This window comes from Panicum virgatum, chromosome 1N (genome assembly GCF_016808335.1).
Source record: "Panicum virgatum strain AP13 chromosome 1N, P.virgatum_v5, whole genome shotgun sequence".
Classification (NCBI taxonomy): Eukaryota; Viridiplantae; Streptophyta; class Magnoliopsida; order Poales; family Poaceae; genus Panicum; species Panicum virgatum.
In genome coordinates this window covers 47,153,649-47,294,306 of record NC_053145.1, presented here as the reverse complement: position 1 = coordinate 47,294,306, position 140,658 = coordinate 47,153,649, and the positions used below count along the sequence as shown (strand labels likewise).

The window sequence follows — 140,658 nt, the reverse complement described above, 5'->3', positions numbered from 1 at the left end:
ATATATTTCTTCTGATTCACACTTGATAAGGGCTTATGGATTTGTAGGCATGAAATATGACAAGGAATCGTCGTCCATAGAGGATAAACCTGGCTCTTATTACTTCTTCATCCCTCTGGTAAAAACTATGTATTGTGATCAGCCTTTGTGCAATGTGAACTCAATTTAGAAGTCATTTTATATTCAGATCTCAAGTTTCATGTATCATCTTTGTTTTTTCTACTTCACTTGATCCTGATGGCTCACATGGTCACATTGATCCAAAGCTTAAACACTAGGTTCCCTGTCCAGTGTTAGTTTTTCAGTGGCCCTCAAAGTAATCTGTTGCGTGCAAGATGATTCCTTGTTCGAGGCGTCAAGCAACACTATATTTAGTTCTTACATGCATCAGTAGTGCAATTGCACCGATATCGACAGTGCTGAGCTTATTTTATGTAAAAGGAAAAAATACTGAAATTGGTGTCTGAAGCATCTTTCAAATGAATGCAACGTTTGCTGACCACTGACCAGCATTGCCTGTTGGACCAAGTGTTCAGCTTAGCGAGCCTGACTAGGTCCCTCAGCAAGTTGGTGAATGGAAATGTCTGGCTGAGTATTATGGCCATAACATTACACGATCATATAATTTTACACCTCAATTCATTTGAGTATTACCTGTGCAAAAGCAATGTTACGAAGAGAGTCCAAACTCCAAAGTGGAAATTAGTTTTGTTGATGGATGAGGAAAATTGTTGGATAGTCCTTTTTTTTCTGTTTCATTTCTGCAAACTAGTCTTGTTGCAATCTATACTAACTCACAATTGTTTCTCAGTTATTCTTTGCAGGCATCATGTAAATATTTGACTTTCTACATTTGTGATTCTCTGCAACATTTATCTTACAGGTTGAGTTGAGCGAGTTTGATAACTGTTCCATTTTATCGTCAACCATGATTTGGGATGACTCTGTTTCTCACACATTTGAGGATGCAGTTTCTTTGTTTGAATCTTGCTTTAATCAGGTATGTGGAATTCTTCAGGTTTCTTGACTTCTTGCTGAATAATTTGCATTTTTCCTCATCTTATATCTCGCTTATTTGTCGCCTGTTTTTTTTAACTTCCCCCCTCTTTAATTTTGTTATATAATCTGATTGAGTTTACAAAGGCTTGGATATGTAATGTATGGGACCTCACTGTGTATGCATTATTATGCTTCTGTAACATCTGATATAATAAAAAAGCTTATTTACATGGCCGGCCTATGACACTTTTAGGTCATCTCAAATATACTTGCTAATTTATTAGTTTTTTATATTTTACCAACAGATACAAAATAGCTATGATCCTTTGGATAGCATTTGTCGCAAAGGTTTGGTACCAAGTTACATTTCTAGAGATGCACATTTGTCGGAGACTGGGAATCCTCAGTTGGTAATATTTCTGCCTTGGATTGTGCATAATTTGTTTGAGAAAAGTATGCTCTATGAATTCAAAACATGGAAATTTTCGTGGGTTAATGGTGGTGGGTGGGTGGGGGATGACCTTCCTATTACCCTCTGACACTGGTTGTTAATTCCAATTTTGTTGGATCCACCTTAACAGGTGTATTTGGATACAGAACTGCTCGCCACAATAGATGCAAAAGGTATCCCCTTAACCTTGGTAAGTTTCCTGGAGCATTATACCTTGCTCTGTGATTGTAGTTGATTTTTTTTATTAAAAAATTCTGGCCATTGAAGAATTTCATGCTTCTTACAAAAGATACTTGTTAGAGTATATTAGGCAACTCCGGATATGGTTAGTTTAGGATTGATTGTAATCCCGGGATAACCTTCCTTATCTCTAGGAGAGGCTACTTGCCCTCCAAGCCATGTACTCTATATATACCGCCCTAGGGGCTCAATGCAATACATCGACCATATTATACGCATCCTACCTTTCCAACATGGTATCATGAGTTGGGGTTTCGACCTAGGCTTCCGCTTCCGCAGCCGCTGCCGCCGCGCCGCCCCCTGGGAGATCGGGGGCAGCGCCCTCCTAGGATGCGCCGCGGATCCCTCTGATCCGCGCCGCCGTTGTCGTCAACGCACAGCAGTAGGACCTACCTCCCGTGGTGATGCGATCTCGTCGGCTCCCTCGTCGCCCCTTCCACGCCGACCCCCCGTGCGCGCGGCCCCGTGCTGGCCCTCTCTCCTCCTGCGCCGTCTCTGCCCTGTGCGCAGGCTGCGGAGGAGGCACGAGGTGCGCCAGGCCGCTGCGCCATCGGAGCCGCGAGATTGGGGCGGTTACCGCGCCGCCGGTCGATTCCGGCGCCGCCGGGACGAGCTGCAGCGGGGCCACCCCGCTTCGCCCCGGCCTCCACGCTCCTCCACCACGTCGCTCCTCCGCCGTCGCCGGCGGGCCGCGCCATCGTGGGGGCTCCACCCCATCTCGGCTTCCCCAGCTCCTCGCCGCCATCGCCTCCCGACCCGTCGAGACCGGCCTCGTCCACGCCTTCCGCGGCGGCGCCGCCCCCAAAGTCCCGATCCGCGCCTTCCTGGAGCGGATCCACTTGCTGGAGGCGGAGGCCCGCCGCTACGCCACCGCCGCGCCGGAATCGAGAAGGCAGCGCCTGCGGCCCACTCCCTCCTTTTCTTCTCTGCCCGTGTTGACCACGGGGGGAACAGATAAGGGATGGGGAGGGGCACCGCTAGGGGTACCCCGAGAATGTATCCATGGTTCGTTTGCTGCTGCTGATTTTCCTTTTTATTCCGATCTAAGATCGGTTTGCGTCGCCCTACCGTTCGTCGTCATTCATCGTCGACACTCCCGAAGGACGAGGTTGTTGCTGCACCCTCCAGGCTGCAGCAATGACGTTCGTGATCAAGCCACCCTACCGGTGTCGTCGCCTTTTTCAGGCGGTGGCGCCACTCTCCGCCGGTCTTCGTCAAGCAGGAGCTCGATCCGCCTCCGCGCCTCAAGCCGTTCTCGCGCGGACATCGCCGCCGATGTTCCTGAAGGAAGACGTCGTCGCCACCCCTGATCTGAGCGCGACACTTGCTGCAACCTGCGCCGTCGCCACCCCTCTTAGCGCGACCTAAGTCGCAAACTGCGCTGTCTACCATCGTCATCCGCCGCACCGTCCTGCTGCTGTCTTCGGCAAGAAGCTGCTGAGTTTGTGAACTCGAGCACCTCGACGACGCTTCGACCCGCGCCCCCTCCACGGCTTCGACCACGTCCACCTCGACTTCGGCTACTACGGCACTAAAGGGCTATCATCTGCATGAGTTCCCAGTCAAAGCTTTCGCACCAGCGTTCCAACTGCAGGGGGGATACGTCTCCATTGTTCTCCAGTCTGACCGTTCGTGTTGCTACCGCTACGACTGCGGGAGATGTTAAGAGTATATTAGGCAACTCCGGATATGGTTAGTTTAGGATTGATTGTAATTCCGGGATAACCTTTCTTATCTCTAGGAGAGGCTACTTGCCCTCCAAGCCATGTACTCTATATATACCGCCCTAGGGGCTCAATGCAATACATCGATCACATTATACGCATCCTACCTTTCCAACAATACTCACTTCGTTTCAAGGCATAATAGGATTTTAAAAAGGTTTTAGAACTGTACTTTGGTCATCACTTCCTCCTACAATTTATCATTGACTTCTTTAAAGTCAATGTCGTACTAAAAGATTTGTTAAATAAGAATATATTGATATAACTTTCATATCATGCACATAATTTGACTAATTGTTAGTTAAATTTTATAGAGATTGACCTTTTCAAAACCTATTTTTTTCGGGTTTGACCTTATACGCCCTATAAAAAGAAACATAGGTATTTTATTAGTTGATATTTTGTCTGTGTCACGGTACAATTTTACCGCATTAATTCGGGTAGTGAGTGAAGTTTTCTTTTGGTCCCTTACATTTCGTTTGCAGTTTGAAAGTAAACCTTCTATAAAAAGGTCTGTCTGATCCTGTAAATCTGAGTCATTAAACTGGTGGGGATGACTAACATGTTGGTGCCACCTGTCAGTTGGGAGCTGAAAACTTCATGGTTAAAATGGACCTAACATCAAAATTGAGCGACAAAGAAACATTTTTTTTTGTTATTTTTCCTTCTTTTTTTTTTCTTCTAAAGGTCTGTAGGTTATGTTCTTTGTTATGTGTGCCATTGAATTATATCCCTGATCACCTCTGGCATTTATTCTTTTGCAGGACAAGTTTTTGACTTCTGATCAGTCATTTGTTAGATTTTCACCAGAGTTCCTCTTTTGTTCAAACATGGTATGATTATACCCAAGTATCTTTACCTGCATTTGGCCAACAATTCATTATTCAAAAACAGACCTTTGGTATATTAGGCTTTTCTACAATCTATAGCACCTACCAATTCAGAAAAAAATGAACACAATTACACATAAAAGGTATATGATTATAATTGCAATGCAAAAATAAGTCTCTTCACAATTTTAACTCAAAATTGTATAAGATTAGAGCCCGGCCCTTAGATTATCTAGGCTAAATTTTAAGGCCCTTTACCAGTATGGTTAGATTAAGAAAGATTGAGCTAGTTCATCGCTCTATAACCATAGCTACTAATATTCTCCATCATTTATAGGAGTTATACTTGCAACAAAATGAGACAGAATCTTTCATCAAGCGCTGCTCTAACATAAATTTGGCATGGGCATCCCTTATAGTTGAAGAATGTGTTAGACTTGGTTTCACGGTAAGCTTGACCAACTCAAAGCCTTTAGCATGTCTAGAATGCTTCTGATCCACTTTGCATTAGTACTTCTGTATAGCTCCAGGGTCGAGATCATCCCCCCTTGCACTTTCTGCTACATGCCATCCTTTGACAACATGCATATCATGTTACGATGAACGGTCACTTGGATTTCATGCTCTTGGCTATGGGAGAGGTTCTAGGAAGCCAGCAGTAGTAATCACATCATCAGGAACTGCTGTATCAAATCTTCTTCCTTCAGTGAGTGGCATTCCTCTTTCTTAAAAGTGCCCCATTTCCTTATTCCAGTATTGTGAGCCTTCATTAATATGATTGTTTTTCTGTATCAAATCCAACAAGTTTGGATAGTGTAGTGCTTCTGTATAGCTTTATATGAAATTATAAAATAGGAATCCCATAAAATATGATCTGGGTGTGTTACTAGATTAGTTCTTTATAAATCAAAGAGAGCATTTTCTAGACTGCCTAATCAAGTTTCACTGGGCCACGTCTAGGTGGTTGAGGCAAGTCAAGATTTCATACCAATTATATTACTCACAGCTGATCGTCCTCCTGAGTTGCATGATGCTGGAGCTAACCAAGCCATCAATCAGGTACAGTGATTGCATAGATTCTAAGATACAAATTTCTTGAGGGCAGCTCCTATTCTCTGCATGAGTTTTGCACATTACTCTAGAATTTGAATTACCTTTCTTATGTGTGCATAAATATTGGGTATGTTGTTTTCTTAACAGTTACCATGTGAATGCGTTTTATATACCAAGTGAGCCTTAAGATTTATTATAACCCCACATAATAAAAACCAATACATAAGCTTGCACTTGTTAGGATTGCAGGTTTGGCACTTGATTTATTTCTCTTTGAGCCCATTGTGTTGCCATGCAAACTAATTGGCAAGTTCTATCCTTTGTTCTTCAATGAAACTTGTGGACACTATATCTCAACAGTTTTCATTTTCATTTTTCAGGTCAATCATTTTGGTACCTTTGTAAGATATTTTTTTAATCTCCCTCCGCCCAGTGACCAAATTCACGCAAGAATGGTTCTCACAACACTTGACTCAGCAGCCTACTATGCAATGCAAGCTCCACAAGGCCCAGTGCATATAAATTGTGCTTTTAGAGAACCTTTAGATTACACCAATCGAGATTGGAATCTTGACTGTTTGAGAGGTTTGGATAAGTGGTTTACAAATATTGAGCCGTATACCAGATACCTTACAATGAAAACGGTTTCTGCATTCGGTAATTATTCTTGTTCAGTAATGGAGATTCTGCAGATCATAGAGAAGGCAGAACAAGGGCTTCTATTAGTTGGTGCTCTTCATACAGATGATGACATGTGGGCCGTGGCTTTGCTAGCTAAGCACCTCTCCTGGCCAATTGCTACTGATATTCTGTCTGGACTACGATTGCGGAAAGTTGTAAATTTGTTCCCACAGTTTGATAAGAGCATTTTATTTATAGACCACATCGATCAAATTCTATTGTCTGATTCTGCTAAAAACTGGATAAGCCCAGATGTCATTGTTCAGGTTTTTCTCCTCATAACTCATGGATTCTATGTTTTCGGACCATTCCACTTTTCTTTCTTTCTTTAATTATGTGCGTATGCAGTATTTTTATTGTCATAATGCTTTTAAGTCGGTACTGTTTGATTGGCAGATTGGTAGTCGTATTACTAGCAAACGAGTGGGAATGTTTCTTGAGACTTGCTCCCCATTTTCCTACATTTTGATTGATAGGCATCCATGCCGTCATGATCCATCACATGTTGTCACTCACAGAATACAAGCTAGTATAGTGGAATTTGCTGCTAGCTTGTGCCGGTGTACTTTTGAAAGGAAGAAAAGCAGATGGACAGATATTTTGATGGTTCTTAATTCAGTGGTAAGATCTGGAACGTGGTAGCTATATTATAATAACATAATGAAATGCCTTTGAGCATGCGATGGATATGACAAGACTTCTCCATGTGTATATATAGTTAACCTTTTCTGAACTTAGCCATTTGTTTCAAGTCTTTTAGTCCACCAAGCTAGCACTCTTATACCTTTTTTACAATGGATAAAAGGGTTCATGGCTTATTGAAACCTGAAAGTAGCGCTAGCAGTTTTTAGCATGTACCTTTTAGCTAAAACACTGACATAAGTGAATATTTTTATTTCATCTGAGTGAGATTTAAATGAAGTAACTTACCTGTTGCAGCCAATGTATTTGTGCCTTGGAACTTAACTATAGAGAAGCCTCTAGCTTTATATTGACCAGAGATCTGTGCTCCTCTCTCCCTGGAAATAACTGACAAAACCTTTTGCCCCTTTTGCTATCAAGTGTTCTGACAATTGTTGCCTAACTCCAGGTTGCTCAAGAGATAATGTTTCAGATACATTCAAAATGGTCACTTACAGAACCATATGTTGCTCATGTAATTGGGGAGTCACTTTCTGGTGATGCTATCATGTTTGTTGGAAACAGCATGGTCATCCGAGACTTAGACATGTTCGGCAAGGGCTGGACTGATTACACTTCAAATGGAAATAGCCTGATGATGCATCATTTTCTGGAGTTTGTTGGCACATCAGTGGCTGGGAACAGAGGAGCAAGTGGCATTGATGGTTTACTCAGCACAGCAATCGGGTTTGCTGTTGGATCAAACAAGCATGTATGTTCTTTCTTTAATTAAACTTCATGCTCTAGTGAAAATATTCCTATTAGAGGCAACAACAGAGCTAGTCTGATTAAGTGAATATGTTCTTGTATATTTTCTATTTGTCCTTGATGCGAGCCTAACTTAAATAATTCCCATAGTAGTATAAACAAACATACTATAGTATTTGCCTTAACTTGTTCTCCTTGAAAAAGAAGCCACACTTATCAATAGATGTTTGCTTAATCATTCACTTGAGGAATGAGGAATACAAGTACAACCCAAAAACAAAGAAAAAGCAAATAAAACAGATACTGGATAAGGCACACCGAAAAACAGCAAATCCCCACAACCTGAAGGGCGCCAATAACATATCGATCTCACAACTTTGACTCTGTATATTGTCAGGTATTCTGTGTGGTTGGCGACATATCTTTTCTTCATGACACAAATGGATTGGCACTTCTCAACCAAAGGTTTGATGTTTGAACCTTTCTCTGCACCTGTGACATTGACTCTTGATCGAGGTCCATTCCTATTAGATTAACTTAGTGAAAGACATAAAAATTATTGATACTCCATTTGCCCAAGCTACTCCTGTGTTGTCATGACATTGGATGGTAATAATCATTAGGGATAATGCTGTTGATATTATTGAAGGGCACGGAGGAAACCTATGACGATAATTGTTGTGAACAATCATGGCGGTGCGATCTTCAGCCTTCTACCAATTGCGAAAAATACTTCACCACAAATTTTGAAGAAATTCTTCTACACATCGCATGACATATCAATTTCCAACCTCTGTGCTGCACACAGGTAACAACAATTGGTATTCAGTTCTTCTGCTTGCGTCTCCCATCTGGTTGTAATGTCTTTATGTTGGCATCTTTCTCTTTTATTATGCCTGGAATTGTGTACTAGCTTCAACTTGCTAAAGTTAACTATCACCATTATTTACCCCTGAAGCCCATATATAAACTAGCGACTCTGAAAGGTGTTGAGATTTTGGTTATGGAGTCTATTATGTATGATGAAATATTTCTCGTGCTGAGTTTTTTTCTTCTTCTCAGCACCCTTAACTACTTGTGTTGCAGGGTAAAGCATCTTCTTGTTCAAACCAAAGCAGAGCTTCATGATGCCTTGGTGAAATCTAAAGCGGAACAGATTGATTGTGTGGTAGAAGTAGACAATAGCATTGATAGCAATGCCGACTTTCATAGGTTCATATCTAAACTAAATTGCTTTTTACATTCTTTTATAATTGTTCTCTCCATCATGTACTTACATTTCTACTAGTTCTGCAGAATTATGAACAAGTTCTCTGCCTATTCTACAACTCGGTATCTGGATTATCTTCTGGGAGATCCATGTCCTAAGAGTGAGTTAGATGCCATGCCTGTTTATATAATTCATGGAGCAGAATACATGCTGTACAGGTATATGCGGTGATCCATAATGATATATGTAATGCTGCCACCACCACATTTTTCACAAATAACTTTTTTGAAACATCATTTGAAAACAGGATCCAGCTTTCTGCACCACGTACTTCTGCGCTATCTGATGGCAGATTCTCTCATGAAGGGTTTATTCTGAAGCTTTGTATGGATGATAACATCGCAGGATTCGGTGAGGTTTGTCTTAACACTTTTGTGATTTCTATTGTTTCTCTAGCATAGTGCATATTTCTGTTATTAAGTTGCCTTGTAATTGAAGCAGGGCAGCAGATATGGGCATTATGACAGTTGAGGAAAGTCTAGTGTTCTCTCATAGAAGAGGAAAGCGTACAACAGTATATATGGATAATAATATGGTGACTAGTATCTTGTACTGCACAAATAAATATTTTGGTATTAATTACCATTTCCCAATTCAAATCTCCTTTAAAAAGTAGTGGTGCTCTTTTCACTCCTCCCCTCACAGAAAAATTGCATGCCAACGTGTGGCGCATCATCACTGTTGGTGTATATGTGAGCCCATGTTTAGAGGCCCATCTAGAGGCACATGTATAGGATCTATATATCCCACCCTTCTAGAGTTTGGAGGAATACAAGGCAATTATTCTCTCCAATATGGTATCATTAGCCTAGCCTCTCTCTTCCTCTCCCTCTCCCCTGCAGCAGCCGCCGCCGCCGGCGCTGCCGCCTCCACCTCTCTCCTCCTTCCCACCCCCTTCCTCTACTTTGCTCCAGGCGCACCATGGCGCCGGGTCCTCTGCTCCCGGCGGCGCATCCTCCTCTGCGCAGGGCGTCTGGCCGCCGGCGCCATGGCCCGCCGCCCCTTGGGCGCCCGCGGCCGCCCTCGCCGTCGTGGAGCCTCTGCACAGCGCGCCCCACCCGCAGCCGGCGGATCTGGCCGTCCTAAGCGCGGATCCGGGCGCGGATCCGGCCGCCCCGGCCGCGGGGGGCGCGGGCACGGCGCCCGCCGCCGCCGCCACCGGCCCGTCCGCCCTAGGCGCAGGGGATACCGCCCTCGTCGCCGCCCTACACGGGGGCGCGTGCGGCCCAGGAGCGGGCGCCGCGCGCGCCGCCGCCGCCCTAGACGCCGCCACTGTCGCCGCCCCAGACACCTGGCGCGCGCCTGGCCCGTGGCCGGCTGCCCTCGCCACCGCCCGATCCGATGCCTGGGCAGGGGGCGCCGCCGCCGCCGCCCTTGACGCTGCTCAGGGCGGGCATGGCGCGGGCGTGGCCCCTGCCCCCGACGTCCCTGCCCCCGCCATGGACACTTGGCGCGCGCCTGGCACGCGGCCGGCCGCCCTCGCCGCCGCCCGATCTAGTGCCTGGGCAGGGGGCGCCGCCACTGCCGCCCTTGACGCCGCCCAGGGCGGGCAGGGCGCGGGCGCCCCTGCCCCCGACGGCGCCCCTCTGCAGCCGCTGCTGCCGCCCCCTGGCTCCCAGGCCGGGCTCCCTGCCCCTACAGCCGGATCCTCGGGCGCGTGGCTGCCCTGCACGCCCCTGGCACCCGGATCGACGGCAACCTTCCCCGCCGCGATGCCTGCGCGACTGCACACGCTTGCGGTGCCGCCGACCGTCGCTCGAGCTGCTTAGGCTGAAGCTGCACTCGCCGCGGCCCTCCTCACCGCCACGTCCGCGGCTTCGGCGGCTCAGGAGCGCGTCCGTGCGACTGCATTCGCTTGGGAGCGTCTTCAGCCCGTCGTCCCCTCCACCGAGAACGGCGCTCTGTCCTCCCACCAGGCTCACCCTCTGGATCTGGACCCCGGACCGACCCCCTCCTTGGTTCTCTCACCGCCCAGACCGGGAGTGGGGGAGGTCGCGGGCGTCGTCGTCGTGGCGGACGTGGTGGTGCTGGCGGCGCTCCTTCTGGTGGTACTGGTGGAGGCCGTCGGGGCACTCCGACCCCGACTCTGGCTCCCACTCCTGCTCCTGGCCCTGGAGGTACGCCCTGGCCATCCTTCAGCGCCCCATGGCCAGGACGCGTCTCGATGTGGCCATTTTAGGGTGGGGGGGGCTCGTCCTCAGCCCCAGCCGGCGGCCATGCTCGCCGCTGCTGCTCCCCTGTTCGCGCCGTTCTGGACACCGCCCACTCCACCCAGCCAGCAGCCGATCTGGCCTGGGGGGTGGAACCAGGCCGCACTGGCGCAGTCTTTCAGCGCCATGGGGCGGACGCTGCAGGTCAGCACCGAGTGGATCGCCGACTCAGGTGCCTCCTTCCACACCACCCCACATGCCGGTATCCTCTCTTCTGTCCGACTCCCACACCCCTCTTGTCCTTCTTCCATCATGGTTGGTGACGGGTCTTGCCTTTCTGTCACCTTCGTGGGTGCTACTCCTAGCTCCTTTCGTCTTCCCAATGTCCTTGTTGCTCCTCAGATGGTTCATAACCTTCTTTCCATTCGTCAGTTCACAGCTGACAATTCTTGTTCCATCGAGTTTGATTCTTCTGGCCTCACTGTAAAAGATTCGGCCTCCCGGCGTCCGCTACTCCGGTGTGACAGCACGGGGCCCCTTTACACCCTTCGTCTTCCTTCTTTCGCTGCACCACTCACGCCTTCTTCTTCGCCCTGGCCGTCTTGGTCTGCCGCTTTTGCCGCGACGCTGTCTTCCACCACGTGGCACCGCCGTCTTGGTCACCCTGGCCGCAACGTTCTGGATCAGCTTAGTCGTAGGACCGATGTTCCTGGTACTAGGGCTCCTGCTGAGCCCCTCTGCCATGCGTGCCAGCTCGGTCGTCATGTTCGGCTTTTTTTTTTCTTCTTCTTCACATGCGACGCATGCATTTGACCTTGTTCACTGTGATCTGTGGACCTCTCATGTACTTAGTCTTTCTGGTTATAAGTACTATCTGGTGGTGGTCGATGACTTCTCGCACTACTCTTGGACGTTTTCTTTGCGCGCCAAGTCTCAGACATTTCCCACCCTCCTCCACTTCTTTGCATGGGTGTCCACTCAGTTCGGCCCCACCGTTAAGGCCGTCCAGTGTGACAACGGGCGGGAGTTCGACAACTCCACTTCCCGTTCTTTCTTCCTCTCTCCGGGTGTTCAGCTGCGTATGTCTTGTCCGTATACCTCTCCTCAGAATGGCAAGTCTGAGCAGATGATTCGCACGACGAACGACATCGTGCGCACCCTTCTGATCCCGGCCTCTCTGCCCCCGCGTTTCTGGGCTGAGCCTCAACACCGCCACCTACTTGGTCAACCGTCTTCCGTCCACTGTTTCTCCGCCTCCCACTCCACACCACTCTTTTCGGTATCCCTCCTCGCTACAACCACCTTCGGGTCTTCGGGTGTGCGTGTTACCCTAACACCTCTGCCACTGCTCCTCACAAGCTGGCGCCCCGCTTGACTCGTTGTGTGTTCCTTGGTTACTCCCCTGACCACAAGGGGTACCGATGCTTTGACATCACCTCTCGCCGCGTCCTTATCTCCCGACACGTCGTCTTTGACGAGTTGGATTTCCCCTACTCCACACCTTCTCCTGACCCCGAGCTGGAGTCTCTGTTTCCGACTGACACGGTGGTTCAGCCACCGTTACCTGTCTGTCCTTTTCCTGCAGGTTTTCCCGGCGCACCGGCACCACTTCCGGTGATCCCTGCTGCGCCGAGCGTGGCCCCGGTGCCCGCGGTCGCGCCACGCGCGGCCCCCGGACCTCCGATCGTGCCGCGTGCGGACCCGGTGTCTCCCGCTGCGCCATGCACGGCCCCTGTGCCTTCCCCTGCCCCTGCGTGGTACGCTCAGCCGGTGCAGGTGTACCGGCGCCGCTCGGCGCCGACACCGGCGCCGCAGCGGTACGCTCAGCCGATGCAGGTGTACCGGCGTCGTTCGGCGTCGACACCGGCGCCGCCTCCTGCTCCGGAGGCTCCTGCGACGCCTACACCGGAGCCGTCGCCGCCGCCGCCTCCTCCGGCTCCCTCTCGAGCCGAGCCGGAGGTGTACCACCCGCCAGTCATACATCGGGATCCTCGGCATATTCATCCCATGGTGACTCGGCGGATGGCGTCTCAGGCCGCGACTCTCTCCGCCACCGAGGGAGAGCCGCGGGTCTCTCCGGTACCCTCCTCTGTCCGCGACGCCTTGGCGGATCCTCACTGGCGTTGCGCGATGGAAGAAGAGTACGCGGCTCTTCTTGCCAACCAGACGTGGGACCTCATGCCGCGTCCGTCTGGTTGCAATGTGGTGACTGGCAAGTGGATCTGGACGCATAAGCGTCGGGCTGATGACACACTGGAGCGCTACAAGGCTCGCTGGGTTCTCCGGAGGTTCACTCAGCGACCTGGTGTGGACTATGATGAGACCTTCAGCCCAGTGGTGAAGCCCGCTACGGTGCGCACGGTCCTCTCGCTTGCGCTCTCGCGCTCCTGGCCTGTGCACCAGCTGGACGTGAAGAATGCGTTTCTTCACGGCACTCTCAGAGACTGTCTACTGCTCTCAGCCAGCGGGATTTGTGGACTCGAGTCGTCCAGATATGGTCTGCCGGCTCAACAAGTCTCTCTATGGTCTGAAGCAGACTCCTCGAGTTTGGTACTCGGTTCGCCACATTCTTGCTGACATTAGGGTTCACCGAGGCCAAGTCTGACGCGTCTCTCTTCATCTACTGCCGTGGGGATGAGACTGCATATCTGCTGCTCTATGTCGATGACATTGTGCTCACAGCCTCCGGTCAGCAGCTACTTCAGAGTGTCATCTCCTCTCTGCAGCAGGAGTTTGCTATGAAGGATCTGGGTCAGCTCCACCACTTTTTGTGCGTCACTGTTGAGCCTCGCCAGTCTGGTTTTCTCCTTCACCAGCGGCAGTACGCAGCGGCAGTACGCACTCGATATTCTGGAGCGGGCTGGGATGACCTATTGCAAGCCCTGCTCTACTCCTGTCGACACTCAGGCGAAGCTGTCTGTTGATCTGGGTGATCCGGTGGCTGATCCTACTGCCTACCGGAGTCTGGCTGGCGCTTTGCAGTGCCTCACCTTCACCAGGCCGGACCTCACCTACGCTGTTCAGCAGGTCTGTCTCCATATGTATGATCCCCGTGAGTCACACCTTGCTGCACTGAAGCGTCTCCTCCGCTACGTTCGTGTCACTGTGGATCTCGGCCTGGTGCTTCACCGCTCGTCCTCTGCTGAGCTGGTGGTCTACACCGACGCTGACTGGGTTGGCTGCCCGGACACTCGTCGCTCTACTTCTGGCTACACCGTCTTCCTGGGCGGCAACCTGGTCTCCTGGTCGTCTAAGCGGCAGCCGGTTGTCTCCCGCTCCAGTGCTGAGGCGGAGTACCGGGCTGTCGCTAACGGCGTGGCAGAGGCGTCCTGGCTACGACGGCTCTTGGCGGAGCTCCACAGCCCGCTCGCCAAGAACACGCTTGTCTACTGCAACAACGGCTGTGTATCTCTCCACCAACCCCGTCCAGCATCAGCGGACGAAGCATGTGGAGATCGACCTACACTTCGTGCGCGACAGAGTCGCCATCGGCGATGTTCGGGTACTCCATGTCCCGACTACCTCCCAGTTTGCTGACATCTTCACCAAGGGATTGCCCTCCTCGACCTTCTCGGAGTTTCGCTCCAGCCTCAACGTAGCCAGTGGCTAGTTGTGGCTGCGGGGGGTATTTGCCCTTTATACTCTATTTGTACTCTCTTCTTGTCCAGTCTTGAACGCCGCTGTGCCGGTAGTTCAAACTGCGGGGGGTATTGGTGTATATGTGAGCCCATGTTTAGAGGCCCATCTAGAGGCCCATGTATAGGATCTATATATCCCACCCTTCTAGGGTTTGGAGGAATACAAGGCAATTATTGTCTCCAATAATCACCAAAAAACCAGAGCAAACCATTCTTTAGAAAAAACACAAACAAACTACATCTACCTGACTCAACCCACCTATCACAGCATAATCATTTGTTGGTGGATGGAAATTTCCAATGTAGGCCAATGGGTGGCATTCAGACTGACTAGATTTAATTGGACAGAAGGATATCACCATTGAACATTTTGCTAATAACACTCAATACGTTCAAAAATCATATACAAATTTTCTTCTCCTTGAGAGCTATGTATCCTTAAGGGAACACCCAACTCACACACCCCAAAATAGAGTAATGGATCAAATATGGCAAATAAAACAGGAAGGAATGATCAAATGACAGAATTTGGCTCAAGATTTATTGGATTTGGATCTGATGTGTCCAGATCTCATCCTGATATTCACATATGTGTTCGCATGGTAGCACCTAGCAGTGAGTTTATTCTACTAAATATGCTTACTAGCAAGTAGCAACTGTATTTCTGATTTTGCATGTACAGAAAATGGTTAAGTTAATTTTGTTAGGTTATGTATACATCTTAGAGCATGTTCAAGAGTTTAGTTTTGTTCCACTTCTTGTAACAGGTTGCACCAATTGAAATTCATGAGGAGGATCTGTTGGATGTCGAAGAGCAACTTAGATTTCTTTTCCACATGATGAAAGATTCTGTGCTAGATGTTATTCCTTTGCTGAGAGGGTCCTTTTCAAATTGGATATGGACAAGCCTCGGGATTCCTGTAAGAGAACTTTTCAAACTTGTTAGCACTGACTTCTCAAGAGATTAAAGTTCTCCTTTTTACTTCATCTCAGCCTTCTTCGATATTCCCAAGTGTTAAAAGTGGATTGGAGATGGCCATTCTTAATTTACTTGCGTCACAACGGAAATGTGGATTGTCTAAATTTCTCGCTGGTTCCGACCCCTTAGTACGAGATCAGAACAGTTATGCCGGCATAGAGATCTGTGCACTGGTAGACTGCAACGGTACTCCAATGGAAGTAGCACATGCTGTCGCCAAACTAGTTGCTGAAGGTTTTACCACAGTTAAACTGAAGGTAACTATTCAACTGTTTCCGTAATCATAGTTCATGATAGTTGATGTTTTTATAGACTAGTTGTTGCTGATCAAGGTATGACATTTTTGTTTTCAATCTCTCTTTGGAAGGTTGGGCGTCGTGAAAGCCCCATTGAGGATGCAGCTGTTCTTCATAAAATAAGAGAAGTTGTAGGATACAAGATCAATATCCGTGTTGATGCAAATAAAAAATGGACATATGAACAGGCAGTTGAATTTGGATATAGGGCTAAAAGCCTTCGATTGGAATACATTGAGGTACACTATACCTTCTATTCATCAGCTCTGTATTAAAAACTCTGAAATATGCGAAACATGAAACTTGCCTACTACTGCACCTTGTTGCTATAGTACTGTTAGTTGGGGCTGGGATTCCTTTCGTTCCCCACTAGGCATATTTTTATCTTGTTTTTTCTTGAGAGCCTTCTTTGCTTTTCTACTCTACAGGAACCAGTGAGCTCTGTAAATGATCTCATCAAGTTCTGTGACAAGAGTGGCTTGCCTGTCGCACTAGATGAGACTATTGACAACCTTAAGGGGGATGTAATTCCTAAGCTTCATCAATTTGTGCATCCAGGAATAGTTGCTCTTGTGAGTACTGAGAGAAACTGTGGGCTAGTTTTGAAGATTGCTTATTCTATTATATATCTGACCTTGCTTTAATTGCCATGCTCAGGTTATTAAACCCAGTGTTGTTGGAGGTTTTGAGAAGGCAGCTCACATAGCAAAATGGGCTCAGATGCACGATAAGATGGCTGTCATCAGTAGTGCGTATGAGAGTTCTGTAGGTTTGGCATCCTATATACAGTTAGCACATTATGTTGACCAACAAAACTCCATAGTCTCCAGAATAAAGAACAAAGATACATGTGGGGTTGTCGCACATGGACTTGGAACATATCAATGGTTAAGGGAAGATGTATCAGAGAAGGAGTTAAATATCCATGCAACCCCACTTGGTGATGGGATCCGAGCTTCAGTAGAAGATGCATGTGGTTATCTTCACCACCTAAGCATAAACAACAATAAGATAGAAAGGACATACAATGAAGAAAAAATGAGGTCATATTCTATCCAAGTTGATGTGGACGATTGTTCTTATCTAGTCAAACTTCAAGAGGCTGGTGATCATATAAATGTAAGAATTCTTCTATATTATTGAAAATTCTTTTTCGAGAACATGCCATGCATGCATTTCTTTTCTCTTGAAAATTTAGATGGTATATTTACTGGCATTGTTGTGTAAGAATTTATTCTTTGCATTTGACCACTGACCGTACAAGTGCAAGAATTCCTCAATTCTGGGTGTGTGGCCTCTTGGCATGTTATTTGAGGCCCAGGAACTATTGGTATCATGTTAAGAATAGAGTGTAAGTTAATTGAAAAGGAGGTAGAATATCATGTTAAGAATTTGATCTTGATATATTGTTTCTACCCACATGTCATGACATTGTTTTGTGCCTGCAGGAAAAGGTTGTTCTTTTGCTTCATGGATTTCTTGGTTCGAGTGACGATTGGGTTCCCATGATGAAAGCTCTCTCCCCCAGTGCACGGGTTATTGCTGTTGATCTTCCTGGTCATGGCGAGTCACAAATTTTGCAGCAGCATGTTGAAAATTCAGAACAATTTCCTGTTACAGTGCAATCACTTGTAGATTTGTTGCTGAAGTTGATATGCCAAATAACTGATGGTGAGGTGGTGGTTGTTGGCTATTCAATGGGTGCTAGGATTGCACTCCACATGGCACTAAATCAAGTTCACTTGGTAACTTTCTCAATATTTATCTTTTGTTCGCACTTCTTTCTTATGCTGATTCTGAGCTGGTTATGGCAGAATCCAAGACAGATTCGAGGAGCTGTGATCATATCAGGAAGTCCTGGATTGAAAGATGAAGAGAGTAGGAGACGTCGTATTGCTATTGATAAATCAAGAGCTAAGTTCCTGGTGTCTTGTGGGCTCGAATGTTTTCTTGAGACATGGTACTCTGCAAAAATGTGGACCAGGTGAAGGAACTGACTTATTTGATTATTTCCTGTGCAAAGATGGAGAGAAACTATACATTGTATCCCTAACATGTATATGACATTCTTTTCCTTTATGTGCCAGCCTACGAGAGCATCCAAAGTTCAATTCTGTAGTGAGGACACGCAGTAAACACAAGGACATTAAAGCTCTAGCTAAGGTTCTTGCAGACTCACGCGTAGGGAGACAAAGGTAAGATGACCTTCCTGTACACTAGTAAATTTGCATCAACAGTGTTATGTGCCATCCTGTTTATAGTGTACCGAGTCAATGAGTTGGTACAGACATGTCAGACACTGATAGTGAAATTGATAAGCAAAGCGCTGTTTGTACTTTCCTAGTAGATATTATTCGTGTAATTCTGCCTTATGCAAGTTTCAATGTGTATCAGGCCCCTGTGGGAAGACTTGAAACACTTGAAGAGGCCTCTACTCATCGTTGCAGGTGAAAAGGACACAAAATTTAAAGACATCTCACAGAGAATGTGCAGCGAGATAACACAGCACGGTGAATGCGGATGTGATGAGCGTGATGGAGACGAGCTCTGTGACATGATCGTTATCCCAGATGCCGGGCACGCTGTGCATGTTGAGAACCCTCTTCCTTTGGTAAGGGCCGTGCGGAAGTTCTTACAAAAGCTGCACTGAGAACACCTCAACTGCGCAGATGCATTAGGAGTTTTTACAAAAGGGAGTCTTCAGGACTGTTGGAGTTGTCCGTTGCAGGGGGAGTTCTTCACTCGACATTACAATTTGTCCTAGTAAATTACCAATATTTCTTCCAGAATGGCAGCTTTTTTTCGTGGGAACCTGCATCGGGCACCTCATAGTCGTCTATGCAGCAACTTTTCCCGTCTGAGCCATGCCGCCTTGGTTAATAGACAAAACCCCTCCGCGGTCGGACTTTCATATGGTTCGTCAGTTCATGTGATGCAGTTAATCGGTGCTGCGTGTTCTTTGACGTGGGCCAGCTTTCTACTACTTTTCCTACTGGCAGCTCAGCATGTTCACATCTGAGTCTGTGTTCAACTACTAGAACATTCCACGCGCTTTGCGCGCCCTATCAAAACCAAAAACCGTGTACATTTACTCTGTAGAGTACGCAAAAGAATAAAGAAATAAATAGAAAAATCTTTGTAAAAAGAAACTCAGTAAAACCACATCGTTTCTTATTAAGATTTTTTATAGGATTATGTAGATCACTAAATCCCTGCAAGATTGGGAAAAGATCCATTTAAGTATTGAAAATTCACAAATAATTCCACCATTCAATTCAAAGCTAGTTTTGGACAGCACACAGACATGCAAAAAAAGAAACATACCACAGCAAATTTTAAACTGGATCAAGGTATTCCAATTTGTACATATGAAAGGACATTCACAATTCATTCGAGGAAAGCACATTCGCAGTTACAACTAAAAACTATAATATATTTTCTTGACACAAACCATCCTGATGGGATACAAAGCACAGAGGTTACTTAAACTCGTTGCTGGTCGGTAAAGAGGACGAAGGTGTTGAAGTACTCCATAATCCATATAACCTTGATCAGGTGGAGGTTCTGGTTATTCTTCACGCTTCTATCATCCTTCTTTGAGCTTTTTATTTTTGCATGCCATGTATTGAAGAGTCATAAAGTAAAATAGGTTAGTTCATACAAGAAGCAGGATTGTAATTAAGATTATGGAGGCCTAAGCTGAGCTGAACCAAAGAAGCCCCCACATTGTACGTTCATTCTAAACAAATGTGACCATGGCAACATCTATCTGAATCAGTGAAGTAAATAACTTTGGTCTTGAGAAAGTTTAATTGAAGTTAACCTGACAACTCTCCAATTTCATTCAACACACAAGCATGCACAACATAGATCTAAATGACTCAAACACAACTTCAAAAGACCAGACATAGAAATGCATGTGGTGCTGGCATGTACCACTGAATTGGATTGCACATTGCATAAGATTCTGAATTATATACCAGTATTCGTGTTTCCAAAAGAGCAGACATAGAATCCAAAGTTACTGCAATCTCATATGCTGGAACACAGGTATCAGGATGACTACATTGAGAAGCACATTTCATGTTTACAAACTAAACTTACCTTTGTATTTGAAATTAGTGTGCATTATATTTGTTTACACATCTTTAATTCCTCCACAAGTACGACAAATCAGGGTAGTATAGAACTCTAGAAATGTGAAAAGAAAATATTCATGTTTCTAACGACCAAACTATTCAGAACACTATATCTACTAATCAAAATGTAACTGGCTCCTGCCAGGTTTGTGACATTCAGTTTCAGATGTCTTGAGTTCACTTTACCAATGCAAAGTGATACAACCAAGCAGCTGAGTAGTTATTACCTCAAAATTTATATATGAACAGTCAAATGATTTGAGGGAAAAACAAAATCGTCAAATAGGATTAACAGGAAAACACACAAGCAAAATTTTTAAGTAAATTCAACATTTATCTGAAAGGACAATGTGAATTCATAGAACAGGTGATGACATGCCCATTTCATCAACACGTGGCATGCATACTCATAGGGAGCTACATACAGAACTACAGGAGGACAAACATGAAGTTGTAGCCAACCGAATATATGATGATTATCTCAATGGCAACCTGCAAAGGGCAGTCTGCAAATGTTATTTCACCTGCAAACCCCAGCTATAAAATATGATGATTAACTCATCACATGTTTCTGTACTCCATGCATATAAGAAATCCACAGAAATTTAGATGTTTGGACACACAAGTGGATAAACGGCATCCTCTTTCAAAAAAAAAAACAAATGTAAGAAACAGCTTACCTCATCCTTAGTAGTGCCTACCACACTATTATCACTCTGTGGTGCCACTGGTTCAGGGAAGTTCATAGCTTATTTTAGTTGGCATGGTGCTTGAAGCGTGGTTATCCTCTAAAGCTGCAAATTGCATCAGATTACCACTTAAGATGTCAAATGCAGCAAACACGGGACTACACTGAATTGCATCTGTATGTTAACAAAGACTTACAATGAGAGACCAGATCAAATGCAATAATCTTTAACCATGGCCAATCTTTTTTCTATGACAGGAATTTACAATGAGATCAAATGCAATAATCTTTAACCATGGCCAATATTTTTTTCTATGACATGAATTTACAATTAAAGACAAGATCAAATGCAATGATCTTTAACCATGGCCAATATTTTTTTTCCTATTGACAGGAATCCCAAATATTAATTTCTGCTTAAAAATTATATAGGCTGAAATTTTCTTATAAATAGATAGACCTTGTGATATATATGAATCAAAATGACATGGTTATTGATTGACACAAATTGGACAGCTATTTATGAGTTCAGTTCTGTAATACCCTGTCATTATCAGAAACAAACACTACACAAAGATAAATAGATCAACATTAGGAAGTCAATTGCAGGAACCTGCCCAACATTCTGAGATCTAAATCGTAAACCAGGAAAATCCATACTAATTTAATGGCTACATGATTCTTATCTTTTCACATCAGATATAAAGCTAAAGATTATTATGTTAGTCCATTCCTATGATCAGTGGGAGTTATCTTAACATATGAAGCGTCCCCTCATAAGAGAGGACTTAAATGTGATACAAAGCACCAGTCCCAGGAGGCTGATGCCACATTTATTACATCAGATGGTTCAAAACCGTACAAACCTTGGAGGACACTCGATACAGATAATGATAATGATTAACCAAGCTACGACATAACACCAGACCGCAAACCACATAGGGTCTACCACGGGCTCAGAGTACTGCGACAGCGGAGGCATCTCGATAGGGCCGGTACCACAAGCAAGGTTGGGTGTAGAACGGTAACCCTACTCGGCGTCGTCTGGTACGAAGTCTGGATCTTCCTCTGTAAAAAGTAAGAGTGGGGTGAGTACAAACGTACTCAGCAAGTCCAATCACACCCACGGAGGGGGGTTATATCAGAATAATATGCCTAGGTAAATCAAGGATAAGGTTATGGTTTAATTTGCAGAAAAACGATATTTTATGCAGGGGTTTGTTTTAAAGAAAACCTTTATGAAAATCAATTTCAGAAGTAACACGGAGTTTCCAATTTTTAAACTGCTACCGGACTCCCCGTTCGTCGTAGCACACGGCACAACTGCCGGACACAATTCCAAAACAACTCACACCAGCCCATCCCAATGAAACACTAGTTATGTGACCACACCATAACTCGCCCAATACCATGGGCACGGACTATTCGAATAGATTCTTATCTCTGCAGAGGTGTGCAACTTTTCCCACAAGTAGGATACCACAACTCGAACACCGTCGTGTCGGTGTAGATCCTAACATAGCCGTTACCCACCATAGCTAAGCCTGACTAGCCATCACGGGTTGCACCAAGGGGTCATTGACCGTTCACTTAGGTATAACCGGGCATAAGTCACTCGGGGCTTATCCCTTCTCCTTAGACACCCGTTGCTCTCAGCTCTCCTAATGGCTATCACACCAACTAGTGGGATTTATGCTACGCCGTTGCCCATTCAACGGTCGAGTGGTTTGCACGAAAGTAGAGTTAGGTGAGATGACACACCAACTCGGTCCTTAGACACGACAAGATGGATGTCTCCCTTCTCGCTCTGCCACACAGGCACAAGCACACCAATCGGCAAATCACACAGAAATGCCGTCCATCTCGCCCATACTCATCTTTCGAAAATCCACATTTTATCCCTTCCCACACGCACACATTTTCTTTATCAAATAAATCATATTAAGAGTAAAAGCCTAAGCGTTCTAATATCGATTAACGTCCAAGCAAAATCAGACATTAATCTAGGTGGTCAAGGAATGGTCAACACAAATCAAGGGGTGGCTATCCAACCGTGTTTTCATGCAAGTAAAACATATGCAACTTTATAAAACAGGCCATTGGGTTGTGTTTATAAAAACTAGGACAGAAACATGCATCAAAGGATGGGATTGAACTTGCCGTCTTCGAAGCCTTCGGGGAAGTCCTGTCCTTCGGGCTCGGGGTCGTGGAACTGATCCTCGTTCCCTTGCTCGTAGAACTGCTCGCTAGCGGGCTCTCCTTCGTTCACACCGCGATCTATAGCACACACAACAAGCATCCAATCAGTACAAAGACCTATCGTTGAGCTCGAATCGGAAACACATAAAATATGGAGATAGAAGTAACATCTTTGAGTGGTTTCCTAAAGGCATGGCCAAGACTTAGTTATGAAAGGTGTGGTAAAGTTTCGGGTTGATCAGAGGTCGTTTGTTACATGAAATGATGGGTTTTGTAAGGGTTTGTGGGTCGGTTAAGGGGTCAGGGGCCTGGTTGTAAATAAGCTTGAGTAGGCAGGGGTCTGTTTGTAATTTTTGTAATCTTTTGGGTTATTCTGGAGAGGTCAGGGGTATATTTGAGATTAAGTTTATATTGGAAGGGGGTTTATTCGCAAATATATTAAAGGTGGGGGTGATTCTGAAAAAGGCAAAAAAGGTGGAAGGTTCCTTTAAGAAAAAGAGGAAAGGGGGAGGGGGTTTTGGCAAAATTGCCATCCCCTTCCTCCCTCCCACGCTGGGAAACAGGGGAGGTGTCCCCGGGGTGCCGGCGGCGGCCGATTTGGCCGTCCTGGTCCACGGCGGCGGCCGGGGGTGGGGGAAAAGGGCTAGGAGGGGCGTGGGGTTCGATTCCCCAGCTCACCTCGGCTCGGGGCGCGGCGAGGGAGCAGGGCGACGTGAACCGGCGGCGGTGGGCGGAAATGGCGGCGGCGGCGGCGCTGTGAGCTACGAGGAGAGGCGGTGGTGGCCGGGGAAGTTTGGGTGCGGAGGAGCGGCGCCGGCGGGGCCTTTTATAGCCGTTGTAGGTCGGTTTGGGGGGGGGCGTGGCCGGTGGCGAGTAGGTGGCGCCCGGCGGGTGGCGCGGCGGGCCTTAATGGTGCTCGGCCGCGCTCGCGCGTCGTGGAGCGGCGCACGGGCAGCGATGTTGTGCAGGGATGACGGGACGTGTGCGGCAGCGGTGAGCACAGGGCGGCGCTGTGCGGGGCAGCGGCGGGCGGCGCGCGGCGGGGCCAGGCGCGCACGTGGGCTCGGTGGAGCTCACGTCGCTGCGGCCCGGCGCGTTCGCCCACGGCCCTGTGCTCCGTGCGCGCGTGCGCGCAAGTGGGGCGAGGCGCAGCGGGATGGCGCGGGCGGCGAGGCGGCGGTGCGCGGGAGCGGGCAGCCTGGCAGTGGCGGGTGGCGCGGCGATGCTCCGAGCACGCGGTCCACGCGCGTGGACCGGCTCGGCGGGGTGCAGGACGAGCGGGGAGGAGGCGGGGTGCGGCTCGGGGCGGCCTGGCGCGTTCGCGCGTGCGCAGCCGGGAGCGGAGGGAGGGAGCGCGGGGAGGAGGGGGGTGAGCGCGAGGGAGGGCCGAGCGGGGCGCACGCGCTGGGGTGGAGGGTGCAGCGGGGCGGAGCAGAAGGCGGCCGGTGTCGCGCGCGCGGGGAGGATGGGCGCGCGCGGGCAGGCAGGCCGGAGGCGGGCGGCGCGGCTGGGCGCGCGACAGGGGAGGGAGGGAGGAGAGGGAAGGAAGGAGGGAAAAGAAAGAAAAGGAAAAAGGGTGTGAAGGGAAAAAGGAAAAGAAAATAGGAAAAAGAATTAAAGAAAAGGAAATGGGGAAAAGGGAGGGAGAGAAAGGAAAAAGGAGGGGGAGGGGCGGTGCGCGCCAGCGGCGACCGCGGCCTCGGTCGGCCACGCGTGGCGTGCGGGCTGCGGGAGGTGGGGCACGCGGTCGGAGGGGAAGAGGGAAAAGGAGAGAGGGAAAAAGAGGGGGGCGGGATTCGCGGCGGCCGGTCACGACGCGTCGCGTTGGATGGGAAGGAGATGGGACGTGGATTGAAGTCGGGTGTCGGGTCAGATCTCCGGGGATCGGGAGATCGGAACAGGAGGGTTTCCGGGAAGTTAGGGTTAGGGTTTGAGTCGAGCTCAACAACAAAAACAAATTTAGCGCATGATTTATTTTGGTGAGTTTTCGGGATGTCACAAACCTACCCCACTTAAAATGAATCTCGTCCTCGAGATTCGGCTGGTTCCTAAACAGGTGGGGAAATTCCTTCTTTAGAGCGTCTTCGCGTTCCCAGGTAGCTTCTTTCACTCCGTGTCTGCTCCACTGAACTCTACATATCCGTACTTCGGAGTTTCTGGTCCTCCTAGTGACAGTGTCTAGAATTTTGATGGGAACTTCCTGATATCGTAGGTCTGGCTGCAGATCTATTGTTTCTACTGGCACGTGCTCAGCCTCGGGTACTCTCAAACATCTTCTTAGCTGTGAGACGTGGAACACTGGATGTATATCTGACATTTCTTCTGGCAGTTCCAAACGGTATGCTACTGCTCCAACTTTCTTCAGAACTCGATATGGTCCAATGTACCGAGGGGCTAATTTTCCTTGTACCTGAAATATTCGGGTTCCTCGAATGGGTGATACCTTGAGATACACAAAATCCCCTGGACTGAAACTTATTTCCCGCCTTTTCTTGTCAGCGTAACTCTTCTGTCGGGACTGGGCTGCTTTCAGCTTTTCCCTAATCTCGGCCACCCTTTCTTCTGCTTCCTTTATGAGGGCGGGCCCGACTAGAGCACGTTCTCCAACTTCTGACCACATCAGAGGGGTTCTGCATTTCCTTCCGTAAAGAGCCTCGAACGGCGACATGCCCAAGCTTGCTTGATACCCGTTGTTGTATGAGAACTCGGCATAAGGTAAACTCTGTTCCCAATCTTTGCCGTAGGTGAGAACACATGCTCTCAACATATCTTCCATAATCTGATTCACCCTTTCTGTCTGACCATCTGTCTGCGGGTGATAAGCGAAACTAAAGTCTAGCTTGGTGCCCATAGCTTTATGCAAGCTTTTCCAAAATCTAGAGGTGAACTGGGTCCCTCTATCTGAGACGATTCGACTGGGCACACCATGCAACTTTACTATATTTTCCACATAGAGCTTGGCTAGCTTCTCTCCGCCGTAGTTGGTCCGTACGGGTATGAAGTGAGCCGCTTTAGTGAGTCGGTCCACTATTACCCATATGGAATCATGTCCTTTCTGGGTTCTAGGCAGCCCTACCACAAAATCCATTCCTACTTCATCCCATTTCCAAACTGGAATGGGTAGGGGTTGCAATAATCCTGCCGGCTTCTGGTGTTCAGCTTTAATTCTCTGGCAAGTATCGCAATGGGCGACAAATCGTGCAATATCTGCCTTCATCCCATTCCACCAATATTTCTGTCTTAGGTCCATATACATTTTGGTGGATCCTGGGTGGATGGAGTAGGCCGAGTTATGAGCTTCGTCCATGATTATCTGTCTGAAGTCTCCCTTCTGGGGCACACAAATCCTATCTTTATACCATAACGTTCCCTTATTATCCACTCTAAAGTCTGGTGCCTTGTTTTCTTCGGTCTGCCTCCGGATTTCCATCAGTCCCTTGTCCGCTCTCTGGGCTTTCCTGATTCGTTCTTCTAGAGTGGATTGAACGTTCAGCACTTGGCTGGAGCCTCGAGGGACAATGTGCACGTTTAATCGCGCCATTTCCTCTTGTAAATGGTCATTCTTGGGCCCATAGGATTTCCGACTCAAGGCATCAGCTACTACATTTGCCTTTCCCGGGTGGTAATGAATTTCCAAATTATAATCCTTGACTAATTCTAGCCATCTTCTCTGCCTCAGGTTTAAGTCCGGTTGGGTGAAGATATACTTCAGACTTTTATGATCGGTAAAGATTTCGCACTTATTTCCAATTAAATAATGCCTCCAAATCTTAAGTGCGTGCACTACGGCTGCAAGTTCCAAATCATGAGTTGGGTAGTTTTGCTCATGGGTCCTGAGCTGACGGGAAGCATATGCAACGACTTTCCCATCTTGCAACAGCACACAACCCAATCCTTGTCGGGATGCATCACAATAGATGACAAAATCCCGATGAATATCCGGCAGGGTTAGCACTGGGGCTGTCGTCAATCTTTGCTTCAACTCCTGGAAGCTTCTTTCACACGACTCTGTCCAGGTGAACTTCTTCTCTTTCTTGAGCAGCTCTGTCATGGGCCGGGCTATCTTAGAAAATCCCTCAATGAATCTCCGATAATACCCAGCTAATCCGAGGAAACTTCTGATCTCACTGACATTAGTTGGTTGCTGCCAATTGGAGACTGCTTCAACCTTCTCGGGATCCACTGCTACTCCTTCCGCGGTCAAGATATGACCAAGGAAAGCTACTTTCTCCAGCCAGAACTCACACTTGCTGAATTTGGCGTATAGCCTGTGCATTCTCAACTTCTCCAGAACTACTCTCAGGTGTTGCTCGTGCTCCTGAATACTCTTTGAGTAAATAAGTATGTCGTCAATGAAGACTACGACAAACTTATCTAGCTCGTCCATAAACACTTTGTTCATGAGGTTCATGAAATAGGCAGGTGCATTTGTCAGTCCAAAAGACATCACCGTAAACTCAAACTGACCATACCGGGTGACAAAAGCTGTTTTCGGGATGTCGCTCTCCCTGATCTTGAGCTGAAAATAGCCAGACCTCAGGTCAATCTTGGAGAAGTACCTGGCTCCTTTTAACTGGTCAAAAAGGTCATCGATTCTGGGTAGGGGATACTTGTTTTTGATAGTGACTTCGTTTAGTGTCCGGTAGTCTACACATAACCTCATACTTCCGTCCTTCTTTTTGACAAATAGAACCGGGGCTCCCCAAGGCGACGAACTTGGCCTGATGAAGCCAATCCGTTGCAACTCCTCTAGTTGTTTCTTTAACTCTGCCAACTCAGAGGCTGCCATCCTATAGGGTCTTTTGGCTATGGGGGCGGTTCCAGGAACAAGATCAATGACGAATTCTATGTCCCTATCTGGTGGCATACCGGGAAGTTCTTCGGGAAAGACATCGGGGTACTCATTCACTACTGGGACTTCTTCCAAGGACTTGGCTTCCATGCTAAACACCATCGGGTTTGCTCCACTTTCCCGGGTATGACAGGTCACTCGGACTCCCTCTAGGTTTGTTAGATGTACTACCTTATCTGTACAACCTATGAGGCCATTGTGTTTGCTCAGCCAATCTATTCCAAGGATCACATCTATCCCTTCTGACTTAAGTACTACTAGATCTGCTAAAAACTCTACCCCACTTAAATTGATCCTTACCCGTAGACAACCCAGTTGACACCTGATGTCTGCTCCGGGCGTCCGGGTTAATAGGGGTGTTTTTAGTAGTACTGTAGGTATTTTATGTTTCTCCACAAAACTCGAGGATATAAATGAGTGTGATGCTCCAGAGTCAAACAGTACTGTTGCAAGAGTTGAGCTGACAAGGTACTCACCGAGTACAACGCCCTGGGCTCCTTGAGCTTCCCGTGCGTCGATGTGGTTGACGCGGGCTCGTCCAAAAGACTGCTGGGGTTGCCTCTGCTGGTTGTTGTTGTTGCTGCTGTTGCCGCGGAGGGGCACTCGGTTGGCACCGGTCAGAACTGGTTTGGGTCCGTTCACTGTATTGGAGAAGGCTGAAGTAGCCGGCTTGTTCTTCGCATAGGGGCAGTCGGCAATGAAGTGACCCGTCTCACGGCAGTTGAAGCAGGCCCTAACGTTGTTGTTGTTATTGGTGACCTGGCTTGCATTACTCTGAGGGGCCCTCATGGTGTTCTGGCTTCTGGGCTGGGTGTTAGGGGCCCGTGGTCCTTGAGACTGAGTCCTGTACTGCATTGGGGCTTGGGACCTTGGTGTGTTGTAGCTGAAGCTTCTGGGCTTCTGGAAACGATCCTGCTGGCGTGCCTTGCTCTCCAAAAACTTGCGCTTGTTATTCTTTCTTTCATCGATCTTGGCCCTCTCTGTGAGGATTGCCTTGTTCATCAGGGTGTTGAAATCAGGGTAGATCTGAGGAGTGAGCAGGGTCCTGAGTTCTGGATTTAGTCCCTTCTTGAACATGTCCTATTTCTTTTCGTCGTCGTTCACTTCTTCGGGTGCATAGCGAGCCAGCTCCATAAATTGGTGTGTATACTCTTCCACCGTCATATTCCCCTGCTGGAGTGCGCAAAATTCATCTGCCTTGCGCTTCATGGTGGCCGAGGGGATGTGGTAACGGCGGAATTCTCTCACGAATTCATTCCAGGTGATGGTGGAGGCATCTCGGGCGGCAGCGCAGTAATTTTCCCACCAGGCTAAGGCAGTCCCGGTGAGTTGATGTGCTGCCAGAAGGACTTTATCCCGATCTTGGCACCCAAACGGCTCGAGCTTCCTCTGGATCACGCGGAGCCAGTCATCTGCGTCCAAGGGGTTGCTGGATCCGGCAAAAGTGGGTGGCTTGGCCCTCAGAAAAGCTGTTAGCTTGTCGTTGAAGGTCTGCTCTCATGGCTGCCTGTTCATTAGAGCATTGGCCAGTGTCTCCAGTATGAGAGTCTGGTTATGGATCACTTGTGCCAGGTCCACGAAGGGTGGTGGTGGTGGTAGCTGTGCATCCTGATTTTCTCCTCTGCCCTGACTCACTTCTTGTTCTTCCTGAGGATGGTTTTGCCCGTTAAGGCGTACTCCTGCATCAGCGGCTGCAGGGTCCCTGACACGGGAGGCCCTCGTGACGCTCCGGGAAACCATCTGCAGATTTGGTAGGGTTTTTGTGAGATTGGGATTAGGTGATGTTTAAGTTATTTAATTCGTATTTTTGAAAAAAAACAGAATTAACCTTCTGCCGAAAGGCACACACACAACAAGCACACAACAAGGCAAACAAGCAACTTTTACTAAAGCGAGGTAGGGTACAACACATGAACAAGACTAGAACGCGTACTACACGTCCGGGTATAGGTTCAAACTAGGAATACAACTTAAACTGGAAGGGCTAGAAGGGTACAACAACAGGGTAGGGTTGGACACTCTACTCGCGGGGCGAGTCTTCTTCTGGGGTGGTACGTGCTTCCGGGGAAACAAACGGCTCGTCGTCCTCCGGGTTCCCGTTCTCTTGGGGCTGAGCAGCAACTTCTCTTTCTCTGACAGCAGTAGACCCTTCGGGGTTCTCGGGTGGAGCTCGAGGGCTTCCAAAGAGCGTTCCCCATCCTATGACGGGTGTCCCAAGTAGAACATGGTCTTCTCCGATGGCCGGAACTGGGGTCCCACTTCTGGTCCATTCTTGCATGCGCCGGTCTCGGGCCTGTCTGAGGCTCTCCTGTGCAACTGCTTCACTGCTGATCGCGGCTGCGGCTCTTGCCTCGGCTTGGGCTGCTCGGACCTGTTGGAGCCTCACCGCGAGTTCAGCTTGCTCGGCACGATTGGTCTGCTCCCTCAGCAGGTGGGCCTGCTCATCGAAGAGTTGGTCCAAAGCGGCCAGATAGTTAGCCACTTGGTACAAAGGATCTACTTCATGGCGGCGCCGTTCCAGGCTTCTCATGCGGGCTTCCCAAACAGGGGTTCTGATGGCCGGCGGAAAGAACCTCATTGGCGTGGGTGCTAGGTGTTCTTCGAAAATCCGGCATAGGTACCGAAGTGCCTTTCTGACAGCCAAGGGATAGGTGTCTTGGTGCCTGAATCCCGTAGCGGTCACTCGCCACGACTGGATATTGGGGTGGCGCTCACTTCTGGCGATGACTATGATCACCCTGCAGCGGAGAGTGCCATGATGCTCGTACTCTCTGCTGTAGTACCTTGGGCGTTCCGTAACGCCAAGGCTTTCCAGGGCGTTGATCAACAGGCTGGGGAAGCCAGGTGCAGCTTGGCAGTCGCCCTGGGTCCATCCTTCCTCAGCCATCTGAAAACAAAGATAGGGTGAAGATCTTGCACGAATATTTGCGGTACACAAAGGGGTAGATGGTTTTTATTTATGGCATCATGATGGGGTACAACTTCATGGGTATATGATTATTAGATCAAAGGTTCTAGCTTAGAGACTACTCCTATCATGGGGATTCTTCCTCAATTCTAAAGGAGCGCTTCTTCAGTGGAAGGTACTGATCCATCACATCATCCTCGGTCTGAGTTCCTTTATCCTAGTGGGTTTCTTCGGGTTCTTCTTCTTCAGTCTGAGTGCCAACGTCCCAATGGGTTTCCATGGGTTCTTCCTCTTCTTCGTCTTCCTCTATCCATCCACCTATTCCCCAGCGAGCCTCGTACCTCCGCATCTGAGCTTGGAGAGCGGCTAGCGAGTTCTCGGCACGTGCGGCCCTTGTCCGCTGCTCTTCCAGTTCTGCCTCTTTTTCATCCATTTGGACTTGGAGAGCAGCCAGGGAATACTCGGCGTGTGCGGTCCTTGTCCGTTGTTCATCCAGCTCCTGGGTTGCCTTTTCTGCTCTGTGAACTTGTTGCTTTAGTTGTGCTGCTTGCTCACGGTAGAGCTCATCTAGGCCGGTGAGGTAGATGGACAGGTGGGATACAGTGTCTTCCAGATCTTCTTCTTCCCTCCCGAGTCCTCTCATTCGGGCGATCCAGGTGCGTCCTCTTCCTTCAGTTGGCGGGAAGAACCCCATAGGAGTCCGCTGAAGGTGATGCTTGTAGATCACTCGGAGCCGTCGCAGGGCTTTACGGGCGGCTTTCCGATAGGTGTCCGGGAAACGGAATCCAGTGGTGGGGATGAACCAAGGGTCCACATCAGGATAGCGGGTGCTTCTTGCTATGAAGATCATCAGGTCACACCGAAGAGTGCCCTTGGAGTCGTACTCCCGGTAAAGAAACTCTGGTGGATCCACAACTCCGATGCGTTCCAGGCTGAGTATCAACAACTTGGGAAGGCCGGGCTCTGCGAAACAGATTCCGCCATTCCATCCATTATCAGCCATCTGGAACAGGGCAAGAACCAAAGGTAAGTGCTTGTGTGGAAAAAGGATTAAGGAAAGAATAAACCTAGTGTGGAAAGGCCTAAAACAGGATTTCGCTCCTAGGGTCACGTCCTACGGCCAACCTACGGCTCTGATACCACCTGAAGCGTCCCCTCATAAGAGAGGACTTAAATGTGATACAAAGCACCAGTCCCAGGAGGCTGATGCCACATTTATTACATCAGATGGTTCAAAACCGTACAAACCTTGGAGGACACTCGATACAGATAATGATAATGATTAACCAAGCTACGACATAACACCAGACCGCAAACCACATAGGGTCTACCACGGGCTCAGAGTACTGCGACAGCGGAGGCATCTCGACAGGGCCGGTACCACAAGCAAGGTTGGGTGTAGAACGGTAACCCTACTCGGCGTCGTCTGGTACGAAGTCTGGATCTTCCTCTGTAAAAAGTAAGAGTGGGGTGAGTACAAACGTACTCAGCAAGTCCAATCACACCCACGGAGGGGGGTTATATCAGAATAATATGCCTAGGTAAATCAAGGATAAGGTTATGGTTTAATTTGCAGAAAAACGATATTTTATGCAGGGGTTTGTTTTAAAGAAAACCTTTATGAAAATCAATTTCAGAAGTAACACGGAGTTTCCAATTTTTAAACTGCTACCGGACTCCCCGTTCGTCGTAGCACACGGCACAACTGCCGGACACAATTCCAAAACAACTCACACCAGCCCATCCCAATGAAACACTAGTTATGTGACCACACCATAACTCGCCCAATACCATGGGCACGGACTATTCGAATAGATTCTTATCTCTGCAGAGGTGTGCAACTTTTCCCACAAGTAGGATACCACAACTCGAACACCGTCGTGTCGGTGTAGATCCTAACATAGCCGTTACCCACCATAGCTAAGCCTGACTAGCCATCACGGGTTGCACCAAGGGGTCATTGACCGTTCACTTAGGTATAACCGGGCATAAGTCACTCGGGGCTTATCCCTTCTCCTTAGACACCCGTTGCTCTCAGCTCTCCTAATGGCTATCACACCAACTAGTGGGATTTATGCTACGCCGTTGCCCATTCAACGGTCGAGTGGTTTGCACGAAAGTAGAGTTAGGTGAGATGACACACCAACTCGGTCCTTAGACACGACAAGATGGATGTCTCCCTTCTCGCTCTGCCACACAGGCACAAGCACACCAATCGGCAAATCACACAGAAATGCCGTCCATCTCGCCCATACTCATCTTTCGAAAATCCACATTTTATCCCTTCCCACACGCACACATTTTCTTTATCAAATAAATCATATTAAGAGTAAAAGCCTAAGCGTTCTAATATCGATTAACGTCCAAGCAAAATCAGACATTAATCTAGGTGGTCAAGGAATGGTCAACACAAATCAAGGGGTGGCTATCCAACCGTGTTTTCATGCAAGTAAAACATATGCAACTTTATAAAACAGGCCATTGGGTTGTGTTTATAAAAACTAGGACAGAAACATGCATCAAAGGATGGGATTGAACTTGCCGTCTTCGAAGCCTTCGGGGAAGTCCTGTCCTTCGGGCTCGGGGTCGTGGAACTGATCCTCGTTCCCTTGCTCGTAGAACTGCTCGCTAGCGGGCTCTCCTTCGTTCACACCGCGATCTATAGCACACACAACAAGCATCCAATCAGTACAAAGACCTATCGTTGAGCTCGAATCGGAAACACATAAAATATGGAGATAGAAGTAACATCTTTGAGTGGTTTCCTAAAGGCATGGCCAAGACTTAGTTATGAAAGGTGTGGTAAAGTTTCGGGTTGATCAGAGGTCGTTTGTTACATGAAATGATGGGTTTTGTAAGGGTTTGTGGGTCGGTTAAGGGGTCAGGGGCCTGGTTGTAAATAAGCTTGAGTAGGCAGGGGTCTGTTTGTAATTTTTGTAATCTTTTGGGTTATTCTGGAGAGGTCAGGGGTATATTTGAGATTAAGTTTATATTGGAAGGGGGTTTATTCGCAAATATATTAAAGGTGGGGGTGATTCTGAAAAAGGCAAAAAAGGTGGAAGGTTCCTTTAAGAAAAAGAGGAAAGGGGGAGGGGGTTTTGGCAAAATTGCCATCCCCTTCCTCCCTCCCACGCTGGGAAACAGGGGAGGTGTCCCCGGGGTGCCGGCGGCGGCCGATTTGGCCGTCCTGGTCCACGGCGGCGGCCGGGGGTGGGGGAAAAGGGCTAGGAGGGGCGTGGGGTTCGATTCCCCAGCTCACCTCGGCTCGGGGCGCGGCGAGGGAGCAGGGCGACGTGAACCGGCGGCGGTGGGCGGAAATGGCGGCGGCGGCGGCGCTGTGAGCTTCGAGGAGAGGCGGTGGTGGCCGGGGAAGTTTGGGTGCGGAGGAGCGGCGCCGGCGGGGCCTTTTATAGCCGTTGTAGGTCGGTTTGGGGGGGGGGCGTGGCCGGTGGCGAGTAGGTGGCGCCCGGCGGGTGGCGCGGCGGGCCTTAATGGTGCTCGGCCGCGCTCGCGCGTCGTGGAGCGGCGCACGGGCAGCGATGTTGTGCAGGGATGACGGGACGTGTGCGGCAGCGGTGAGCACAGGGCGGCGCTGTGCGGGGCAGCGGCGGGCGGCGCGCGGCGGGGCCAGGCGCGCACGTGGGCTCGGTGGAGCTCACGTCGCTGCGGCCCGGCGCGTTCGCCCACGGCCCTGTGCTCCGTGCGCGCAGTGCGCGCAAGTGGGGCGAGGCGCAGCGGGATGGCGCGGGCGGCGAGGCGGCGGTGCGCGGGAGCGGGCAGCCTGGCAGTGGCGGGTGGCGCGGCGATGCTCCGAGCACGCGGTCCACGCGCGTGGACCGGCTCGGCGGGGCGTGCAGGACGAGCGGGGGAGGCGGGGTGCGGCTCGGGGCGGCCTGGCGCGTTCGCGCGTGCGCAGCCGGGAGCGGAGGTGCGCGCGCGGGAGGGAGGCGGGGCGTGCGCGCGAGGGCAGGCCGAGCGGGGCGCACGCGCTGGGGTGGAGGGTGCAGCGGGGCGGAGCAGAAGGCGGCCGGTGTCGCGCGCGCGGGGAGGATGGGCGCGCGCGGGCAGGCAGGCCGGAGGCGGGCGGCGCGGCTGGGCGCGCGACAGGGGAGGGAGGAGAGGAGAGAGGGAAGGAAGGGAGGAAAAGAAAGAAAAAGGAAAAAGGGTGAAGGGAAAAAGGAAAAGAAAATAGGAAAAAGAATTAAAGAAAAAGGAAATGGGGAAAAGGGAGGGAGAGAAAGGAAAAAGGAGGGGGAGGGGCGGTGCGCGCCAGCGGCGACCGCGGCCTCGGTCGGCCACGCGTGGCGTGCGGGCTGCGGGAGGTGGGGCACGCGGTCGGAGGGGAAGAGGGAAAAGGAGAGAGGGAAAAAGAGGGGGGCGGGATTCGCGGCGGCCGGTCACGACGCGTCGCGTTGGATGGGAAGGAGATGGGACGTGGATTGAAGTCGGGTGTCGGGTCAGATCTCCGGGGATCGGGAGATCGGAACAGGAGGGTTTCCGGGAAGTTAGGGTTAGGGTTTGAGTCGAGCTCAACAACAAAAACAAATTTAGCGCATGATTTTTTTTGGTGAGTTTTCGGGATGTCACAACATCACAGTTGCTTTCTCATGCTCAAAAGGTGGTTGATTGTTATCCTTGCTCCTGTCACCGAGCTGCAAAAATTATGGCTAGGCACTTTCACAACCCTGAAACTTAAATAAGAAACATTTTCGGACTGGCTTCTGAAGCATGTTCTGTAAGAAAGCTAATTTGTCTACATGTACTATTCAACATTATTAGACACAAGACATCACCATCTGAACTATGAAATCGAGAAGCATTCCACGAAGCAAATGTGGGCACACACATATCAGATAAAAACAGCTAGAATCAAACATCAAATATAAAGGGGGAAAATAGAATTCAATAATCCATTAATCTACATCCCTATTATTGCATTCATCTCTGTTCATTATGAACAACCGCCTAAATTGAAACCAGAGGAAGAGAATGAGCACGAAGGTTATGACCTCACCAAGACATCCGTGATGAGGTGGAGGAGGACGCGGGGTCGCTGAAGTCTGAAGAGGAAGATGAGGCAGCAGACGTGCGGATGCTGCAGTCGCCGGATCGGAGGCGCATGATCCAAGCGAGGGTTGGGAGAGGCGACCTCCAATGTTGCTGCCTGTTATCTCTTGACCGCTCTGTAAACCTTAGCAAAGACAAGAGTACTTCACACCCACAAAAAACAGCAAGTGTTTCACCTTTCTTCCTTGACGGCCACTCCCAGATCTCAGATCACCAAAGCCATGACTGGTTCGCACCTCTACAAGCAAGAATAAGGAAATAAAAGTACAACAAAGGGTCGGAGCTCATGGATCTGAATGGTGTGGTTTGGGAAGGGGAAATAGCCAGAGGAAGAAAGAGAGCACAAATGCTGCTACGATTTGGGACTGAAGCGAGAGGGGGGGAGCCAAAGCAAGCGGCGCGGCCACCACTGCCGCCGTCGCCCGCAGCCGCGAGAGCTGCAACTGCTGCACCAAGGGTCGCCGCGGCCGCGCCGTGCTAGACGAGGAGGAGGCCACTAGCTTCAGAAGTGGCGCCACGCAGCGCGGGGAGCAGGAGGTGGCAGCCGCAGCCATTAGAGTCGTTGCCATGGGTGCGAGGCGGGGAGATTTGGGGGTGGAAGTGGAGCGGCACGTCGCCGCACAGTAGAGAGAGGAGGGAGCGCATGCGCGTACTGCAGTCTGCAGGGGAGCGACGACATGCGCTCTGATTGGACGGGTGGTTGGATGGGATGGAGCACTCCACCACTAAGCTCCGGTGAGGGGCTACAGGCGAATCTGAGGATGATGACCGATTGCCTACGGCTAGGAGGTCCATGACCCTATCCAGCGTCATCTTCATTTCTTTTTTTTATTTGCTCACGCACATGCTCCAGCATCATCCTGGTCACTGGTTGTAGGGCCACGCTCATTGGAGGCCCACGTTTAGCGAGGATAGAAAGCAGGAATCTGGCACGGAGGAAATTGCGGACGAGCCACACTCGCACGGCAGCCGCCTTTCTGAAGGCCCAGCACATGGCAACTCTTCTTTGAGCCATAGTAGCTTACAGTGGGTCCAACAGCATCTCAAGGTCCACCGGCCAGTAGCTCTTTCCAGCCTCTGCCGAGTACACGGCATCTTTTCCCCTCTTTCACACTCTTGTGCTTGACCAGACGAGCTGCTGCTCCGCTCAGAGCACCCGCGGACGAGCAGCAGTGCATTCCGGTCGACGTGGTGCGCTGGGATCACTGTCGTACGCGTGAATCGCTCTCGTGCAAGAAGAAGGAACCTATCTTTAAGAAACATGATTCTACATCCGCCTTCGGGCAGCGGATTTGGTCAAAGTTTTACTGAGCTGCAGCGATTTAAGATGACCTTCTGTGTAAATCTAAGCAGCTTGAGGTATATAGTACTACAGTACCTTTTTTTGCGACGAGGATGCACATATATATATTACAAGGATGCAAACGGATCAGTACACCCAACTTTTGCAGAAAGGACCCCAAGGAATAAGAAAATTACAAACAAGTCCCTACTGCTATTGTAGATCTTCCACCTCCGACCCGGCCATCGACCCCCATCTGTTCGCCAAACTGCGCACACAAGCCGCAGTCCTCCACCATCAGTCCGAAACGAAGGTGCAAACAATGGAAAGCTGTAGCACATCCTCCGTAACCGCCCATCAGCCGTCGGGCCTTTCGAGGCGGTCTTGCCACGCGCCTTCTCTTGCCTAGCGACTTGCACACGCAGGACCAGCAGCAACAAGAAGGGGAAGAACAGATTGGAGTCGAATAAGAAGAAGAGCCCCAATTCAACTCCATCTGAATCCCGACGAGGAGCTTCAGAACCGAGCCGAATGAGCCGCACAGATCCGCCGCCGCCAACGGAGCACATGACGGCGAGGTGGACGGAGACCTGGGGGAAGTTATTCCACGGTGGCCGCGCTGCCCCCACCAAACAAGCGCTGTCGGGAACTAACCTCATGTTGCCGCCGCCGCCGATACCGGAGAAAAAGCAGAGTCCATCCCGAGAACCAGCGAACCCACAGCAGCAGAGGAGAAGCACACACCTCCAAAGGTTGCCGAAGAAGCTTTGGAGTCAAAATCCTCTGTGGATTTGCATCGGACGGAGCAAGACCACCAATCCACAGGAAGCAGGCTATCCTCTTGAGCTCGCCGGCGGCATCCCAACCGGAGCTGAAGGCGAACGCAAGGAAGCAGCACAACTCACACGACGCCGCCGCTGGGAGCAAACCTAACCCTAACCTACCTAAGCATAAGCTAAAAGGAGGGGGTATATACACCGAACATCGATTTCGCGTCTCCTCATCACCTCCGTCAGCGGAGCAGCCGCCGGAGGCGAGGAGGAGGCGATGAAATCGATGCCGGAAGTTTGTCCGCCCTGCTTTCGCCCTGGTGTACTGTAGAGAAGGGGAAATAAGCCTCCCGGTGCCAGGGATCTCAAGACCTTCTACGAACGCAGTGTTTGACTGTGCTTGTTTTTCCTTGGTCTTGTTGGGATCCGGGAACCGGCCGACTGTCGATCCACTAGCTTCTGTGCGATTCCTGACTGTAGAAAAGTTTAAAACCTCCTGGGGGCGCGTGTTAGGAGCCTGCGATCTTGGTCCGGACCCGATGCGAGACGGGGCTTTTTATTAACCAATACACCTGACTCCCTGCAGCCGTGGCACGTGACCAGATCGACGTGCCGGTGGTGCCGTGGTGCGCCGTGCGCGCTGCACCGTCTCGCCCGCGGCATTGGCAGGGCGCCCCAACTGGGAGAGCTCTACTCCCGAAGCCCGGCCACCATCCGCCCCGGCAGGGCGGGGAGGCCGGCCACGCAGGACGCACAGCGCCCACACGTGGTGCGCCAGTGCGTGCACCGTGCGTGGCTGGGCGCCGGCACGGTGCAAAAGAACGCCTAGGGCTTGGTAAAGAACGCTCGTGCACCAGTACTGGCGGGCGCAGATGTTTTATTACTTGTATAGTTGTATATCTATATATAAATATATAATAAGTGTTGTAAGAGATCTCACGGGCTTGAGCTTTGACCGCCCGATCGATCTCGAGCTGACTACCAGCGAAAAAGGGCATCGCCGCTTGCGTATAAAAAGTCTACAGATACATCTTGGCCCCCCTCCTCTCCTCGTTTTCCTTGCGGCTAGCTTGATTTTTCGGAGTGGTCTTGTTCACACAGAAACACTCACCGTGCAGCAGTAACAGCTCGCCATGGGTTGCCGAAGGGCCTCTTCGACCACTCTTCTCATGATCACCTTGGCCGTCGTCGTCTTCCTCGCACTTGACCCTCCCACTGTTGCTCATGCTCGCCACGGTGAGCGCTCTTGCCATCTTCGTTGTTTGCTATGTGCATTTGAAGTTCGTATAGCTAGCGTACATTGTGTTGACGTTTCCTTATATCTTCCTGAACTTCCCCTCGATCGTCTTGTGTTTGATCCAATTCGCGGCTGCCTATTGATCCTTGCAGTGAGGAGCCCGTCCATGTCGGCCGGCGAGCATTTTTTGTCTATAAAGAAAGAAGGATCGCAAGGGACGAGGAACCATGGTGCGGAGCACAGCAAGAGCACTGATGAAACCGTGCGGGTGGAGAAGGGGTTAACGGGAGAAGCTGCCGGCGCGGCCGGAGCAAGCCTCGGCCGCCGCGGAGGAAACGCTAGTCCTGCTGCGTCTGACGAGAAGGTCGTCGTGGTTGCTCGCTACGGGCCCAGGCCTCACCCTAAGAAACACAACTAAATTAAGGTCTAGGTATCCGTTTGCTGTACCTATTTCTTCTTGTAGCCTAGTGTTTTCTTTTTCTTCCCCCCTTTTAGCTTGATTGTCTCTACAGGTGAAGATAGGATAGGAATTAGGATGGATAAAACTCCATAGATGATAGCAGTGTACTAGTCAGTTGAGTGGTTTGTCATCACTGAGAAGTTAATCTTACTTGATAGAGATTCTCAGTTTCTCATCTCGTATAGCTAGAAGCACTGGTGCTTGGTTTGAGTTGCGCACTCATGCCGTCATGCGCCCAGCCTTCTCTGAATGTAGTTCAATCGCGCCACTTCAAATTTGGCAGTGCTTTTCTTTTGTTTTCTTTCCCCTTTTATTTTAGAAGAAGTTTATTATTCTTACTAGTAAAATGTACGTGCGCCACGCACGTATTTTCAAAAATAATTGATTTGAAATTGATCGTACTTGTCATTCCTATATTAAACTAAAAACATTCAATGTAGCTAGTAATAACATATATCGTCAGTCTCAATTAGTGGCGAAGCTAGCGCTAAGATTACCATGGTGCACTCCTAAAGAAATCTGCAAACTTTTGTAGCAATCCATAATGAATTTTAAGTCAAATTAGTGGTAATTTTTCCACTACCCTAGTGCATGGGCACCAGGCTACTTGAACGTGGCTTCGCCCCTGGCTCAATAGGAGTTTTATGGAGGGTTTCATGGCATCAAATATCATCAATTTTGCTGATATGGTAAAGAGAGAATGATGGAGTTTCATTAGATGTGAGGAGAGTTTCATCACCATAAAACTCTCCTGGTACAAGCATGCTATGAAATTGTGTACTGAGACTGATCTAACCATTCAAGTCAATCATTGTGCTATTATGATAACTAACAAAATAAAAACCATGAGATCAAAACAAATTGAATGAAGGTACAATAACCTAAGATTATTGTGATTTCGGCAGAAACATTCTCTAAGGCTATCTTCATCAGCACGAACCTAAAACCGAGACCCATTCCGGAATTTGAGTCACGCATAGCAGAAAGGTCACGCACCCAAAACTTGCCTTCTCCAACAGCTAACGCAAAAACAGAGCCCCAGCCGCCCGCCTCCCCGCCGCACCTCGCCCCCTCGTCCGCCGGCTGCGGGGGCCGCTTGGAGAGGAATGCGAGGGAGGATTTGCGTCGAGGAGAGAGAGGGACGCATATTTGCGTCCTGCCTCGCTCGGTACCCAAAATAGCTACTGTGTTTGCGTCTTCTGGGAATTTAGATACATATTTAGGAAGAGTACTTTAGTTTATTTTCATAATGACAGAGATAGATAATTTATTAGGAAAGATAATAGATTTAATTATTATTATGATTAGAGTTGTCGGATTAATGGACGGGTGTTTCTAATTTCTGCGATAATTTTTAGGATTTCTTTGACTTTTTACATGTTCATCTAGAATTCTAGGTGGCTTCACGTGGAGATTTCAAAAGAAGCCTCCATTCCCTTAGTAATAGTAAGAGAATTTCTAGAATTTGTCTATTCTTGTAAGTGTCCACCTAGAATCCTAAGTGATTTAATGTGAATGAATGCATCAAAAGGAATCTCCAATTAGTATTGTGCAATATCAAGGAATTGAAATCCGACATACTAATAACCTGCTAAAGAGTTGTCTACTGAATTACTCCAGCTTCTGAGAGATCATCGTCGTTCGATAATTCGATTTCATGTAAGGCGTTGCTGGAAGTCATGAATTTATTTAGGTGCAACAAGAAGGAAGACTCCAGCGCACCACACTTTACTAATTCCATCCATTCGATATTTCGACTCCCTGAAACAAAACCCACCCGTTTGAAGATGGCAGTTGCCTTCACGAGACTCGACTCTGGAGCAGTACCCAACCCTTCATGATTTTTGTTCCCCTTCTCTCTCTCCCGAAGGCAGTAGGAGACATGATAACGTGGGGCCGTCAGGATTACCATGTTGCTCCCTCTGCCCCTATCCCTGTTCTTCTTTATAATAAGATAATGATGTCATGAGGACTTGTGACTTGTTGCGCAACAAGAGTCTCGTCCCGTGCCTGATCGCTTCCCGATTGAACTCGCCAATCGCGTCGTCCATTGCATCATCATCCGCCGCCTCGTTTTATTTTTGAGATGTCAGGATATGTTTGCTGGGATACGAGGTTTATCGTATTGCCTTCCCACCCCTCATATCCCATGAACCAAACACCAACAGAGGGGTTAAGGGGATGCAATATGTGCAGCACGTCTCTGCAGCGATATACGCGGAAAACTCTCTGTTCGTGGCTTCATTATCGACTCAGTTAAAGTGGAAGTGTCGGGGTCGTCGGAGTGATTCGAAGGTGATTGAAAGTTAGACCGGAGACACATTATTCGCCTTCCCTCACTGGAGATGGAACCACGGTGGCGTGAACCCGGATGCCTTCCTCCAGATTATGGTAAATCTAACTGCATCTATCATTTTCATGATGAAATCAACAATTTTGATCCGCGAACTATGGTGCAGTTAAAGTTTGATAGGAGGCTTAATTAAGAATTAGGAATGCAGCAGCCTATCAAAGCCTATCAACTTCTGAAACACTATGTATTGGCCTTGTAGATAAATTAAGAGTTCAGAGTTTGTCTGACGAATCCTTCATCTGTTCTAAAATGCAGGATCATCTGACGAATGGTTCACTGTAGAGGTACACCATTCAAGATTTTTTTGTGGGATTGGGAGAAACATAACCTATCTAAATGACAAAATCGACTGGTTTTATTATTGCAACAATCATACTTGGTCACTGCTATGGGTGGAGGATTTTTTTTGAAGCAACTACAGATTGCATTCACAAGCTATGTGAGAGTGTATTTTTTTTCGCGAACGTGCCTAAGCACATATTTCATTAAGAAGAAAGCAATTTACAGACATAACTTGATGCAGGCCAAACAGGGGTTGACCTACACAAGCGCACAAAGGACTAAAAAAAGAGAAAAAAATAAAAAGACCAACAAGCTAACAAAACGACGATGACAAAATAGAAGGATGGAAGCCTATTAAGTGTGATACTCACTAGTGGAAATGAACAAAGCCACTCAAATTGCAAAGAACATTCTCTTATATGTTAATCATCATAACCTGTTGGAGTCACATAAGAATAAGTTGGTGGATGACCCCTTGTTGATGGACAAAAGGAGTTTCCTGATGTGATTGATCTTAACAATAGAAAGAAGCTTCATGAGAGTGAACAAGGTGGAGGTTCAGATGAGGATTCTGAAATAGAAACAATTTACGTTGACTCAAATTATGAAATAGACAATGATGATGACCTCTACATGCATAATGTCGATGACATGGTTCATGATGAAATGTGTGTGAAGAAAACCAAATGGCCCCTACACTAGAGCGAGTGGAGAACGAGGAGGACAGTGATACACCTGATGTTGAAGAGCTGCAGATGCCTGTTCAAGAGTTGGAATGATTTTTGCAGATGTTATAGAGCTTAGAAAGGCTATGCTTACAACCTCTAGAATAGAAGACCTATTTGGAAGGTAAGGAATGAGAAGAACAGATTTGAAGTTGTGTGCAAAGAGGGTTGTCCTTGGTTTTCAAAGGCAAGATATGATAGTACAAACATTCGTTTTTGAATACTTGCCAATTTTGACCAATGCACGGTTACTAAGGCAATCCATCTTTTTTTTAAGGTGAAATGACCAAAACACCCTTATAAAGTTAGCTTTATGTGATTCTAGAACATTCCAGTAGTATTTGCACAAGGGCAAAACTGGAAAATCTACTATGAAAAACGTGAAGTATTTTGAAACAAGAAAATGAATCAAAAGTGACAAGTATTTGGAAACGGAGGTTGGTAGAAGCTAAGCATGCTAGTGAAGCACTACGAGAGCAAGCAAACTTTGCAACAAAGTGTGGGAACTCAAGGCATTTACAGCACCTTTTCTTGCAAAGATGTATCTTGAGCATTCTAGAGATGATGAACTCGCCGGTCGCGACGTCCATTGCGTCATCATCCGATCGTCTTACTTTTATTATTTTATCATTTCCGATTTCAAGAAGCATCATCCACAGCCTTGACCTTGAGCGGTTGAGCCCTTGATGACCAACAGAAAACACCAACCGGTCGGTGCACGACGTGTCGAGAAAGAAAGAAATGGTTTGCTCCTACGCACGAGAAAGGACCCGACCCAACCAACCATCCACACAGCCACGCCAGTCGCTAGCCCCGGCCAGTACACACCGCGCCAACCAAAACAGGCAAACATCTCGCGCCGAATGCCCGACCGACCCACCAGGCCCACATGCCCGACGCCCCTCCTGCCTCCCCGCCCTCTTCCCTTTCTTCCCCTCCAAGAACTGGGGAGGGGAGCCGCTGGGCCCCGCGGCCGCTGCCGCCTGGGCCCCGCGGCCGCTGCCGCAAGGGATTGCGTACGGCAGCTTTCTCATTTTCTTTCGTGTTCTCCGCACCCCCGTGGCTCCTCCTCCTCGGCTCCTTACCATAATCCCATCCGTCCAGTAATTTCTTCAAAATTATAAAACTTTACTACATTCTCCATGATATCGAATCTTTAAATGTATGCATGAAATATTAAATGTAGTTAAATAAAATAATTAATTATATAGTTTGTCTATAATTTGCGAGGCGAATCTTTTGAGCCTAGTTAATCTATAATCAAATAATAATTATCTAATACAAACGAAAGTGCTACAGTAGTTTACAGCTTTTTTACGTATCTAAATAAGGGCTAAACTGTAAATTAAAAAAAGGAGGCGGAGAAATAAATAAAATCCCGCCCGCAAAAATCGTGCACTCAAAATTATATAAAATTAGAGTCCGACCCTTTTAAGATCCGGTCCTTAAATTTTCTAGTTCAAAATATTAGACTCTTTACCACCCCTACCCTTCCCCTAGCCCTTGCCTGATGCCTTGCGCTTAGGGTTGAAAATGGGACGGGAAAATCCCGTCTCGACCGGCTCCGTTTACCGTTTAAACCGACTGTAAACCATTTCCGCGGAAAAAATAGAAAAATGGGAAAACAAAACGGAAAAACGGGCGGGAACGGGAACGGTTGGGGTGTTTTCCCGACCGTTTTCACGGTTCCCGTTTTCAGCCGGGAAAATTCCCACGGGAATTCCCGTATTTGTCGTAGTCGGCTGTGTTACCTGTGTTGGAAACGTGAATTGTTGTTTGCATGTGTTACAACGTGAATTGTGAATTCGTGATTCACTTTACCTGTGTTTCTTAGTTATAGGAGTCTTGTTTCCATGTTATTTATGCATAGTTGTAATTATTTTATCGAGTTAAATGTTTGAAGTGATTGTATGTATTTTCCCGTTTTGAGTTATCGATTCCCGATCGTAATCGGCATGCTCCCGACCGATTGATTCTGTTCCTGATATCCCGTAATACCGATTTTTTTTTTCCGTCCGATTTTTCCGTTCCCGTTTCCGTTTCCGTTTCCGACAAAAAAAAATATAGTTGCGAGACGATTAAAGAATTTTCCCGACCATTCCCGATATTTTCATCCCTACTTGCGCTTGCGCGGCTGGTAGGAATTAATTCGAGCGAAGTAGGAGCAGGCGGCGCGGGGAGCAGGCGGCCCATAAATTAATTCGAATCCAAAAAGCGACCGGCGCTGCTGCGGCCGTGGGAAGAAATCCCTAGGAAAGGCCAACGCAGAGAGAAAGCCCAACGCCGTCTTCCCTTCCTTCCTCGACGCCAGGAGGCGAGGCGTGGGGCGCACGCCGCCGGCTCGCTAGGGTTTCCCACCATGCTTTTGGTGGGCGCGCCGCCGCTCGCGCGGGACACCGACGAGGTCAGGTGAGTACCGACGCCTCCCGCTCCACCGGATCTCCTTCAGTCCTTCGACGTCGTGTTTGGGTAGGGAGGTTCAGTTCGTTCGGCTTCTAAGCTGCGGCGCGGCGGGCGGGCTGGGCCGCTGGGGCGACGGTGGGGGATGGTCTCGTCTGATCTGGACGGGGTGTTGGGTCGTTGGTGACGCGGATTCGGGGGTTCCTCTGCCGCGTGGTGGAATTGGTCGGGGCTTTCGGTCAAATTTTGAAATGAGACTGTTGCATTTGGGACTCGTATGGTTTGTGTGTTTGTTCGTTGGCGCGATTCCATTTTGGTATGTAGGAGTAATCACAGGCTGGGGAATATTGAGCGTTTCTCCTTTTTCTTCGGTGAGTGATTTGTGGCTGCCTATCCCGGCATATTTTTCTCTCTCCAAGGAGGGTTTGATTTATCCTAACGGCGAATTTTTCTGGTTAGATTTCAATTAACTAACAGCAATGTTTTCTTGTCGATTTCGGTTCAGGGACTCGTTGATGCCAAAGAGGTGCAGCTGTCGGTGATTACCTTCGAGCTGCAGCCGCGTACCCATGCCTACCATCACGCACTACGTGCTGGACCCCTTCCTTGAGACGGGGTCGCCAGCGCAGGTCCAGAAGGCAGCGTCCAAGCCGCCGCCGCCGCCGCCACCTCACAAGGCCACACCCGTGCCGGTGGTTCCTGTTAGGACGCAGACATCGCCGGCATCGCTTTATGCCACACCGGAGAGCACGACCCTGCCGGACTCGCCTTCCTCCTTCCCAGGAACCTGGTCTCCGTACATCATCAACCATAAGAGACGAGGCGCCTCCCTTGCCAAGACCCTCTCCCAGGGTGATGCTGTGATGTGAGTGAGGGCAGCCAGCTGAAGCTCCCTGTGATACTGTCTGGTTTGCCCAAAAGTTGTGAACCCACTGAAGTGCAGGAGCCTGAGTTTGCGTTTCAGCAAGTGGGCATTGGTCAAGCTGAACGTGACAGTGGTCTGGAAGAGCCTTTGAATGGGCAGGATGGATTGCTCCAGAAGGTCGAGGGATCTGTGGCAGCTAAAATCGAGCAGGCTCAACCTGAGTTTGAGTTTCAGCGTGGAAGCCTTGAAGCATCCGTGAGGCCTGTCAATGTCGGAAGGCCTTCAAATGGTGGGGCACCAAAAAATGCTGAGAGTGATGCCTTCGTTGAACTTCAGGATTCCATGAGCGTGACTAGCAATAATGAGGCTGATGATGTTGGCATGCATGAGCAGTGGTGGAAGCCCAGTTCTCCTCTTGGGACGTCTGTTGGCACACCTGGTGCAGAATTCTATGATGCCTTTGAAGGTACCAATCAGTTTGCTACACTTATTTTTCTTTCATACCTATATGTATGCCAGGTTTGATGGTATTACTGTTAAAACAATGTTGAAAATTATCATGTTAGTGAGTGCAGTATTCTTTAGCAGATACTCTAAATTCCTGGTTCACTATGGCAATAGCTCATATATCAAAAACAGTAGTAACTTAGTTGGAGAAATATCCTTTTATGGTTTCTTCCTCAGATGTAAGATTATAATCACAATTATCTCTGGGTTATACTAGTTTTGTTGCAGTGTTTTTAAAAAGTGTGATTGATTGTACGAGTTAATTCTTTGACTATAACAATTTCTCCAGTTCTAAAGTTCAATGGACCAATTGTCCCCACCTGATATCTTTTTAAGTGTGGAACAATTATGCACACAGCTTATTGTTGTTATAGATATACAAATTTCATCCTACATATGATTTCCCCATGGTTTCTGTTAATTTCAGGGTTTCTAGTCGGAGTACGTGTAGTTTGTCTCTGTCTTTAAACTTCAAAGCTTATACGAAGTCTTTAGTTCCCGTTAGGGTTTTATTTTTGACAGGAGTAATAGTTTTGATTGCCTCAGTCATCCATTGCATTTGTAATGACTGGTTACCATGGGCTAGTTCTTTTACCCCCAGTGATGGGAATGTTTAGGGTAGGCTAATTGTTTCATGGATACAGTTTCAGCTAATCTCTTCGTTATGCTGGAATTTCTGGATGCCTCTTTGTTTATTCAGAACTAGCAGTCTTGCTATTGTGCTAACTCCAACCTTTTTATCTGTCAAAAAATTAGAAATATCCAGTGATGGTGGAACTCGATCTTCTCGAGCCATGGATGATGATCTCTGTGAAATGAGGTTGAGTCTGTTAATGGAAATAGATAGGAGGAAGCAAGCAGAAAGAAGCACTTGAGAACTGGCAAACAGAATGGATGAAGCTGAGTCAGCACCTATCTCGTGTTGCCTTATCACTTCCATATCCAAGTATAGCTGAGAATACTGATGATTCAAGCGTGGATCCTGGAGCTGAGTTGTGCCAACAAATAACTGTTTCACAACTTGTAGCTGCTGCTATCGTTAGCTCATGCTGAAGTGGAATCAGAGATGGAAACTGTGATTGCAGCAAAAAACTTTGAGATCGCAAGGCTGTCTGATAGGGTCCAGTACTATGAAGCGGCAAACAGGGAGATGTCTCAAAGAAACCAAGAAGCTATTGGTAAGTACTTTTGTCACTGCAATTAGTATGCTTATTGTCATGATTATCACTGTTCAAAAGCTTACTACTTAGCAGCATTCTAGTTGGCACCTAGGCACTTGGCTTTATACTTCTGTGTAACTCCTAGTGGTCTTTAGTACACTGCATATTGCATAGTATTTCCTGGTCTTTGATAAATTAGGTGAGAGATGAAATGTTTGTGGAAACTGGATAAAAAAGCTACATGCATTCTATGTTACATGCCCAGATGATATATACCATACCTGTTCTCCAGGTCTGAACTAACACAAAATATGTTCGGTTGCCTTGATTAAGTCAACTTATTGTTGGCTACTTTGTTCTAGAAATATTGAATGGAAGGTTGCATATGATCACCATGCACAGATTGTTTCTCCCTAATCTTTATGTTCCATGATTTTAGTGCTGTAATATATTGATGCTTGAATTATTTTTTCTTATGGTTTGCAGAGATGTCTAGGCAACAACGGAAGGAACGTAAGAAGCGACAGAAGTTGTTCTGGGGTTCAGTTGGGCTTGCAGTCACCCTTGGTGCCACAGCCATCGCATGGTCCTACCTCCCTTCATCGCAGCCCCATGCCAGTGCAGATTCAAATAGCCCCTCCAGCGAATAGAGCTAGGACGAAGACGTATCTCATCCTTTCAGAAGCCTAACAAAGCTCTAACTATACTCCTAGAGGGAAAAAAAGGTTGTATAAGTTTCTCTTTTGGTGATCAGCTGTGATCGCTACAATCCTCATTTGTCGCCTCCTCTGTAAAAATGTTGGATGGGCCATCTCCGTTCAGGATTGGCTCCATTCCAATCACAGTAAATCTCTTTGCATAGCTGGTTGAGCAAATAATACGAGGAATGTCACCATGGTTAGTAATCCAAGCCCAACTCAAGTGGAGTTGATTTTGTCATCCACAGTTTTGTTCCTGTTCTTAAACTGAGATGGATCATGGAAGTTTTGCTGTTTCTGAATTGATTTAGACTCAGATTTTACGATTGTAATTGCATCTCGCATGGTTACACTCTCTGTTTGGGTGATCCTTGTTTCCCCTTGTGGAGTTTTGTAGGTTGAATACCGTGTCGTCACCCTTGGTAGCTATGCTCGGCAATTACAAATGTGCTGCCAGATGCTACATCTTGTGTCGGATAGCCACTGTCAGTATTTCGAGTAACGCTGCTGGGCGCAAATAGTACCCAGATAATGTTAGCTCTTGTACATCATGCTACTTTGATCTTGGAAGTGTCAATGGAGATATCATACTGCAATTTACAGTTTTTTGGATCACCGCGAATGATGCTTGTTTTCTTCAGCATCACTGGGGAAACGAGCCTGGAACCATATTCACCAATTAAATGTTCCTTGTACAGCCAATTACAATTTCTCCATATCTTCATAAACATAATGAATGATTTCTCACGTGCTCTATGTTTTTTTCCAGAACAGAACGGAAGCAACAAAGTATTAATACTCAGTCAAAACTAAAATCCACGGAAAAAGGCGTAAAAAGAAAAGTAAACAAAAAGTTTAATTTTTTGCTACTACACATGGAGGAGCTTTTCCGCATTGGTAAATAAAAATGATTATATATTAGAAATGAATTTTTGCTCCCGTGGGCTTTTGAACCATCATGACTCATAAGCTCTCTTGAGAATAGTCTCCAGTGTGATAATCCAAAGTCCAGGCAAAACAGTCTGCTAACAATTGGTTCCTAATGCCTATGCCTATCAATCTCCCATCGCAGGCTTGCAGCCATGAAGTACAATCACTCATCCTTGAGCCACTGACGTATCGCGTAGATGACAAAGCCAAAAGATACTGATGATCCGAGGATGACTACAATCCGGACCAACGGTGAAGCGGCGAATGCCACTTGTACAAGTGAATGCCAGAGCACAAACCATAGAGCACCGAAAGCAGATCCTACAGCAGCTCCCACCATGACCTGGTTTAGTGTATGAAGGCGCTGGGACACCCGTAACCATGACTGCACACGAATAGGAGTATAGGACCGGAGTTAGCTTGCAGCCAATAACATAGAACTACAGCCTGATGTTATGAGAATGGAAACATTCATGATATGATAGAAGCATAGAACATGGAGGAGCCTCCAAGGATCACTTCACTAGACAAAACAGGGGGGCTGAGACATGGTATAACTTAGTTGGGCATTGTTCTTACCAGATAGGCCGACACTGACAGAGTTGCAGGCCCAAGAATCACGGTCAGATAATTTGTCCCAATCCAGTAATATACTGCATTTTAAAAGGAAATAGATGAATCAAACATTATGTTATGCTGGAGAAAAAGGGTAATTGATACGTATTAATCATGGAGAAATAGTAGGTATGTGCTAGTCTCAAGGATTTAGAGTGAAAAGTTTGCTTATCTTTGTTTATACTGTCATAAAAGTCCAGAGCACATAAGTATGCCGTATCTAATTTAGTCTTGCTCATTTTGTTGGTTGGCAAGGAAGAGCAGCAAAGCAAAGGCAAGAAACTTTACTAATAGAAATATATATTATTATCAACACACTTATGCCATCTATGTTGCCTAAGCAGCCCTATGCTTCTAGCATTGGCAGGAGAGTATAATTAAATGTCATGTCATGATTAAATCACATCCAAACACTGGATAAATTCTGAAGTACTTACATGAAAGAATTAGGACGATCGCAAAATAGAAAATGGATTGTGTATGGGACGATGGCATCCCAGGATCAGACCGCAAAGCTGATGAAGGTCTTTCATGGTTTAGCATCCTTTTCAGAATCACTGAAAGCAGAGAGTTGGCAACGGCACCCAACGTAATCCAGATAATTTCAGCATCATGCTTCCAAAGAGCAGCTAAAGTAAAACAACCGACCACCAGCCATTTACTCTGGCACACCAGTATTACGATTTCAGCACAGGCCCATAAGCAGATATCACAAAGCTAAGCTTAAGTTCTTGTAGAAAAGGTTATTTCGAATAGTATAATGTTTGTCAGCAACTCAACTAGAAGCTAGAACATCACTGAAACTTTCTAGATGCATTTTTAAAAGGGCATTTAAATTCAGACTCGAAGATTCTACATTCCAGTTTCGAAATACCATATGAAAACAGTCTAGCTCATGAAAGTAGAGATCATTACAAGCTGCAACTAGACATCTAGAAAGATAAACTGATTGTAACGCTAGGGCATTGCACATTCCCTATAGATTGAGGAATTAGAATATGCTGGAGCTTTAGTGCCTTTTGGTAAGATGTTTGGTCGTGTGCAACCTTCTTTTCAGCTTGGCTAGCAAGTTTCAGTCTACTAAGGCTATCTCCAACAGCGGACGCATACGGGAACGCAAAGGCAAAAATGCCTCTCGAAACGTACTGTAGCAGTATGCATCAGCCTCCAACAGAGGATGCATATGAGGGATCCATTTTGCGTTGGAGGAGAGAGATGACGCAAAAATGAGTACCCTCTCTCCTCGACGCATCGGCCTCCAGAGCAACGACCGCGCCGCGGTAAATGCGTCCGAGCTCGGGAAAATACACTTGCCCCTGGTAAAAGCCCGCCAACCAACCGTCTCCTTCGTTTGCCTCTCCGTTTGCGTCTTCTGTTGGAGTGCATAATATTTGCATGCCGCAATCCACGGACACAGAGAAGGCATTCGTACAAATGGATACTCAAATATGCATTCCATTGTTGGAGATAGCCTAAGCTCATCTGCATGTCCTAAAACTGCTGTAAGACGAATAAATCTTTCGGGCTGCACATTTGTACCAATGAAGTCAGATTGTCAGACTTACCTATGAAGTCAGACTAGTCTTTGGCTGTGTTTAGCCCCCCCCCAACTCCTCCAAACTTTTCATCACATCGAAATCATATCGAAACATTAAATATAACAAATGATCCATGCATGGAATACTAAATGTAGGTAAATAAAAAAACTAATTGCATAGTTTTGATGTACGTTGCGAGACGAATCTTTTGAGCCTAGTTAGACTATGGTAGGACAATATTTACCACATAAAAACGAAAAGTGCTACAGTGATTTTCGCAAACACTTTTCGCATCTTTTCGCAACTAAACACAGCCTTTATCAAGAACATCCATAGCAGATAGCTCAATGCCAAGAAAAAAACTAACCATACGGTTCAGCGCCGCCTCGACGGGCTCCCACAGGCTCGCCTCCCTTCTCTGGCCGGGCGACTCCTCCCTTCCCAGAATCGGGTCACTCTCCACGGAAACGCCGACCTCCGGCGACGCCCCATCGCAGCCGCTCTCGACCCAGGCCGTCTCGGCCATGCGCGCGCCGAGCCGCACCCTTGGCCGCCTCCGGGGCAACAAGAGATGTTCTTTACATTGCAGGTGCCGTCGGCTCGACGGGGCGGTCGGGAGGAGGCGAGGCCCCGGAGATTGAAGCAGCAAGGAGGACATAGTTCTTGGAGTTGCAAGGCACGGGGCAGCTAGGAGGGAGCTACATTGATGGAGGAAGAGAGAGCATCTTGTGAGCTTCGGGAGAGGGGATCGATGAGATTTGAATGTCTGGCTTTGGCAGCTTCGCCGCACGTGCTTGACAGCCGTGGCCGTGCGTGGGTGGACTTTGGAGAGGCAGGGACGACAGAGAAGACAGCTGGAAGAATAATAAAGTGTGCACTCGTGATTCGTGCAGCTTCGATGTGTGTTCTAAGGGTATGTTTTTTGGTGAAAAGTTTGTGTTTTGGAACTGTATCATATTTCATTATTATTTGACAAATAATATTTAATCATGGACTAATTAGAATTAAAAGATTCAGCTCGTGCTAATCAGTTCGACTGTGTAATTATATTTTTTCGACTGCATTTAATGCTCTATGTATGTGTATGAAGATTCGATGTGTTAAGTACTGTGCAAATTTTTTGGAACTAAACAGAACCTAAGAGCAAGGCTTATAGTTGCGCGGGCTGCTGGCCAGAATGCATGCCATAATGGTTGTGGGTCCTGGTTGTGGGTCCCGCTGGCTCACCCAATCACAACGCACGGAGGAGCTCACAGCCGGCTTGAGCAGGCGGGTAGCAAACCGCCCACCTCCTTCTCTCTCTTTGTCCACGTAGACTCTTAGTCAGCTCCCCACCACCCATAATACTTCTGCTCTAAGGCTGGGCTGAGGTGGTGAAGAGAGAAGGTGAAAAACATGCTCCACTAGCTGCTTTACTCGCTAGCGAATAACATATTTATCGAAGCAGAAAGAGAGCACGTATACCGGAGATACCGAAACTCAACAGCTGTGACAGAAAGTTTTCTTAGTTTAGTGTCTCTCACATCCATGTTCACCGACGATATCGTTATGACCGCTGGAAGAGGCGTAAGCCGGTGTAAAGAGGAAAGAGAAAAAATAAAGAAGGTGCAATACATTGGAGAGAAGGGGTAGTTGCCTGGGCCCGAAAAAAAACCAGGCCCGACACCCGCGTCGCCCTCTCTGGCGACTCGGGGGGGCGACACCGCGCGCCGCCCAACCTCCCCCGCCTCCCCGGCGGCGGCGGCGGCCAGCGGTGGTGCTGAAGCCAGCCCCCGCGTCGCGCCCTCCCTCTCCCTCCTGCTCGCTCGCCCCTTCCCAACCCTAGGTTGCCGGCTCGCCGTGGTTCCGGCTACTCTCGCCGGATCCGCCCGTCCCGGCTCCGGATCTGCGCCTCCCCTTGCCGGGGGAGCCCTCTCTTCGGCGGTGGCGGCGCCGCCGGCCGAGGGCGGTGGCCGCCGTCCTGAGGTGGCCCTGTCCTCTGGGTGCTCGCCCGCCGCCGCCGCTGGGCTGCCGTGGCCTTTGTGCCTCGTCCTTCCTCGGCGGGGCGCCGGTGGGGGGTGCTGCGCCGCTCGCGCCGGGGCGCCGTCTCTCGCCCCAGGGTGGCTACTCGCGGTCGTCCCCTGCGGGCGCTGGCATGGGCGCTTCGCCGCTCCCCCTGCCCGGGCCGTCCTCGTGGGGGAGGTGCTCTGCTGCTGTTGGGCGGCCGGGGTTCGCCGTCGCCTGCGGCCGGCTCTTGGTCCTCGCCTGGGCGAGGCTGCTGGTGTTGGCTGCCGTTGCGCCCGGGGTCTGTGGCCGCGCCGCTGCTTGCTTTGACGGCAGTCGGTTCTGGGTTGAAAAGGGGTGGTGGTGAAAGCCTTGGATCCATTTGCGGACCGATGACGATGACGCCCTCGGGCGCCGTTTACCTTGTTGAATGCGTCATCCTTCCCCCCTTTTCCTCCCTCTCCAGCTCTTCTTCCGAGTGAAAACCTAGACCATGTTGGTTGGATGACGACGACGCCTGTGGCGTCGTTTCCTTCCTGGAGGCATTGTCTTGGAAGATTTGCTGGTGGCGGTCATCTTCTCTCCTCGGAGAGTTTCTGCTTCTGCACCTGCTTCGCTTCATTTCATCTTCATCGTCCGGGTCGTACTTGGTCATCAGATTATCTTTGCTGGCGGATGCTTTGCCGCCGTTTCGGTCTGGCGGATGCTTTGCCGCCGTTGTCGCATTGGTTGAAGTTTGCTACGGGCGGATGCTTTGCCGCCATGGTTGTTTTGGTGGATGCTTTGCCACCTATGTTAGGTCGTCGATCTTTGTACCCTGGACGTTGTTGTTTGTGCTGCACGTTTAGTTGTTGGGGTTTGGTTAGTTGTGTGGGTCGTGTCCTTTGTTGTCTCTGTGTTGCTTTGTTGTTGTTCGTGTTATTGTTGTGTTTCCTTATTTGTGTGTGTGTTTTTCCAGTGTTCCTCTTTTTTTAGTCTTTTGTGATCCTGTGTTGGTCAAGCTCTGCTTGGCCGCACCAAGTTTATATATGTAACTGCTTTCTTCTTAATGGAAAACGTGCTCAAACACGGTCGCAAAAAAACATTGGAGAGAAGGTGCTGACTTACCACCAACTTGTACATGTTGCTTATTCTAGCACTTAGTACTAGCAATATAAAATATTTTTGTTTTCTCTCTCGTCCACTCACCTCTCTTCTTCTCTTGACCATCCATACACTTAAGGCATCCGTAGTGTAGGAAAAACACCGACCTTAAGAATCTTGAGGTTGACCTCAAACACTATATGCATGGGTCGTAAAGGGGTCATAAATTGAAAAAGCTTGAGGACGGGCCTCAAGCTAAAGACCTAGTTTAATGCATTAAATAAATAATTTCACTCGGCGAGGAGAGAGAGCGGTCAGGTGAGAACAAAATTAAGCTCTCGCGTATGGCGAGCTTAATTTGCAAGAGATATACTTGAAAGCACATTGAACTCGTCATTATCTTCACTCCCTAAATTTTCAGGAGATATAGCTTTAGTGTATTTCTTCCATGGTTGCATAAGTGGCTTCGGATAATAGACCTCAGAGCATGACTTGTCCAAGTAAGATAGCAACGGGGGCGTGTTCATGAGATCCTTTAAATTGGGTGACTGAACAAGATCAAACTTCTGTAGATCCATTTTAATGATCTGTTTCAATGGATCATGCAAACATCTGGTTTAATAAAAAATAATCTGTACCACAAGCACATACAGTGTTAACTGTGTTAACTTGACGTCTTTTGGAGACAAGGCTTGATGCATCGGCCACCCATGATTTGTACACATTTATGTTGACAGCTAATTCTGGCAGTTCAGAGGCCGACCGGTCGGGCCGGTCTGTCTAATTGTAATCCGAGTATGCTTTATTTTATTTTGAAAATTCTTCTACAAACCGACTTGGAGAGGGGTACGACTTCCCCGGCCTATAAATATAAAGTCTAAGGCCGATTGAGGGAATCCCAATCGAATCAATACAAAATACATTTACTTTTTGTTCCTCTCAAACCCTAACTTTTTCAAACCCTAGATTGCTTTCTTCCTTCGTCTCTACGGCGTTTTTCAAACCTAAGCCCAGTCTAATTCGGATCTAATCCTTATCAGGCTTCTTTTCCTTAAGTGTGTGACCCTATGGGCTCATATGCGAATAGACACGACCCGAGTACTCTTACTCGGCCCAATAGTAGACAGTGACCTCTAGTAAGACATGTCAACTCCTATACGCACACAAAGATAATATCAGACGAGCCACCACAATATCATATACATGCTGTTCCCTTTGCCTCACAATATTTGGTCTAGTTTAAAGCTGACCTCTCTTTCTCGATGCCATGATTCAGATCCTTGGTTAACTCTTAACCTTCGCATGGGCATGCACTTCTTGATCTGAATCACTCGAGGGGTCCAGAGATATCTCTCTCTTGCAGAGATGGGCAAATCTCATCTTGACCGACTATATCTCACAGCATGCTTCTTGACAGACCCGAAAGCCACCTTTATAACTACCCAGTTACGGTGTAGCGTTTGATGGCTCCTAAGTAAGTCGGTTCACATCTTAATTACATACGACGATCTCAGGTCTTAGGACACAACGTACATATTGTGTAATGAGAAGTCATCATCTCGTGTTGGGTCAATTCAGTCTCATGTCTCACATAAGCCCACATTATTAGTTTGACGTCCCCATGTCCATGACTTGTGGAACGTAGTCAATCAACTAATACATGTGCTAGTCTAATATTCATGTGTGTCCTCACATGAACTCCGACTAAGAACATTTTAGAATATCCATACAAGTAAAGAGTTTCACAAATACTTCACATAAGCATTAATCAATACAAGTTGTCATCCATGGATATTCAAGGAACACTTTATTAATCATGAATACAAGAAAATATAATTGCCTCTAGGGCATATTTCCAACACAGGCTAGGTGGAGCCCATCAGGCTTGACTCACACGCAAAAGAGGAAGCTGCAGCGCCTTCGCAACAAGAAAAAGAGGGAGCAGGAAGAAGAGAAGATGAGGGATGAGGACTTCAACAGATACAGACCCATGTTCCCTCAAGGCAAAGTCTGGAAGGCCAAGGCAGCTGATCAGCCAGACAGACCGGTCGAACCGCTGCAGACAACCGGTCAGACCGGTTGAACCCAGTACAGAGCCATCAGCCGAATCGGCGCCGCCCGCTTCGGCTCCTTCCGTTGATGAAGCCCCAGCAGTTCCTCCAACTGCAAAAGACGAGGAATTGGTGGATTACGAGGCGTCTCTGGAGCATACCAACTTGGAAGTCAACATGGTGAATTTGTCTTCGGATTACTTCATGGTTCTGGAGGAGGATTTGGCTCATCTTCAGTTCGAGCCCCGTGAAGCTGTGTTCCAGAAGCCAAGTAAGAAGGACAATCATCTAAAGGCTCTTTACATGAGGGGACACATCAACGGGAAGCCGGTGACTTGCATGCTAGTGGATGGTGGGGCCATAGTAAATTTTATGCCCTACTCGTTGTACAAGAAGCTTGGTGGCCAAGACGAGGACTTGATCAAGACAAACATGACGGTCAGTGGTGTTGGCGGAAGCGAGCCTCTTAGCGCCAAGGGAGTTGCTTCCATGGAGCTCACTATTGGGAGCAAGACACTTGCTACGGCCTTCTTCGTCTCGGAGGTGCAAGGTAATTACAATTTGATTCTTGGGAGGGATTGGATTCATGCAAATCAGTGCGTTCCTTCTACCTTGCATCAGTTTCTTGTTCAGTGAATCGGCGATGAGGTTGAGATTGTTCATGGAGACACTTCATCCTTTGTTGCTTTAGCCGATTCGGATTCTATTAGTGCACATGACAATGTCAAGTGTTTATCGAGCGTGGATCTGTCCGATTATGATTTGATCAGATGCACTAAGGATGGTTTTGTTTCTGCTGTATTAAAACCGATGGACAATCGGCTAAATCATCTAATGTAAATCAAATGGGTACAACAGAAGCTCCAGAAACGACCGGTCAGACCGCTTGTGCCGACCTGTCAGACCGGTCCAGTCCCGTTCGGTGCACAGGGCCGACCGGTCAGACCAGTCCAACGCAGAGTGGTTGCAGCAGAGGCTAGATCAATATCGGGCGCGTATGAACGATATGTGTGAAGCCATTGAAGATTCTGATGATCTAGACAAGCTGGGCCAAGGGTTTACATTGGCTGATCCTTTAGAAAAGGTAGACATTGGTGATGGAACTATTCCTAGGCCGACCTTTGTAAACAAAAATTTATCGGCTGAATATAAAACCGATTTGATTAATTTGTTGAAAGAGTATGTTGATTGCTTTGCTTGGGAGTGTCATGAAATGCCTGATTTGAGTCGTGATCTTGTTGAGCATCGTTTACTGATTAAAGCCGGTTTTAGACCTTATAAGCAACCAGTTAGTCATTTCAATCCTATTATTTATGACCGAATTAAAGCTAAAATTAATCATTTACTTGATGCTAGATTTATTCGGTCTTGTCGTTATGCTGATTGGATCTCTAATATTGTGCCCGTTGAGAAAAAGGATTCGGGAAAATTAGAGTGTGCATTGATTTTAGAGATCTTAATAAAGCTACTCCCAAGGTGAATATCCTATGCCTATAGCCGATATGTTGATCAATGAGGCTTTCCGGACATCGTGTCATTAGTTTTCTTGATGGTAACGCCGGTTACAATCAAATATTTATGGCCGAAGAAGACATATCTAAAACGGCCTTTAGATGTCTGGGATTTGTCGGTTTGTTTGAGTGGGTTGTTATGACTTTTAGTTTGAAAAATACCGGTGCTACTTATCAAAGAGCTATGAATTTAATCTTCCATGATTTGCTTGGTGTCATCTTGGAAGTGTACATTGATGATATTGTCATTAAATCGGCCGGTTTTGATCATCATTTAGCCGATTTGAGACTTGCACTTGAGAGGATGCGCCGATATGGTTTGAAGATGAATCCACTCAAATGTGCTTTTGGTGTATCGGTTGGAAAGTTTCTTGGCTTCATTATTCATGAGAAGGAAATAGAGGTTGATCCTAAAAGAATTGAAGCCATGAAGAAGGTTGAAGCCCCTACATGCAAGAATGATTTACAGAAGTTCTTGGGCAAGGTAAATTTCTTGAGAAGGTTTATATCTAACTTGTCTGGGTAGATCGATGCTTTTACTCCTATTCTTCGGTTAAAAGATAAAACCGAATTTACTTGGGGGGCAAAACAGCAAGAAGCATTTGAGAAGATCAAGATTTATTTGTCTTCGCCACCCGTGCTCAAGGCACCTAGGAGAGGAGTACCTTTCAGACTTTTTTGTGGCTGCTGAAGACAAAGTTATTGGGGCTGTTTTGACTCAAGAAATCGAAGGGAAGGAGTACATCATTACATATTTAAGCCGACGACTTATTGATGCGGAGACGAGATATACATTTATTGAGAAGTTGTGTTTGTCTCTTTATTATGCTTGTACCAAAATTGAGGCATTACCTACTATCTAGTACTTGCATAATAGTATGTCAAGCCGATGTGATCAAGCATATGTTACAAAAGCCGATTTTGAGTAGTCGAATCGGTAAGTGGGCTTATGCTTTGGTTGAATATGATTTGATTTGTGAACCTTTAAAATCTATGAGAGGCCAAATTATAGCGGATTTTATTATTGAGCATCAGATTAATGACAAGCATGATCTAGAAGTCGGCTATATTACTTGCACACTATGGAAGTTGTACTTTGATGGATCGGTTTGTGATGACGGTCAAGGAATTGGTGTTGTTCTTATTTCTCCGAATGGCGCCGTTTTTGAATTTTCAAACCGATTGGAAGAAGAATGCACAAATAACCAAGTTGAGTATAAAGTGCTTCTATTTGGCTTGGAATTCTTGCAATCCATGGGCGTGAAGCATGTTCAAGCCTTTGGAGATTCTCTTCTGGTGGTGCAGCAAGTATCCAAGGTATGCCAATATTATAATGGTTCTCTAAATGCATATCTTGATAAGTGCCTTGATATTATTTCTTCCTTCGATGAATTTATTATTAAACATATTCCGAGGGAAGAGAATGGAAAGGCAAATACTCTGGCTATAATGTTACGAAAAAATATTTCAACATTCGCAAGCCGATGCAAACAAAAGCCGAGTTCCTGGTTCTGGATGCACCGGTCCGACTGGTTAGCAAGACCGGTTTGACCGCCCAAACCGGTCTGACCGGTCCAGAGACCGGTTTGACCGGTGATGCAGCTGTTGGTTCTGATTCGGCCAAAAAAAATGATTCAATTGTCTCGGCCGAAACCCAGGATTGGAGGGTCCCTCTAATATCATATTTGAGAGATCCTGGTCGTGGTGCAGAGAGAAATATTCGGCGTTTGGCTTTCAAGTATGTTTTAATTGACGATGAGTTTTATCGTAGAACTGCCGAAGATTTGTTTCTCAAGTGTTTAGACTCGGATCAGGCCCGGATTGCTATGGGTGAGGTTCATGAAGGCATTTGTGGTACTCATCAATCGGCTCCCAAGATGAAGTGGTTACTTAGAAGAGCCGGTTTCTATTGGCCCACCATGCTATCCGATTGTTTCAAATACTATAAAGTGTGTGAAGAATGTCAGCGGTTTGGTGATTTGCATTTGGTGCCTGCTGCGTTGATGCATCCTATTATTAAACCATGGCCGTTCCGAGGTTGGGGGTTGGATTTCATTGGGCAAATTAATCCTCCATCTTCAAAGGAGCATCGCTTCGTGTTAGTTGCTACGGATTATTTTATCAAGTGGACCGAAGCGGTTCTTTTGAAGAATATGACACATAAGAAAGTAATTGAGTTTATTACTGAGCATATTATTCATAGATTCGGTATTCCACAAACTTTGGCAACGGATCAAGGTTCTTCATTTATATCAAGAGAGGTGCGTGCCTTTGCCGAATCTTACAAGGTTAAGTTGCTCAATTCATCTCCATACTATGCTCAGGCCAATGGGCAGGCCGAGTCTAATAATAAGATTTTGATCAAACTTGTCAAGAAGAAGATCGAAGAAAATCCTAGAAGGTGGCATGAAGTGTTATCCAATGCTTTATGGACTCATTGTATATCTAGACATGGTGCTATTAAGGTTACTCCTTTTAATCTTGTGTATGGTCAAGAGGCCGTTTTACCCGTTGAGGTAAATCTGGACGCTTATAGATTAGCAAAACAAAATGACCTCTCTGCTGTTGATTACCATGATTTGATGATGGATAATATTGGTGAGGTGACCGACAAGCGTTTGAAGGCTTTGAAGGAGATTGAGAAAGACAAGCTTCGGGTGGCCAGAGGTTACAACTAGAAGGTAAAATTTAAGTCTTTTCAGGTTGGAGATCTAGTTTGGAAGACAATTTTGCCTCTTGGGATGAAAAACAACAAGTTTGGCAAATGGTCGCCAAGTTGGGAGGGTCCGTACAAGATTATCAAGGCTATCTCCGGTAATTCATACATGATGGAAACGGTGCAAGGGGAGCGTCTACCAAGAGCTATCAATGGGAGATACTTAAAGAAGTTCTATCCTAGCGTATGGCAAAGTACATGAAGACAAAGACGGCCGGTATTGGATATCGCCCTTAACTTTATTTTTTAGACTTGTATGCTCTGTGTTAAACGTGTATGTCAGGATAGTTCTTGCTTTTTTTGCTGGTGAAACTCACCAAAAAGCAGGAGAGCATATGTTGACAGCCAATTCTGGCAGCTCAGAGGCCGACCGGTCTGACCAGTCTGTCCAGTTGTAATCCGAGTAGGCTTCGTTTTATTTTGGAAATTATTGTACAAACCGACTTGGAGAGGGGTACGACTTCCCCGGCCTATAAATATAAAAGCTATGGCCGATTGAGGGAATCCCAATCGAATCAATACAAAATACATCTACTTTTTGTTCCTCTCAAACCCTAGCTTTTCCAAACCCTAGATTGCTTTCTTCCTTCATCTCTACGGCATTTGAAGACGTTCTGAGTGGCCTGCCAACCTCAGAGCAACCTACGTTCACGAGCTCCGACGGGGTCCCTCCCGAGCTCGCTGTTCTAGGTCTTCGCGAGTTTCCTGCCTGCACCGGTTAGACCGGTCGGCGCAACCGGTCAGACCGGTCCGCCTAGGGTTTTCGCTGTGTTGATCGTTTTGATGATCGTCGCGCGTTCTAGCGCATTCAGGTGTGTTTGGCGCGATTCTGTGCCAACAATTTCCTGATATCTTTGTTTCATAGTCGAGCTGCATCCCTGCTAAAGATCAAGAATTGACAGGCAACTATCAACAGGCCGTCGAATTTCAGAATCGGCAACAGAATGCTCAAACTAAACCAACAGAGTAAGTTAAAAATATTTAAAGCTCCAATCCCAAATTGCATCAGAAAGAATGCTCTATAAGCCTGCTATGTACAGTAACAGAAGTACTTTGTTGGAGCTTTAAGTCAGTAACAGAATGGCAGTAGTAAACTGGTAGCAACCATTCTGCAGGCTTGGTAGTTGGTACTGATACTGTAGTGTTTAAGCCTTGACTCGACCAGATGCTTGTATATCCAATAGGCATAACTCATACATAGAGAAGATAGGGATGGGATAGGATCAACAGACAAAGCTATACTCTAACAGATTGGGAGCCAGATGAGACTATGCACGCTAGAAAAAAACTGACACTACGATTCACTTGTCAAACATGATTTACTAAAACTCAGAGTAGCAGCCCACATGTGTTAGGTGACAGAACAGAAGAACCACAGGCGGCAGGACATATGGATGCAAATTGTGATGCATACCTTTGTCATCTTCTTCAGATGCCGATGACATTTTCTTTCTTGAGGCCCTGTTTAGTTCCCACCTCATAAACCCCGTAAACACAAAAAAAAACATCACATCGAATATTTCGACACATATATGGAGTACTAAATGAAGTCTATTTATAAAACTTTTTTCATGGATGGGCAGTAAATCGCGAGACGAATCTAGTGAGCCTACTTAATTCATGATTTGCAACAGTAATGCTACAGTAATTATCCGCTAATTATAGATTAATCATGGATTAATTAGCATCATTAGATTCGTCTCGCGATTTACAACCCATCTGTGTAAAAAGTTTTGTAAATAGACTTCATTTAGTACTTCAAATTAGCAAGATTCCGTCGCAAAAAAATTTTGCGCTCTATCTAAACACGGCCAGGGTTACTTGCTTCAGATGCCGATGAGAAATAAAACACAGAGGCGCCATGATGTGCTTCTATATATACACAGGCAACAAGTAACTTGCCTGAGTTACTTCAGTTTTAAAATGTGAACAGTCCACATGCAGCTGTTCACATTCACACAGCCCCATTCACGCAGCGGTTACTTGTTCACACAACCCAATTCACACTGCAGTTACCTATTCACATTTCACAAACCAGAGACCATACATTTCCATTTGTCAAGTTTGGCCAGGTATTTCAGTTCACATTCCTGCAGCTAATTCTGATCATATGACATACACAAGCCTGGCTTTAAGAAAAAAAATCAAGAAATTCAAATAGATAGCCTGTTCACATTCACAAATAGAGGCAATAAGACCAAAAAAAATTGTTTACACATTCAGTTTAGAAGAAAATTGATTACAAACAAAAATGTCTCATTCAGTTACCATTCAGTTAAAGAAACTGAAATCTGAATCAGAACTGAAACTCAAAGATGCAAAAGGCGACTTACATGACTAAAAGGGATCTGTTTCTGACTATTGTGCTAAATACAGTGCCCTGGTGCTCTTTAGAATCTAGATTACAATTGCAGTGCCATGGTGCTCTCTAGAATCTAGTCATTTAAGAATATTTGCCAATTTCAGAAGACTTTGGTGTCATGGATCTAAAATAGATGCTTTCAACCAGCACAAATTCAGCGACATTCAGAATGGAACAAAATGAAAGACTAATTCAGACAAAGGATCAAAGGACTAATTCAGACTTTGGTGACATTCAGAATGAAAGAATAATTCAGATAAAGGATCAAAGCTTTCCTTTCTGGAACAGAATGAGCCCACCCTGCAAGTGAAACTAACAAACAGGCTGACATTCAGAATGGTATGCATGTATGATTTTTGCAGGGATGCACACATTTTGACATACAAGCAACAAAAATATCATCTGATCTTCAAAATTCACATACAGGAAGCATAGAGGATCAGGAAGGAAACATGCATGAACTGACATTCAGGTTGATATTCAGGAAAAAATACTAGTGGTAGAACCTGTTCTCAATATTTTAGTAGCATTCACCAATTTCAGATACAAGTCTAAATTACTAGTGGTAGGAGTAGGAGCAGATGACAGACGGTCCCCACTAGAACAGAACATCTTATTTCAGCACTTCTACTCATAATATTACAAACTGAAGAATTGCAATGATATTCTGAGCCTAACAATTGCTCCACCAATTAATCAGAACGCTTATACAATCAACCAATTAATCAGAACACTTATATAATCAGTAGCTATATCATTGCAATTGCAATTTAAGGATGCAATTCAAAAAACTTACCAATTTGCCACATCAGCATGAATCCATAGTTGAGATAGTGGTTCTTGCCTGGCCATCGGGACGATGTTAAGCAGGGGCTGCCGGAGAAGTTCATGCCGCCATGTGACATTGGGGTGGCCGGGAAGATTCCGGGGCCGGTCGATCTTGGGGGCGCCAAAGGTTAGGCCAGCGCTGGATCGGCCACTGTTGAGGCTAGGGGCGGAGAATCTTTTTGCTCTTCGGGTTGAGGCTGCTGTGTTGCCGTCGCACCCTTCCTCCCATGCATCGCCATCGCCGTCGTCGCTGCCTGAGCCAGCAAGGACCTCACGCGCAGCTGCCGCAGATTGCTGCTCCAACCCCATGGCGCTACCTTCCTCCGCTCCGTCGCGCTTGGGGTTTTCTGATGCAAATGGAAGGGGAGGGGGAGGGGGGGTGGGGGTGCACCAGCACCCAGGAGTTTGCAGCTCAAACAATCGGTTTGTATTGTTGTGATAGTACCTGAATTAGTAGGTATCACATATAGAATTTATTTCAATTATATAACAGTCATACTTCTTGATAGAAGTCATTACAAGGGTTTAATTACATGCAATCTAGAGGATTCGCAATATGAAAATCAGAGTACAAGTCCCTCGGGCTAAAAGATTTACAGACATAATTCGAAAGTGGTAGCTATTCTTCTAGGCATCCTTCATCTTCTGGCATTTACTCCTCCACAGGCGAACTTGAGCGCAGCTCGAGCCATTCTTAGCGTCCTTCATCGTCGTCCAGCTTGATCTTCGAAACGAAAATGGATCATGTATCTAACAAACTATCTCAGGATGGGATAGGTTCACGTCACCATCCGAAATGCAGCTTTAAGTGGAATGCACGAATATAAAAGAGTAGACAAGGGTAAACCTAGGTTCTTCCTAGGCTAGGTTCATCTGCCAAATCTCCTGACGCGGGCCATTCCGGCATCCCGGACTCCCGGTCCACCCTCATCTCCAGAGTAAGTATAACTCTCCACTAACTACCCGAGTCGGTACGAGAACTCCCTCTCATCGTACCTCAACTACTATCCAAGTAGGTAAAAAGACAAGAGGGAGATAGAAATCTCTCTGGAAAAACTGCTCTATGAAAATGAAGCCGGATAAAGAAGTGTACATGACCGAGTACGCGGTTATACGAATAGTTTTAACTCTGCAGAGCTTGTACACATGTACCTACTCGCTCCGAGGATAGCCGGTAGCAACTCCGACTATCTCCGAAACACCGGTCTACTGCAACGAGACTAACGACTACGGCCACCAACATGCTTTCCCGGTCTGTGGTGCGTCCTCCCGCGAGAGGTCGCCGGGACTGTGAAGCCTTCTACAGTCGGATTCCATCGAATCCTGCTAATCGGGAGCCATAGAGTCAACCCCTCTCCCCCTAACACTGATACCCTATCCTCCTGCAGGTATGGTGCCGCGCGTAGCTAGACTCGGACCGGGCCATGCACATAATGGATAAGTGGTGTGTAGGTTTGACATATTCCGTTTCCAGGTCCACTAACTCGGTCCTTAAGTTGCCAAGGCGAGTATCTCAGTCCAAGTGCGTATCCGTCAACACGGTCCGCGATCGGCACCTATTAAGGTATTGACCGCCAAACTCTGTTGCTACCCGAAGGGATCCTTCACCCACCACAGGTGCTCCGTAGGATTGTGCCCAACACACAGTCCCCAGCCCCTGATCCGAGGATCAGGTTAATTCACTCGCCCCAGCTAAAATCCTAGTCACCAAACTCCTCATATGTGGATCTCCATTCACACCAAGACTATCCTCATAGAAAACTAGTATTTAGGGATGGCATTTCCACCCGCGGATGCGAGTATCCGCGGATTTTAGATCTGACAGGTGCGGGTGCGGGTTCGATATTCGACTCGTGGGTGGACCCGCACCCGCACCCGCATATTGCGGATGCGGGTGCGGGTTTGAAATTCCACCCGCGGGTGGACTCGCACCCATCCAAAAACAAAGAAACCTCAGCCCAACCTGCTTAGATAAGGCACAGTCCAACTATCCTAACGATAAAATAAGCACAGAAACTTATGAATTTGTTGTTAGTTTGTCCTTATTACTTTGAACTTATGAATTTATTGTTAGTTTGCTCTTATTATTTATAGAAATGTGCTATTTCACTGTTTAAATTGATGGATTTATGTATGTAGCGAAAATGGCCTCTCATGCCATATTTCAATATAATGTTTTGGTGATTGATATAGACAACACAACACTTGGACTAATATGATTTCGCTATCATCGGTTAAACCGACGTAGGGCAAAATGAACTCACCGGTGCAATCACAGAGAAGGTCTGCGGGCTAGGGTTTTACACCGGATTAACCGACGCTAAAGAAATTGCATACGTCGGTGCATTGATAGATGAAGACAGAGGAAATTCTATACACTGGTTAAACCGACGATTACATATTGGTGAACGTTGGTGCAGTTGTCCAGAGAGTTAGTTTTTCAGTAACTACACTCACCGGTTAAACCGACGCTGCATCGGTTGATTACGTCGGTCGATTGAGGTAGCCGTTGAAGTATAACGGCTAGTTGGAAAATGCACTCACCGGTTAAACCGGTGATGACAAAAAGTTGAGCGTTGGATCAACCGACGTTAAGGGTTTTTGTCAGCCTTTTTCCAACGGCTAGTTTGGGGTGTGTGTGCTATATATATGCCACCCCACGGCTCATTTGAAAGTGCTGGAGACCAAGGAAGAATACAAGAGCCAAAGATCATCTCCAACCACCATAGAACTTCATTGTACATCATATAGGCTTAATCACACTTGTGAGAGTGCTTAGTGCTTGTAATAGGGATTAGTTCTTGCGAGACCTCCCTTGAGAGAAGCCTTGCTGCGGCAAGAAACTTGTGATCCGTCGTGTGACCCTCCGTCTTGGTGTGGAGTGGCAACGACACTTTGTGCGGGGGAAGAGGAGGCCCCCTCCTTGGTGGAGAAGCTCCGTAGTGGATTTTGGCCGGGTGACCGAGAGAGACGGTGGCGGTGCACGAGACTTAGTGTCTTGAGGGCACTTGCCTTTGCTTGCCGGCATCGCCTTGGTGGCGTAGTGCAAGACGTGATCGGAAGAGCCTCGGTGTCCCGTGGACGTAGGCGTTTGTGCCGAACCACGTTACATGACCGTGTCTACTCGGGAGTTTTCATCACTCTTGCACTTACCTCTTTACTTACCATATTACGTTTCCGCATTTACTTTATCTTGCGTACCTTTACTTTCCTAGATAGTTTGTTTAGGATTGGCTATAGGTTGCAAGTATTTTGGGGTAAGTAGAGAATGGTAAAGATAAACTTTAGTCACAACTAGCATGTATAGGACGTGTTAGGTTTATCTTATGCAAGTAGTTTGAGCCCTAGGTTAAAAAGCGATTAGCGACCCTATTCACCCCCTCCCCCTCTAGGGTCGAACACCCTGGTGATCCTTACAATGTATTTTTATTGTATATGTTGTCACGCCCGCAGGCACCCGAAACCCGCTCGAAACCTGCGGGTGCAGAAATGCACCCGTGGGTCTGCCTGCGGGCGGGTTTTCCCCAACCCCGCGGGTTTGCCGGGCGGGTTTTCGCAAAATCCGCACCCGCATCGGCGGGTGCCATCCCTACCAGTATTCCATATCACACTCGTATTTTCCTAACCATATAATGGTGGAGTAGGTGGTCAAGGAATAGGATATAAAACAGGTCATGCAGGTTCACTCAACATTATGTAAAAGCGGTAGCAGATCAAGCATGCCATGCCTATCGGTGATAAGAACAGATATGGGCGTGAACCTGGCGCGTCTTCGAAGTCCTCCTAGGCCTCCGGGGTCTTCGGGTCGTCCGGGACGTCGGTCAACTTCTCAGCAGTAAGGTCCTATTCATAATTACATATAATGTAGGGGCCAAAGTGCAAATATGCACAAATGTATCCAAATAAGACCCAAATCATATCAACACCTATTCTAATGTGTAGGTCATATTTTCAGAAAAATTATGAAAGTTAAAATGGATTTATTATGAATTTTTTAAGTTTAAATCATTTTCTGAAAATAATAAATGAATTTTATTATGTCAGCATGACGTCAGTATGGGGCCGGTCAATGCTAACATCAGCATGGTCAATGCTGACGTCGGCATTGACCAGGTCAACGTTTACCCAGTCAACGGTCAGCGGGGTCCACGGGTCGGTGGCCCCACCTGGCAGTCTCATGCCAGAGGCTGACGTGTGGGACCCGCATGTCAGTTCAAACAAAAAGAAAAAGGGTTGGGCGGCTGTGCATTTGGGCTAAAAGAGCTGAACGGCTTGGCTCGGCCCAACTGCTCGGCTTGGCTCACGGGCTCAGAAAAGGAAAATGGTCGGCTCAACGGCAAAGGGCCGGCACGGCTAGCGGGCTGAAAGGAGAAAGGCGGGCTCGAGATGCTTCGGTTAATGGGCTCGGAAACGAAAAAAGAGGTCGGCTTCGTGGGCTAAGGAAAGCAGGTCGTGGCACATCAACGGCCCGCTCGGCAGCAGCCACGCTGACAGGCGGGACCCGCGTGTCAGTGACACAGCGGATCTGCTGTGGTCGAGCGATCCCATGCGGCTCGTGCGCTGTGGCCGGTCCTGTGCACGTTACGTGACAGGGCGGCGACAAGCGTCTCCCGGCGGCGACAGCGGTCTTCGGCGGCGGAGCTGGCCGATGGCTCGGCGAGGCTGTCCGGGGGAGGCGAACGGGTCACAAGGCCAATGACGGGATCTTCCTTGGCAGCTCCTCTTTCTTCCTCGGCGGTAGCAACGGCGAGCTAGGCGGCTTTCGGCGAAAAGGCTCGCCCTTTCGGCCTCGTCAACGTCCGGCGAGGCTAGGGCAAAACGCTGGCCGGCTCAAGGCTAAGCGGCTGCTCGGGGACACGCGACCAAAGGGCGGAAACAGTGGCGACGGTGATGACGAGGTCCTCCCGGCGGTATTGCTTCCATGGCGTTGTCGTCGACGGCGACTTGGCGACGAGGTTCCTCCTCCCTCCCATGGGGCTTCGGGTTCAGCAGCACTGGTCGCGAGGCGGCGGCGAGGGCAAAGTGGGGGCAAGGACGGGGGCACAATCGCGGTGCACGCGCGAGCATGTCGCAGCATGGTGTGGCGCGACACGCGCGGTCACCGCGCACGGCGTGCCGGCGGGCTGGCAACGGCGACCGACAGCGGGGTCGACCGTGGCGCACCAAAGGGCGCACCTTGACTTGCCCAGGTTTAGGGTTGAGATGGCGGACTAGAGGGGGTGAATAGTTCTTTCTAAAATTAATTGCGTCAGCTAACCGAAACTTATGTGGAATTAAAACTATTCACGTAGTCAGGACTTCACCCCTCTAACTATAGCTCTAAAGCACCTTCAAAAGATCCTACATAAAGCAAAAAGGAGTGCTGGGCTAGTTAGAGTTCACTTAACCAATTCTAATGTAAGGTCCCTCAAATTTAAGCACTAGTACACACACCGAGGAGCTCCTACCTAATTTTAATGAGCAACAGCACAAAGCCAACCTAAGCTCACTAGATGCACAATGGACAAGGCTACACAAATCAAATCCAAAGTCTCAAACTTACTTAGCTACACAAACTAAGCACGACAACTAATTATACTACACAAGCTAATTAGCTACAACTAATTATGCTACACAAGCTAATTAGCTACACTAAAATCTTTACTTCTATGCTACATAAATAAGAAGATAATTAGCAAGCTACACAATTTAACTAATCACTAGAGTAACTACACAAGCACAAACAGGGGCGGAGCTACAGGTTTTGCCGGGTGGGCTGCGGCATACCCTGTGGCCCAACCAAGTTTACTAGTAGTCAGCCCATTTAGGAAGAAAAAAGGAAAACACTCGATCCATCAGATTTCAGTCTGTCGCTACCGCCGCCGAGACTTCCGAGCGCGACGTTTCGTTTCGTCGGTTCGATCCCATCGCATTCGATCCCATAACCTGCGGCCGGCGCCCGGCGGCAGAGCGCAGCACAAGATCGATGCTCCTCCGTGGCTCCGTTTGATGCTTGAATCGCATGTCTAAGACTGCTAGCCTGCTAGTCTGCTGCCATCCATTGGCTCCGATCAGATGCTACTCTGCTAGTCTGTTGCCATCCAAATCCCAAAGCTTTACGGTAAAGGTGTGTTCCTATCTTCGTGACACTTCCAAGTTCCATCTCAGCCTTATGAATTTTGCTCACGCAAGGGAATCCAATCAACTAATGCCACATCTTGCGCATTTATTTGTAGATTTATTAACTATATGATAGGAACGGAGACATCACATCTCTTTTTCAAAAACATGAAGCAAAGAAGGCAGCAGCCGCCGCTGTTTTATCACCTCCCCTGGCTGCAACCATGATAGGAGGTGAACCTCAAGAGCAAGAGACAATAATCGAAGAAATTGAAAATCCTAGACCATCTTCTCCGCCTCCAGTTCCGCCGCCGCCACCGCCGCCACCACCACCACCTCCACATGATTCAGGTGAAAGACTTTTCATTCAAAGCTATTCCGTTAATGATTAAGATGCAATTAGAAGAGTATATATTCTCAAAGGTCCATTCAAGCCTTATGCATATATTTTTCCAAAAAGGAGAATTGGAAATAGAGATCACAACTTCAATTATTTATGAATCAAATTGTTTGCTGAAAATTTTATGGCGGTATACCCGCTAGTAAAATCCTAGATTCGCCACTGAGCACAAGATATATATGAATGTAAATACAAGACTTGTGATTTGGAGAATGCAACCACCGAGAAGAGTAGACAAAGTTGACACGGTGATTTTTATCCCGAGGTTCAATTGGTTGTCACCAAGCTAATCCCCGTTGAGACAAGCTCCAAGGTTGCCGCAGATCCTCTTGCTAGTGGTGACTCTCAAGTCACACTCTCCCACATGGAGTGCGAACACCGAGCTCTAGCACATGATCCGGCCGGACCACTTGTTGCTCTTCGCTTCTCGCTCAACTAGAGTTGCTCTTCCCGACTTCCGCGGGGTGCGCATAATACCCCTCACAATCACTTCTCCGGAGCACCGCACAATCTTTCTGCGGGCTTCACAACGGAGACACCACCAAGCCGTCTAGGAGGTGGCAACCTCCAAGAGTAACAAGCACCACCAGCTTGCAACTCGATCACCTAGTGCCAATCCCTTACAATCTCTCAATGCAACGCACTAGAATCGCTCTCTCACTTAGCGGATATAATTTGCTCTAAACACAAGTGAGTTGGAGGGCTCTCAAGCACTCTCACACAAGGACACCAAGTCCCCAAGGTGCTCAACCTTTCAAATGGCCGGCCACTACCTCTATTTATAGTGGGAGGCCCCAAACTAGCCGTTACACTCAAATCCAGTGAAAATAGAAGTTTCGTGGACTGTCCACCCCACAGGGCCCGGGCGGTCCGCCATTTCAAACCCAACTGCTATATCCTCAATAAATACTTCTCGAAGCCGACTGTTATAGCCCGGGCGAATGGTCCGCCTCATAGATGGCGGACGGTCCATAGTTCATTTGGACACCCAATACAAAAATACCAAGTTTATGCGCCTGTTTCAGTTTTTAAAGGCGGACCATCCTCCCACATGGGCCGGACGGTCCGCAGTTCACTTTGGACCACCATCCAGAGCCCAGAATGATTCTGTTCGAGCTCAAACAAGACAATGACGGATCGTCCGCCCCCTAGTAGCGGACCGTCCGCAGGTACATTTCCAACAGAAATGTACCTCGGAGTAAAACGCTCATAACTCTTAGCTCCGATGTCCAAATTAGATGATCTTGGACTCTATGAAAAACTTATTCAGAGAGCTACACATAACAACTGAATAGTTAATCCAAAACATAATGGATCAAAATAGTATTCCACTCCAAGAGCCAACCTAGTCTCCGGAGAACACCGAAAAGCCTTTCTTCCTTCCCCAAGTTGATCAACATCAACTCCAACACCGTCTCCTTTGCAAATGTGCCAACACTACCAAGTGTACACCAAAATATGCATGTGTGTCTGTAATTTCACAATCATTTTCAAAGGATTTTCACTTGATCTCACCACGCCATTCGATCCTAGCAACATCGCAATGTTAGATCGCTCAAGTGGCACTAGATGACCGACATGCAAACAAGTTTGCCTCTCTTTATAGTATGGCCATCTATCCTAAACCCGATCATGCACCTCTCTACATAACCTTTGACCGGAGAAATGAAATGCCCTACAAGTCATACCTTTGCCTTGGGAATTCCATTTCATCTTCCCAAATATTGATGCCACTCAAGCACCAATCTCCATCAAGCCTTTTGATCATCATCATGAGTCAACACTTGGTTTGATCTTCCTTAAATGATATGATCCACTCCATATCATCACATGACCTCTTTGGTCCATCGATCTTGACCTTGCTCGCTCTTCACCGTCGCCTCGGTCCATCGGTGCCAAGTCTTGCTCAACCTTCACCGCCTCGCGGTCCGTCGCTTCGAAGCCTTACTTGACCTTCACCATTGCAATCGGTCCATCAAGCCAAGCCTTGTCTTGATCTTCTCTATTTTGGTCACATGACTCCATATCATATCTCATATGCAATGAGTTCCTTCATCACACTATATGAGCATAGCATCAACCCTTAGTCATTTCTCCTCCATGGCACATATTGCTCATACTAGTGTCTTTGTGTGAACTAATCACCTGTGTATCTCAATATGAACACTTATTAGTCCACCTAAGTTGTCACTTAATTACCAAAACCAAACAAGGGACTTTCACCAGGTCAAGGCTAACGCACGCGAATCCCAGGAACTCATGGCCACCGCGGCGGAGTGGTACAGGGGGCAACCTCCCAGAGAGGGCGGCGGCAGTCAGGACGGGTCAGGCAAGGGCTGGATAAGCACGGCGGGATGATCGAACTACGGTGAGCTACATTCGTGCACGCGCGAGGGAGGCTTGAGGTAAAAGGAACGGCCTTTCGGCCTCAGCGGCAAGCAGCATCCTCCGCGCGCGGGAACTCGGCGTCCTAGGTCCACGGTGGAGTGCATGCGGCGGTCCGGCAAATAGGGAGAAGGCAAGGGAGGTTGGGACGGGACCTACCGGAATCGCGCGAGGAAGAAAGGCGTGGAGCGGTGGCGAGGTGCGGCCGTGACGATTCGGAGCAGTGCCATGCAGAGCGGGTTCATGGGTGTCGCCGATCAGGGCGCCGACATGACGGTGTCTTGGTAGCGGCGGCGGCGCGGTGTAGCTTCCCCGGTGGCGACGCGCTCCTCTGCTTCTGGGCTTGTCCGGCCGCGGCACATACTCCTCTTCCTCTCACTTGACTTCGGGTCCTTACTCGGTGGCGATCACTCCCAGCGGCGGTGGTCCTCTTCCTCTGCTTCTCCTTGGTGCGGCGGCGGCGCTTTGTTGGGGGAGGGGAGAGGTTGGAGTCGGTTAGGGTTCACAGAGCGGTGCCCAGGGCTCTTATAGGGCGGTCGAATTAGGATTTTCGCAGCCAGGGCTGGCGATCTTCAGCGTTCGGGCCCGGTCGTAGGGGCGCAGGGCGGTGCCCGCGCCGGACGTGGCCGACAAGGAGCAGCGCGGAACGCGACGGGTCCTGCGGGGCGTCCGAGATGGCAGGCGAGGCAGGAGGGGCGGCCGGGCCGTGGCGCCCCGTTGTCCTGTTGCGGTGACGGCGTCGCCGGGAAAAGTAGGGGAGCGGCAAAAAGGGGAAAAATGCGGGTCCGCGGGGGAAGTGGTGGTGCTCCAGTGTCGCGAAGCATGGACAGGCGCGCTCGGCAGCAGCTCTGACAGCTGACGCGAGCAGGGCAGAGCAGTCGCCGCGCGACAGGCGGGCGAGCAGCGACGCGAGCGCCGTGTCGTGGAGAAGAAGAAGAACAGGGAGAGGGGTGGCTGACGTGTGGGCCCGCGATGTCAGTGACACCGAGCAGGGGCGCTCGGCGTGGGTTGGTGCTGGGCCGTTCGCGTGGCTTGGGCCGGTGCGCGAGGAGGGACCCAAATTGGGCTGTGTGAGGCAGGCTGGGTGGCCGGTTGGGCTAGCGTGGCCGTGCGTGGAAGCGGGCTGCGCGCGCGGCGATGGGCCGGGGTGCGGGCCAACTTTGCAGGCCGAAGTGGGGACTCGGGCCGGATCGGCCGTGCGCCAGGGAAAGGGTTAGGCGGGCTGGTTTCTACTGGCAGACCGAGTTTAGAAGTTAGATTCGGGCCGGTTAGCTCGATTTAGTTAGCAGGTCGAAAGCAGGCCGGTTTAGAATTTTGGGTCAAGCTGGAAAGAGAAGTCGGGTTGGGTTTAGGCCCAAAAGAGTTAGGGAAGGTTAGTAGCCTTTGCAATTAATTTGAATAGCCAATTCAATTAATTGCCACACAAGTTCGTACAAAAATCGTTCAAAAGAATTTGAAACAAGGTAGATCAAATAAATTTCGAATAACTCCAAGCGAAGCGCACTAACATAAATAGTCCTTATGTTTTTTTTATTTCTAATTTACTAGGAGTTTAGTATGGAGAATGAAGTCAACCTTAAGTTATTTTGTAGCTATTAACACATGCACAATGAAAATTTTTGATAAAGAATTTTTAGAGTATATAACATTCCGTAAAAATACAGGATATTACAGCTGCCATCAGAGGATTTGTGTGTGCTCCTGCTTGCCAAATCGGGTCGGGGAGCAGTAGATCAAGCCTCCCCGTTGTGTCGCCGATGACCCTACAACGGGTGACGAGCCGACGATTTCCGCTTGGGTTACGAGCCCAAGCCGTGGCTCGCGAGACGACGGCACCCCCGGTTCGTCAATTAATAACACTTGATAATCGCAATTAACCGGATAAAGATGATACATGCCCTTAATGTCCATCCATGATCCATTCATACAATTTTATATGGTGTGGGATCCATCTTAGTGTTTGCTAAGAAATTTATACGCAGCAGATTTTTTTTCCCTAGCAAAGCACCTCTTGAGGTGTCATATATATTTGCACCTTGGTCAGGATTATACTGACCCCTGACGGACCTCTCGTGTGCAACCGGAGGGAAACGGACGCCCACAAGGTCTTGTTTGGTTTGTCTGTGCTACTCACGCTATATTTTTTTTTGCATGCATGACGTACTAAATAAAATTTATTTGCAAAACATTTTTACAGATGAGTGCAATTTTGCGCGACAAATGTAATGACAGTAGTTAATTGATGATTGGCTACAGTATTGATACAGTAACCATCCTCTAATCGTACAATCAAAGACTTTATTAAATTCGTCCCGCGAAGTAGCGCAGGGTTGTAAAGTTATTTTTTTTATTACAAGTTGTAAAGTTATTTTTGTAAATTATCATTGTTTAATATCCGTAATTAATGATCAAACTTTGTGCTACTTAGCCCAAGCAAACCAAACAGGGCCGCTGCCCGCTGCAACGCTGGATCCAGCCCGGCAGATCGTCGCCAACCCAAACGCTCGGCATTTCCGTCCCGGCCTCAGCTGGCCGGAGCAGCAAGCAGGGTTAAAAAAACCGGCCGGAACCGGTCCGGTTACCGCGGTTACCGGTCTAACCGGCCCGGACCGGTTCCGGTATCGGTCGGTTAGAAACCGGTCCAAATTCAAAATTTAAATTTAAATTCAAAAAATGAAAAATTTCCAAAAAATTTCTAAAAATACTTCAAGGTGCGACGAATCTAATGGTGTCAAATTTTCTCTAAAATTCGTTCATATAGTATATTTTGCGGGGATTTGAAGTTAAACAAAAAACGTGCATACAAAAGTATACAAATACAATGTAAAAGTAGTACAAAAGGGTTGGAGGGTTCATTTAGACTAAAATATGTTATACAAACATTTATTTAGTATACTTTGCGGGCATTTAAATTTAAACAAAAAAGAAAAAAATTTGAATTTGACCGGTTACCGGTCGGGGTTACCGGTCAAACCGACCGGTAACCGGTCAAACCGGTTCGGTTTGACCGTCAAACCGGCCGGCTAACCGGTGCTGACCGTTTCAACGGGAATATTTGAATTCAATTTTGAGTTTGGGCGATATAAACCGGTTACCGGTCCAACCGGTCCGGTAAACCAGAACCGGTGGCCGGCGGTTTGGGTCAAACGGTCGGAAAAAAAACCTTGGCAGCAAGCAGGCACCCAGGGACGAGCGGCTCCCGGCCTTCTAGACCCCCTGCCCTCCCCGAGGCCGGAGGCCGGGACGCCGCCACGCCGGTCGCGCTCCGCTCCAGCACGAAAACCCCAAGCCTCCCCCAGTCCCCCACCCAAATCCCACGGGACGAGGCTCCGCTGCAGTTGGGCGCCGTGCAGTTGAGTCACTGCGTGTGGAGCCTGCACACATGGAGCCCACGTGGCAGTGACCCAACTGCAGGGAGGTAACTGCAGCGGATCCGGTTCCAATCCCACGCTACTACCAACCCCGCTCGCTCGCTCGCTTGGTGGTCGCGGACGACCCGAACTGCTGCCCCCTCCTCACCCGAAATTCCGCGCGACGTTGCCATCAGTCACCCGGCAGTTCGCTCGCGCGAGTCGTCGCCGCCCCGATGACCGAAACGGTTACTCGTGCTCCCCTAGTCCCACCGCCGCCGCCGCCGCCGAGGCCGAGCAGTTAGCCAGTTACCCCTCCTCTCCCTCCGCGTGACGCGCCAATCGCTCCCTCTGCCCCGCTAATCCCCATTTCCGGGCGCCGGCGTGACCCCCTTCCCCAATCGCCGATCGCGCGCCATGTCCTCTTCGTCCACCTCCTCATCCTCTTGCGACGGGGGCGGGGATCCTAGCCCCCCTGCGCCGGCGGGGGTGTCTGGTGCGGGTGCGGCGCCGGCGGCGGCGTGGCCGAGGCGGCAGTGCCGGGACGTGTTCTGGCTGGTGGTCTTCCTCCTCCACCTGCTCGTCTTCGGCGCCGCGCTCGCGCTCTTCGGCCTCAACCGCTTCCGCCAGGCCGACCGCTTCAACATCGGCCGCTACGCCAACCTCACCGCGGAGCCCTGGGGCACCCCCGCGGGCTCCCCGGACCCCGCGCCCGCGCCGCCGCCGCCCTCGGTCTACCGCTCCGAGGACCCCTCCGTGCCGGCGTCCGAGCTCACGGAGACGTACTGGAAGTTCTACGGCGCCGCGGGGGGCGTGGGGGCGGCCCTCGCGTGGGCGTGGCTGGCGGCGGCGGCGTGGAGGAAGGACGGCGGCAAGATGGTCATGCGGACCGCCGTCCACAGCCTCACGGCGTACCTCGCCGTCGCCAGCGTCCTGTGCTTCTGGGGGAAGCACTTCTTCTGGGGCGTCGCCTTCGCCGTCGGCGCCGCCCTGCACTTCCTCTACGTCATGTCTGTGCTCGATAGGTACAGTTCACACACCCTCACAATAACCCCTATGCTCTGAATTGGTCTGTAAAAATTATCTGTTCGTTCCGATTTGGGATGAACTTGGACTCTAGTGTAGTAGTGTATGAGGGTGTGATGCAGACACCAAGAAGGCAAGTGAATTTCTACCAATAACATGCAAATTTGAAGAATATCTATTCGCACCTCCTCACCCTTTTAATTGCAAATCTGAACAAACGCACCACTAGTTGTAGCGACCCTGTTAGGTGGTTGATTGATCTTGCTATCAAAACCCCTTTCTGGCAGTTGTCTGCACATGCTGGCACACCTGCGCCGCTGCATTCGTGTGCCATAACATGAATCTTCATTGCTTTCTTCACTGATATGCTCTGTTGGTCTGCTTGATTTGAGTGGGGGAAGGAACAACTTTAGCATAGGTTTGTGCAACATTATTTGCTAGGATTACATCTTCCAGATCAGTTGGTGTAGTTGTATGAAGGGAATGATGGTAGTCGAATGGGTGATGGAAGAGTGTGTGTGTGGAACAATGTTCAAAAATTGGTAACTCAGTGTTTGTTTGGCCACTCAGCCAATAGCCACTATTATACTTACTGGGCTCCCGTATATAAGCTCATATGAGTTTGTCCTAAGTGAAACTTTTGAACTTTGACCATCAGTATCTAAAATCTTATATAGACTGGCAGCACAAGATTAACATTACAAGATGCATCATGGAAACTAATTTTATAATATATAACTAACTTTTTTAAGATAATATATTTTAAGCGATATTGCTACTCAGAATAAGAAACTTGTATTTGTGAGCAGAGGAAGCATGCCATGAGCATCCTGATCATGTGGCTTATAAGAAACATGTTATCACTTTCAGTAGGGGTATGTTCCTTGACATGTCTAGTAGACCTCTTATAAAAGCTATATGGGATGGTTGTAGACAGCCATAGTATCTAGTCCTGAAATCTTGAGACCTGATTTTCTTTAACAAGAAATGGGTAATTATGCTGTTGGATTTCCAGTTAAACCATGTTATGTGTGGCAGGTTTTCACCAATGGGGCCTATGTGCATGAGCACGGCCGTGACAGGCAGTTGCAGCACTGTCAATAGCTCGTAGGATTGAAGTATACTATCTTCATCCAACTAGGCGTATCATCCTTTAGTTCATTTCCCTGCTATCTTGAATCATTTCGTCGGTGTCCTTAGCTATGTCTGTTGGGTCCACCTGTATATAAGGCGCCAAGAGTCTTTGCTTTGGATCCAATAAAGAGTCAAGAAGTTCTGTTCCTCTCCCTCTTTTTGCAACAGTGGCACCTCTACACCATAATTCCTAGCTGTTGAGGATCATGGCTAAAACCTCCCAACCACATCTGTCATACATGTTCTCTTCCAGTCTCATTACAAACCATGCATATATCTGGAGCAGAATTTATTCCGTTTATCTTGTTTGTCTATGCTTGTATGGCCTCTATGTTGTGCCCAAAGGTATACTGCGCAATAAGACAGTAATTTTGCCTCTTGGATTTCTAATAAATTGGAGCCTCAGACAATTTATTCTGGAGCTTTTAGATTTCAATTATGTGCTGAAATAGAAACTGTACCTTGTTATACATCTGTTGAAGCATTGCACACTTAATTTTTTTGCATAGAAGTTACTGGGTTGATTTTTGCTAGGTTTCCCTTCACAATGCTAGTACTGCAGAAGGCTGTAAGGATGCTATGGGAACTTCCTGATGTGATGAGGATTGCGTATGCATTTGTGTTAGTCATGCTTTGGTGGATGGCATTATGGTCCTTTGGAGTTTCTGGCATTGTTGCCTTCGACATTCCAAATGGTGGGCAATGGTGGCTGCTTTTGGTGAGCGGGCAAGTTTTTATCATAGTTCTATATCAATATTTAATGCTTTTTAATATTATTTAGATTTTCAAAATAATTTCTCCTGTATTTGCAGATTTTTTCAGTAAGTTTATTTTGGACTGGAGCTGTCCTTAGCAATACGGTCCATGTCATTGTATCAGGAATGGTTTTCCTCGTTCTCATTCATGGTGGTCCAGCTGCTGCAACGATGCCCCCAAAACCTCTTCTAAAGTCCCTTCAGTATGCTGTAACAACTTCATTTGGAAGCATTTGCTATGGTTCACTTTTTACCGCTGCTATTAGGACTTTACGTTGGGAGGTTTGCACTTTACCTCCTCTTGTTGTACTCAGTTGTTTCACTTCCTTTTTGCTGTTCTCATCATTTTTGTCTTTTTTTTTAATCCTTACTCCCTTCCTTTCTTGTATCAAACTACAGATTCGTGGTATTCGTTCTAAAATTGGCAGCAATGAGTGTTTGCTCTGCTGTATTGATTTTTTGTTTCATATTGTGGAGACGCTTGTTCGCTTCTTCAACAAATACGCATATGTACAGGTGAGTGATTTCTATCTCTACAGTAGTTTTTTAGATGTAGATCATGGCTATATTTGAAGTCTACATGTTCCAGCTGTTTTCTGCTTATGATTTGTGCCTCTGCACTGACAATCTTTTTCTTATTGTTTTAAGCTATAGCGTTTAATTTATAACAGTCAAAGGACCTTTTGCGTGCTTGGATATTTTTTTTTTACACAAATGCATCCGATTTGTGACCCAACCACTGGTTGTAGAGAAATATGAGAACTTATTATACTAACAATTTATCTCTATCCTCTTGCTATGGAATTTTTACTACTGACATCATGTTATCCGACAAATGCCTATTGCCTAACATGGTTTTTCATTTTCAGATTGCGGTCAATGGACAGAGTTTCAATCGCTCAGCTAGGGATGCCTGGGAGCTGTTTCAATCCACAGGGATTGAAGCACTTGTCGCTTATGACTGTTCTGGTGCTATCCTCCTGATGAGCACAATTTTAGGTGGATTAATAACTGGAACTTGTGCTGGCGTTTGGACATATTTCAAACAAAGCGATAAAGCCATTATGGTTGGTTCAACCTCTATGCTTATGGGTATGATACTGGTAAGTGCATGTATTTTTGTATGGCTGAAGTAACTAAGGAAAAGAAATGCATGTTCCAAGTTAGTTTTTGTTAACTGTACAAACTTTTTATTGGATCATTCTTGTTCAAATTTTTGTGTATAGTTACGTTTGAGACTGAGCGCTGCTATATTTCACAGGTTGGGCTTACCGTTGTGGTTTTGGAAAGTGCTGTCACATCAATATACATATGCTATGCTGAGGATCCCCTTTTGATTCAGAGATGGGATCCTGAATTTTTCGAACAACTGTCAGAAGCACTACATGAGCGACTGCAGTACCGAAGTGCGCGAGCTCGCCAAGTACTGAACGGCCGTCTTGATCATTTGCCACATACCTCAAGTATTTGAATTGCACGTCAGATATTGCCCATTTCTGTCAAAACGTAGGCAGGTATTTCCGAAGAAGTTTTGGATCTCCCTGCCATTGAAATATACAGGAAGACATGTTCCAGGCCATTGACATTTAGAGAACTGAAGCGCCCCAAAAAACATGAAGGCCTTCAAAAACCACAGAATGTTTTGAAATCCCATTGAAGTCTAGTCTCCCATGTTCATGCTTAGGTCTTACTACAATGTCACTTTTTATTTGTGTAGCCCTTCGTGGTAAGATAGAAATGGTTAAATCCATTTGGAATTTGTTGCCAGAGTGGGTACAGTTGGAACATTAATTTGTGCGGGTTAGTCAGTGCGGTAATGTGTTAGGTGAATCTTTCTTTTGTAGCCTTAGACATGCAGTCTGACAAAACTATATGGAGCAACAGCATTGCGGTTGGCCGGTTGTACAGAACATTACTGCTTAATTCTCATACTAAATGAGTAGATGGTCTGGCTGATGTTTGCTTATGTTCGCTTGTGCTATTCGTGCCTTCAGGTTAAGCCATATCGATAATGATTGGGCTGCAGCAGTTTTCCTGTTAAAAGAGGGAACAGGTAGCAGTTTCGTATATTTGTTTTTTGATGTTGCACGTGGCGCTCTGATTGCCCAGTTTGCTGTGCAGGTGTACACCGAAAACTATTTTTCGGCACCACCGCACCAGTGTGACCCACTGCCTCAACTTGTAGGCGTCCACATGCGTTGCTGATAGCGGATGTCATCATTGCAAAGAGAGTGAGGTAGGTGTCTTTCCACGGTTGTTATCATGGCCTGTGTGTCTGCACCAAGGATTACATTACCGGTGATACAGCATTTATCAGTGAGTTCCGGTAACGATAATCGGTTGAAAATCGGTGAAAAATCACAAAAACCGATCGGTAAAGGGATCCAAATTCAAAAAAACGAAAATCGACAATTTATCGTCGATAATCGATGCAAACCGAACGATTTATCACTTCGCCTACTGAAAATATGTTTTGGCAGTGGAAAAAATATAAAGGTTTGATAGCATTTAATTTTTTAATTATGTATTGTATTATATTAGATAAATTACACATATATGCACAATTTTGCACTTGAAGCCAATGCCAATCTTCTCTCCATGTTCCCAAACTAAGTCCTGATTATCAGACATTCACCTGCAAGAGGGAAATCGAACCATATCTGTGTCAAAATTATGCTACGAATAAATGATACTCACTCTTAATTTGTACCATTTATTCATACAATATAAAGTAAAGGCATGCACCTTGTTTTCCTATTTAACATAGCATATTGTACAACAATAAACTTTTCTCCGGGACTAATATCTAAAACTGTAGCCTATATTTTATATCTGTGATACAACCAACCATCCAAGGAATATTGTATACCAATGTAGTATATTTGGCCAAATCGGTGAGTAGAAATATAAAAGAAGCTGACCTGAACCGAAAATCATCCGATACAAATCGATAATCAACAATTTACCTCGATTATAGAGGCCACGATCACAGCTCCCTCGCTCCCAGCTGCAGCATCATCGATAATCGCTGCATATATATCGATTATTGGCCTTAATCTCACGAAAAATATTTTTCCCTAAGCAAACAATTGTTGCTTTCAACATGTGACAACACTCTGGAATCAAGAGAAGGTCTAGTTTTTTATAAAAATAATTTCTCTACTTTTTATGATTTTTTTTAAAATTTTGAATTTTCCATTGAAATCCACCGAAATTCCAGTCGGTTTACGTTTTCAGCTAGTATCGGTAACGATAAATTTCACCGATAATCGCGATTATCGAGCGGTTTTGTATTCCATGGTCTGCACTACTGATGGTGAGTGGACGCCGCCTTTGTCTCATCGAGGAGAGAAACAGCATGTGCTTTCGGAAAGAAATGCAGATCATGTTTAACAGTTTCTTGAGTTTGGGTAAAACGTACTGCATGTACTGGGGCGGAGCGGTGAGCAGCAGCGGTAGCTACTACCACTGCGATCTCAGTGATTGGTGAACCGCCCGAACAACTCATCAACAACGAACATGTCCCGCGACCTCAGTTTGTGCGGGTACAGCAAGCCATTTCTACGAGTACACGGGTCACGGCTGTTGATGTGATCAGTGAAAGGAGAAAGATCATCCTTTGACTACGGAGTACCCATTAGTACGAGTAGCTTACTAAAACGAGCGGCAGAGGAGCGAGGCAGATTCCGGTCTCGTCCAGTCATCCAGACCAGCGCACACTCGACTGATCATTCCATGGCCGTGAGGCCGTCGATGGATGGGTGGTGTCAATTGTCAAACCAGGTGCCCCGTCGTACCCGGCGGGCGGGCGACGACTTGACCCCGAGCGCACCGCCCGGCGCCCCGGCCACGGCCGGAGTTCGGCCACCGCCACACCCTGACGTGGACTGCCGCGTCCCCCTCCCCCGTCGACTTTGGAAGAAGAGTCCAAGGCAGGCAGTCCGCAGCCATAATTAACTGATCGCTCGCGACGCGCTGCCCGGAAAGTGGCGCGACCCCTGGCCAGAGCGCGCGCGCGGCGGTTACCGTCGCGACTCGCGACGTCGCCCCTCCTCTCCTCGCCGATAAATAACGCGCCGCGGGGGGCCGGGCGGACGCCAAATCCGACCGCCCAGGCTCTCGCAGGACTCGTGCGCCGCTGCCCTCTCACGGTCGCCCCCCGCCTCTCGTCGCGGCGACGCCACATATGGCCATGTACCCGAAGCAGGTGGAGGAGGGTGTGGCCCCGCTGCGGGGCCAGGCGCCGCCACCGCCGCCGCCGGCCACGGGCTTCCCGATGAACGGCGGGGGCGGCTACTACCAGGCGGGCGGCGCGACGGCGGCCCTGGCGGTGCACGCGAAGGCGCCCGTCGCCGCGTGGTCCACCGGGCTCTGCAACTGCTTCGACGACTGCGGCAACTGTGAGAAATCGATGGCCTTTTGCAACCGGTTTGCGTGTCTCCGATACGAACATCCGGTCCTGACCTGACCTCTGCGTCTCGATCTGCAGGCTGCGTGACGTGCCTGTGCCCGTGCATCACGTTCGGGCAGATCGCGGAGATCATCGACCGGGGGTCGACGTCGTGCGGCACCAGCGGGGCGCTGTACACGCTCGTCATGCTGCTCACGGGGTGCCAGTGCGTCTTCTCCTGCTTCTACCGCGCCAAGATGCGCGCCCAGTACGGCCTCCGGGAGAGCCCCTGCGCCGACTGCCTCGTCCACTGCTGCTGCGAGTGCTGCGCCCTCTGCCAGGAGTACCGCGAGCTCAAGAAGCGGGGGTTTGACATGAAGCTAGGTACGATCTCGCAGTTTGGTGGTTGTTTGTTCTTCTTTATCCATTCAGATCACTCAGTTCACTTGATCTTCTAGCACGTCACTGCACTGCCGGGAATTCAGTTTTCATCTTGCTAGCCCAGTAAAAAGTTTCCGACACGCATTAAATATAGTTGAAAAAATAATTAATTACACAGTCTAACTGATTATCACGAGCTGAATCTTTTAAGCCTGATTAGCCCAGATATTATTTATCAAATAACAACGAAATGTGCTATAATACTAAAATCCAAACTTTTTCGCCAACTAAACACACGCTAAATATTCCTACTGCAGCGTGTCCGAACAGATGTTGAGCCGTTGGTTTTCTTTGCGTTTGCAGGATGGCACGCGAACATGGAGAGGCAGGGGCGCACCGCCGCCACCATGCCGCCGCAGATGCACCCCGGGATGACCCGCTGACGATGCCACCGCTCGATCGCCTCTGTTGCGGATACCAAATGCTACACATGGCCAGCCTGCATCAATTCTATTTCTATCCCTAGCTGCTTCCGGCTATTGCTGCGCGCCCGTGTATAATTAATTAAGACATGGCCTACTCTGCTAGTCTACTATGAGCTTGCCATGTGAAGGAGAACTCTCTGTTTGGTAGCTCTGAAAATTAGGACTTTTAGCTGGCGTCACGGGAACTGATGCAAGTTGCTTTGACTCGAGTGTACTCCATGGACAACAAAAGAGTTGGCTTCTTGCTTGTTCCCCTTTGGACAACAGTAGAAGAGTAGAGTTGTTGCTTCTTGCTTGCACCCCTAGCACGCCGCTAGAATTGCAACAAGAGAATAAATCCATAATCTCGATATAGCTTTCAATCCATAATTGTCTCAGAAAAATGAAAAATCCTAGGTTATTAAGATTTTTCTTACCAATTCTTATGAAAAATTATAAAGAATCTAAGGTTTTCTTTCCGTGCTCCGTCCCATAACTTTTTTGAGTCAAATTATGTGTTATTGATAAATTGTTGTGTTGTCTTATTTTTCAATTGTCACAAAATTAATTATAGCATGCAGACTATAGTATATTTGAAAGGACAAGATAGTTGGTACTTGCTATGATTGCACTCTTTTGTGGAATTTTTTAGTCTTTTCATTCGCTGTCACCTATAGCACGTTGGCTGGACATCTCCCGGCTGTGGGCAAAAGCTGCATGCATGGTGTGCCATCTCTGCTCGTGGCATTGTCCTCCCATGTTTTAGGGTGTAGATGTATGCTGCACGCGTAATCCATGCGCAATCCAAATTTTGCAGAGCCCAGAGAGAGGCGTCGCAGACCAGGTAGCTAGATATTGTACCAGAAGCGCCGGCTATTAAAGCCGGCCGCCCGGTCTCTCGTACGGCTTGCAAGTTGCGTTGCTGCTCTCACGATCGCCCTTCCGATCCTTTCGGTTCTCCAAGGCCGATCGATCGCGGACCTAGGGTGCGGTGCGTAGGCGACGCCATGCAGCCAAGGGCTGACGAGGAGGGTGCCGCGCCGACGGCCACAGGCTTCCCGGCGAGCGGCGGCTACGAGGCGGGCGGCGCGAGCGCGGCGGCCTTCGTGGCGCCGGCGGGCCCCGCCCCGTGGTCCACCGGGCTCTTCGACTGCTTCGACGACGTGGGCAACTGTGAGGACGAATGATCGGAGCGCTTGCTCTCGGTTGATGCCGTACGTGTCTCTCTGATCGATCGATCGTTCATCTGCCCCGTGCATCGGCATGCGTGCAGGCTGCGTGACGTGCCTGTTCCTGTGCATCACGTTCGGGCAGGTGGCGGAGGGAGTACTTGATATGTACTTTCATGATGACGCTTCCAGAAAAATAAACCACGGCATAAACGCGTTCAAACTGTTGATCGCATAAACACCAGCGACGTCGAAAGTTCTACTAGATCACACCAAACTAAATTAAAAGATGGACTGCAGCAGACACAGTTCTACTAGATCACACCAAACTAAATTCAAAGATGGACTGCATCAGAGAGTTCTGCTAGATCACACCGAACAGATTTCATATCTGGTCAAGCTGCTGCTGCTCCTGCCTATGCAGATAGGCTCCGCTGAGATCGGCTCCGCTCGGCCCACAACGCCGTTTACGCGGCTGCGGCGACGAGGGCGGCGCTGGTGTCAACGGGGGACCGCCGTCCCCGCCGTCCCCGCCGCGCCCGCCGTCCCCGCCGCGCCCGCCTTGACCACCGTCGCCGCCGCGGCCTCCTTTGCCGCCGCGCCCTCCTTTGCCGCCGCGCCCGCCGCTCCCGCCTGCCCCGCCTGCCCCACCTGCCCCACCGCGCCCGCCAGGCCCGGCGCTCCCGCCACGCCCGCCAGGCCCGCCAGCACCGCCTACACCGCCTACACCGGCTGATCCGCCTTTACCTCCAGCGCCGCCGGGGGCGGCTTCTTCGGCGCGACCGCGGCGGCGTCCGATGCCTCCAAGGCCGCCATCGCCGCCGCGACCGCCGCGACCGCCGCGACCGCCGCGACCGCCGCGACCGCCGCGACCGCCGTCGCCGCCGTCGCCGCCGTGAGGGCCAAACGCGGATCTGCCGCGGCCGCCGGGGCCGCCGCCCTGGCCCGGTTGGCCAGGCTCGCCGGGCTCGCCCCTGCCGCCGCGCCCTCCCCTGCCGCCGCGGCCTCCAATGACGAGAAAGCCGCCGGCGCCGCCGTGAGGCCCGAACACGGATCCGCCGCGGCCGCCGCCCTGGCCAGGTTGGCCGGGCTCGCCAGGTTGGCCGGGCTCGCCCGGTTGGCCTCCCCTGCCGCCGCGTCCTCCCCTGCCGCCGCGTCCTCCCCTGGTTGCCATTGGTGGTGGGTGGAAGAGAAGGTGCAAAACCTAGACCGAGGAATGTGTATATATAAGGGCGCCGGCGATGCCGACTGGGCCGTGCTGTGCGCGAGCTGGACCGGCTCGCGGGGCAATGACGGGCCGAGCTCGACCATTGGGCTTGTGGCCAGGCCGGGCTGGCTGGGTTGGGTTGCGAGCTGGGTTAGGGACTTAGGGTAGGGTAGGGTTCGGTTCAGTTAGGGCTTTGAGCCGGGTCAGGATAGTTAGCTAGGTTAGAGCATCTCCAAGAGTTTCTTATCCATCTTTCCCATCTTTATTTTTTTGGAAAAAAGAAAAAACAGTCTCCAATTGTCGGATTGTACCCGGCGGTAGAGTTTCAGGATGTGGATCTCAGAACCAAGAGTTCGATGGTAACACGAAGACACAGGGACTTAGACAGGTTCGGGCCGCAATGAGCGCAATACCCTACGTCCTGTGTTCGGGGTTGCATTAGGGTTTGTGAAATGCTACGAAAAAAGGAGTCTCTCTATGGGTCGGCCTACGTCTCCTTTATATCTAGGAGTCGTAGGGGTACATGGAATGATATGCTCGGGTTGCTTTACAAGAAAGGAGGTTAGTTAAGATCCCTAGATATCCGGGCTTCTAACTAGAGCCTCTCAACCTAATCCACTGGGGATCCCATCCGTGCACAGCCGAGTCCTGTACGCCGAGTAGTCGTAGCCGAGTCACCGAGCAGGGTAGTCTCCCGGGTTCGGGGACCCCACTCGGCAGGGAGGTACATAGATCTACCTGACAGAACCCCACGACGACAGAACCCGACTCGGTTACTGTTGACGGCCATAATTTCACATTCTAAGTCGTCAATTTCTCGAAAATAACATGAGCCTTGCACTATGTTCCATTCATATTTTGTTTAAATCTAACGAGTTCCATGAGTTTTGGATGAGTTGTGATTCCAGGAACAAGTACACTAAAATTGAGCAGAATTGAGCAAAATCCGAGGCCGGCCGGCCTGGCACCTCCAAAGACATGACCCCCGCTTCAAACCAGTGGCAATGTGACACATTCAAGGGGCTCTAAGTCGAGGATTTGGCCTTGGTTCAACTGGAAACACCGAAAGGCCTCAACATCCATCCAAAGACCCACAAGCCAGCCCAAGTTCACAAGTATTTCGAGAACCCACTTCCCTGGATATTACACCAGACCAGAGCAGAGCCTCGGCCAAGTCAGAGGCCGAGATGGGCCAGAGGGAGGCCGGCCGGCCTCCCCATGGCCGGCCGGCCTAGCAACTGCAACACCGGCGCAAAACCAACTGCCATCCGCCTCCAGGAAGTGATCAGAGCCGTTATCCGAAAGGCGGCGGCCACGTGGCGGCACCCCCAGACCGGCCGGCCTAGGGGAGGCCGGCCGGCCCCACTTTGCAGCGTCTCAAGCCCCGGCTTCACGTGGAAGTTAAGCACACCGACCTTACCTGCTTTCAACTGACGCTACGGGGAATAACTGCCAGTTACCGACCTTGTGAAGGTTATAAAAGGAGGCACCATCCATCACTTCAACACACACCATTGGAGCTCTTTTCTTCCACTTGTACTTTCTAGAGTAGGTTAGTAGCTTGGGAGTTAGAGTCGAGTCGAGCTTGCTCAAGATTCTGGAGTCGTCGGAAGTCTGGTATAGCTCTTGTATCTTTCTTTTGACTTTATTAATATAAGTTATCTTCTTTACTTTTCCGAGTCAGTTTTACTTTCCATAGTCTTTTATTTACTCAAGTCTGAGGTTCAGCTTGAGCATGGATGTTTTTTTCCCTTTAGCTTAGGCTAAGTTATCTCTCCTAGTGATCGGGAACTTATCTTACGGGTTTTCTCGCCCGGACTAGAGTAGCTCAAGTTAGTGCTCTAGGTTGAGGGGGATTTCTCTCGAAGGCCTCGAGAGAAATCCTAGCACCGAGTGCAGACGTGGTGTCTGACCTTAGTGTTAGCTAGAAAGTGTGTTCCACCCCACAGAACCATTGTTGTAGTCGGTAGGTGGTGACAGCCCTATCCGTCCTTTGTAGTCCACCACGTTCGGATGTTTTCATAGCAGTAGTGCAGGTTGCCGTTGGACTCCCCTCTCATCTCTTTCTGAAGTCCTTCCTCTTCTAGCCACCGAAGTAAGCTCTGCTTTCCCGAGAACTAGTTCGGTGCTTCGTCTAATCTAGAGAGGCTAGCTCGATAGTTCAGAAGTGTATCAGGTGTCTTATCTCGCTCGTTGTTCTCCCAGCTCTACCTCTCTAAGGTTTAGAATCTCCGTGTGTCACTCGGTCATTGCCTGGCCACTTATCCTACCTACCTATCTGGCTTACCCCCGTCTAGTCAGTCGGTCGATTAAGCTAGTACGGTTATCAATCGATTTACGATACACTTTTTACCATAGTGCTTCCCTGAGAAAAAAAATGATACCATGGAATACTCCAAGGTGAAGTGCTACAGCGGTGATTCTGTGCGCTTGCAGGATATCTATTCTAATCGGGCATAAGAAACGCCAACAAGTATTTCTGGCGCCGTTGCCGGGGAAGCAATTGGCTAAAGATATCGTAGATAGTTTGATAAACTATACTAGTTTATCGCCGCTAACCCTAGCGGGCTTACCATTGCGCTCTCCATCTTTTGATCGATGCAGAGCAGTGCATGACCGGTTTCGACCTACCAAGTAACTTCCACCCAAATCTAGAAAGAATTGGGAGAATCGTGAGACACCGCATCGTCCCACCTCAGAAAAAGCTCACTTGGCCTGTCAGTTCACCCTCCACTTCAGCATCCCCATCCATGGCTCAGAAGACTCTCTGTCAGTTTTCCGCCCCGTCCAGCAGCCACATTCCTACTGGACTGAATGTCAACCAAGCCGGCAATGACGACTTTGAGCTGAAGACTGGACTCGTGAACATGGTCCAAGCAAGTCTGTTCTGCAGAAAGGCATCCGAGGATGCCAACGCCCATCTCCATAACTTCCTAGAGGTGAGTAACACCATCAACCCAGAGGAACTACTCTGGATGACGTCTGTCTTCGCCTGTTCCCGTTCTCACTGCTCGGGAAGGCCAAGACGTGGTTCTACTCCAACCAGGAAGCTTTCACGACATGGGAAGCTTGTTCAAATGCATTCCTAACCAAGTACTTTCCAGTAGGGAAGACCAATGCCCTCCGGAACAGGATCACTGGAATTCAGCAATTGCCGGATGAGACCATCCCGGAAGTCCGGGAGCGTCTCCAGGAATACATACAAGCATGCCCACATCACGGCATAGAAGAGTGGCTGATCATTCAGAACTTCTTCCATGGCTTGAATCAGCAAGCCCAGGACCACGTTGACGCAGCTGCGGGTGGTTCCTTTCTTTCTCTCGATGTTGCGGGAGCAAAGGCGCCGATTGACAAGATAGCTTCCAACCAAAGTTGGAAAGGAGAAAGCCAGCCAGCCCGTCCCAGGGGCGTGCATCAAATTGACACGGTCGACATGTTAGCTGCCAAGTTGGAACTTCTGATGAAGAAGCTGGAATCTCCGCACCAGGAGGTTAATCAACTTTCGGAGTCTCGTATGACATGTCAAACATGTGGCGAGACTGGGCATTCGGGCACTTCGTGCCCCTTAACTCAAGCGGACGCAAACTTCGTTGGGAGCAACAACAATCCCAACTCAGGATTTCGTCCTCAGCAGGATTGGAACTCCAAGCCCAACCTCCCCTTCGGTCAACAACAAGGTACAAATTTCAATAACAGCTTTCAACCCACCTTAAAAGACCTAGTGTACGGCCAAAAGCAAATAAATGATAACATTAGTAGGAAATTTCTTACTAATGACAAGATCTTAGAATCTATGGCTGCACAACTAGAGGGATTCAGTTCTGTTATTAAAAATCAACTGAGCTTTAATAAGATAATAGAAACTCAAATAGCTCAGCTTGCGTGCCTGGGAGCTGTTTCAATCCGCAGGGATTGAAGCACTTGTCGCTTATGACTGTTCCGGTGCTATCCTCCTGATGAGCACAATTTTAGGTGGATTAATAACTGGAACTTGTACAGGCGTTTGGACATATTTCAAACAAAGCGATAAAGCCATTATGGTTGGTTCAACCTCTATGCTTATAGGTATGATACTGGTAAGTGCATGTATTTTTGTATGGATTTGTATGGCTGAAGTAACAAAGGAAAAGACATGCATGTTCCAAGTTTTTTTTTTGTTAACTATACAAACTTTTTCTTGGATCATTCTTGTTCAAAATTTTCTGCATAGTTCGTTTGAGACTGAGAGCTGCTATATTTCACAGGTTGGGCTTACCGTTGTGGTTGTGGAAAGTGCTGTTACATCAATATACATATGCTATGCTGAGGATCCCCTTTTGATTCAGAGATGGGATCCTGAATTTTTCGAACAACTGTCAGAAGCACTACATGAGCGACTGCAGTACCGAAGTGCACGAGCTCGCCAAATACTGAACGGCCGTCTTGATCATTTGCCACATACCTCAAGTATTTGAATTGCATGTCAGATATTGCCCATTTCTGTGAATCCACCGAAACGCAGGCAGGTATTTCCGAAGAAGTTTTGGATCTCCCTGCCATTGAAATATACAGGAAGACATGTTCCAGGCCATTGACATTTAGGCCTTCAAAAAACATGAAGGCCTTCAAAAAGCACAGAATGTTTTGAAATCCAATTGAAGTATAGTCTCCCATGTTCATGCTTAGGTCTTACTGCAATGTCACTTTTTATTTGTGTAGCCCTTCGTGGTAAGATAGAAATGGTTAAATCCATTTGGAATTTGTTGCCAGAGTGGGTACAGTTGGAACATTAATTTGTGCGGGTTAGTCAGTGCGGTAATGTGTTAGGTTAATCTTTCTTTTGTAGCCTTAGACATGCAGTCTGACAAAACTATATGGAGCAACAGCATTGCGGTTGGCCGGTTGTACAGAACATTAGTGCTTAATGCTCATACTAAATGAGTAGATGGTCTGGCTGATGTTTGCTTATGTTCGCTTGTGCTATTCGTGCCTTCAGGTTAAGCCATATCGATAATGATTGGGCTGCAGCAGTTTTCCTGTTAAAAGAGGGAACAGGTAGCAGTTTCATATATTTGTTTTTTGATGTTGCACGTGGCGCTCTGATTGCCCAGTTTGCTGTGCAGGTGTACACCGAAAACCATTTTTCGGCACCACCGCACCAGTGTGACCCACCGCCTCAACTTGTAGGCGTCCACATGCGTTGCTGATAGCGGATGTCATCATTGCAAAGAGAGTGAGGTAGGTGTCTTTCCACGGTTGTTATCACGGCCTGTGTGTCTGCACTACTGGTGGTGAGTGGACGCCACCTTTGTCTCATCGAGGAGAGAAACAGCATGTGCTTTCGGAAAGAAATGCAGATCATGTTTAACAGTTTCTTGAGTTTGGGTAAAACGTACTGCATGTACTGGGGCGGAGCGGTGAGCAGCAGCGGTAGCTACTACCACTGCGATCTCAGTGATTGGTGAACCGCCGGAACAACTCATCAACAACGAACATGTCCCGCGACCTCAGTTTGTGCGGGCACAGCAAGCCATTTCTACGAGTACACGGGTCACGGCTGTTGATGTGATCAGTGAAAGGAGAAAGATCATCCTTTGACTACGGAGTACCCATTAGTACGAGTAGCTTACTAAAACGAGCGGCAGAGGAGCGAGGCAGATTCGGGTCTCATCCAGTCATCCAGACCAGCGCACACTCGACTGATCATTCCATGGCCGTGAGGCCGTCGATGGATGGGTGGTGTCAATTGTCAAACCAGGTGCCCCGTCGTACCCGGCGGGCGGGCGACGACTTGACCCCAGGGTTTAAAAAACCGGTGGTACTGTTCAGAACCGGAACAGTAGCACAAAAAATTTACTTTTGTATTTTTGGATTTAGAAGACTAAAATATAAAAAACCGGACCCGGTTTACTGTCTCGGACCGGACCGGAAACGGGAAAAAATCCCGGAAACCGGCGGTTCCCGGACGGTTTTTGAAACCCTGCTTGACCCCTAGCGCACCGCCCGGCGCCCCGGCCACGGCCGGTGTTCGGCCATCGCCACACCCTGACGTGGACTGCCGCGTCCCCCTCCCCCGTCGACTTTGGAAGAAGAGTCCAAGGCAGGCAGTCCGCAGCCATAATTAACTGATCGCTCGCGACGCGCTGCCCGGAAAGTGGCGCGACCCCTGGCCAGAGCGCGCGCGCGGCGGTTACCGTCGCGACTCGCGACGTCGCCCCTCCTCTCCTCGCCGATAAATAACGCGCCGCGGGGGGCCGGGCGGACGCCAAATCCGACCGCCCAGGCTCTCGCAGGACTCGTGCGCCGCTGCCCTCTCACGGTCGCCCCCCGCCTCTCGTCGCGGCGACGCCACATATGGCCATGTACCCGAAGCAGGTGGAGGAGGGTGTGGCCCCGCTGCGGGGCCAGGCGCCGCCGCCGCCGCCGCCGGCCACGGGCTTCCCGATGAACGGCGGGGGCGGCTACTACCAGGCGGGCGGCGCGACGGCGGCCCTGGCGGTGCACGCGCAGGCGCCCGTCGCCGCGTGGTCCACCGGGCTCTGCAACTGCTTCGACGACTGCGGCAACTGTGAGAAATCGATGGCCTTTTGCAACCGGTTTGCGTGTCTCCGATCCGAACATCCGGTCCTGACCTGACCTCTGCGTCTCGATCTGCAGGCTGCGTGACGTGCCTGTGCCCGTGCATCACGTTCGGGCAGATCGCGGAGATCATCGACCGGGGGTCGACGTCGTGCGGCACCAGCGGGGCGCTGTACACGCTCGTCATGCTGCTCACGGGGTGCCAGTGCGTCTTCTCCTGCTTCTACCGCGCCAAGATGCGCGCCCAGTACGGCCTCCGGGAGAGCCCCTGCGCCGACTGCCTCGTCCACTGCTGCTGCGAGTGCTGCGCCCTCTGCCAGGAGTACCGCGAGCTCAAGAAGCGGGGCTTCGACATGAAGCTAGGTACGATCTCCACTCTCCAGGAAAAAAAAAATTAATGGCGGGCAGTAAAGAAGTTAAATTGTTAGTCCCATAATTGTAGTTTGGTTTATCCAATCACTCACTCAGATCACTTGATCGTCTAGCGCGTCACTGCACTGCCGGGAATTCAGTTCATCTCGCTAGCCTACTACTGCAGCGTGCTAGCTGATGTTGCGCCGTTGGTTTTCTTTGCAGGATGGCACGCGAACATGGAGAGGCAGGGGCGCACCGCCGCCACCATGCCGCCGCAGATGCACCCCGGGATGACCCGCTGACGATGCCACCGCCGCCGCTCGCCTCTGCTGCGGATACCAAATGCTGCACATGCCCAACCTGCATCAATCATCCTACCCCTATACCTGCTTGGGGCGGCTACTGTGGCGCGCCCGTGTAGTTAATTAAGACATGGACTACTCTGCTATATATGTGAGCTTGTCATGTGAAGGAGATCAACTCTCTCTCTCTCTCTCTCTCTCTCTCTCTCTCTCTCTCTCTCTCTCTCTCTCTCTCTCTCTCTCTGTTTGGTACAGTAGCTCTGAATATTAAAACTTTTAGCTGGCGTGACAGGAACTAATGCAAGTTGCTTTGACTCGAGTGTACTCCATGGACAACAAAAGAGTTGCTTCTTGCTTGTACCCCTTTGGACAGGAGTGGAAGAGTAGAGTTGTTGCTTCTTAGCTTTTGCACCCGTAGCACCGTAGCATGCCGCGGCCGCTTGAATTGCAATTGCAACAAGATAATAAATCCAGAATCTCCATATAGCTCTTAATACATAATTGTCTCAGAAAAATGAAAAATCCTACAGGTTATTAAGATTTTTCTTACCAATTCTTATGAAAATTATAAAGAATCTACGATTTTCTTGCTGTGCTTCATGCCTCCATCCCATAATGAGCTGCTTTTTTCAGTCAAATTATTAGTGTTATTGGTAAATTATGGTGTTATCTTATTTTTAAATTTTCACAGAGTTAGTTATAACATGCAGATAATATATTTGGATAGGTGGTGCTTGCTATGATTTGCACTCTTTTGTGGAATGTTTAGTCTTGGAATTGCACTCTTCATGGGATATGGAGTATGTAGTATACTAGTACTTTTGTTTTGATCTATAAGTATATGAACATTTGCTCTGAATATTATGAGGGGACAGATCATTCCACTTCTCTAGAATTTCTAGAGCTGGTCAACCCAAATAGCTGCCACTTGATAGCTGTGGTAGTGTGGGTCCATGCGGGTGTCGCGTCTCGCGGGTTGTGCGGGTAAGTAGGGGTGGTAAAGGAATTTAATTTTTAGCCTAGATAATTTAAGGGCCGGATTTTAAAAGGGTCTGGGCTCAAATCTTATACAATTTTGAGTTAAAAAATTTAAGAGCCAAATAGAATTGTGAAGAGAGCATTAGGATCATGGCCCGTTACCACTAGTTACAAGAGTCAAGTATTGGCATATAGCAAGGTCGCAGTGAGCATTCCGTAGGCGGGTAAGAAAGTTCAAGATGAGAATAGATTTGGGGAGCTCGTGTTATAGTATAGGAAAACTACTGCAACAATCATAATGGTGTAAACGTGTCTTTTTATCTAATTTAGAAAATGTATTTAGATGTTACTAATTTTACCTTTTCATTCGCTGTCTGTCGCCTATTGCATAGGTTGGTTTGGAGTTTGGACATCTTCTCTCGCCTGTGGGCCAACGTTGCATGCAGAAATGGAACGAATTTACCATATTTAGGTGTGCCATCTCTGCTCATGGCATTGTACGTCGTCCCATGTTTTAGGGTGTGGAACTGTGGATGTATGCTGCACGCATAATCCATGCGCCGCAATCCAAATTTAGCAGAGCCCATAGGCGTCGCAGACCAGCTGGTAGATATTGCACCAGAAAAAAAAAAGACATTGCACCGGAAGCGCCGCCTATTAAAGCCGGCCGACCGGTCTCTCGTACCGCCGGTACGGCTTGGCAGTTGCATTGCTGCTCTCACGATCGCCCTTCCGATCCTTTCGGTTCTCCAAGCCGAGGAGCGAGGGAGCTAGGGTGCCGCGCCAGCGGACGGTGCGCTGCGGCGGGGCGACGCCATGCAGCCAAGGGCTGAGGAGGGTGCCGCGCCGCCGGCCACAGGTTTCCCGGCGAGCGGCGGCGGCGGCAGCTACGGGGCGGGCGGCGCGACCGCGGTGGCGGCCTTCGTGGCGCCGGCGGCCCCCGGCCCGTGGTCCACCGGGCTCTTCGACTGCTTCGACGACGTCGGCAACTGTGAGGACGACGAAGCACCCGACGCGCTTTGCATTGCTCGCTCTCGGTTGATGCCGTGTCTCTGTGATGGATCGATCAGTCATCTGACGAGCTTGCTTGCATGCATCGGCATGCGCGCCGTGCAGGCTGCGTGACGTGCCTGTTCCCGTGCATCACGTTCGGGCAGGTGGCGGAGATCGTGGACCGGGGGTCGACGACGTGCGGCGCGAGCGCGGCGCTGTACACGCTCATCGCCGCGGTCACGGGGTACGGGTTCCAGAGCGTCTTCTCCTGCTTCTACCGCGCCAAGCTGCGCGCGCAGCTCGGCCTGCGGGAGGACCCCTGCCCCGACTGCCTCGTCCACTTCTTCTGCGAGCTGTGCGCGCTCTGCCAGGAGTACCGCGAGCTCAGCAACCGAGGCTTCGACATGAACATAGGTATGCATTGCAGCAACGCATGCACGCACTGCACGCCCACTGAACTTTATTTGCTCCCATGTTCTAAGCCGACGCTGGTTTTGCCTGTGCAGGATGGCACGCGAACATGGAGAGGCAAGGGCACGCCGCCGCCGCCACCATGCCGCCGCAGATGCACCCCGGGATGACCCGCTGATACTGCCGCTCGACCTCGCCTTTGCTGATGCGGATACCAGATGCTAGACATGCCCAACCTAGCTGCATCTATCCCTCTCCTCAGGGGGGCGGACCTAGAACTTTTTCAGAGCCTGGGCCAAACATAGCAACGATAATAAATTGATGTTGTTATCTTTTGCTACCTTAAATTGTGGTGATGATTTATAGCTTTGTGTCGGATACAAAATTATCCTGGATGTGCAGCTCATAGATACAACGGCAAAATTACCATGCATATGCAATTAAATCATGTATTTTTACTATTGTATATTATTTTGTACCTGAATAAATTATAATGTACACATACAAGCTAGTGCACGGCTCACTGGGAGCCCGGGCACGTGCCCAGGGTGGCCGGGCCTTGGGACCGCCCCTGCCACTCCTTGCGCGCACGTTTAGTGTAATGTAATTAAAGATATTGGCTACTATATAAGTAGTGAGTTTGTCGATGTTGTTTGGTTCGCTTTGAATATCTTCTGCAGTCAGCGATGGATATAGTTTAATGCTCTAATACTCCCTCCGCTTTGAAACGGGCCCAAGATCTCGCGGGTGAGGGGTTTCAAGCCCACCCCGCCGGTTGCGTGCAACTGAAACGGGCCCAAGATCTCCCCGAGCCTGCTAGCCTGCTCAACCCATTCCTGAGCCCAGAAGGATGAGGCTCCCTGTACTACTTGTTCCTCCGCCCGCGTGCTCCGCCGGTCGCCGCCGAGCACGAAGAGAACAGGGTAAGCGGATGCATCACGCTGCCGCTCCCGATCTGATGAGGCCTAGTCACCTAGGATTTCGGTTCACGCGCTAATGTTGGGGATTTTTTCCCCATATTCTGCTTGGTAATTTAGATTGTTTCTTCTAGGCGATCCGACCCGGTGGTGGTGCGGTGCGGTGCGGTTTCGTTGCGGAAATTTTGTTGGGGGATCGCTGCTGGCGGCGCCAGCGCCGGCGCCGGAGGTGAAGATGATCCGTCTTCAGACATACGCGGCGTTCAGCCTGCTGGCGATGGCGTCGGTGGTGCACTACGCCTTCAGCAGCCGGGAGCAGTTCTACCCGGCGATGGTCTACCTCTCCACCTCCAAGATCTGCTTCGTGCTACTCCTCAACACGGGCCTTGTCGCCTAGCAACTCGTCAAGCGCCTCTTCCTGGGATCGCTCAGGGAGGCCGAGGTCGAGCGCCTCAACGAGCAGTGCTGGCGGGAGGTCGTCGAGATCCTCTTCGCGGTCACCATCTTCCGCCGGGACTTCTCGGTCTCCTTCCTCGCCATGGTCGCCGCGCTGCTCCTTGTCAAGGCAATGCACTGGCTGGCCCAGAAGAGGGTCGAGTACATCGAGACCACACCCTCCGTGCCCATGCTCTCAGCCTCTCACACATAAGGATCGTCTCCTTCCTGGCCTTCATGCTCATCGTCGGCTGCCTCTTCCTGTCCAACTCGCTCAGGTCGCTCATGGATAAGTGGGAGGCGTCGGTTAACATATTCTATCTCTCCGTCTAAAAAAATACTCGTATTTTCAGAGAAGTTAATTTGATCAAGTTTATTTTAAAATAATGTTTATGTTTATGTTACAAAATAAGTATCATTGGATTAATTCTGCAATATATTTTCATACTAAACTATTTGAGGTATAAATATTAGTAATTTTTTAAGTTTAATCAACAACAACAATAACAACATAAACTTTTTCCCAAGTAAGTTGGGGTAGACTAGAGATAAAACCCAAAAGAAACAAAGATCACGGTGCAGACACATTGATAACTAGTTTCCAAGCACTCTTATCCACAACTATCTCTTTAGAGATATTTCAATCCTTAAATTGTCTTTTAAATGACTCATCTCAAGTCGGTTTAGATTTACCTTCACCTCTCTTTACATTATCGACCCGCTCTAGAACCCTACTATGCACCGGCGCCTCAGGAGACCTCCATTGAACATGTCCAAACCATCTCAACCGATATTGGGTAAGTTTATCCTCAATTGGTGCCACCCCGACCCTATCCTTAATAGGTTCGTTCCGAACTCTATCACTCCTTCTGTACCCGCAAAACACTAACATCCGCATCTCTGCTACACTCAGTTGCTAGTTCAGCACCGTATAACATCGCCGAGCTAATCCCTATCCTATACTCAAATAGAACTCGCCTTTTAGGGGGTGTTTGGGAGCACTCCACTCCACCAATTTTGGCTCCACTCCATGAAAAAATACTCAAACACCACTAGCAGCTCCACTCCACTCCACAAAAAACTAGCTCCACTCCACCTTTTTTTAGAGCTCCTCAAGAGGTGCTCCACCCATTCTTGGAGCTGGTGGAGCTGGTTGAAATTACCCACCATGCCACTGGTTACACACTTTTCCCATACCCCTTCACACAGAAAAAAGAAAAAGTCAACACTCCTCACGAGCAGTGCTCCCCGCAGCCGAGCACCCCGCCGGGGCTAGCATCCCCGCCGCCGTTTCTCGCCGCCCGGTGCCGCGGCTCGCATCCCCGCCGCCAGGTCTCGCCGCCCCGCCGCCGCCGCTCGCGGACTCCGTGCAATCGCGTCTCGACGCCCCGCCGCCGCCGCCGTGCTACTCTCGTGCCGCACAGGTGACGCCGCCGTCGAGCTCGCCCGCCGGTTCCTCCCCTTCTCGCGCGGCGTCTCACCATTGCCGCTCCCCCAATCCAGGTGCTCGCGCCTTCCTGACGGATCTTGGAGCTCCCGGCGCCACGCCCAGACTCTGTCGCGCCCGGCTCTCCGCGCCGCGCGGGCGAGGGGAGCGGCGGCGGAGGCGACTACGGCTGCCTCCCCGCCTCGGCCTTGGGCCTCCCCGCCGCCACCCCGAAGCGCGCCGTGAGGGGGCACGCCGGTGGTGGCCTTCGCGCGGGATTGGGTGCACGCCGGTGCAGGCCTCTGCGCGGTCGAGGGGGCACGCCGGTGCTGGCCTCTGCGCGGGCGAGGTGGCACGCCGGTGCAGGCCTCCACACGGGCACACACGAGAGGAGGGATGGGGAAGAGAAAGGGTGAAGACAACTTACAAGCGGGACCTGCGTGGAAGTGAGAGAAGTTAGGTGGGCTGAACTGGGCCGCTGCTTGCTCGTTGGGCCGGTGGGGCACAGGGAGCTGAACCTCTGGGATTTGTGGAGTGGAGCTCTCCCAAACAGAATGAACTATAAATGGTGGAGTAGAGTGGAGTTGGTGGAGTGGAGTTGGTAGAGTGGAGCGGCTGTTTTGGGGGTGAAGTGCTCCCAAACATGCCCTTAGTTTTTGTGGCACCCTCCTGTCACAAAGGACGTTAGTTATCCTTTTCTACTTTCTCTCTTTCCAAGGTAAAATGATTACATCTTTATGGGAGTATATAGGTAACTTGACACTAGAATTGACCTCTACACTCAAACTTTAGAAGTGTATTTATTTTGGGATGAAAGAATAAGGGGTGGTGAGTTGTCAAGAGTAAATGTGGTAACAGATCAAGGTCCTAGTAGTCTCTTCACTATCCAACTTGGATCTTATGTATTTTTAATCAAAATTGTATAAGATTAGAGTCCGGTCCTTAGCTTATGTAGTAGGCTAAATTTTAAGACCTTTTACCATCCCTAGTTGAGATAGACGACATAGGGAGTATGCTGGTATTCACATTGTCGCTGAGGTTATTATGCAATTTTTTTCTCATTCCTTTTTTTGAATATAAAGGTAGGAGCTCTGCCGCTCAATTAAGACGAAAGAAATTATATACAAGAAAGGTTAACCTAACGAGAAGCCGAAAGGAGGCGTCCGAGGGGCTTACCAACCCACGCAACGCGGTTGAGCACAAACACGACGCACCGCCATGGGTCATCGTTGCCGAGCATAGAGCAAGCTATGTAGCTCCGACTTCCCATGGCAAGCCATCCACGAGTCACCCACCGACGGGTCCAAAGCAAGCGGCCGCAACCAATCATCGTTGCCAAGCTCAATCTGAAGAGCAGCTCCGGCTTCCGATCACGAACCTACACCTCACCCTCATCGGAAGCAGGCCCCAGTAGAGACCCGGCCTTCGGAGGAGGGGGGCTCACAGCGTGTCATTGTTGCCGAGCCACGTTTCGAACGCGGCAGCTCCGACTTCACAAGGCAAGACCCGCCTCCACGCTACAACCAGTCGCCAAGGAGCAAAGAGAAAACCGCCGAAGGAGACATCGAAGCCGCGATGAAAATCCAAATGCGACGAAGGGAGTGATGCCAATAGCGCCACCATCTCACGTCCGGAGAAGACCGGGCTTTCACCCTTGGATGATAGTGCTAGAGGCGAAAATGACGCCCCCAATAGGGAAAACAACGCCCAACCGGCGTCGCCATTGCCATAGCTTTCGCTAAAGGAACCCTCTAGCACGGACGTCGGGCCAAGAAGGTAGGCCCCAAACCAACAACACCGCCATTGCCTTTGTCCCACCACCCCACCGAGGCCTGTTCAGAGGGCCATCGACGCGCCGGCTGCACTAGCAGCCGCAGCTACGTCGGCGGCCACCCCCTCCGATCGGGAACGTGTGGAGCCGGAGCAGACTCCATCATGCGCGTAACACCACCGCACATCGAGGCCATCACCGACCGCCGCCGCCGGCCCTGGCTCCCGCCGCCATCGCTGTCGACCAATCCCGCCACCAGCCACGAGGCGCGAGCCCACCAAAGTGGGTGCTGCCGCTTGCCCTAGGGCCGTCGGATCCAGACAAGGCTCAGAAACCGGCGTCCCTTGCCGATGCTGCTGCCTCCGGAGACCCCCACCACAAGCCGCCGCTGGCTGCAAGCCAGAACCAGCCGCCTGGGGCCTAGATCCGGCCGCCCAGCACCGGATCTGACCGCCTCCCACGCTGCGCAGCACCTTCCAGGTGTCGGATCAAGAACACCGACTAAACGGAGGGTGAATAGGCGGTTTAAAACTAAAAACACCAACACTAGAGAAATTTAATTAGTAACAAAGGAAAACCCTATGTCATGCTACAACTATCTCTAGTTTGGGTTTGCAACCTAGGGTGACAAGATACAACTCAAGCTCTAGTAATGTAAATTGCTCAAACTAAATGCAAGAATTGAAGAGAGCAAAAGAAATAACCGAGCTTGACACAAGAAGTTTTTCCTGTGGTGTCGATGACTTGCCGGTCACCCCTAATCCACGTTGAGGTGGATTCCAAGAGTCAACCGCTCCTCTATCAAGAACTCTCTTGATCTTGAGCCGGCTTGAATCAAGGAACTGCTCCACACCTCAATTCCACTATAGTTGCTCTTTACCACTCCGGTGAGATGAGCACAAAACCTCTCACAACCGAAATCGGGGCTCCTCAACAATCTCCTTGGAGGTGCTCCACGAAATCCACTTCTCCAAACCGTCTAGGGAGCGGTAACTCCCAAGAGTAACAAATCGATGACGCTTGCTTGAAGTTTCCCTAGTGCCACAAATTAAGCTCAAACACTTGATGCAATACACTAGGATGCTCTCACACTCTCAAAGATGCAATCACTAAACAATAATGTGTGAGAGGGATGGCTCAGCTCTAAGATGTCAAGTATGCAGTCCAAATGGCCAAGAGGGCCTCCCCAAGGCCGGGCATTGAGTATATATAGAGATCCCCTAAAAAACTAGCCGTTACACTCTTTTCTGCGTAATCGCGGACCGTTCGCGGTTCAAAAATCGGACTGTCCGCCCTTATAAATCAGTGAGTCAGAGTGCAATGATTGTGTGTTAGAACTAGCCGTTGGAGCCCGGGCGGACTGTCCACGCCCTAGGGGCGGACCGTCTGCAGTTAAAAGTTCTAAACCACCAGAGACGAAAAAATGTCTTTGGTCACTTTTCAAAAAGACTGGCGGACCGTCCGCGCCCCAGGGGCGGACCGTCCGCCGTTCAACCTCAAAAATCACCAGAGACTTAAAACATCTCTGGTCATTTTGTTAAGTGACCGGCGGACTGTCCGCGCCCCAGGGGCGGACTATCCGCCGTTCAAGCCGTCAGCACAACTTGTTTCTGGACAATTCTGAGTTAGAGGGGCGGACCGTCCGCCCGCTTGGGCCGGACCGTCCGCCCGTCATTTATCTTGCCCACCAGAGACAAAACATGTCTCTGATCAATTTTCAAAGTGTATGGCGGACCGTTCGTGCCCCAAGGGCGGACTGTCCGCACTTAGGCAGTCAGCACTCAACCTTTGATCTCTTTTTCAAACTTTTCAAAATGTCGTTAGCCCTCATGCATGCATCTAGCTATTTTGAGCAAAATGGCACTAAGACCCGTCAAGCACGAGTACACGACCCCTCTTGATAGTACGGCTATCTATCCAACAAACCCGGTCAATTTTCATCCACTAATCGCCTTATGACCGGTAAAATGCAAAAGCCCTAATTGATACCTTTGCCTTGAGCCCGAGCTTTGCACATCATCTCCAAAACGTCATATGATCACAATCAAATCTCTTTCATCCGTGGATCAACCTATGCTCATTATCTCAAATGAAATTGTTAATCCACAAACTGTTGTCATTAATTACCAAAACTCGAATTAGGGGCCTAGATGCTTTCACCAGGGCCGCCCCCGCGTCAGCATAGCCCCGGCCGACCTCCTCACGCTCCACGCTGGCTTGTCGGAGCCGACGCCTGCCGCGCCACCGTCGGCGGATCCGGCACCGCGGCCACCGGATCTGGCCTCGCCGGGGCTGCCGGCATCGCTACCGCCCGACGGCTGCCTTGCCCGCCAGGCGAAGGATAGGGGAAGACTTCCCCGTCGCCGCCGTCCTCGCTGGCTGCGCAGGCTTCCGGCAGCCGGCTCCGGCGGCGGTGCGACGAAGGGGGGATGGGGAAGGGGGCGGCGGGGTGTCCGCCCAAGTCGCCCAACGCGGGGGCGACGCGGGGGCTTTAGATGCAGTTTGCTCTCCTTTTCTAAGGCCTCATTTGGTTTTTAAGTTGTCACATCGAATGTTCAGATGTCAATTGGGATATTCGGAGATCAATTTAATATAAAAATAATTGCATAAGTTGCAATTATGGCTCAAGACAAATCTATTAAGTATAATTAATAGTATAATTAATGCACGATTAGTGGATGATTACTGTAGCAATTAGTGATCAAATAATTGATTAATTAGACTTAATAGATTCATCTCGTGATTAAATCGCGACTTATGAAATTAGATTTATAATAAATTTATATTTAATACTCTTGATTGATATTTAAACGTGCGATGACACTTATGATTTAAATTGAAAAAATCCAAACGAGATCTAATTCTACCCTCCACATTACCTTTCCTCGGTCTCCGGTTTAGGCCATGTTTGGGACTGCGTGGGCGATAAGCGCGAGGCGAATAAGCGCAACGCAGCTGCAAACTCGCTTCTGCGATTTTTGGCCGCCCAGTTCAAATCCCGCGTTTTGGCTTCGCACGCGGCCAGTCCCTGTCGCGAGGTGTTTGGTGAGTTTTTTTTTCACTTTTATTGCTCATTTGCGACGCCATCGCGTTCCAAACAGAGCCTTATCCTGCAGTTCTGCACTCCAAACCGTAGAATCGTCGCGAATGTCTTCACCCAAGCTTCTCGTGTCAGAGCGTGCCAGGGAGGAGCTGTACCCATCGAGATGGAAGATGGCTGATGGCCTGTCGACTGTCGTACAGTACTAGTACAGCTCGCAGTACCGGGCCCGATTTGATTACGGCATTATTCGTCGGGAACCTGGCAGGCAGTGGACGCCCGGGCGCCCACCGCCCGACCCGTCTACCCGTCCCCTCGGGGACACGTGTCGGCGCCGGTGAAGATCCGTCTCGCCAGCGCCCTCGATCCGACGGAGCCGAGCACACGTGCCCGTCCTCCGTGCTCCCCCACCCACCAGCGCCCTTTCTGTCCCAGGGCCCGTCGCCGTCGCCCGGAGCGGCGAGCACCACCACGCACAGCCCGCACGAGAGTTTTTTATTCCGGCGTCGGCATCGCGTGTGCGCCACGACCGGGTGCGGCGGCGGCGACCGGCGGCAGCAGGCCGGGCCGCCGGGGGCGGATCGGATCGGATGCGCTGCGCGCCCGCAAGGCTTGTCGGGGGGAGGGGGCGACGTGGCCGAAGCTGCGACACTCCTCCGCCGCGTTTTTTAATCCCGGCGAGCCCTAGAGTAGATATTTTCGGCTCCCCGGCCGCCTTTCCGCTCCCTACAAGAAGGCCACCCCGGCGGCCTCCCCGGCTGCGCACAGCACACACATCGGGCCGGGGGATTTCGAATCCACCTCAGATTGCGCTTGCTCCCTCTCCCGCGGCGCGCGTCCCACCCCCGTCTCTCTCCGCGCTGGTGAGCCCCCGCGGGCGACGTGTGTCCCGCGGGGGTTCCTTGCCTTCGCCGGCCATCTGTTCGCCTCGCAAGGCTCCCTCCTGCCAAGCGTCCTCGCGTCGTCCCGGGAGCGCCTCCGCTCGCCAGGCGGCCGAGCGCCGCGGCGTCCAGCCCAGATCCGCGCGCGCCGAGCTAATCGCCGCGCCGCGTCCTCGACTCCCAGCTCTAATAGCTCACCGTACCCGCATACCGTGCTCGGCGATAGCTGCCTTCTCCCTTCCCTGATTCCCTCCTCCTGTATGTAGCTTGTGCCTTGTAGCCCCTCACTCCCGAAATAGCAGCTCAGAATGGCTCCGCTCGCCTTTCGCGTCTCTCGAGCCGCAGCGGCGCGCCGTCGTCGTCTCAGGTGAGCACTCGAACACCTTCCCCGTCCTTTCTGCGAGTCGATTTTGTGCTTAGCGGGAGTACATTTGATGCTGTTATCACTTGCATTGGTGATGTTTTAACTTGTCTTATCGCACCGGAATACCGGATTATGTTAGGTGTTCACTCATTTTAGGATCGTGCGAGAAGCCAATTCTCGCTTTTGGATCGCATCTAGATCTTTTTCCCCCAATTCCTTTTGTTGCTGCAAACCGTCTGGCATAGTCTCCTAGGGCATATGCCACTTGCGGCTGCGTAGCGCTGTGCTAGTGTGTATTTGTTAGAAAATTTTATGGTGTCAGCATAGCTTAGGCGTAGATATCCTAGATTTTGCTTATCTGGAGTGGCCATAGATGTGGATTCTTGCAGTGCATTCTGGCAGCAGTTTTAAGACGAACTGTGTACTGTAGCTGGCCTCCACGGAATCTAGAAGAGCAACAAAGTTATTTCTAGGCATTGTGCATATTATTTTATGTTTTCGTGATGCACATTTTTGGGTACAGCTATGTGCTCGCCAAGGCATGCCTTCATTGCCGTTTGTAATAACAAAGATTATATTCTTTCTGATATAGTCGCAAATAGGATGTGTTTTAAGACTTATTAGCTGTACCTGATTATGTGTATGATGCAGCAGTGACCAGCAAGCCAATCAGATGTAGAACACACTAATTGATACGACAGAGTATCTGTTTATCTAGTGTAAATATCTATATTAAATATTAGTGCTGCTGATCTCTATGAATATTATTCTCATAGTATAACAGTATATTTATAGGCCATGATGCAAATTAAATAGTAACAAATTTAGATGGAAAAACATGAGATTTCTCTACCTCCTCACAACATGCTGCCAATGATGTTTCTAGGTTGTTTAGGTTGTTTGTTTGTGTGCGGTGCAACTCTGATAGATCTAACCGTGGTTGGACATTTTGAAACTGGCAGCCTATAGGAGATAACCTTTTTGCAAAGAAAGTAGTATCTTAAATGGCCATATTAAACCAATGCTGTTATAGTATAAATATATGATATACTTTGATATGGAAACAACATTTTGGGGAAAAATATTTGCCATTTCTAAGGTAGCACTTTACTCTTTGTGGATTAGTGAACTTCTGATGGCCACTTCTCGTTTTTTTTTTTTTGCTTCAGTATCTTGTTTGATTTGGTGCTACACTTATGGCAGCATTTCAAAGATTATTAGATGTATTTTTATTCCAAATTAAAACTGTACCAGATGAGGTTATGGAGAGACCTAGAGCATGGGGTGAGACCTTAAATGCCTTGCAATTTGTTGACAGGAAAACCAAAAGTATATATGGGGAAAGAGTAGATTTGATAGCATCAGATGTGTTGGCTTTCTAACTCCTTTAAGCTCCGAGTTATAGTTTAAGCTGTGGAATCTGATGTTCGATAACTTTCCAATAAGAAAGATATTGACACTCGTAAGAGGTTTCAAGTGGTTCATGTGATTCAACTAAGTCCTAGCAGGCTATATAATAGATTTCAGGTGGTTGATGGGATTCAACTCAAAGTCCTAGCAGGCTAGCGAATGGTTGTAATTAGTATTAAATCGAATGCTTTATTATCAAATGCCCATGCCCCTCTTTATTTTCTGGTTGGCTGTGCCATTTGTTAAAGATGAGATCACGCATGTTCAGCCACTGTTGATTCTTTCGCTGGCTCATCAGGAGTAGAGGAGGCCAGGGGAGGTGCTTGTGGTTTTGTTTGCAGGGATCTCTTAGTTGTTTAGTTGGAAACATTAATCAATTGCACACCAATATAAGGTACAATAGAGTGAAAGAAAAACTGTTTTACTTACAGCATGTAGAGATTTTAGGTTGGCAGATAGTTAATTTTCTACGACTATAGTATATCCCTTTGTGATACTGAATGTTACATGCTATGGCGTCAGCTGTTCTTTTTGAATTTTGTCCTTTTATGATGTTTATTTAGCAGTAGCAAATTCTTCAAATCTGCTTATAAACTGGTGGTTTAAACTCAACGTTTTGTTTTTTGTCAGATTAATGCAAGCGGCGGTGACAAGCTAGAGGCAGCAACTGCATATCTTGCAAGAAAATTGTAAGTAAATAACTTAGTAATTATTCTCAGTTATGTCAGAAAATGACTGAATTGTACAAGTCCGTAGAATCATTAATATTGAATTAATCATTAATATTGAATCATTAATATTGATGCGTCTTACAGTTGTTTTAAGAAAAAGTTGGTGGAAATTTATCTACTGGGTAATTTCATTATTTGAATTCATGTTGTTTTAGTGGATGTGCTCATTGTGTTGAATGCTGTATTGGCCGGATCCTATCTTGTGCCATCTAGATTTCCTGTTTTTCTTTTCTCCTTCAGGAGGTGCATTTGCTTGTTTGCAAGAACATGAGGGTCCCCTTTTGGATGGCTTGGATTTGCCCAAAATAATTCTCACGTGGACAAGTATGTTTCTTTTGGGTCATTAGTTGTTTGGGCAGTGTGCAGATAAATGAACCTAAATGGCAAATCCCCTCGATTGAGCCCATAGTGGTCATTTTGGCCCACTAAGATGTGCCCGTAATCCGGGGCCGTTGCGGATATTAACTTTTTTTTTTTTTTGGGGGGGGGGGGATAGACTCTTAGGCCCTTGGTTTTGTTGGATGTTGGGCCCTCTTACCCCTAAATAGGTTTCCTGCAGGGGCTGTCCTGTAACCTTCCTGAAAGAATTTTGTTTAGGTTATTTTGTTTAGGTTACACAGGATTGCACTTCATTCTAAAACTCCCTGCTGAATCAGAAAAGTTCTTGGCCCATATGAGTGGGGTCTCTGTTATCAGTATGCTTGAGCCTTGAACTCTCAGTGACACTTTGTCTTTGTCTTTCCAAGAGACATACAATTTTGTTGCCCACCTGTGTTTTCGATACTGAAACAGGGGGCAAGCGGTTTACAACTTCAGATTTGAATCCTACTTTAGGATGTGGAAAACACATATGTGCCACTTAGAATCTTCTTTCTTAATACTTTACAGCATCCTGGTTCAGGCTGTCAATGCTGACCTGAGGCGTAATGTTTTAGAATTCACATGATAAAATTTTGTTTTCTGGAGGTCTTGGGTTGGAATCAACCTCCTTGCAAAATAAACAATCCCCAGGAGCCTTTAGAGCCAGGCATGCCTTAGAAAATCCCTCCCCCAGACCTTACCATCTTATTTATTTAGTTTTTGTTTCCTTATTGGGACAGTGGGGCTCGAGTAAAGAACTTGGTGAACAAAGGTACCTTGAGATAATGGGCTTATAGACTTCAAAAAGATATGAAAAATCTCTCTGGTGCTCCATCTCCTTTGGCGCGCCAAGCATCTCTGCCTTTATGCTACCATTGTTGTGCCACCAATGGTTTCCTGGCAGAAAGCTGATAACCTAACGGCATTGCCATATTATATTCATCCTACTAAAATGCATGATAACACTATTTACCGATATAAAACAAAAGTGAGTGGAAACTAGATTCACTTGCCGGTACCATATCATTCTCTATAAAAATACATGGGCCACCAATGTTCCCTTATCGACCATTGTTTTTCTTCTAAATATCTGAAAATGTCCCCCACAGTTGTCAGTCTTCTTTTCTGGTTTCCTTGAAGCATGGCAAGATTTAAGTAATAGAAACTTGCATGCTTGAACTTTTCCTCGTACACACAATCGGCTAATTATACAAGGCTAGTAAGTGCAGTAGAAAACTTGCAACTTGTTTAATATGAGAAAAGTCTCATATAAGATCATATGCAGCTAGAAAACAAGCATCCACTGAATTCCACAGCTCAGTTCCAGTCTGGAATTTATTTGCAGTGCATTTACAAATTCATATATCAAATCTCTCTGCCGTAAATACTTTGTTTTGTCTGACTGAGTATCGTCTCTTTACAACAGCATAATAGGAATGGTGATTTGACTCTGCTTCATGGATTTAACTGCAATCTGCATATTTTTTATGACTCATTATGTGACTGAAGTCGATCTTATATAACAATTGAAAAAATATATATAGATAAATTTTACCCAAGCTTGGGAGCAGTCGATGGCTCGATGTTGTTTTGTTGTGGCAGTGTGCTGAGTCCAAGTTGCACAGGAACATCTGTGTTTTCTACTACTGCAAAGTTGTATGGAGTCGATGATTCCCGATTAACTTCGCTTGGTCCTTCGGTCTGATAGATCTGGGCACAATTAATATCGTGTTATACATTTGATTGGGTGGTTACTCAGTAATATTCTTGTTCAACTCATCAGCTACCTTCTTATATAACTCAGCATTTTCTTGACGAATCTGGTTGATTTTATTGTACAAGTCCATGTTTTCTTGATGAAATAAACTAGCCTGCAATCAATACAGAGCTAAAGTCAGTGCTGCTAAAATTATAAGAAACACCACAAAGAACTATAAATTCATAATGCTGTAGCACCTTTCGATTCAATTCGTGAATTTCATCAATCAAGAGATGGTCCTGTTAAGAGCAGCAACAGTAGTAGTGATCTTTAGTGATGACTCTTGTAGGAAGAACTGATCATAGAGATGTGATTAGCATCCAGACCTTCTTTGAGCGGACTCCACGCAGGCTTGTTTCCAACTGATTCTCTAGGGACTGCAGTTCCTTAACATTAAGCCCAGGAAGATCCTCTCCCATCAACTGCCTGTAATCAATGATATGTAATACAATTTTATATTGTGTTATTTAGAATTATAGATACACTGTGTACCCAAGATCTTGGCCATTATAGGTGATTTTTTAGCACTAGTGTTATGTGCCGTATTGTGCCTTGGTAAATAGACCCATAAACCACTTGACACACCAAAGGGACTGAGGTGGTTCCCAAACACTTATACGGTACAAATATGTACAGTGCTGCATAAGTTGATTCCAGCAATAGTGAGCAAACCTGCTTACACAATTTTTTTTCTGTATGTGAATAGTCTGTAGTTGAACAGGGTGCTTTTACATATAAAATGCTGTTTAGATGATAAGCCGTTCTCTGAGAACATATTCTTTTCTTTTGGGGTTCGGAGAAAACAACATGTTTCGAGAAATGAGGTTATTATAAAAGCAATATTTATCTGGGAATAGTCTTTATTTGGTGTCCAATTCTCTGTTGTCTTTAGTATTTTGGTGCCTAGCCTTTCACATAATAATTCGTATTGGGAATTGCGGTCTTGTCTTGAGAAATACTTCTTCATTGTCTTTCTATCTCTGAATAAACAAACTTCTAATGAACTATGTTCTTGAAACTTTTGCAGGGTTTTCAGACCATACCTATGATTTTCTTGCAAGTTGTGCAGTTGTTGTCTCAAGCTTGCTGCCTCCCTTTGCCAAAACTATCAAGAAAGAACAGGTTATTCTATTGATGAACACATAGGTTAAAATTAAATGAATAAACATGTGTCTGTAACAAGCAGGACGTTAATTTATGAAATCTTGTTGGATGATGTAGCACTTCGCAGCATTATACTTAATATTGCAGATATTAGGTTCAAAACTTGGTTGTCCATTTTATAGCATGAAGTAGTATTTATTTTATTATCAGGAAATGAAAAGACCGGTTCTTCATATTGGCAATGTGGAGGTTATCTTAATGGTTTTTTTAGCTTCGGGGTCATCATGCAGTATGCTAAGGTGGCGCTTAGTGAGCTAGCAAACTATGTATTTTGGCTGACACTGTTGCCACTGTGCAATGGCAAGTAAACTATATGAAGAAACAAGGTGAGTGAAACTTCTGATATGAATATGTCAAAATGAATGAAAATTCTGATATAAAGAAGAACATGTCAGAATAAAAATGATTTCTTGTGATTTTGTGATTTGAAGGGTGCACCGTTTTCTGCCAGTGTTGATCCTTCTGTAGTTAATGTTCAGAGTGCTCAATGTCTACACTGCGGTAAGCTTTGGATGTGTACTAGAGCTTGTAACTGTTCTTTTTTTTCCCTTTCTTTGCTTTTCTGTGTACTGTCATCCACAATTAGCAGGAGGGGCTGACCATTTTATAGCTTTATTCTGCTTTCTTTGGTTTGTAAGGTCGGAGGAGCCGAGGAGGTATGGGAACAAATGGAAGTTCCAGTTGTATTTGAACCGCCCTGCATATCTATAGGGCAGTTTCTGGTGTGAACTAATGGAGACTGGAGTTATGAGATGATCCATGACAGTACTAGAAATTATACATTTCGGTGACTTGCTTAACCAAACTCAAGTAGCAAATAAGCCATTTGCAGATTGCTGATTAAGGCATCCGTTGGATTTGGTGTTGGAAGACGAGAAAATTCCAACTAATATGCAGAATTTACTTGGTCTGTGAAGCAGGCTTTTCTACTTTAGCAACTTGTAAATTTTGCTATGAGAAATATTTGAAAGAAAAGGCATAATTTTGAGATGTCTTCCTCGTTTTGTGCTTCGTTCATATCCTCTGTAAATCTAAAAATATTCATGTTTGATTGAAAAGACATGACCAAGTCTGATTGTAATTTGTAGAAGTGAAAGATGCTGAATGCAGAGACGTTTTGTCACAGCGCTATGGTTAACTCTGAAATGCTTAACTAGGGTAAATTGTTTCTGGGGCAATCCTCAAAACATTTCAATACATTTTCGAGTCCAAGATTTTAAGTTTGAACAAAAAGGTTGTGAAAGCATGAATTTAGTTAAACTTTTCTATAAAAAAACCATATTAGGTAAAGTGCCACAACTATGGAGTGTAGCAGAGATGGACATTGTTCCTTTTGGTGCTTATAATAGACATTATTCTTGGTTTCCTAGGAGCCTAAACACAAAAGAACAGTCTGGGAGGTGTATACGTGCAAGTGCAATACTATCTTGCTGGTTTGTGTGCTACTGTAAGACAGGATTTTTTTTTTGCGAAATGGTCTGTAGCCTAGTGGTTATAAGAGCATCGGTAGCACCTGAAATTTTGAGTTCGACTCCCCATGAGAGCGAATATTCTGGGATTTAACAGCGTTGTGCATTCAGTGGTAGGCGACGTTTCTGTCGACAGCGAGGCGTATGTGGTGACTTCGTCAATCTCAAGGATTTGCCGGCTCAGTCTTCGAAGATGCTCATAGGGGTAGGGTTTGCGTACGTGTGTTCATAGGTGATGAGTGTGTGTGCGTTGTGAGTGTCTGAGTTGTACTGTGTAATCTCAAAAAAAAAAGACATGACTTTTTTTTCGTTGAGGGAGCTTATTCCTTTAATTGTGAACTTTTTATTCCTTTTTTTTTGCTGGTTTGTGTGTATCTCCAATTGTGAACTCTAGTAGAGCTGTACACTCTGTTCCACTAGTTAGCCCGGCCCAAGATTTACAGCCCAGATGTCTTTGGCAGATTGGACAGTGAAAGTTTGGATGGCAGCCCATCTTAGATTTTTCACATCTTGTCTGCTGAATCCAAACTCTTGGCAGCTTCCTTTTCTTTCTTTCAATTTTTTGCTGTTGTGGAAAAAGACAACTTCTGTTTCTTGATATCTAATTGTCAAAGGCAATCAGTCTCTTCAGATGAGTTTCGCACCTTATTTTATATAATGTCATTAAAAATTGGATGAAAATACGAAGTAAGCTAATTATGCAAAACTCTAAGAAAATCATGTTCAGAAGTTTTGACAGTTCCAAATATTTTAATGGACCGAAAACAATAAGAATGAAACATGTTGGGACCAAACTCAAATGCATTTCAAACATATGGACCCACAAATAGTTAGCGATCATTATCAACATCAAAGTTATTTTTTTGAAAACTGTGTCAAAATTATTGATTGCTTGGTATTTGCCTTTAATGCTTTCCTTTGTGGAATCTGAAGCTTTTCCCCTGATTTTCACACACCGGCAACTTAGGCCTATTCTCATAGATATTTATCTTCATTCTTTTTTTTTAAAAAAGAACAAGTGTTCATTTCGCTAATACTTCTAATGTTTATGCCAATTTGTCAGCAAAAACTATAAAAAATTCATCGGCAAAAGGATTGAAAAAAGAAAGCTTGGATATGGGGGAAGACTCCCCTTGGGCTTTTGTCCTAAGGTGTCGTACTTCTAAAACCCAGGTCGGGATAGGAGTTCAGTGCTATAACCAGTCCACCATGAGAAGCTTGGCCTGGTAAAATGGAGCACTGAAGTAGCTTTTTTTCAAGACTAAAAATATGAAGACAAATTATATAGATTTATGTGATTTTCCATAAATATGTCCTAATCCTCGATCGCATTCCATGATCAAGCAAATTATCATGATACATCTTATATGTCCTCTAGCAGCCTGCTGTCTTTCAGTTGACAGAAAATATGACAAGTGATATCAATAATTCAATATATATATAGGACTCACTAGTTACTTTCTTTCTCGTGAAAATGATACTCTATTTACACGTTATCCTTTCTAGTTCTGTTGCGAGTTCTTTTTTGCTCCCATCAGATTTCTTGTGAGAGTTTAAAAGTGCTGATGGAATAATACTTGGACTGATGATTTTTTTCCAAAGCATTGGCTAACAACCATGTATAGGGTTGCCGTAAGATACTGAACCACAGAGGGTTGACATATATGGTGCATAGTTTCATTAATATTTACCTTGTTAGTTAGTAATATACATCTCATCTCTGCTTGACTACTTAAAATTCTATTGCTAGTAACAATCCAACCAAATAATAAAAAGTTTACTACCCTAACAAATGAAAGTGCATAGGGCCTGGTCTGACTAGCTTGTTATCACTATAATTTTTAATAGTATGTGTTTATCCATGCTTATAGTATGGAAGAAGTGATCGATTGATGAAACCATTTTGGTGGACGAACTAAGCAAGCAAGCTAACTAGCGACAGGATCAAGTGCTGAAATTATTTTTCTAACTAGAAAAGATCGAGCATCTCATGCATGATTTCTACATACATCCTGAATTATATGTGACCTTGAAAATTATATATTCGCAACTCAAAAACAAAACAAATTTTTATTGCTTTATATGCCACATGACATTTCATGATACAATTTAGTCACAATTGACTGTTTTAGTGCTGAAAGATACATTGAATAGTGAGTAATAGCGCCTCTAGAGGTACTTTGATATTCTTTGAACTAACTTTCATCAACCAGTTGTGCACTAATTTTTAAACAGACTGTGTTTTGGTTTTGTGGCAGCGAGTGCACAACTTATGTATATGCAAAACCTGAGACTTTTGAACCGGCACAGATGCTATCGTCAGTACTGGTCCTGCTGGGTTGGTATCAATCTCCCCAAACTAGAACAACTATAAAACACGCACCCCTTGAAATGGAAGAACATTCATCAAGATCATGCCAATATTTGGTGCAAAGATGCCATATCAATCTAATTGGCAAGCTTAACTTAAATGTGAAGAAAGATGTTTCACTAAACATAAGATGTACTACATACTTTGGAGTTGAAACATGTGAATATAGAATACATTCATCATTTTAGAAAATTAAGCATATTTAGCATTGCATGATGTTTTATTTTGGGGTACTGTACCCATACCAGATCCAAATAAACAGTTTTCAAGCAATATTAATCTCTGCTTAAATAATAGAACACTTCAGAATATCTAGAGCAAACCTTAAGCTCCGAGTTGGGATTTGCGACAACCTGCTGCTCTTCCTTGGCCTTGCCATACCGATCTATCACTGATTTCATGCTGGTAATACACATAAAAAAAGAAATGTTACTATGTGATTCAGTATAAAATATTTGAAGTTCAGTTATCAAGAAAAAAATAAAAAGACAAATAAGCTTTCTTAATTATAGAAGTTAGATCCATGCTATCTCTCTGGAATAAATCTGTGAATTAGATTTGATATGAAATGGCATGTAAAATGGACCGCACATGCATACCACGAAACCCTATGTGTTTCCTACTGTAATATAATGCATGGTGTTGATCGATCACATGAAACTGTACGACCAAATTAGTGTACAAGTTTCGTACACAAACCAAAAAGAAATTCAGATAGTTCGATTCAAAAAAACATCAAATAAGGGAAGAGAAGAAAACACCGATGCTAAAGCAGTGAGGTTAAACTAGCTATGAGAGGACATAATCGACACACATACTTCTTGCTCATCAAGGAAACAGACTGATATATATATATATATATATATATATATATATATATATATATATATATATATATATATATATATATATATATATATATATATATATATATATATATATATAGAGTAATCACTGCCCCCATGATAGCGAATATTTGAGAAATAAATTTGTCTTCCTAGCCTTTTTCTGCAGAAGGTGTGTGTATGTCCATATATATATAATATTTGGACACCAATGGTAGTTCTAATCGATAAATCTAAGCAAGACCGGGCCACGCTCCCCCACCCCCCACCCAAACAACAACACACAAATCAAAAGAACAAGAATAATAGTTTACATCATATCCCTTCAAGCAAAATCCACATGAAAGCATATATAGATAAACTTGAACATACCTGGTGCTAGAGCACTCGTAGAGGCGGCCGGTGCTGGAGAAAATCATGAGGCCGACCTCGGCATCGCAGAGGATAGCGAGCTCCTTAGCCTTCTTGAAGATCCCGTTCCGGCGTTTGGAGAAGGTCACCTGCCTGCTCGTGGAGTTGTCGATCCTGCGGATCACAATCTTTCCCCTCCCCATCTCTCTCGATCTTAATCAACCGATCAGCCTTAGCTTTCCCTCCCCTCACAAGCTGGAAATGGATACTGAGATGACCCTCAAAGAGCTATCAGCAAGGACGACGCGGCGGCGAGATCTCCGGCCGGCCAGGAAGGCGATGGCGCCGAACGTGCCAAAGAAGGTAAGGACGAGATCTGGGCAGGGAGCTGGAAGAAGAAAGCTCAAAAGGTTTCCCAAGGGAGGAGAGGGGAAGGGAATAATGCGTCTGGGTTTGCGTTTGTGGGAAGAAGGCAGGCTTTTCTTGGCGTTGGGTGGATGCAACTTGCAAGCAGACTTTCCCCTATCTGCTACTTGCTTTATTTAGCAAAGAAAGGTAAGAGAGGAGGCCAGACGCACGACACCCAATTGGCTACCGTACCTGATCTCAGGGCTTAGTTTATTGGTTGGTGCCGAATACACTCCTAAATGGCTGTGCTAATGATAGACCATCGTTGCAAGCAAGTATAATCAGTCACTATGTTTTTTTAAAGGTGTTTTCTTGATATTAAGTCCAGCCATGAAATAATATAAGTCCTTGGAAATAGAAGAGGTTGACCGTTTATTTGCAGCTGTAGTGAGGCACCTAATTATTACAATCTTCAACCTGGTGGATTAAGACAGTAATTTGTTGATATTTTTAATCAGGGAAATCCTTCCTCGCCATACTAATATGAATTCATATAAACAGAATAATAAGCTTGTGCTTGTTCATATAGTCACGCAAATTACATAAAAGTGCAAGGATGCCGTGGATACAAAAAATATGCATTTTTTTAAACAAAAGATATGAAAACTAATAAAGTTGGTAGTACCACCGAAAATCAGAAGGTATAATTTGTGTGCTTCACGCTACTACGCTAAGCTGTCTAAGGCTCTAAGCTGGCAAGAAGTAGAAAAATAGACGACGCGTGCGTGCTACACATGATACGCGCACAGAAGATCTTAGTAGACGATTAATTTGGTTTAGCGTGCTTAGCAAAGTTTATTAAAAGTAGTGTTAAATAATTGAGGCTGATGGCGAAGATAATATTGTTGGTGGGCCCTAGAGACCGGCGAGGGGTGCTCGTGTTGTCCCCGCCGCCTGCCGGACGTTTAGCCGACGCGTGGAAGACGACTTGCAAATTTGCATCATCGTTCACCAGCAAAACTGGCCGGTTACACTCTTTTCCTCTCTCGAACTCTCCCGAGCGCTACAGTTGAGAGAGGCGAGAGGGCGGCGACCCGTGCTCCCGCCGGCGGGAACGCCGATCCCCTCCATCTCCGGCGGCTTTTCGAGCCTCGGATGTGTGGGGGATCCGCGTCTCCTTGCCCGGTGGTGTAGAGTAGGTCCTAGGTCATCTAGGTTTAGGTTTCCGAGCGCCGTCGGCGAGGCGGTGACGGCGGCGGCGCGACGGAATAAGTCCCTCCGGCTCCTTCATCGTCTCGGTGGCGCTTTCTCCGGCGTCGGCGAGGGGCTGGTGAGGGCGGGGTCTGACGGAGCTGGGTGCCTTGCTGCTGCGGGGTTGCTTCCGGTTCTCGGAGATTCCGAGGTAGGAGACATGGCCGCGATTCTTCATCCAGGTATGGCTTGGAGGTCGCCGGCGGGATGCAGAGGGTTGGCTGTGGGGTTGAGGTTTGCAGGGTGGGTGGTCCGCTTCTCTTTTCTTGCTGTTCGCCGGCGGGGAGGGCGGATCCATGGCCAAAGGAGCTCGGGGTGTGTCCCCGGCCGATGCGCTTTCTTCGTTCTCCTCTACTGCGGCTCGTGTCAAAGCTTTGCAGCGATGGGGTTCCTTTTGGTCTCGGAGTTCATGTCGTCTTGCTCTGGTGCTGGCCATGGTCACGGCGGAGGAAGGCGACGGCGTCGGCGACGACTGGTGGCCACCGCAAGTGCAAAAGATCTACTGGACTTCGTTGTAATTTTCTTTTTCTTTAGGGTCTTTTGTGCAAATGTGCGTGGACAGCTGGTCCCTCTGTATGCTTCTTGTAGGTGCCTGTATCGTCTGGGTCTTGTACTCGTATACTGCTTGGTATAATACAGGTGTCTTTTATCAAAAAAAAAAAAAAACTGGCCGGTTACATGCATGCATGTACGCAGTCATGTTTAGCTTTTAGTAAATTAGCATGGTATTCTCTTCAGTTTGATGATCTGATCCGTTGCATATATGTATACACATATTCATTTTGATTACACGCCCCCCAAGACTTACAAAGTATTCTTGTTATATTTATATAATATGTTTTACTTATTATATATAAGTAAAATAAAAATCCATCCACCTATATATACGAAAAACATCATCCAAGAGTCCTTGCAGGGTAGTCAGGTCAATTGTTCAAATGCAAAAGTTCTAGCGTGCTCAAATACAAAGTGACTAGTCAATTATATCCGTGCGTTGCTACAGACAAAGTTGGTATAAGTATTGGATACGTACAGAGGCGGATCTACAGGGAGAGCTAGCCATGAAACTCCATTGGAGCAAGAAGTGGAGGGAGGAGAAGATGGGAGGAAGAAGAAGAAGAAGAAGAAGAAGAAGAAGAAGAAGAAGAAGAAGAAGAAGAAGAAGAAGAAGAGAAAAATGAGGTGAAAATGGAGGTGGAAGGGAAGGGAGCCCCCCTCCCCTATCATCTTGTGCTGCATCCGCCACTGGATACGTATAGTTGTCTGTTCGTTAATTCGTAGAGATCTACGTGAACGAGTCGTCTGACTCACATAGGGGATGGACTAAAGCCTACCTGTCAATGATATAAAAGGACCAATAACCTTACTTGCTTTAGAAATATTTATTGGCCGATCCAACTAATCTTTTGGTGTAAGAAATAAAAATGTACTACCTCTGCTACAAAAATACAAGTCCATTTTCAATTTTTTAGCTTAATCTTTTCAAAAATTTCTCCATCAATATTTTTAAAAGTGTGGAATTAATAACAGCATTGGTTGATGTTACAAGATTTGTTGGGCACATACTTCTATTAGAAGCTATGTATATATTATTATTCAAATTAAATTGTCAAATTGGAGAATGTATATATGTCGATAATTTAGTTTGGGCCTGTGCTGAGATAAATGTCATGTTAACTTTGACCAAATCTTTCTTGTCTATGTATCCAACTAATCTTACATCAGATGAAAACAATTCTCACAATCTGATATTCCAGTATTGTAGTGGTAATGTGTATGTACCGTGAATCTATTATTAAACTCCACATCGCACAACCAATGATACCTTTTGTTTTCCTGGTTTGGGCAATAATACATGCACTTACCTCGTTGTCCATGATCGGTCTCAATAATTGATTACTTTTGTCAGCACATAACCTTTGACTTCTCATACTATGGAAGTCCAAAAGTAGATCTTGCTACCAAGAAGTACAAAAGTGTAACATAGTAACATTTGTCCGGTACAGCTGCCCCTAGCGATTCTGCAAGTGTAACTTTTGTCACTCTTTTCACTACTAGAAAACGGGCCATCGGTCCAGGCCAAAGGTACCAGCTGCTGTTGCAGCCGGTACCGATGGGTACCGGCTGCAACAGCAGCTGGTATCTTTGGCCTTCCACCGATCTAATGGAGGACAATTGGCATCGGGTGGTGGTTCCAACCAGTTCCAATGCGTCAGCATAGGAACCGGTTTGAACCACCACCCGGTACCAAATGAAGGCGGCGCTATATGCACCGGATGATGGTAATAACCGGTTCCTATGGTGATGAAACGTGACAGCTGCCAGGAGCTCGGGCATAAGGCACCGGTTGGTGCCTTGACCCGGTGCTATTGAACAAAATTTAGCACCGGGTCATGGAAACCAACTGGTGCCTTTGGCCCGAGCCTATAAATACCCCAGCCCCTCCCCCCCTCAAGATGTCGTGAACTTACTGTTCATGACAGCTGAGTGAGGTGAGGGGTGACGAATTTTTGCTTTTTTTGAAAAAAAAGGTTAGTTATTTTTCTTTATAACTTAGCAATTAATTTTTAGAAACATTTATTACTTGATTTAGTTTATACATGTGATAATTATTTTTATTTGTAGCATCTGATTGTAGTTATATGCGTTATCAATTTATTTGATATTTGAATACTATCAAATTATTGTATTTATATGTTTTATCAATTTATTTGATAAGTGAATAGTATCTATTTATTATAGTTATATGCATTATCAATTATATAAATATATTGTTATAAATTGGTAGTATGAATGAACTATTTGTACAGTACAATAATGTATATAAATGTATTGGGGACCTAGATGAGTCGGCAATGGATGTACATGGCCGACCGGCGTTCAAAGGAGTTCATGGATGGCGTGCATGAATTCATAGAAGCGGCCGAGAAATACAAGTATGGCGGTTTCGTTCGTTGTCCATGCAAATTCTGTAAGAATGAGAAGGATTACTCATCATCAAGAACCATCCATAGTCACTTGTTCAATAGTGGTTTCATGCCGAAATACTATGTTTGGACCAAGCATGGCGAAAGAGGAATTGTGCTGGATAATAATGTAGAAGAAGAGGAAAAGATTCCTGACTTTGCAGCCAATTATAATTCCTTTTTCAATGACACTGCAATGAGTGAGCCTGAAAAAGATATTGAAGGATACATTGTAGAAGATGATCTTTGTCAGATGCTGCGCGAAGCTGAGGAAGGTTGCGAAATAGAAAAGGAATCGAGAGATCTGAAGCGTATGTTGGAGGACTACAGAACATTGTTGTACCCTGATTGCAAACAAGACCAAAAGAAGTTGGGTACCACATTGGAATTATTGCAATGGAAGGCATCAAATGGTTTGTCTGTCAAGGGATTCGAGGAGTTGCTGAAACTTATAAAAAACTTACTCCCTGAGGGTAACACCTTGCCGGAGACAACATACGAGGCAACAAAAAGTTATTTGTCCTTTAGGATTAGAGGCACAGAAGATACATGCTTGTCCTAATGACTACATCCTATATCGAGGTGAGTATGAAAATTTGGATTCATGCCCTGTATGCAACACATGCCGGTATAAGATCCCTCGAGATGATCCAGGCGACGTTGAGGGGATGCGTGTCAAGAAGAGGGTGCCTGCCAAGGTGATGTGGTATTTTCCTCTAATGCCACGTCTGAAACGTTTGTTCATGAACAAAACGAATTCTAAATTGATGCGATGGCACAAAGAAGAACGTAAGCAAGACAATATGTTGAGACACCCCGCTGATGGGTCGCAGTGGAGAAAAGTGGACAGAACATTCCCAACAATTGCAAATGATGCGAGGAATATAAGATTCGGCTTAAGTACGGATGGCATGAATCCTTTCGGTGAGCAGAGCAGTGGCCATAGTACCTGGCCTGTGACACTCTGTATATACAACCTTCCTCCCTGGTTGTGTATGAAGCGAAAATTCATTATGATGCCGGTGCTTATCCCCGGCCCGAAGCAACCCGGTAACGATATAGATGTGTATCTGAAAACACTGATTGAGAATCTTCTATTGTTGCGGAAAGAGGAGGGTGTTCGTATGTGGGATGCGCACGCATAGGATCATTTTAACCTTCATGCATTGCTTTTCGTAACCACCAACGATTGGCCAGCACTAAGTAACCTCTCTGGACAATCCAATAAGGGTTATAGGGCATGCACCCATTGTTTAGAAGAAACCGACAGCATGTACATCAAGCACTGTAGGAAGATCGTGTATATGGGTCATCATCGATTTCTTCCGATCAAGCACCCATTAAGGAGGAGGCATGCTCACTACGATGGAAAGACAGATCATCGTATCAAGCCTAGGCACCGTTGTGGAAAAATGGTGTTTGAAATGGTCAAAGATATAAAAGTAGTATTCGGAAAAGGACCCAGCAACAGATCAGTGCAGAGTGATGATGGACGTGCACCTATGTGGAAGAAGAAGAAGAGTATTTTTTGGGAGTTACCTTATTGGGAAGTCTTAGACGTCCGCCATGCAATTGATGTGATGCACCTAACAAAAAATCTTTGTGTGAACCTTCTAGGCTTCCTTGGTGTCTACGGTAAGGCAAAGGATACATTGGAAGCGCGGCAAGATCTTCAACGTATGAAACAACGGGCCACCCTACATCTACAAAAAAGGGATAAATGACATCATTATCTAGGTCCTGCGTGCTACACTCTTAGTAAGGAAGAGAAGCAAAGTATGTTCGACTGTTTGAACAGTATGAAGGTCCCATCAGGCTACTCTTCGAATATAAAGAGGCTACTGAATTTGAAAGAGAAGAAATTCGCACACGTAAAGTCCCATGACTGTCATGTGTTGATGATGCAATTGATTCCAGTTGCACTTAGAGGTATTCTATCAGCTAATGTTCGAGCAACAATCATAAAGCTATGCGCCTTTCTCAACACAATTTCTCAGAAGGCAATCAATCCATCGGGTTTAAGCAGGCTACAAGAGGATGTTGTTCAAAGTTTAGTCAGTCTTGAAATGATATTTCCTCCATCATTCTTCAATATTATGACACATCTTCTAGTTCACCTGGTCAAAGAGATTGGTATTCTCGGTCCTGTTTTCCTTCATAATATGTTCCCTTTTGAACGATACTTTGCAGTCCTAAAGAAATACGTTCGTAATCGGGCTCGTCCAGAAGGAAGCATTGCGAAGGGTTACGTCACAGAGGAGGTCATTGAGTTTTGTGTTCACTATGTGGAAGAACTCTGCCCAATTGGGATTCCAATATCACGTCATGAAGGGCGGCTGATTGGAAAGGGCACACTTGGAAGAAAATCAGTAAATGCCACATATCATGCCACGTTGAGCAAAGCACATCTCATAGTTCTGCAACAATCAGCCTTGGTGGCTCCATACATGGAGGAGCACATGCAAATTGTGCGAAGCATATACCCTTTGAAGTCTGAGACATGGATTACAAAACATCATAACGATACATTCGCCACCTGGTTGCAGAAGGAAGTCATGGCTAACGATCAAATTCATGAGCAGCTAGCTTGGCTGGCCAGGGGTCCGGCAAATTCAATCTTGATGTACCAAGGATATGAAATTAATGGTTACACATTTTATACAAGAGCCCAAGATAACAAGAGCACCAATCAAAAAAGTGGTGTCCGTATAGATGCCACCGACTCTAGTGGCCAAACGAACTCATATTTTGGTTACATTGAAGAGATCTGGGAACTCGACTATGGGCCGTTGAAAATACCTCTATTTCGTTGTCAACGGGTTAAACTCACAGGAAAAGGTGTCGATATCGACGAGTACGGAATGACAACGGTAGACCTCAAAGAGCTTGGCTATCGAGACGAACCATTCGTCCTAGCTAAAGATGTCACTCAAGTTTTCTATGTGCAGGACATGTCTAGCAAACCGAGAAAGGACAAATCCAGGAATAAATCAAGATTTGTAGGTGCCGGAGATGAGCCAAAGCGCCATATTGTTCTGGCAGGAAAAAGGAAAATTGTGGGAGTCGACGATGTCACAGATGAAGAAGAATACAATAAGGTTGAAGATATGACTCCGTTCGCAGTGGAGGTTGACACAAGTATTCTTTTAGCCGAAGAGGAGGTTCCGTACGCACGTCATGATCATAATGAAGGGACGATTGTAAAGCGAACCATCGTTAATATTCCCTTAGTTGAATGATTATGTCTTGTAATATTTTCTGTGAACATTATTAGATTTCTTTTGCAATGAATTGATTTATTGGACAATTAAATGATTTACTAGGCATATATCAGATTTATTGTTCAATTAACTAATTTATTAGGTGATTAAATGATTAATTAGACAATTAATATAATTATTGGGTAATTAAACGATTTACTAGGCATATATCAAATTTATTAGGCAGTTAATAAATTTATTGAGCAATTAACAAATTTATTAGACAATTATTTAAATTATTAGATAATTAACTAATTTTCTAGGCAATTATCGGATTTATTTTGCAAATATCAGATTTATTATGAATTATGAGGCAATTAATAGATTTACAAGAGAAAAATAAATGGGAAAAGAAAAGAGAACCTTTGGTACCGGTTGGAAATTCCAACCGGTACCTTAGTGTCCTATTTGGGATTTGGGTAAAAAAAAAGTGGGGCGTCGCGCGGGAGTCGAACCGTGTCCGTAGAGCCCAAATTACCGAGCGTTGCCATTGAGATACTGAGGAGTTTCTTTCAAATTGGGTCAAAGAGGCTATAAAACTAAAGTTCAAAGAGCCTTAGGTACCGGTTTTGGAAAACCACCCGGTACCTTAGAGCTTTTCATTTCCCGCCCGTTGGAGGCCTAAGGCACTGGGTACACGGAGAACCGGTACCTTAGGCTTTCCAATGGTACCGGGTGGATCTTCAACTGGTAACTTAGGGCTTCCTTAGGTCCCGGTTGTTCTTTTCACCCGGTACCTTAGGCTCTCCCTATAATCGAGGGACGCGCCGGTTGTTCTTCTTCCTCCCCTTCTCTCGTCGCGATTGCCGTCGGCCACCCTCTCCGATCGTCCGCCTCGCCGCCACCGCCCCGTCCCGCCTCCCTGCGCGCCGCCGCCCCAGCAAGCCTCTCTACGCGCCGCCGCCTCCCATTTTGCCCGGCCCGCGCCGTCCTCCGTGGCCGCGCCTCCTCCTCTGTGCCTGCGCCGGCGCCTCCGTCGTCGTCCTCGACTCCGGCCTCCGTCGCCACGCCACGTCGTCATCCCACGCCGACGCCACCGCCCCACGTCGACGCCAGCGCCCCCGGCCGCCGCTGCCCTCCATCTCCGTGCACTCCTCAACCTCGACGCCGCGCGCGGCGCCCCTTCACCTGCAGCACGCGCCGCCACCCCCTCCTGCGTAAGGAATTTTTTCTTAATTGTTTTATTTATTTATATATTCTGTATAATTACTTTGTATAATTAGATAGAATTTAGTTTTTAATTAGATAGAATTTAGTTTTTAATTAGATAGAATTTAGTTTTTAATTAGTTTGTATAATTAGATAGATTTTAGTTTGTATTATATATGTATATAGTATAATTATTTTATGTATAATTAGTTTGTATAATTAGATAGAATTTTATTACTTTTATGTATAATTTTATTATACTGTATAATGTAATGAAGACGAGTAATGACGACGACGAGTATTCCATGTAGTGCACTGTATAATGTAATGATGACGGCGAGTAATGACGACGATAAAGAGTAATGACGACGACGAGTAATTATTTTATGTATAATTCTTGATTACAAGTATTGCATTTGTAATTTAGATTGATTTAAATTAATTTTTGAGCTCGAACCCGTTCGTATTCGCTCTCTAACTCACACACGCATTCGTCATCCCTCGACCCCGACTCTCAACCCCGTCCCTCGACTCCCGACCTCGACCCTCAACCCTCAACTCCGGTTCCTCGACCTTGTTCCACGACACACACACACACTCCCACTAACACACACACACTGTCTAATACACTCTAACACACACACACACACTCTCACTAACACACACACTCTCTCTCTCACACACACTCTCTCACTAACACACACACTCACTCACTAACTCTCTCTCTCTTTCTCTGTCCCTCTAACATACACATACACACACACTCTCTCTCTCAAACACGCATATTCGTTCAAAGAATTGAATTCTCCTGCTTCATTTAAGGATGGACACATACTCTAACACATTTTTACGGTTTCAGTTAAGGATGGACCCCTTCGGTGATGACGAGGTCGCCAAGCAATACATGTTGGACGCAATAAACAAAGATACGAGGGCCAACACCACCCAGCCAATCGCTAAAGAAGATGCTCGGACAGCTAATTCATTCATGAATATGTCTGGAGATGCCGATGAAGAAGAAGATGACTTTGCGCCGCCGCCCAATCAACAGCAGCATGTTCCAGTACGAATCTTAAAACTATATGCATGGTGACTTCGTTAGATTAGTTTTGCGATTAACATATCTTTTTTGTAATTTAGTCGACCTCCGCATCGACTTCGTTGAGCCAGTCGAAAGGGAGACGCCGGCCAACTAAGAAAATGGAGGGAAGACAGGTCGTCACAGAAGTGGACGCAGAGGGCTGTCCAAGTACTCCAGAGGCTGCTAGCACAAAATTTGTCAACCAATGTGGGGTTATTGTTCGGGCGAGAATTCCGATCACCACAAGACTATGGAAAACGAGCAAACCCGAAGAACAGCAACACGCCGTGCCTGCACATCAGAAGGAAATGCTATGGGCAGAACTCAAGGATATGTTCACTCTTCCTGAAGGAGTTGACCAAGAACTTGTGAAGAAATGTGCCTTGAAAAAGATGGCCCTTGCCTTTGCAAATTTCAAGAAGAAGTTGTACATCAATTACATCAAGAAGGATAAGGAGCCGAACTGGGACGATCTTCCTCAGGTTAAACCATACTGGGAGGAGTTCAAACAATACAAACTATCAGAGGAAGCCCAAGAAAAATCCGAACAGGCCAAGGTGAATGCAGCAAATAAGAAGTACAGCCACCACCTTGGGGCTGCCGGGTACAAGAAGTCAATAAAAAAATGGCAGAAGATGGAGCAGGACCTTATGGATAGAGGCATCAGGCCAACGACTTGGGATTGGCCGGATAGATCCAAGTGGTGGTTATTTGCTAATGGCGTGACACTAAACCAGTTGGATGGAAATTTGGTCGTGCCCGAGCATATGAAAGAAGTGTCCCGCGATCTAGTCGCTGCAATAGATGAGACCCAACAAGGAACATTCGAGCCTCAAAGGGAGAATGATGAGCTGACAAGGGCAATAAAGAATCCGGAACACCCTGGACGAGCCCGCGACATCGGCGTGGTCCCATGGAAAGTTGCTTGGGCCGGAGATTCCTCTTACAAGACTCACCGAAAGAGCAAAGCCGAACAGGAAGAGAAACTTCGTGCCATGCAAGAAGAGATGACAAGGAAGGTTGTGTCCTTGGAATCTCAGATGGACGCCAGGGTCAATAAGGCAGTGCAGCTAGCTCTAAGCCAAAGGGGCACTGCTGGGTCGCACCCGGATGTTGTGATAAGCCCGGTCTCTCAGCGACGCAGCAGCTGTGCATCCACAGCGGCGCCCGACGTACAAGCGGAACAGCAACCCCAGATTGAGCCAACGGCGGTAGATGACCAGAGGTATCCAGTGGACGATGTCACCATGCCGACACCGTGCGAGCTTCATGTGCGAGGAAGAAATATATGCATTCATGTCGCATACGGGTCAGCCCTGCCCCTGAATCCTTCTACTACAATTCATGGAAGGCCGATACCCCCTGGCTGCACCTCCGTCACAGTTGAGCAGATAGTTGGAAACAATGAGGATCTTGAGCTCGACTTCATTGGAGGGGATGGAGAGAAGACATTGGGAGACGCACTGCACGGGGTTGTTCTATGGCGCAAGGCCGACATCAAACTTACTGCAAGCACAACGGCACCCGTGCAGACCGATCGCCCGTCTCCGCGGTCTCCCTCACCACCGTTCCCACAACCACCTCCTTCACCACTGTCTCCGCCGGCGCAAAGGGCCACGAGTACTCCAACTCCTCCTGACCCAGAAAAAGGAAAGAAAAAGACAGCATCCCTCCCAGCGGCTGGACCCTCAAAGAAGAAGCAGAAAACGGTCGAAAGAAAATTAACCTACGAGAAAACTGCTGAGGAGTTGGAAGAGGAGACTGCTCGATATATAAAAGAACAATTGAAGCCTAAAGTCCCCCCGCCGACGGAAAAGTTACCTCTAGAACTAGGGAAAAAGCTTCTCGCAAATCTAGACAACCCACCAAAACCGAAAAGCTTACCCTCAGACTATGATCGTACTCTGAAAAAAGCACACAAGGTGAGAAATCTGAAGAAAAAATGTGGCAAGACCATTCCTCAGCTTGGCACACAACAAAAAAGACTCGAGCCCCTCCGGGTGCCAGGGTTGCCACTCCTACACCCGACGGACGTACAACTCCAGGCGGACCTACAGGCCGCGATATTTCTTTCTGAAACTGGATTAACGCTAGAGGAGGCAATGGGGCAAGTGGAGGCGGAAATCCCTGTCGCTCCCGTTCTTACTCCAGTCCATCATGGAAAAGCTTTTGTCACTGAGGAAGAGGAGAAAAGTCTAGGCACGCAGATGTTCAATTTGCATAGATGGTACCTGCGAATTTCGAATGACCAAGGGAAAATGTTTGGAGTCAAGTATCGTGACCATGATTTCTTCCGCGGGGAGGAGGACTTCTGGGTGTACTTCGAAAATTTATATCACATTTACCATCGACAAGCCCTCGACACCTCTATCATCACCATTTGGGTTTTGTAATTATCACTTACCTCTACATTAATACTTTTTGTTAACAAGAACATAATTATATGTGTGCATTATAAAATTTCTATTATATCGTTTAGACAGGAGACCCAAAGAAGCCGAAAACATGGATGACACCATCAGATCGGCTTCATGTCTCCTTTGCTAGTCAACCAGAAAGTGCTCAACGAAAATTACAAGAAAACGTGCCAAAACATGTACGATTCGTTGACTAGGAAAAATTACAAATCATATATATTCATACCATACAACTTTGGGTAAGCCTTGGTCGACTCAATCCTCTGTTATATTACTAAATAAATACTAAGTCGTCTAATGCATGTATGTATATATCCTATCTATATCCGCAGTTATCATTGGATTTTACTCATACTTTCCGTAAAGACCAGCAATCTTATAGTCTTTGACTCAATGAGAAATCCAAAGTCCGCAATCCAACATATCCTAGACCCCTTGAACAGGTAAGTTCAGTTTGCACAATCAAATCTTTTTTCTGTTAATAACAATTCCTGAATATCAAACTTAACTTTGAGTGCAGGGTTTGGAAAAAAATTGTGAAAAATAACGAAGGACGTGGTCAATGGAGGCCCGAACTGAACGTTAACATGGATTATCCGGTATGTTGATTCATAAAGATTTGTCTACTTAAGTATATAATCCCAAATTGTTCTAAATTGAGTAATTTATTTGTTTCTCCTTAAGTGTGCGAGACAACAACAAGGAACTGATTGGTGCGGGTACTATGTATGCGACTACTTGCACATCATGACTCCATGCGGGAAGGCTACTGATGAAGACACGAGAGTATGTCCAAACCGTTCACTAGTATATTTTCATAATTGTACTAACGCACATGATGTTAATCCTTTTTTCTAAATGATAGATGTCTCAAATGGGGGATGAATGTTACTCTACTGATCGGATCAACGCCGTGTGCGAGCAGCTCGCCGTATTCATTTTGAACGAGATCTTGGATCCTAGAGGCGAGTTCTACCACGACGGTCACATCCATAGAGGACTTCCATCGACCTCTTGAGGGGACCAGTAGTTGGACTACAAACATGACTTGTACATTTGTAAATATTTTTAAACATTATGTCTTGATGTTTGTAAATTTGTAAATATATTAGTTCATCTAATTAGCTTAATTATATGCTCGCATTTCACTTTTAGTTAGTTTCAAATATTCTCTGAAAATGAACACGAAGGACCAATGAACATATAGTACTGTAGAGCTTGAGTGCGTTTAGCAATTATAAAAGAATAAATAGTAATAAATATATCAAATAAAACTGGATTTAGGAAAAAAAAGGGAAAAGGTCATTGGTATCGGGTGGAAAGACCAACCGGTACTGAAGGGGCTGCCACCTTGCGTCAGCGTGGCAGCCTCTTTGGTACCGGTTGGTGTTTCCAACCGGTACCAATAGAAGCCTAAGGCACCGGTTGAAAAACCCGGTGTCAAGGCGAGGCCATTGGTCGCGGTTGCGGGGTACCGGTTGGGAAACTGGTTCCTTTGGCCCTTCTCAGCCGGTGCTGAAGGCCTGTTTTCTAGTAGTGTTTATTATTGTAGCATACTTATAAAATCAATTAGTCAATAAGTTTAGAAAATTAAACATGACAGTATAAAATTTAAATCACCTTTTGAAAGCTTGATTATGTGTATCCCACGATTGCATGTACTGTACCCTTATATATATGTGATTGAGATGACACTTTCTCCCAACCATAGTTTTGATAGAACTTGATCATCAATAGCTAAGGAATAGTTTTGATCGAAGTTTGAAGCCTCTTCAAATATGGTTAATTTGAGTGCAACTTTAAAGGTGTATAGGAACACAAGGATATTATATATTAGAGATAATTAAATAACCAACCCACCAAATCCTGGATATGCCGCACTACTAATAAAAACCACCAGTCACTACTCATCACAAGCAACACTAAAATGCATCCTTTTTTTAATGTCAAGAAAAGATATTTGTCGTATTTATTATTGTGGACAAAAACCTTGTGTCGCTCAACTTTCTATGCAACTTCATTTCAAGTATCTCAGCTCTTTGGCAGAAGTGGAGTTTTTTTTATTTCATTATTAGCACTGGCTGCAAGTTCTTGTTGGTTTATTTGTCTGTGTCTAAGCAATAATCTCCCACCTCTCAAGGAAAAAAATATAATTAGGTGCGACATGCATGGATGAGTAATAGCAATTTTCCACAGCAAAAAAGATTGTGTGTCTGCACCTTTACCATGTTAACTATATAAAGTAAAATATGATGGCTAATGTTTTAATTTGGTTTGACATTAAACTTTATATCACATCCCCCCGTTTCTTAAAAGTATTATATAATAGTTTAAGAACATGTTAGGCACAAGATGCTTGCATCGCCTTCTTCAATTAAACTTAACAGTTAACAGTTGTCAAAATTTTCAAAGCAGTAGCGAGATCTTCCCCCATTGAATATATCGTCCGATATTAATAAGTGCAACTTGCAAAATGGGGATGCACATGCACATGTATAGAAGACTTGTCTAATACTTGTGCACAAATGGTACTGACAAATTTGCTATTTTATAATGCGGCATCTGCCAATATGGGGTACAGTTCATGGAGAAGTATACTTCAAGCGGCCCATGGTGTTAGGAAGGGGCGTCATCTTACAGCTATATATGCTGAAAATTGTAGAGAACTAATTATTCCAAAGTTTGTATTGATGGCACGCCCCTCTCTCTCTCTCTCTGTGTGTGTGTGTGGCCCCAGTTTTAGAACCAGGACTACGAATCCGGGATCAAAGGCACTGGGGCATTAGTCTGGGTTCCCACACCCGCACTAAAGGGTCTATGCAATACAAAAAAAAATTTACTCCGCACCCAGGACTCGAAGACCTCTTGTCTCATGCATAGCTTTCTTACCACCCCACCTACACTACATATGTGACACTGCTTTCGGATGCTTTCCTTTTAAAACAACCCATGAAACCCCTTTAATTCTGATTGGAGCCTCCAATCGGGACTAAATGATGACTTTTTAGTCCCGATTGGTGTTACCAACCGGAACTAAAAGTTTTGGACCTTTCCCCAGATTGTAACTCCAACCGTGACTAAAGATGAACCTTTAGTCTCGGTTGGAGGTTCCAACCAAAACTAAAGGTCCCTTTTGGCCTCTATCCGTTGGACCCGAGACTAATGCCTTCATTAGTCCCGGGCCCAACGTGAATTATCTTGTGCTTACGTTTGTGTAGGAATACCACATTCCAAGTATAAGAGAAGTCTACAAAAAGAGGATATTCAATTATACGATGCCATACATCTTTGGCAAAATATTAACTTTGCTAATAACCACATGTTGATATACATTTATTTGCTTCTCGTAGTTGTCACAGTAACCCACTTCGTTCCTCCAAGCTGCACAACAAAGCCAATTTTGTCGCATTCAATCTCTCCATTATTTTGTATGATGGCGTATACTGGTGACAGGTTGTTGTCTATTTTAAGAAAGTTGTTCGCATCTTTTGACAAAGAACGGATCCCCTACATGGTTTAAACCATCAAACAGCGTTTCTTCGTACCAGTAAGATATCGTCACGTTGCACCATGATTCCGTCAGTGCTGACGAAACAAATAAGCCGGAGCGCAGACGGGGCTTCGACTCTCTTTTCATGTTCATCATCTGGGTGGTATGGAAAGAGCGAAATAACCGCATGTTCGATAACAAGATCTGAACCACGGATGAGCTACAGGAGAAGATCAAACTAGACATAAGACTCTGGATCGGCGCGGGTGCACGACGGTTGGGTTGCCTCAAACGGGAGTAGTCAGAGAGAGGGTTGGCCTCCTAGGCTTGTTTTAGCATTTCCACTTCTCTGGTACTGGATGGAACCTCTTTGTGCGAACTCCATATTCTGCGCTGTCGTAACAAACTTTTCGTCTGAATACAAAGATACGCAGCTCTCTTGCGTATTCGAGAAAAAAACAAATAATCTAAATGAAGACCTATTTTAACCATGCTTGACCAGGGAAAATGTGATGATCAGCATCATATTTCAACGGAGTGCGCATAAGTTACGGAGCCGCCTGAGAGTATGTGACGGCCAAGGTGGTAGGGTGTGGTAACAGAATAACTCGAAGAAACCGAAAGCTCTCAAAACCGAGGACGGCCGTACATCGACCAATGGGATCCAAGGATTGAATGATGTGACGGCCATACTGTCCTGCACCTCCTGCCTGCTGTACTGACCAATGGGAAATGGAGTATCGGCCAGGCTTTTTCTCCAAAACAAATAAGCAGAGAGCACACCTGATCACGTACGCCATCTATCTTTGTAAACAAAAGCACTGTAACTTAGTCATGCTATAAGGTTTTTGGTGGTGGATATGCCAGGAGAAAAGGAGATATGTTGTCGGGCAAAATGCCAAAAGCACCACCCTGCCTTCTAATAATAAGAGATTCCACAGAAAGCGGCTGGCTGCCTCTTGTCTTTTAATTTTTAAACAATGCTACGATTCCATTTTCTTGGAATTTGCATTGATTGAAAGATTATGATAAGATCTCAATGTTTAGCGGTTAATTAATTGGAATTTCCGAATTCAGGAAATAAAAAAAATACATGTTTGGAAAAGAAAATTAAATAATACCACAGCTGTATAATATTGAGTTTCCACCTATATATAGGTGGGGAAGAACATGTACTAGGTGCATTCTTCAAAAAAGAGATGACCTAGATTGTCCAAAGAGCATAGCTCGATCATGTTTGAGTTATCTTCACCTTCAGTGTGAATCCATTTTTTCCCTCTGAATGGTGTACCTGGTTCTTTCAAGATATCATGTTTACTATGTAATAGAAGCAGAACTTCTTATTTTTAGCATTGTGATATGTTGCTATGCCTACATATTCCTTCTGACCGTGCATGCTTGTGTAAATACAAGAATTACAAAGGATATTGTACTTCAAAAGATTTAGTTTAAATTAGTACACACAATCATTTGTATTACTTAATATAACCATGGTGTTATTGTGCAATGCCAACAAGTGCTAGTCATTTTCAAAAGGAAAATGTTCTCCATCTATTTGACAGCAAGTAGCAACCATATGATTATACATAACAGCATACCACACTTTCATGGGATATTCAAATAACGTAAACAATCATGACATAAAATATAGTTCATGTCATAAAGTTAACTAAGATTGCTAGAGCATTGAGTATAGCTTGCTCATCCACCAATTAAGATTATCTCCTTTCTCACACGTCAAAAGAGTCGTATAGAAATTAGAAGTTGGCCGCCCAATTGCAAGGGTGGTGACACGAGTACGCATGACTACTAGTGCATCGATAACAATGAACCTCTATGATGGACGATATACCTAAAATATGTTGCAAATCTTTCATCGAATCTTGGAATGACTTAGGAGGAGGGAGTAGAGCACTTTCATGAATAAATGTTCTCTGTTACGTGCAATACAAGTAGGTTCCAAATTCCTATAATAGTGTCTTCACATATAAAACAAAATGAATGTAACTACATATGCTTAGTTTTGTTATTAAGATCATGATATCTTTTCGTTGTAGCCAGCGTGTAGTTTATGATAAGTTGTAAGCACGCAAAGCTATATAGATGTTATAATACCTTCTTTCTCTGCAGAAAAAATTCTTATCAGGTACTTGTAAAAAGTTGAATTTCTTGGGCCGCTAATCAGGGTGGGCTTGACTGGGCTTGGCCGGGCTTTTGAGGCTTAGTTGTGGACTTGTGGATTGCGGTGTGAAGGTGAAGCCTAGGAGAATGGCATAGGCTCGGCCGCGAGCTCGATGCCAAATTGTATTGGCCGCGAGCTCTATGCCAAATTGTAATGGTTTCAGAAAGAATAGGAACATTTGGCCCAGAGCGCTTATCATTGTGTATTCAAGAAATAACCCGATAGTTTGCAACTAGTCTTTCGCATATAGTTGCATGAAGTATATATAGAACAACTCATCTCAAAAGTAAGAGAAAAAAGTCCATGAGACAAATATAATTCTTTTCAGTTCATGTGGAGTGGTGGTTGAACCATATATGCTTATATCCTCTACCGGTGTAGAGGATCTTGAATAGAAAATCACGAGGGCTGCATCTGCGAGGCTCCTTTCCCCCCAGGTAGATGATATATCCTCTCTCTCTCCGCCTTTTGCACATACCATGTATGGGAACTTGGGCAAAACAAAGTTCTTGGTCACGGTGGAGCCCATGTGAGGTAGCATATGATGTCTCCAACCAATGACCAAACGAGGATATGACTCAGCATCTCCTAAAAATAAGAGACCAACAGGACTTCGGTCCAATTCTTTCCAATAATCTAATGGCGCTGATCACAAGTGTCAATCATCAGCGAGTCGAAAAGGGTAAGATTCTGGAGATTCGAGCCACCCAAAGCAATACGACCAAATCAAGGAGTTACCTCTTTCAAGTTTTCGTAGTACTACTTGAGTACTAGGTACAGGCTTGCACATGCAGGTGAGTTATTTTTAATGAAGCTCCACCGCAGCCATCCATTTATATTTTGTGACTGTTTAGTTCATTTTGCAAAGGAATTTTGGTCATTTGAAGTACTAAATGAAGTCTATTTGCAAAACTTTTTATGTAGATGGGTTGTAAATCGCGAGACGAATTTAATAATGCTAATTAATCCATGATTAATTAATAATTAGCGGATGGTTACTGTAGCATCACTGTTGCAAATCATGGATTAAGTAGACTCATTAGAATCGTCTCGCGATTTACAGCCCATCCATGTAAAAAATTTTGTAAATAAACTTCATTTAGTACTTTAAATTAGCAAGATTCCTTTTCACTTTAATGTATTTACGACTTTTTTGCGTTTACATGTAAAGAACTAAACAGGGCTTAACGTGATTCATTTTTTGGGAAATGACTTTATGTGTCCATTTACCTTTGGGAATGGGAATCAGCAGGAAGAGACCAGTGGTCTCCGGAGCCCATTAAACTGTGTGCTACTGCATTTTTTATAAAGATATAAAATAATTTGTTGTGTTCAGAAGATAATATTGTAAAGCAACTAAAGTATCCATTTGTCTGTCGGTGTCAGTAGTCAGTACATGTTGATCACGTTAGGTGTTTCAGGCAGTTAGGTGATTGTCTGACGTGATATCTCATTTTTAATAGTCTCATCAATCAACTTTAGTCATTCTGGAAATGAGCCCATAAGGAAAAAAAAGGGAACTCCTGTAGCACTAGGTCACATATCACGGCGTGGAAGATAAATTATCTTTCTAGAATGGGCATTTATTTTCACTGATAGTGTTTACCCTCGTAATAAGCCACCGTATGTATAGATCATCAAGGCACTTAACTAGATCGAGTACATATGACTTATGACGGTAGTTTTCTGTACAAAAGGTGTCTGTGAGGCCGTTAAAGGAATGTACACGACGATCTTACGTCAGTTACAAAAGCAAAATTAATTCGTTATTATCACACATCTGTACCAAGGTATGCCATATACATAATCTATTTTTCAGTTAACCACACAAATGAAACTTGGGCCTTGTTTAGTTGCGTAAAGATTTGGGTGTAAAACACTGTAGCACTTTCGTTTGTATTTGATAATTATTGTCCCGCCATGGGTTACCTAGGCTCAAAAGATTCGTCTCGCAAATTACAATCTAACTGTGTAATTAGTTATTTTATTTAGCTACATTTAATACTTCATGCATGCGTTGAAACATTCGATGTGATGGGGAATCTTGTAAAGTTTTGGAATTTTGAAGGGAACTAAACAGGGCCTTGATCATATCAATCAACCGTGTCTTAGTACGACCATGATTCGTATTATTAATTAGTAGGCAGTTTGCTCATGTGATTGTGTTTATCCAATCAACGTGGAGGATAACATACTCTGTGTCTTGGTTCATAATGAGATAGATTAATTAAGTATGTAGTGAACACGAACCTAAGCCTTCTTGGTGAGCCTCAAATTAATTTGACCTCTACTAGAAGGGAGGAGAAGCACCCCCCCAACGGCTTGTTCCTTGTAAACCATAGGTGACTGAAGCAAACTAAGTGCAATGAATAACTAGGAAGGTCCGGCTCACTCGCGACCCCCTCTCACACGGAAACAGTACCCCTGTGTAAGGGTGGTGGGGTAGGGTTCGGATATTTTCTCGATCTGTGTGAGAAGATCTTATTATTATATTCTAATGATCAGGGATGGCTTGACCCTCTGCAAACCGAGTTTTGAATAACTAGAAGGGAACAAAATCATAACCAGTCTACCACTTGTTAAAAAAATTGTTTTTGAGAAGTACACAACCTCGTAAAACAAAGGTTAAACTGAAGCTTAATTACACGCCTATACATAGCTAGGCTATATTCGAGATAACACGCAACCTTCCTATTGTATGCAGTTTTCTTAAATTATCATATCGTGATGCCATCGTCTCTTGCGCCTTTGTGTCCTTTGTGTCCCCTCCTCATCACAAACAGCATGGCCAATGCTGAGTGCTTATCCTATATATGAAGAGTCGGATATATATGTATGATCCTCTTGGCACAAACACATATATCATCATTATGCATGGCTGAGAGACTTAATAATTTTGATGATGGCTTTTATCTATCGTATGTGACGGATTTATTAGATTTAAAATAGTTTTATCTCTTTATTCTTTTCCATAAGCTATATGCCATCTTGGAATTTAGTAAAACTAGACTTAAACATAAGTAATAGTGTTATTATATAAACAAACATACTTCCTCCTATCAGAAGTATAAGTCTGTCTACCCTTTAATTTGCATTGGCTGTGAATATCTAAAAGTTACTGATACTATTATTTTGAGTTAAGTCCATTTTTGGCCATCGAACTATCGACTGCGTCCGGATTTGGCAATGCAACTCTAAAACCAGCCACCTAACTCTCAAAACATTCATATTTGGCCATCGGACGATTTTGGCGGGTAGTTTTGCTGACCTGAACACCATGTGGTGGTGGGGCCCACTTGTCAGGTTTCCTCTGTCTTTCTTCTCTCCTCTCCCTCTCTCCCTTCCCCTGCACCGGTCGCCACTCACTCTTCTCTCCTCTCCCTCTCCTCTCTCTCCAGCACCCACTACTAGAAAAAGGGACATTCGTCCACGTTCAATTAATACCTGTTGCTTTTGAGCCGGTACTAATGTCAATTTAGTACCGATCATATAGCACAGTACCTCCTGGAACCATTTAGTATCAGTTTGTAACACTACCCGGTATTAAATGCCATCATTTAGTATCGGTTGGTGTTACGACCCGGTACTAAATAGCTCCCCCCCAACCATTTAGTACCGGGCTATAACACCACCCGGTACTAAATGGTGGCATTTAGTACCGGTTGGTGTTATGGCCCGGTACTAAATGGTCTGTTTCGGTTACTTCAAAATGATGACATCTTCAATGCACTCACATGTGCTGTGTAGGTGGGATGGTTGAAGAGACTACGCGCGAGGCCACAGGTTACGAGTTCGAACCTAGGCACACACGCATTTATCTGGATGTATTTTTTTTCTAAGGAATAGCACATTTAGTACCGGGCGCTACGACCGGTACTAAATGGACGTTCATTTAGTACCGGCCAGCCAGTACCGGCTGGAGCAGCCGATACTAATGGCGCCCATGGCCCGGTACAAATGCATGTTTTTCCTGCAGTGACCGTCGATGTGCATCGCCGAACCACCAACCACTCCCCGACCGCGCCATGGCGGACTGTCATAGCCTCATCGAGTTCCTCCGCGCCTTCGAGCAACACCGCTGCTGTGACACCTCCTCCTCAGACCCGTCATCTCTGCCCCCCCCCCCCCCCGCATAGTTATCCTCCTCCGTTGGCCATGGTCGACACACTCGCACTCCTTCCCATGTCCTATACATGGATGCTCGCCGCCGAGGTGCGGGACGCTGTGGCTACGCGCCACCCGACCGCGCCGTGTGTGCCCGCAACATAGGTGAAGCCCGCGGTTGTGGGAGCCGCCACCACCGACAAAACTCATGCCGCCGCGTGCCATGGCCGATGAAGCTAGCACCATCGAGGACAATGTGCTTCGTCCTGCCGCACCACTTCATGGTGCTGCTCCGAGTGCTCTGCCGCTGGTGGAGCACTCTTCTCCCCCCCCCCCCTCTCTCAGCCATCCTCCCTCGTGCGCACGCCGGAGCACTCAAGCTCCATGTAGAGGTGTTGACGCCTTTAACGGGCCAACACACGATCGCGCTAGGTCACGCGGCGCGAGGAGGAGCTCCTTGCAGCACCCCCTGCGTGGAGCGGTCTGACCGGTTATCTGGACCGGTCAGACCGATCGCCGTGCAGAACGACGATGATCCGACGAACGCTCACCCGGGAGGGACCCCGTCAGGGCAAGAGCGAGTAGGGTTGCCCTAGGCTTGGCAGGCCAGTTAGGGCGTCCTCAAACACCATGGAGATGAGAGAAGAACAGCATGTCGAGGTTGAAAAAGTGGGGTAACGAGGAAGAAAGGTAAAAATGTTAAAGTAGATTGATTTGATAGATTCGATTGGGTTGGATCCTCAATCGGCCGTGACCCTTTATATTTATAGGGTGGGAAAGACTTACCCCACAAGAATTCATGTTTACAGATCTAAATCTATTAAGAACTCTAATTACAGTCGGATTTCTCCTAGACCGGTCAGACCGGTCGGGCTCCTGCCGGATCAGCTACAGCACCAGCCGGTCAGACCGCTTGGTCAGACCGGTTGATGCCAATTTTGGCTGTCAACATACCCCCTATTTTTTTTGGTAAAGCTTGCTTGCCAAAAAATATTCTTCTGAACCAAAATTATCTAAGGGCGACGATTAGCAATGCATCGGCCATATATTATCTTTAAACATGCTAAAACAGCCGAAATAAGAGAACTAGCAAATGTAACAATTTCTATCTTAAGATCAACAAACTATTTCGACTTTATATTCCTTAGCATGTTTAATAACAAAAGTCTTGAAATGGCCAATGCGGCCGATTATATAAATCATAGCTCCTCGGTAAAGCATAAAACTGATAGTCATAATATGGCAGCCAAGGATTATGATCAAATCATGGATTAAACACACCTGAATATGCGGTCCATGGTGCGTGCATCGACGGGATAAATGATGAAGTCCAATAAGATGACCGATGATGCTTTCTTGATCTTGGTGGTGAAGAACTCCTTCTTCGTTTGCCTTCCAATTGATGGCTTTGTTTTTGCACAGATATCTTCTTGTATTTATTCAGAAGCTCCCCAAAGGTCGGCTTGGTCCTATTTTTTGCACCACCAAACTTTCTAGGTTCAGACCGGTCTGACCGATCTGACGAACCGGTCAGGCCGGTCCTGTCAAAACCGATATGGTTGCTCTTATCTTGCCCCCCGGCCGAATTTGAACATTGTTCGACTACATTACTTGAATCATGATCATCATTGGGGACAATTTTACTAATTGAGCTATCCGATTGCTCTTTAATAACCGGCTTTTCTTTATCTAGTGTCAAATCTGAATTTTTGTTTAATCGTCCATCTTTTTTGACACGATAAACTTGCTTGATCACCTTGTATTTCTTTTTCTGTATAGACCGATCTTTTTCATCAAAACGGTCATTAATGATAGGTGATGGTTTACTAATTGCCGGCTCCCTATAGATAATATAATCTGAATACAAATATCTAGAAAGAGACGGCATAAAGGAATTATAATACCATGACGGATAAAAACAAGGCATACTATAATAAGATCCGCATGGCATATGTATAGACGACCAATGTGATGAAAACGGCATTGAATTAGGAAAATTATTCGGTTACCGATTCCAATCATGGAATTGCTGTCTTGGAGTAGATCTTGAGTGTTTTGGATGTTTTGACCGACTAACATCATTATTTTGTTTTTTGGATTTAGCCGGAAGATCTCCAAGAAAGGGCTTCGGCTTTTCCTTTTGATGCTTGCGATGGCCTTTGGATTCAACGGTTTTCCAAACACCAATCTTGGATTTTTTGGGCATTACCATCTTAGGTTTTGATTTATTTAGCAAAACCCTGGATGAACCGGTTAGACCGATCTTAGAACCGGTCAAACCGGTTGCAGTGCAACCAGCATCTTTGCCTTTGTTTTGTTGCCCCCCGAGCATTGAAGTACTAGATGTAGTCTCTGTGCTCTTGCTAGAGAATTTTGGGTCAACAAATTCGGGTTGGGATGACCGAATTGTATCTTGACAAGCAACATCACAAGTTGGCAAATCTTTGCAAGGATTCTTAGTCGGCTTTTCAATAACCGACTTTTGAATAGTAGGAACTGGAATTGAACTATCTTCTTGATCAATCAAGTACTGAACAAAATCAGATAGAGCATCGGATAATGTATCTGAAGATTGTACCTCTTTTAATAGATCAATCGTGGATGGTGCCTTCCAATCCTTTATCTTGATGACGCCTTGCTCTATTTTACGATAACAGTATAGAAGCAATCTTTCATCCGCCTAATCGCACTCTCGCCGATACTCCTGAAGTAGTCCCTCGTGACGATATATTTCTTGGGTTTGACGGATTGACCATCACAGCCTGATTCTCGTCCATAGCGGAGTCGCCAATTTGTGTTGACGCCTTTTACGGGCCAACACACGATCGCGCTAGGTCACACGGCGCGAGGA

General features: G+C 47.0%; 9 protein-coding genes, 1 long non-coding RNA gene, 1 other non-coding gene and 2 pseudogenes across 21 annotated transcripts in view; 9 read left to right on the top strand and 4 right to left on the bottom strand.

The window, feature by feature from the left end:
* The window catches only part of LOC120656211 (protein PHYLLO, chloroplastic-like), a 19,709-nt gene extending 975 nt beyond the window's left edge, over nt 1-18,734 (top strand). For 2 of the 7 annotated variants that reach the window (XM_039934244.1, XM_039934243.1), the window contains exons 2-25: nt 48-118; nt 884-1,000; nt 1,305-1,409; nt 1,581-1,640; nt 4,179-4,247; nt 4,582-4,692; nt 4,756-4,950; nt 5,205-5,303; nt 5,678-6,244; nt 6,375-6,599; nt 7,069-7,371; nt 7,765-7,832; nt 8,017-8,175; nt 8,454-8,579; nt 8,664-8,795; nt 8,885-8,993; nt 15,193-15,345; nt 15,419-15,661; nt 15,772-15,939; nt 16,129-16,272; nt 16,358-16,819; nt 17,149-17,684; nt 17,788-17,895; nt 18,095-18,734. In XM_039934244.1, the coding sequence (XP_039790178.1) occupies nt 50-118; nt 884-1,000; nt 1,305-1,409; nt 1,581-1,640; nt 4,179-4,247; nt 4,582-4,692; nt 4,756-4,950; nt 5,205-5,303; nt 5,678-6,244; nt 6,375-6,599; nt 7,069-7,371; nt 7,765-7,832; nt 8,017-8,175; nt 8,454-8,579; nt 8,664-8,795; nt 8,885-8,993; nt 15,193-15,345; nt 15,419-15,661; nt 15,772-15,939; nt 16,129-16,272; nt 16,358-16,819; nt 17,149-17,684; nt 17,788-17,895; nt 18,095-18,350 (4,584 nt within the window). In that variant the 5' untranslated portion in view covers nt 48-49 and the 3' untranslated portion in view covers nt 18,351-18,734. Of the gene's footprint in view, nt 119-811; nt 1,001-1,304; nt 1,410-1,580; nt 1,641-4,178; nt 4,248-4,581; nt 4,693-4,755; nt 4,951-5,204; nt 5,304-5,677; nt 6,245-6,374; nt 6,600-7,068; nt 7,372-7,764; nt 7,833-8,016; nt 8,176-8,453; nt 8,580-8,663; nt 8,796-8,884; nt 8,994-15,192; nt 15,346-15,418; nt 15,662-15,771; nt 15,940-16,128; nt 16,273-16,357; nt 16,820-17,148; nt 17,685-17,787; nt 17,896-18,094 lie in introns of those variants that run through there. The other 5 variants (XM_039934245.1, XM_039934247.1, XM_039934246.1 and 2 more) reach the window with 5 other exon arrangements.
* Nucleotides 18,735-38,546: 19,812 nt separating this feature from the next.
* LOC120654127 lies at nt 38,547-39,513 on the top strand. Its single transcript, XM_039931690.1, has 2 exons — nt 38,547-38,841; nt 38,995-39,513. Exons 1-2 carry the CDS (start codon nt 38,739-38,741, stop codon nt 39,258-39,260), a joined length of 369 nt encoding a protein of 122 aa, XP_039787624.1. The 5' UTR covers nt 38,547-38,738; the 3' UTR covers nt 39,261-39,513.
* Nucleotides 39,514-44,866: 5,353 nt separating this feature from the next.
* On the top strand, nt 44,867-48,594 carry LOC120656208 (annotated as a pseudogene).
* Nucleotides 48,595-49,037: 443 nt separating this feature from the next.
* Nucleotides 49,038-52,140, bottom strand: LOC120656209 (lipid phosphate phosphatase epsilon 2, chloroplastic-like). Its single transcript, XM_039934241.1, has 4 exons — nt 51,743-52,140; nt 50,275-50,500; nt 49,802-49,875; nt 49,038-49,607 (listed from the first exon to the last, which is right to left on the bottom strand). The coding sequence occupies exons 1-4, from the start codon at nt 52,031-52,033 to the stop codon at nt 49,386-49,388; spliced, it is 813 nt and encodes a 270-aa protein (XP_039790175.1). The 5' UTR covers nt 52,034-52,140; the 3' UTR covers nt 49,038-49,385.
* Nucleotides 52,141-76,265: 24,125 nt separating this feature from the next.
* Nucleotides 76,266-91,616, top strand: LOC120656204 (CTL-like protein DDB_G0274487). Of its 2 annotated transcripts, XM_039934237.1 has the most exons (7): nt 76,561-77,168; nt 78,838-79,021; nt 79,116-79,340; nt 79,458-79,574; nt 79,928-80,161; nt 80,320-80,572; nt 91,175-91,616. In XM_039934237.1, exons 1-6 carry the CDS (start codon nt 76,561-76,563, stop codon nt 80,527-80,529), a joined length of 1,578 nt encoding a protein of 525 aa, XP_039790171.1. In that variant the 3' UTR covers nt 80,530-80,572; nt 91,175-91,616. The 2 variants fall into 2 exon arrangements, with proteins under 2 accessions (XP_039790170.1, XP_039790171.1); XM_039934236.1 differs by lacking the exon at nt 91,175-91,616 and having other exon boundaries at nt 76,266-77,168; nt 80,320-81,024.
* On the top strand, nt 83,049-84,772 carry LOC120656206 (cell number regulator 2-like). Its single transcript, XM_039934239.1, has 3 exons — nt 83,049-83,458; nt 83,548-83,832; nt 84,193-84,772. The coding sequence occupies exons 1-3, from the start codon at nt 83,245-83,247 to the stop codon at nt 84,270-84,272; spliced, it is 579 nt and encodes a 192-aa protein (XP_039790173.1). The 5' UTR covers nt 83,049-83,244; the 3' UTR covers nt 84,273-84,772.
* LOC120653597 (testis-specific gene A8 protein-like) lies at nt 85,681-86,773 on the bottom strand. The gene is made up of 2 exons (XM_039931306.1): nt 86,371-86,773; nt 85,681-85,739 (listed from the first exon to the last, which is right to left on the bottom strand). The coding sequence occupies exons 1-2, from the start codon at nt 86,771-86,773 to the stop codon at nt 85,681-85,683; spliced, it is 462 nt and encodes a 153-aa protein (XP_039787240.1).
* LOC120657800 lies at nt 89,788-89,894 on the bottom strand. Its single transcript, XR_005668336.1, has one exon. It is a non-coding gene; the product is annotated as a small nucleolar RNA R71 (small nucleolar RNA).
* A 1,301-nt stretch (nt 91,617-92,917) lies between the features above and the next one.
* On the top strand, nt 92,918-94,285 carry LOC120656205 (cell number regulator 2-like). The gene is made up of 3 exons (XM_039934238.1): nt 92,918-93,216; nt 93,306-93,590; nt 93,804-94,285. Exons 1-3 carry the CDS (start codon nt 93,003-93,005, stop codon nt 93,881-93,883), a joined length of 579 nt encoding a protein of 192 aa, XP_039790172.1. The 5' UTR covers nt 92,918-93,002; the 3' UTR covers nt 93,884-94,285.
* A 226-nt stretch (nt 94,286-94,511) lies between these two features.
* Nucleotides 94,512-96,715, top strand: LOC120656207 (cell number regulator 2-like). The gene is made up of 3 exons (XM_039934240.1): nt 94,512-95,852; nt 95,978-96,268; nt 96,361-96,715. The coding sequence occupies exons 1-3, from the start codon at nt 95,678-95,680 to the stop codon at nt 96,441-96,443; spliced, it is 549 nt and encodes a 182-aa protein (XP_039790174.1). The 5' UTR covers nt 94,512-95,677; the 3' UTR covers nt 96,444-96,715.
* A 610-nt stretch (nt 96,716-97,325) lies between these two features.
* LOC120653596 lies at nt 97,326-97,950 on the top strand (annotated as a pseudogene).
* Nucleotides 97,951-104,566: 6,616 nt separating this feature from the next.
* Nucleotides 104,567-111,648, top strand: LOC120656203. Of its 4 annotated transcripts, none has more exons than XR_005667835.1 (5): nt 104,571-105,102; nt 107,140-107,198; nt 110,387-110,849; nt 110,955-111,024; nt 111,134-111,648. It is a non-coding gene; the product is annotated as an uncharacterized LOC120656203 (long non-coding RNA). The 4 variants fall into 4 exon arrangements; XR_005667837.1 differs by having other exon boundaries at nt 104,572-105,102; nt 111,162-111,648; XR_005667836.1 differs by having other exon boundaries at nt 104,567-105,102; nt 110,387-111,024; nt 111,162-111,648.
* On the bottom strand, nt 108,824-116,050 carry LOC120656202 (MADS-box transcription factor 27-like). Its single transcript, XM_039934235.1, has 8 exons — nt 115,581-116,050; nt 114,687-114,765; nt 110,403-110,464; nt 109,686-109,785; nt 109,557-109,598; nt 109,388-109,471; nt 109,156-109,310; nt 108,824-109,074 (listed from the first exon to the last, which is right to left on the bottom strand). Exons 1-8 carry the CDS (start codon nt 115,760-115,762, stop codon nt 109,056-109,058), a joined length of 723 nt encoding a protein of 240 aa, XP_039790169.1. The 5' UTR covers nt 115,763-116,050; the 3' UTR covers nt 108,824-109,055.
* Between the last annotated feature and the right edge of the window lie 24,608 nt (nt 116,051-140,658).

Coding starts and splice junctions, on each gene's coding strand:
- LOC120654127 (XM_039931690.1), top strand. CDS start 38,739: ATGGGTTGCCGAAGGGCCTCTTCGACCACTCTTCTCATGATCACCTTG. Junction 38,842..38,994: donor TGTTGCTCATGCTCGCCACG/GTGAGCGCTCTT, acceptor TGATCCTTGCAG/TGAGGAGCCCGTCCATGTCG.
- LOC120656209 (XM_039934241.1), bottom strand. CDS start 52,033: ATGTCCTCCTTGCTGCTTCAATCTCCGGGGCCTCGCCTCCTCCCGACC. Junction 50,501..51,742: donor AGGCGGCGCTGAACCGTATG/GTTAGTTTTTTT, acceptor CTGGTGTGCCAG/AGTAAATGGCTGGTGGTCGG. Junction 49,876..50,274: donor GATCGTCCTAATTCTTTCAT/GTAAGTACTTCA, acceptor TTTAAAATGCAG/TATATTACTGGATTGGGACA.
- LOC120656204 (XM_039934237.1), top strand. CDS start 76,561: ATGTCCTCTTCGTCCACCTCCTCATCCTCTTGCGACGGGGGCGGGGAT. Junction 77,169..78,837: donor GTCATGTCTGTGCTCGATAG/GTACAGTTCACA, acceptor GATTTTTGCTAG/GTTTCCCTTCACAATGCTAG. Junction 79,022..79,115: donor GGCAATGGTGGCTGCTTTTG/GTGAGCGGGCAA, acceptor CTGTATTTGCAG/ATTTTTTCAGTAAGTTTATT.
- LOC120656206 (XM_039934239.1), top strand. CDS start 83,245: ATGGCCATGTACCCGAAGCAGGTGGAGGAGGGTGTGGCCCCGCTGCGG. Junction 83,459..83,547: donor CTTCGACGACTGCGGCAACT/GTGAGAAATCGA, acceptor CTCGATCTGCAG/GCTGCGTGACGTGCCTGTGC. Junction 83,833..84,192: donor GGGGTTTGACATGAAGCTAG/GTACGATCTCGC, acceptor TTGCGTTTGCAG/GATGGCACGCGAACATGGAG.
- LOC120653597 (XM_039931306.1), bottom strand. CDS start 86,773: ATGGTCGAGCTCGGCCCGTCATTGCCCCGCGAGCCGGTCCAGCTCGCG. Junction 85,740..86,370: donor GGCGGCCGCGGCAGATCCGC/GTTTGGCCCTCA, acceptor CTTTTAATTTAG/TTTGGTGTGATCTAGTAGAA.
- LOC120656205 (XM_039934238.1), top strand. CDS start 93,003: ATGGCCATGTACCCGAAGCAGGTGGAGGAGGGTGTGGCCCCGCTGCGG. Junction 93,217..93,305: donor CTTCGACGACTGCGGCAACT/GTGAGAAATCGA, acceptor CTCGATCTGCAG/GCTGCGTGACGTGCCTGTGC. Junction 93,591..93,803: donor GGGCTTCGACATGAAGCTAG/GTACGATCTCCA, acceptor TTTTCTTTGCAG/GATGGCACGCGAACATGGAG.
- LOC120656207 (XM_039934240.1), top strand. CDS start 95,678: ATGCAGCCAAGGGCTGAGGAGGGTGCCGCGCCGCCGGCCACAGGTTTC. Junction 95,853..95,977: donor CTTCGACGACGTCGGCAACT/GTGAGGACGACG, acceptor CGCGCCGTGCAG/GCTGCGTGACGTGCCTGTTC. Junction 96,269..96,360: donor AGGCTTCGACATGAACATAG/GTATGCATTGCA, acceptor TTGCCTGTGCAG/GATGGCACGCGAACATGGAG.
- LOC120656202 (XM_039934235.1), bottom strand. CDS start 115,762: ATGGGGAGGGGAAAGATTGTGATCCGCAGGATCGACAACTCCACGAGC. Junction 114,766..115,580: donor TACGAGTGCTCTAGCACCAG/GTATGTTCAAGT, acceptor GTGTATTACCAG/CATGAAATCAGTGATAGATC. Junction 109,786..110,402: donor AACTTGCAAGAAAATCATAG/GTATGGTCTGAA, acceptor CATTGATTACAG/GCAGTTGATGGGAGAGGATC.